The following is a 124,982-nucleotide window of genomic DNA, read 5'->3' on the forward strand; positions in this document are numbered from 1 at the left end:
TGAAGCCAAAGGGTAGATATGCTTCACCATATTTTCTAGTCTTTGGCTTAGAATGAAGTTGGTTTGGAAACATATTCAGCTGTGCTTCATCTCATGCTTTGCATTTGTGTGGGAGCCCCGTCAAAAAACCTGTCCATTATGCTAGCAGTATCTAAGCGCCCCCCCCTGCAATGGCTCTGCGCCCCCCCTAGGGGGCCGGCCCCACACTTTGGGAAGGTCTGCATTAGAGCAGCGGTCCCCAACCCCCCGGGCCTCGGACCGGTACCGGTCCGTGAGTCGTTTGGTACCGGGCTGCGAGAGTTGAGGCTCAGGTGTGAAATGTATGGTTTTCAGGGTTGTTATCGGTTTTCAGCGTTATTTTGTTATCGTTTTTATCGTTAACTCGGTTTTCCTGGGTCTTTTCACGTGTGTTATGAATAAATCTTCTTTTTTTCGGTACCGGTACTAGTTTTATTTTGTTGTATTTATCCGCAACACCTTAAAGGCCGGTCCGTGAAAATATTGTCGGGCATAAACCGGTCCGTGGCGCAAAAAAGGTTGGGGACCGCTGCATTAGAGCATCTTTGGGATGTGGTGGAATAAGAGATTTCCAGTACCTTGTTGAATCTGTGCAATGAAGAATTAAGTCAGTTCTGAAGGCTAAAGTGGGCACAACTCGCTGCTGCCTGGGTGTGCTTAATGAACTGGCCGGTGAGTGTATATGTGACTCAAAGAGATCAATCAGCTAAATCAGTTTACATAGCTTAAAAGAATCAAGGATTAGAATCATAAGTCTTTAAGTTTATAATTATGAATTGATTCACTGTGGCTCAAAAAGTTCTTTTATTACTTTGCACATGGTTTATGATGTTATTAATGAATTATTAATACAAAAAGGACCCATTAGATTTATTAAGTCAACTGACTTCTGATTGATTACCTTAAACTACTAAGAACACACAAGTTTCACATGTATATTAAATTGAATTAAATTCAAACTAAAGTTATCAAAGCATAACATATCAAAGACCACAAGGAATCAAGATCAGGAGTAAGTCTGTATTTTTAAAAACCTCAACCAAAGAAACATACTTTTATTTTTTTCATACTGTGTGACACTTTTCTTTGTTATGTTGAAACGCATGGCAGTGTAGTTTATATGGAAGAACTGAGTACATCAGAGGGACGGCTCAGGCTGAGCAGTTTGGAGACAAAGTCAGAGAGACGAGGCTGAGATGGTTTGGACGTGCAGAGGAAGGATAGTGGACATATATGTACCAGTGAGGAGGGAAAGAGAACGACCACAGAGAAGATTCATGGATCGTGAAGGAGGACACACAGACGGTTGGTGTGACAGAGGAGGATATGGAGTTCCCATTACATGCACAACTATAATCATTAACATATCCAAAACCAAACATTTTCTGACTTTTCCAGTATAAAAATACTGACCAAAACGTTATCCTTATTATGTAAGTTTCATACTAAAAGAAAGTGTTAATTTCCTTCTTACTCCTGCTCTGCTGCCCCCCTAGCCACCGCTACGTATTGCCAGAGGAATCTGGCATGGCTGCTGATTTGTGATTTGGCCTGAAGCAGCCAAATATCAAAGAACCCCTGTCACCAGGATGCCTGCACCACAGGGAAATCATCACACAGGGAGACACTGGCGCTAGCTGTTTATTTTCATTAAATGCTGATAAAGATTTTTTAAGCAGAAGCTGAGAGAAGATGATGCATGCGCATGGAAAATGTTTTAACTGGAAGTGCATGTAAGGGACTTTCTTCAAAGATTCTTCTTCAAGGTGTATGTGTGACTGTGGAGGAGCAGCAGTGAGGGGCACATCTGTCCTTGCACCTGATAAGAAATAACTTTTGGTTACACCACCCATGCTGACCAGCAGTGCTGCAAAGCTAGGATACATTATTCAGACACACAAACATATGCACTTATAGAAAACCCACACACGCACACGCATACAAGCCTTTGTTGACTGGTGAGATCTCATCTCCCTCTGATCTGTGAAGAAAGTGTTGTCCCCACCCACGGACCAGACAGTAAACAAAAAAATCACAAAATGCTGCAATGTCTGACAACAACAAACAGATGCCATATCTGAGACGCCAAACAAACATCTACAGATTATCCACGCGCTCTGTTCTTTATCAGATCTCATTATCAGTTACTGCTGATGTCATTATTAACAAGGCGTGCATGGTGGAGGGGGAAGAGGGGGAAAATAATAAAAGACTGAAGGACCTGCTTGCTTTTTAACTAATTTTTAGACTGACCATTTTCAGATACACTTTTTTCAACTATTAACATTGACCGTAAGAATAGCACCTAACTCAAGGGATGAACCAGTGCTGTGTATATGCATAACAGACAGCTTAGCAAAAAATCAAATTTAAACTGTATCTTTAGGCACTTTCTTACCAGCAAAAATCATTTCTTTCCATTTCTTCAGTGGATGAAGAATGGCAACGATAACACAGTTTGGCAGACAGAAATTAATATTTTTGCACCGATAACGTGATTCCCAAAGAGCTGTTAGACAAAAACTTGGCATATTTCAGGATGGCGTGCAATGTATCCTTAAAATATCCGAAGATAATGGACAAATGGAGGACAAAGGAAGAAGTGGGGGGGCAGTATCTAAAAGTTATGTTCTTAAGAAATAAATCACACAAAGTTTGATCTGGCCTTTGAGTTAATCCATCTGCTTAAAACCTAGTAAGAAAAAAAACATAAGGAAGGAAAATAGGGAGAAAAGACCGAGGTTTCGTAAATAACCAAAAATCTGTAAGTAAAGGTCTCATGGAGGAATTAATCTAAATGTTAAAATTTTGTTTCAAATTGTCATCAGTATGTACAGAGCAGGTCAGGAGAGTGGTACAACAGTGAGTGTCTACCGCCACCTGTGAAACACAGTGAAGGCTCTGTCTTAGTTTGGAGGTGGATTTCAGCCAGTGCTGTTGGGAATGTTCTCAAAATTTATGGAATTAGCAACACAGCGAAATACTCTCAGATACTGATCCACAATGAAATGTCATGTGGAAAGTTCATCAACAAGAAATTCATTTTTTGTCGTGACATGATCCCAAACACATTGACATCACAGTAAAATCATACCTAGATAGAAAAACATTATTAGTCATGGACTGGCCTAGCCAGTTCGGACACATTCAAAGAATAGCTTTAAAGGCCCTTCGATAAGCAGTGAGCAGAAGCTCGTAGACTACATCTCAGACTACGTCTTTATCTTAACTCATTAATTTCACAAATCTAAATATTTCCTTTACAGTGGCACTGGGGGTGCTCCTCTGTGACCTCTGCGCTTCGCAAAACGACCGCTAAGCGACGCTGTTTCCCCTTTTCCGTTTCTCCACGCATCTGTCGGCCAGCTCCTTCGGGATCACGTGACGCATGTGACCGAGCAGTATGGCGGACATGCATGTGGAGCCTCAAAACAAATTGTACCGTTTGTTCAGCTAACCCCGCCGCGAGGAAACATCGATACCGCGCGCGAAGTCGGGCCGGCGGTGGCCGAATGGTCAACAGGATGGACGAGGAGAGCAAACTTCAGTTTCCGTCTCTGCCCGATACCAAGGAGGACCTTCTGGTGAGATCCTGTATTAGCCGACATGTCCACTGTGTCTGTCTGACCAGCTAATTTGAGCTAGCCTCCACTCTAGTTTTACTTTCTGGCAGGGAACAATGTAGAGGGCGATATGTGTGTGTGTGTGTATGTAGTTTTTGGGAGGGTGACGTGTTAATGTAATGTGTGATAATGTGAGAGCCATTCTCAAAATTGTCTTTTAATTCGTCTTTTGCGGCGTTTCGGCACTGAGTAGCCTACTAGCATTAGCAATCGACGTGCATAAAGTAAGCTAGCATTCAGCTGTCGTTTTATGGTAGGAACACCTGCCACATCTTTTAACCTTGGTTTCAAATTCCCATTTTTTTCCAGGATTGGGCGTATCCGATGAGACGAGATATGCAGGTGTGTAAGGAGGAGTCTGTTGTTTATAGTGGCAAGTTTAATCTTGACAGTTGAACGTCTTTAGTCTATTCCTATGGTAAATGCGGCTTTAAAGTTCTTAAAACATTAATCTGGAGACAGAACAATGCAGCTAATTGTATTTTCAATCATTATAGTTACTGTTTAAACTTTAATACAAATTTGTTTGGCTGTCGTGGTACTACTTTGATGATGTGTGTACATTTTATGACCAGATACACGCCTCATGGGTGCATACATCTGTAATGACTTGGGTGAACAGGTTCCTTCATCGAGTTCACTTCTTATTTAGATTCCTTAATGATTCTCATTTGGTGCTCATCAGCACTAATGTCAGAGTCAATACCATCACTAAGCAGCATATCAAAAACATTATATTTGTGCAAATCAATTGTTTGCTCTCTGTCAAATGTTTGTGCATTTTGGAGGTATTTCCCCTCATCGTTGTGATCAGTGCTGGGGTCGTTTAACAGCGCAAAGAGACTTTAAAGCGATCGCCCAAGTGATTCTCCTGTATGACCTGAGGCTCCAGTCTGACTGCTCATCACTGCTTTTGACCCGAACTGTCACCCTAAAATGAGAGATAATTGGTTAGGATGTTCAGGATTAACCCAGGAACCATCAAGGCTCAAGCCTGCCATGAACTGGACTGAACAATTTGTCGCTGCCAACATGGACAAGCCAAATGCCCCCTGGAGAAAGGTTTTATTGACAGACAACAAAGATTTAGCTATCTGGCCACAATGGCAGGAGGTGTGTTTGCAGAAGTAAAGCAGAGGCTTTCAAACCTAAGAAAACTGCACCAGCTGTCAAACACGGTTGTTGTAGCATCATGCTTTGAGGCTGTTTTGCTACCAGTAGTACTGTTAGTGGATGGAGTAATCGAGGAGGAGGAGTACCCTCAGAATCATCAACAGCTAGCTGGTTAAAACTTCAATGCCGTTGGGTGTTCCGGCAGGACAGTGATCTCAAACACACATCAGGGCTGTTAAATGTATAAAGCAAGCTAACATTAAGCTTCTGGAATTGCGTTTCCAAAGCCTCAAATTCAACCTAATGTAAAATTAAGTGCTTAAAAGCAGAGTTCGTGCCAGGAAACTAACCAATTTAAATGAACTCTATGCATTCTGCCAAGAAGAGCAGCCAAATATCCAGGAAAAATTTACCAGAAGCTTGATGATGGCTACCAAAAGCATCCAGTCAAGGTATACTTTGATAAGGGACATTTAACCAAAGATTAGTTGGGTGTATGTATATTTTTGACTTTGTGTGGAATAGTGGAAAATCCAAAATTATAATTAATTCTTGTTCACTCAGTTCTTTTTGTTTGTTTGTTTCAACCATCTCAAGAACTCATTAAAAGCTCATAATTACCATGATTCATGCCCTTGATGAGTATGTGTAAACTTCTAGTGATCACAGTAAAATGTCAGTGTCCAGATATAAAATCCTTTGTTAAAGATGAAGAAATGTTGGTGCCTGTGTTGTGTTAATGTTTGCTGTATTTTTCTATTCAGGAGATTTTACCAGGACTGTTTTTAGGTCCCTACTCTTCTGCGATGAAAAGCAAGGTAGTTGCTGGAGGACTGATTTCATTGATTTCTCTTGGATATGGAGACACAAACAAAATGAATGCATTCAACCCTCATTTTACTTATTCCTCTATGTCTAGCTGCCAATTCTCGAAAGACACGGCATAACGCACATTGTGTGCGTCCGCCAAGACATTGAAGCCAATTTTATCAAACCTAATTTCCCTCACATGTTTAGGTAAGTAAGGGCTTCTGTGATCATACCGCAACATTGGTATGTTTCTGAAACAGGGAGTTTTATTTCATCATGCGTTTTCTTGCAGATACCTTGTGTTAGATATTGCTGACAATCCAGTGGAAAATATAATCCGCTTTTTTCCTATGGTGAGTAAAGAGGTGGGGCGTGTTGTCTGGGAAAGCGCTCTTTCGCTGAAAGGTGTGGCGTTTACAATAAAATTTAATTTTCTTTTTTACAGACTAAAGAATTCATTGATGGCTGCTTAGCAACAGAAGGTAAAGATGCATGCCATTCCTGTTTGTATTGCCTAGAGTGTAAGGCATTTTATTAATAATCTTCTGTTTCCTTGCTCTTTCAGGGAAGGTACTGGTTCATGGTAATGCAGGGATATCAAGAAGGTGAGACTACATTTGTTCTGTATGCTGTAATTTCACCTCGTGCATTAAAGCGCATCATGTACTGAACTGCCAAAGCTGTGAAATTCTAAAATATGATTGGATCATGTACTGTTTTTGTTTAGGCAAGTGTTATATGTGATATTTTTTCAGTTTACAGAGCAAATTGCATGTAAGATAAAGTTTTGCGAAAGTCTTGAGCAACCCTTCATTTCGTTATATTTTGCTTCCACTGATCTTGACTTCTTTTTTTGTTTGATTTGAGAAATAGTTCTCATAGTCTCTCAAACTTCCTCTTTGGCAACTGGCTGCTTTTCTTCACTCCTTTTTAGTCCAGCCCATCAATCTCATCAATTTCAGAGGAATTTTTTGTTTGTTTGTTTGTTTGTTTTGTTTTTTGTTTAAGGCAATTTTTAAGAGAGAAAAATTACACAAGAACTGGACTGAAAATCAGTGTCAGCAGGTCCAATGTTGATATTTTTGGTTCAAATTCTGGAGGTGGTCTGATGAGCAATGCAAAAGCGAGTGTCTACAGCCATTTCTGAAACACAGTGAAGGCTCTGTAATGGTTTGGGGTTGTATTTCAGCCAGTGGTCTCGAGGACCCTGGTGGGACTATGAACACAGAAAAATACTGTCAGATTTTGATCTGTCATGCTGTACCATCTAGCAGTGGTTGTATAGTGTAGTGGGTTACACAAAAGGTCAGCAGTTCAATTCCAGCCAGAGACACAAATTCCCTTTCGTATTGTGACAGGAAGGAAGGAATATTGTGTAAAATTGTCAAATCCAGTATGTGGTGTTACCCACAGCTGACATTTGCTGTCATGCAATACCATCTGGAAAGCGTCTGATTTGTAGCATCTTCATTTTTTTAGTATGTCAATGATTCCAAACACATTGTCAGTGCAGTAAAAAAAAATATACCTGGACAGAAAAAAAAATCGCACAGTGGAAAAATATCAGTCATGGATCGGCCTTCTCCAAAGCCCAGAGCTCAGTTTTATTGAGGCAGTGTAAGATCATCTTGATGGAACCCAACAAAAGGCAGTTAACATCCAATGAAGAGCTTTGGCACGTCCTTCAAGAAGCTCAAAGATTTTTGGTTTTTTGCTCTTCCTGAGTCTGTCCATGCAAGTCCTATTATTAATGGACAACCTTAGCATGACTTACCCTGGATCTTGCCCAGAGTTAACTTATGTGGGCTCCAGCTCTGCCACAATTTCATAAGTCCATTATTTCTTTGTCTAACTCTCTAACGTGGCTTAAAAGAAATATATTACATGAACTGATGCACCTTTTGTACCACTTAAGTAACCAAGTTTACTTTTATTTGTTCTTTCAGTGCTGCCTTAGTGATTGCATATCTTATGGAAACATTCGGTATGAAATACAGGTGAGTGTTTTTTCCTCACAACAGTGTATTGCTTACAATTTCAGCACATTGTAAAACTAAGCTGACTTTATTACACAGACGTAAGTGGACTGCAGCATAATTGTTATAATATATAAATATACTGGATAGAAGCACAGAAAGCAGTTGCTGGTAGAGATACTGTTGCTTGCAGAGGTTTCATGTTTTTCCTATTTCACTCTGTAGGGAAGCATTCAGCCATGTTCAGGAGAGGAGGTTTTGCATTAATCCCAATGTGGGCTTTGTGCATCAGCTACAGGTAAGCTCATATTTTAACCTTTTAGAATAGCCTAATACCTAATAATCATACTGTCTGTACATGACTGTAATTAGTCTGTATTAATAATATTGCTACTACAGCAGATTCACTGTGCCCCCTTCATTTTCCTTTGAAAGAAAGGCAACATTTATATGATGGTATTGGATAAAAAGTTGCATACACAGAAGAAGTACAGAATCACTACAGCCTGTGTTGTTATACTGGTTCATTTTGCTGTTTTTGCTTTCTTGTGTTTTCTCATTCGAGGTAGTAAACATTTCCCATGTTTACTACCATATATCATCTCTCTTTAGTCTGCCTTGGCTGGCCACACAAGTGGCTTGCTAACTTAGTTGGCATGTGTACTTGTTGTGTTTTCAAATTAAAGTAAATGTGTTATCACACAGTTATTTTTTTACTTCATTAACTCAAAGCAGAAATTGTGGCATGGGCTTACGAATACTGCCACTGTAAAGTCTTTGAGCTTCATTAAGTAATTAACTGAGCGTGTAAGAAGTCAGCCAAGAGAAAAGCAGTCGGAGCATCAGGCACGACTGTGTAGCTGTTGTCATTCCTGTGATTTTTACAGCTGTATTTAAATTTGATTTGCTTTTAAAGGAATATGAAGCGATCTACCTAGCCAAACTGACCATTAAAAGGATGTCGGTGCAGTTGGACAGGCCGTTCTCACTACAAGCTGGGATGCCAGGTTTGTATTTAACGTACCCAGTTTTGGAAAGAGACACACGTCCCATTATTTCTTGTTATTACTGAACCAATGCAGGTAAAGCATTTGGTTACAGTTTTAGCACAGCGGAAATAATAAAAAAATATTTCATGTTAAAGAGAATTCAAAGCAGTGTCGATTGGTCCATTGTGCCATTTTGGCATCCATTATCAGACTTTCTCAGGATCATTAACTGATAATGTGGTAATGGTGGGTTATTCATTTGTAAAACGCTGCTTGTTATGATGCGAGTTTTACTTTAAAGAAGGCTTTCATTAGGGAAAAAAAAAAAAAGCTAGCACCATTGTGACTGATTCACAACTCATAGCATTCATATTTTCTTTAGGACCTTATTACTATTAAACAGATAACATTCAGGCATGTGTAGCTCTAGGACTGACTCATAATTTCCCTCAGTTATAATTTATTGGTCTGAATCCCAGCGATTTCACTTTGCACAGGCGACAGTGTTCACGTTTGGAGATTATGGGCGACGGACTTTGAGTTGCTGTTTTGTGATCGTTCATTTTCTTTTCTATAATAGGAAGCCGCAAACGCAGCCTGGAGGAAGATGAAGATTTTGGAGGGATGCAGGTCACAGCTGCACAGAATGGATGAGCTTTGCTGATAATGTTTGCTGTGTGGCAGAGTGCACTCGATTCTTTTCTTTTTTTTCCATTTTTAATGGGATTAAAAATGTAAATATTTGAACTTTTTCTAAGGGGAAGGGATCGGGGCAGGACAGGAACTACTCGTGTCTGAGACATGGAGTACTAAAGGGGACTGGGAACAATTTGATAACTCATTTCTTTCTTTCTTTTTTCTTGAGCTGTATGCACTGATGGGGGACTTTTTTTTCTTTTTTGCAGTTTTATAGTATTTAAAGCATTTTGCATTTGCAGCGGGACAGTATTGCAATAATGCACTTTCGATACTTGAATTTGTGTAGACGAACAGGTGGGGAAAGTTGGCAAAAGGGAAAGTAGCCAAGATATCGCCCAGTTAAGGACATGAGAAGTGGAATAGCTACGCCTTTATTTCGGGAGTAATAGGGTTATGAACTAATATCAGACTTAATATGGGATAGTAAGGAATAGAAAACTCACTGCTTAATAAAGTCCTGAGTCCTGTTCAGCTGTGTCCTCATTTCTGCTATCCTTAACTGCTTTTATTAGATTGCCAATAATAAGTCACATTTAAGATTCTGCAACAATAGTTACTGCAGGTCACTCTATAGTGATGCTCGATAATTAAACATCAGTAATGTTGAAACAATATTGCATTAAGAGCATGATGGAAGCTAAATCCCCATTTTTATAAACTGATTTCATTTATCCCAGCTGACTGGGTGAGAAATGCATCTTTGGACAGGTTGCCAGTCCAACACTGGACTAACAGTGGGACAGTGCCACACCTACAACCAATTTCAGCATCTTGCCCAAAGACACTTCAATATGTAACTGGGGAATCGGACACCACCTCAACCAAAGCATACCAATGTTTTTGAATTCCACCACCATCCTGACCTCCAAAAGAAAACACTCCAAATATCTCAAATCAAGTCTTTAGTTAAAACATGGATCTGCCTTTTTTGTAGAAATAAAAAAACAAACAAAACAGAAACAACCTTAGGCCAAAGATGATTTTATTTGACTACACATTTTGAAATAAATTACATTAAATATGTGCCCCCTCTCTCCAGGATAAAAGAATAATTATAAAACTTAACTAGAAAAGCTTAAATAAGAGTTAATTTAGAAAAATCATTTTTACCCACTTCCCATTACAAAAACCTTTAAATGCTAATCCCATTTGGCAACTTAAGTCAAAACTTAATAGCATGTTAACAACTTACCAGTACCTCAAAATATTTTTCCTCACTTAATGTGAAACTTTATAACAGTCTTCATCGTAGTTCTTGTCATTTAAATTTGATTAGTTATCCAGCTACACATAACCTATATGACACTGCATCTTGTACCAAGTAGGATTAAACAAAAAAAAGTGAAACAAGTCTTTTGTTCTAAACAAGTTTAAGTAAAGAAAAAAAGCTTTTCTGGCAGCCGTCTGTCAGTTCAATCACAATCTACAATTAATTCTTAAAGCATATTTGGTTTTGAAGTTACCTTGTAGAGTTGTCTGTTACCTGTAGATTGTTTTACTTACATAATAAGTAATATAACTTCATTTGGTATCATCCTGATCTCCCACATAGCTGTAATTACTTACAGTTGCATGGAAGTCACATATATAAATGGTTCTTTCACTGGTACATGGAAAAGTAAAACTTTAAGCAATTTAAAGAACGAAAATAGTATTTTTTTTTTCCTTTCTAGATGATGAGATGTCAGGTCCACCCTGGTGAGGTAGCCACGGTTACCAAAAGGACAAGGGATTGTGTTGCACTGAGCTTGAACATTCGTAAATGTTTACTCGAGTGTGCTGAAATCATGATGAGTGTTCATGGATGACTCAGCTGTGACACAACAGCAACCTCATCCACGGGAAGCTCCAGTTCTTAAGACATTCTGCAAGTTCTGATTATCACCGGGCGTGCAAAGATACAGTCCGTTTTTCCCAAAACAGATTTTTGTTGTTTTTTTTAAACTTCCGTTCTCAGTCAAAAAATCGACACTGCATGTAGGTCTCATCTGACGCAGAGTAGCCAAACTTCTGGTAAAAAGCCACGTTTTTGGGTGCACATTCAAGAGTGATTTTATAGCAATTCAGTTTTTTGCTGAGAAGAGTAAGCGTCGAGACTAATCTGTTGGGATAAAGAAGAAAAGTGAAAGGTTTTAAAAGCAGAAATCACAAGTTATAAACTATTCAAAATATAGAACTGTCTTTTGATATGTTGGGCAATATCTGAAATATTAAAGACAAGCCAAAGCTGTTTCTTGACTCACAGTTTGCCCAGCTGCTTCCCTCGGCACACATCGCTGACGACAACCTCCTCCACCCGGCCTCTCTGCAAATAAATACGATTTTAATTTACTCATTGTCAAGATTAATAAACATATATGTATCTCTACAATGTAAGCTGAGCTTTCCTAGTAAAGGAAATAAGAGTGCATTTTGATTTGATAAATTAAATAATTATTAACCAGTTTATGGCCATATACTGGGTTAATAATTAAATATTAGTCTTGTAATTACCACTACAATAATCAGTAACTTTTTTACGTAACTGGTGATAAGGAAAACACAGGGAGGAAAAAAAAACAAACAAACAGTTGTGTACTTGAATATACACAAATTTGTGTAGGGTATACTGTACTTTGGCACAGGAGTGGATGAATTTGTGTTCAGTGATCAGTGTTGCCGTGGCCACGATCTGACTCAGATTTGTATCCTCCACCACGATGACATAGTAATCTCCAGTCTTCTTCATGTGCTCAAAATTCTCTGTCAAAAAATAAACAAATGTGTGTTTATAAATCATCACTCATACTTTAATTAGTTTGTTTTCTAGGATATTTCTTTAAATATATATGATCTGCTGTCTAAGACACAACAATAGTTGTGTTAAATTGAAAATTAGTCATTCAAAATGACACTCAGTTAACAGTTTATGTTCCAAACTAAATTATCTCACTTTTATAATATTTATAAAAAGGCAAGTATGACTTACTAGCGAACTGCTCTGGTGTGACATCGCCTGTCTTGGTGAGCTGAGATAAAACCTTGAAAAATCCTGGAATGAAAAAGAATAAAGAGTTAGTGAAAATTTCTGAATTTTAACCCATCTCCTGGGAATTTCTGAGATGTTTCATATTATACGCCAAGAAAAAAAACATACTAATGTGGTTTATGCTGTACAGACTCACCTCTGTTAAAATCTGCCATACAGAGTGGCCTCAGCACCAGGCCTTCCCCTGGACTGCATGGTGAGATTGGGGGAGAGAATGAGGCAGTGTTGCTGCTCCAGTCTAGCTCCCGAAGCAGAGAGGGCTCAAAAAGTGGAGTCTCGTCCAGCAGCATACCAAAATCTCTGAATGGAAAACACGTACAGAGAGATGAGTTCAGGAACACACACCCAAAAAAGTATGTGGGCAAAGCAGTACCGAACTTATTTGGCTAATGGATTGATACAAGTCATAAAAATCAGCCTGGACTGAAAGAGCGTGTGCTCTGGTCATACAGAACTTTGACCTGACGGTTTCACTTGTTAAAACGTTTCCTCAGGGTTCACAACTATGCTTCAGAGGTTGACAAACCAGCTGACACACCCGCGTACAGATAATGATACGTTTCCTTTAGTGTTCATTCATGATCTGTTCTCCAGGACAGGACCCAGGGCCTGACCAGGATATGTAATATGAGAGGGCTTTACAGAGCAAGGGAAGAAGGTAACACTGTCGCTGTTGCTGATGGGAGTCACTCTGGGACTTTCTGCGACAGAGTTTCCTACTTCTACCATAGGCGTCCTAAATCTTGTTTCCATGGCAGCACCATAAAACATAACACTTTTACAAGCCTAATCGTTTCCCGGTTGAGCACGGCAAAGAAATAAGGGCAAACTGCCCACGTTCACTAAGACAAATTACAGTACAGCGACCACAATGCTTTAGCTAACTAATGTGACGTTAGCTAGCCAAACGAAACTTGGGTTATTGAAATCTACTTTGCCAACTAACCCGGCGAAATACAGGTGTATGTAAACCGTGTTTCCCCTATACTGTCAAACGTCTACACGAGGCTACCTTCATGTAAGCAAACTTATACAGCCGAGTTAGCGTCGGAGCTGTATCCTCACATTTCATACCAAATGATAAATTTAGCGTTAGCTAAGCAGTTAGCCACCTGGCAGCTACTTACCAAGTAAAAGCCAACACAGCTAGAGATGGTCCCTCGGAATCTCCACAGTGAAGTAACCTGCAATGACAGCCGGGCTTCTCTACTATAGTTTTGAATGAGGCTGAGCTACATCATTGAGCTGAACACTGTGGCTGCCTTCAGCATTCGTTTCCGCTTGGCACTAGTCCTTGTGTATGACGTGGCAAAGATGCAGAGGTAATTGGCGCAACCCACTGACGTCAATTGATTAAAAGAAATCCAGATGCCAATAGTTTTCCACAATACACCATGCATCCATGCTTTGTGATGGGCCTGTATACTCTCATGAGAGTTTTGTACAGAAATACAGTTGTTTTCTGTCGAAAGGAGCACAAAAAACATACTGGTGTGGTTTATGCTGTACATGTATTGCCCACTGGCAATACGTTTACCAGCTGTAGTTCAGATCCATATGACTGCATCTCCATCTCCGCACTCTAAGAACAATAATGTTAGTTGAACAAAAATGGATGAAAAAAGCTCTTGATGGCATAAGTATTTTTAACTCTTCCCTATACTGCCAGTATGTGTTGTTTAATACAACTGAAGCACCGTTACTCATAATTATACATAAACATTATCCAGTAAGCTACAGTTGTGATCAGAAGTTAACATGTAATCATTATAGATATCTGTCCACTCTTTCTGGCAGAATTGGTAAAGTTTATTTAAATGGGTTGATCACCTGGCACAGACCTGGCTTTTAAGTGTGGTCCACAAGTTTTCAGTAGGATTGAGGTCAGTGCTTTGGGAAGGCCATTCCAGAAAGTTGGTGTTAGCCTGCTTTATCTGTTCCAAAACCAGTTTTGATGTGTGCTTGTCATTATTGTCCAAGTTTCAACCATCTTGCTGTTGATTTGAGGTGAAGCTGATCATTCTGGAGGTAGTCCTTATTATTCCATCCACTTTTTACAACCACTGTACCACTTCCACTGATAGCAAAACAGCCCAATTAAAGAAAACTTTTCTCTATTTAACAATCTCAACCTCACTTGTTGAACTTGGGAATTGAAAGGTTAGGCTGCACTATCAGGACTGGAGGTTTACATCTGCAAAGTAAAGCCAGAAATCCATGTTGTCTCAATAAACAGAAGAAAAAGAAAACCCAGTAAACAAAGGATACAAACCATCATTTGTTAAAAAGCTGTAGAAGCTGTTTATTGAGTCTTTTATATTAACATATTTTACAAAAACAAGATTTACAGAAATTATCCATAACTGAACCATCTTGATTTAGGCACAAAAATACCAGAAAGCTCAGTCCAAAAAAGTATTTAAATTCTGATTCCATAGTTAATGATTATGAAAGGTAATCCATGCATAGGAAAATATGTCATGGATTTTAAAAGTTGCTAAGTAACTGAATGAAAAAATGAAAACCAAACTGTCCAGTTTTAGGTTTGTTTGTTTTTTTACATGTTGACTAATTAAAGTCTTTAAACTAAAATCCTATGCTGTACCTTCTTAAAACACTCAAAAAAAAAAAAAGAAAAAAAAAAGTGAGCAATAAAATGAGCACACAAAGATAACAACACTTCAGCTTTAGTGGAAGTTTGTGGGCTGTTCTTTGGGATAAAGTTGAAGAAAACATAATCACTTTTATAGATTCATGCATATCTCACCCCAAACTGCCTTTTTGCACTGTAATGATAGAATTCAAACACACTTCATCATTATATCTGTCGATATGCATCAACCAGCTACAGATTCAGTGAAATATACCAATACCCAAAAAGCTTCTAGGGCTACGTTCAGTTTGCACAGTTGTACATTTTCAAATTTTTTTATTTATTTATTTATTTTTTAAACCAGCAGGTGATTATGTTCCCCCGCTGTTGTAATTTCTTAACTAGTATTCAATGTAAGTAGACAAAGGCCAATCAAATAAAAAACCCGATAAGTTTATTCATGAAGATTCTCAGTCATTCGGGTTGCAGAATATTTAAACAAGGAGAAAACCAGTTATTTGCTAAGAATTTCATTTGTTTTGCTACATATGCAAGAGGCACCACTATTTCTAGCAAAAGAAGAAAGGGTTCACCGATAAAACTGACGAAGCCTCTTGAATTGGTGGCAAAACAAGCAAGTTAAAATGCACCACAGAAAGTCCATCTGTTGCAGACTTGACAATTTCTGCCTTTCTCAACAGATACAGATGACCGACACACCCATTAATCAACAGAATAAGAGATATTTTTACCGCGCAGAGGTTCCTTTAGGAAAGACACCACATGTAACACTCATTGAACAGAATGTAATACATCCCTATTTTCTGCATATGCATCGCAAAGGGACCGGTTTTGGAAAAAAGATTTACAGGCCCATTTACCCATCTTGTTAAATAACAAAATGCAAACTGTTTGCAACAGGTGATATTACACACTAAATAGAAAACAACCCATGCGGGTGAAAAAGAAGAAAAAAAATAAACAACTTTGTTTGCAGCATTTTTTTCTGATAGAAACATTCATATTTGACAGAAAGGCTGAACAATACTAAAGTGACATTCTCTTACGCCTAGGTAAGAAATAAGAATGTGTTATTTTGCCTACACTTAATTCACAGTTGAAACTCATAAAATAACACACAGACACATCAGATGAGTTCCTCCATCCGGAATACAGAATTTTCTGCCTTGGGCTTAATGTGAAAGGAAAACCAAGACCCATATAACAGCTTTATCTACCAATGACACCTTCAAACCCTTCTCATAAACATCTTCTTGTAATAGTCTTCTGAACGCAAAGCATGCTCGTTTTTTGACAGCCAGTCTGAATCATGACAGCTGCTGGCTGTCTATTGAAGCTGGTGGTTGCATTGTGTGGCACATGTATAGAGGGCAATGCAACCTTGCATTTCATGACTTGCACCAATCAATATATATTCCAAATACTAGGCTGAATTCAGTGATACAGAGGCTATTTACAATAGTCTCACCCTTTTAGGCAGCCTCAAAACCGCTCCAAGGCCATGTCTGCAATGGTTTTTTATTTTTTTGTGTGTTTTGTTTTATAGGTGATGACCATTGACTACACCAAATGGGGGAAAGTTGAAATAGCTCTTGTCAGTGCCTCTTAGGGTATCAATGTACTACACCCTTCTGCTGAAGCCAGAATCAGGGCGCAGGGTCCTGTAGGTTTTGTAGACGTCTCTCTGCAGCTGCCGCCATGGTTCTACGTCTCAGCACAGTTGAGTCCAATTCTGGGCCATCCTCCTCCTCCAGTCCAGGCAAATCTTCATCCTGATCCTCCGAATTTTTGTTCAGATATTTCCTACAGGGATGCAGAAACCATGTAAGGATTATAATAACAAGAACTGAAAACCCAAAAGAACGGGGACGAAACAGAGAACCAGTAATCCTTACTATTAGTTATCACAATGTTACTCCTAGAATTAGATACTTAAAAAAAAAATAATAATTTACCACAAATGGTAAGGTCCACAACTGCAAATATATGAGTTCTTAGGGGTTTTTTGTTTTTTGTTTTTTTAAAAACACAGAAATAAGTCAATACTACATTTCCAGTGCCAGAAAGTCAATTCTGTTTATCTGGATATAGTGTTTTCAGTGATTTTATTGCCCCACAACTTGACTTGGACTGCAGCTTGCAATTGTAGCCCTTGGTCTGCTTTGTAGGATGACAGTGTGCAACAGTGAGCTAAAGCTCCATTTCCATAAGAACTAGCACCACGCCTGCTACACTAAGTCAACTAACACAACAGAGGAGATTAAAGACTAGGGCTGCCAGGATTAGTCGACTAGTCACGATTACGTCGACTATTAAAATCGTCGACGACTAATTTAATAGTCGACGTGTCATTTGAAGCTTTGTAAGATCCCAAAAGACACAGGAATAAGTAGTAGGATTTAAGAGTGTAATAATGGACTGAAACAGAAGATGGCAGCACTGCATGTACAAGGATGCCAGCTGCTGTTAAACCTCGAAGAAGAAGAAGCAGTGTCCGATATCGTAGCTGTGTCCAAATTCAGGAACCGCATCCTCCTGTGCCCGCATTTGTAGGCCGATTACGTTACAGCGACACGACGAAGACTGTCCAAATTCGAAGACTCCGACAAATGCGCCCTTCATTTCCCCAGATTTGAAGGATGGGTCGGGTGTATACTTCGTGGCCCAACCTATCCCAGAATTCATAGCGCGACCCTGCTCAGTTTCCAACAATGGCGGCAGCTAGTTAGTTTTAATATTACTCTTATTATTCTTTCTGGGTCACAAAATAAACGTTTAACATATTTTCAGGCGAGAATGTAGCTGTGTAAATTTCAAATATCTGCTTAGTTTATCAAGACACAACATATTTTTAAAAGCGCGCTGATGTTTTCAGAGACGTCTGTTACCCACTAGCTCGATAGCTAGCCGGGGTTCAAGGCTCACTAGAGCCCGTGAGAACACCGGACTCCCGGCAAATAGTTTTCAAACCCACCGCCGTCTTTCGCTACTCAGGTTAAACATGATATATAAGTCACTTAGATAACTTAAAAATGTTATTGTTTGGCTTTTTCAGTATTTTATTTGTTCCTGAGTAAATCGGTTTGGCTGAGATTAAAGTTATAGTTTTTAAACAGCTGAATAAACGTCAAGCAGACAACTGATTATCAGAAGTGTGAGATGCTCGAGAATATACTCCGGTGTCCTGTTATATTTTAGACAGCAAGGAGCAGACGGCTGAGTTTATTAAACTTCACCTAAACAATCTGCAGATTTCATTAAAATTTAATAAACTATCATTTTGTCTTTATTTTTAGTTAGCACATACCTTAAATACTTAAAGCTGTAAGCTAATGATAGTTATATAAGAGCAGATGCACGCTGGTGCAATAAGCTGTACGTTTTACGTCCAATGGATGCATGACCTGATTAGTCGACTAATCGCAAAAATAATCGGTGACTACTCGACTATCAAAATAATCGTTTGTGGCAGCCCTATTAAAGACACCATAAAAATACACCTGTGATTAGACGGCCAGCAAACAATCGACAGCTGCAGCACAAAACAGTGGTTTAAGAGCCTGTCTGGGGAAGCAGTTGAATGAACTGACTGTCACCACAACGGCAAAGCAGCCAAGCTGTAGGAAGGGAAACTTAAATTTTCCTCACTTTAGACTTAGAAAGTGACATTTTAACATCCAATTTATTCCATCTTGGTTGAAAGAGTGATATAAACTCATCTCAAAACCCTGTATTAAACAGGCACAGAAGTAAAATGACATAGACAGCAGTATAGATAAGCTCTGAAATAATCGGTTATACACTTGATACTGCAGAAGAGATTCTTTATACCCATCCAGAAGCAAGATTGAGAGGCTGTTCTAATAAATGGTGGAGAAAACTGATCAAAATGTAAAACAAGTGTTTTGCATGTGAGGGAAGAAACATGAACAGTCTGTTTAAACTTGTGCATCTATGTGTATTCAAGCTGTGTGTGACACAGCTTGAATGTGTTATGTACAGGTGTAAAGGTGAACAGTTTGACTGCCTAACCTGGAACTCGCACACAGTTAATTAAATTATAAGAACTTGAGTTAAAGACTAAATATAGTCAAACACATTCACAAAAACATTTTGAATATAAAATGTGGAAAACTCCAATTTGTAGAGGAACAACCTGCGTGCTTGCTGAAGCATCTCTTCTTTCCTCTGCTTTAACATCTTCTGCCTCTCCTCTGCAGACTTAGAGAAGCGGCCTCCTCTAACCTCCAAGTTGTCAGATTCACCCTGCTCAGCTGCTCCACTGGGCCCAGGCTGCTCATCTGGTGCAGGATTAACCTGTAAAGGGCCTCGCTCTATGGCCTAAGAGAGGACGACAAACATAATTTTGAGATGTGAATTTTAAGAAACACACAAGGAAAACTAAGAGCAAGGCATGTCTGCAGACCTCCAATGGTAAATAAAAACTGCACTTAACATTTAACCCCAAGTTGACTGACCTGCGTAGGGAAAGGCACCTGGATACGTCCCTCCAGGATGTTGTCAGTAGTAACTTCCACAGAGCGGGTCAACTGTAAGTCTTGCAGTACCAGGTAGGAGGGCACCTGAGGAAACATCTCTTGAATCTGATGGGCCTGATGAGCACAAGTACATAAAAAGCAGAGTGAGATGGAGAACACTGGTATAAGTTACAGTATATGTTACATTAAATTTAGTTGTTTTTAAGCCCAAGCAATATTTGAAGTCATAGACACTGACTAAGACATGGAGTGAAGGCTGCAATAATAAGATGGCAGCAGTGATTTTATGTAAATAAAGTTGTTATAGCCCTAGCAGGGCCTAGTGTGGCTGTGTCCTGGCATCTCTCCTGCCTTAGGTGCCACCCTTTTTGTACAGCTGACTCTAATAAGCATTAAGAGTACGATGAGGTGAGAGAAAGGTGAGATCTCGTGCCGGAGATCCTTTTTCTTTTTTAACTTCTCAGTTTGGTGATCAACTCCTGGGTTTTGTTGTTTTCCTTCTTTAAAAGACTATTTCAGCATCTGTCCCTCTCTGTTAGTTTAATTACTAATAGAAACATTAATGAAACCGTTTAATTTAACAATGCTGCTTTCCCGTCTCCTTTTTTCAACCCAGAAACCTTTTGTTACTTTGCCCACATCCCCTGGACCTTTTAGGAGAACGTAACAAAAGTTTTAAGGTCATCAACTGTCTAAAAAGATCTTACAAGTTTAAATATTAGCCTCAACTTGCAGTCTGTATCCTTTCTCTTAAAGACAACAAATTTCATTACACGGTAAACTCGAACTCACCATAGCCATAAGCTGGGAGTTATTTGCTTGAGCAATGCCCAAGATGTTAGTAGTATGCATTACTTCTACTGAGAAACTGGGCAGCCAGCTGGCGATACGAGATCCTGTAAGACAAATGCATGGATTTTTAATTTTAGCTGTGAAACAGAGCCCATCAGTTTTAGGTCACGTGTCCAGCACCCTTACCATCAAAGTGGAAGAAGTGATTGTGTTGGTTGATATGTGGTCTGGCATCTGGGGGGGCTCCAACTGGGCCAATGTTGTCCTCCAAACCCCCACCCTGCTGCGGGCTTCTTGCTTGGCCCCCATCCCCATTAATATTCAGGGATTTCCGACATGTGGGACACGACGTGTCCTGCTCAAGCCATGAGCGCAAACAAGAGCTGAAGAAACACATATACATACCCTAAGTAAGTTGCCAGTCTGAAAACTTGACATGTATCTTAGGGGTCAGGACAAATTTTCTACAGCTAGGCTCTATGCAGGGCATCTTACTGAAGCTAAGAATGTATATCAGAGAGCTCACAGCAATAAACATTCAAATAAGCAAACTCTACTACAAAAGCTAAGAACTGCTGTGCAGTCTAGTTTACACTTCACTATGTAAATCTTTTAAGGATTTTGGGAACTACCCTAACGGAAGCTTCAGCCTTTAAGTCCTGCTAAATCCAGGATGCCGATATTCTCCTTGGCTCTCTTTTAGCCATTGTTATTTAGGTACATAGCACAAATGTTTTCTCAGGACAAGGATGTCAAATTCAATTTTACTTCATGTGCTGGACAACAAAAAGCATTGCATAACTTCATGTTTGATAAAATAACACAACTCCAAAAATGCCCCTTTCAGTAAGTATAAAAAGTATATTCTGTAGATGTTTGCCTGAGCCATAGTTTTTTTGTTTTATTTTTTTATTTTTAATCCAAAACCATAACGATATCCCTAATAATTTTCCAGACATTAGAAAGTAAAGCAACTTAAGCCTGAAATCTCTCAAGTGGAATTTCAACTCAACTGTGTCAGTATAGGCCACATACTGACAAGTACTATTTCTAGGGTATAGCACCTCAAAGCAGAGGCAAATAATCCCAACTATAAGCAGTAAAAGTAAAATTATTTACTTGTGGAAGAGATGACCGCAGGGCAGTTTGCGTGCTGTAAGCATGGCATCCCAGCAGATGGCACAATCATCATCATTGGCTGCCAGCTCCTCTGCAGTAGCAACAGCAAATCTGCACAGAGTTCATAGTATATGCAACTATTAAGTAAACAAGTAATGATTAGCAAAAGACTGAAAAAAAAGAAAAAAAACAAACAAACACACACACACACACACACACACACACACACACACACACACAAGAATCAAGTATAAGGAGGCAAGACAACCTTGTCTCCATGTTATTAATGACACGCAGGTAGTTCTTATGTCGGCGGACACGGCGCTGCACCTCATGGAAGAGATATCGCAGCTGCATGAAGATAACCAAGCTTGCCATGGACAGCCAGATATTCCCAAAAAGCTAATAAGTGAAATGTGCACACAAAGGTGAAAGATTAGTGGATCAGAAAGTCACACTGGGACAGGAACTGTTCAGAACATGACAGCCATACACTCAGTCACACTGCATCTTACCAGCATATGGATATGGTGCATTAGGTCAAGAAACAGCATGGCCAGCTCCATTATGAAGTCTGTGTAGTAGACATATGTCCCCTTACTCTCCCAAGTCCCTGGATGGTTCAAATCCCAGAGATGAATTGAGTATCTGGAAGAGTAAGACACAGCTCTTTCAGCTCATGAAATGCTGGTGACTTTTAGAAGATCGGTGGAGGCAACATACTGCAATAAATTAAATGTGCAACAATATACTGTATGTGGTACAATAATACCAAAAAGACTGAAATTCAAGGTTGAGACAGAACTGTTTTGAGTAACAAAGAAAGAAGAGTTATGATACGGCTCTGATTTCATCATAAGATATATTTAGTTAAGTGAGTGAAAGTAATCAAAAGCTCAAAAACAAAACTTGCAAAGGTATAAAGAAACATCTTTAAAGGGAAGTCACCATAAACATTATTTTTCCATGCACCAAACAACTGTACTGCAACAGACAGCTGTTACCAGCCAAGGGAGTCAGTACTGTATCCAGTACTGATCCAGGACCTTGGCCCATCAGAGTTGGTGGTAGTTCAATATTAGGAACCCTCTCAAGGACTCAAGTTTCAGTTACTACGCTAACAAGCCTTTTATACTAGAGCTAATGGAACCAGAGGAAAACAAACAGCTTTATGTGCTAAGATTATCCCCGATTCCAAATTTGCACAGGCTGTCATCCATGCTGCAGTGTGTCTATGAGGCTGCACAGAGACTTACCGCATGATGACATGTCCAGTGCGCACAGTCACCAGCAGACACTGAGGAAAAAAGTAAATGTGAAAATGATGCAACTGTTGTGCTCTGCTTTCTACACAGACATTACAGTCTAAAAGAGCTAGTTTAAACTCTCATTTACACTAAACTCTAAACTTAGTGGTTTTGTTTACTCACAGACAAACTCTTATTTATTCAACATTGCTGACAGCTTTTACAGCAAATAAGAATTTTTTTTCACTCACAAAAGTGCAGCTGCAAACTGAAAACACTGATTATGCTTCTGCTTCTTCAGGAAACATAAACATGAGCCAGAATGCACAACACCAGCAAGAAGGAACACACATGAAAAAGTACTCTTATAATTCTGTGGTGGTGAATCAGTGTCACATTTTAATTGGTTTCTAAGTTCATCAAAGAACCGCATTGATACTGAAAAATGTAAAACCAATTTTGTCCTCTGGAGGGATATCATCCACAAAGCATGAGCACCTATTTTACTAAGTAATTACATGAAAATTAAGGTATTTTTCACTTTCGATAACTGCTCCAATTATTCTCAAACGATCCTGGGTTGAACAAGAATAGAAAGCAAATGCGTGCTGAGAAGTGTAGTTAGCAAATGTGTATAAATAAATACCTGCACCTAAACAAAAGCTTAAATGACATAAATAAAAAAAAAAAATCCATAATCATATGTGCAAAGTGTGGCCAAAACTTTCCCACAGCTTGGCTCCAAGTTCTCACCTCTGCTGCCATGAAGGAGAGCGTGTGCATGCCATGAGAAGCTCCCAGGAGGCCGCAGACCACAGCTAGGCCACAACAGTCCAGAAGCAGGGAGACCAGCAGACAGAGCACACGCACATGGCTGTTCATAGGTGTGGATGGGGAGAAAGACAGCTGTGGGGGCGGGAAAAACAAAAAACAAAGGTAAATGAGTATGCTGTGCTTCTTATGTCCTAAGATTTCTTTTCAGTGTTTATGCAGGTTAAAGATCATTTCCTCAGGATGGCCTTTGAATCCCACCGCAATACTTTTTTGTGAAACTTTGTTACCAAAAAGACGTAGCTATAAATTAATTTAGTGGACATCAGTAGACAAAGGAAGTATAACAATGATTTGTCAAAACAGTGGAAAATTTCACTTAGATGCTCATGAAACATGCTGTTGAAAGAGTTCATGTTTTTCGCCACTGGCTACAGACAAGAGTTTGAAGAGGCTCAGTAACATACAATTTTTACTGAGACATACTGAGAGAAAATCCTGCATGTACTCTCTTCTAAATATTACACAACCCTTTTCTATCAATAAAAACGCCTCTCACACAACCACTAAATATCTAAGCACTAGCACAACTAAACTTCTAGCAAAGTGTAAATAACAAAAAATTTGCACATTATTATAGATTACAACTAAGGTAAAAAATATAAAAACCAGCTGCTCGGTATCACAAAGACCACAAGGTTTCCAAGCTAAACCTTCAGCACTACAACCTGCATTTCTTATCTTCACCCCAAAGCAAGAAACCACAGTGACAGGAAGACAGAAAGGGGAAACAGCTGGCAAATAACGGACTACCTCCAACTAAATTTACAGTTAAAGTTGAAAGACGGAAACAAAAACAGCAAGAGGAACACAATCACATCAAAACAAAATGTTTACAATATGGCAGGTTGAAATAACCTTCTAGTATACTAAGGCAGCCAGCATTACATTACGTCTAACTTTGAATGTCTAACTGACATTTAAAACAACTTAAACGTTGTTTTAAATGTCAGCACTTATAAGAAGGTATTTAAATGTGATATTTTGTTTTCCCCACCATACAGAACACAGTCTGATAGAGAGATGTTAGCGTAGTAACTGAAACTGTATCAGTAGTCACAGTCAACATCCCAGTATAAAAAGCTATTAATAGAACCCAAGCTGAAAAGAGTACAGTTACACTGTGTCTACTGAGGGAAAGCACACTTTTTAAATAAGCATTTATAGAAAGTGTACAGAAGTATTGCTCAGGTGGATAAATCTGGCTTAGTGTTTAATATTCAGAAACAGTTAGGTAGGAAGAGAATTAGATTTGCCAAGCTTTGCTGTGGCAAATCTATGCTGTGGCAGATTTCTATTTATTACATACATATTACATACATACTGAATTACACAATACAGAAAGCATACCCCTGTAATACATACAAAATAATAGACTGGCACCAGTACCCATGTTAAAGCGCAGAAGTAATATCTAATATAGAAAATCTAAATCTAAAAAAAAAAAAAAAAAAAACCCACACACAAAACAAAATGAGGGTAGATGACAAAAAACTGTGTTCCTTTAAAGCACAGAAACAAAAACTCTCCTGTATATGTACACTTTTGCCACTTAGCTCATGATCCATGAGCTTCCCTAACGCCACACTGACCATTTCCTATGATCCAAATAGGAGGGTAATATGGTAAGGACATTGATATACTGTTTCTAACTGATATTTCTTAAGTAACATGTGACTCCTTTCGTAACAAGCAAGAGTTCAAAGAGCTTTGCAGATATCTGGTAAAGAGCAAGTAACGTATATCACCCATAATTACTCTGGGTGATGCACTACTCTCCGATAAGCCACTGAAATGACACGTGTATCTCAGAGGCTTTTAGGCTGCATATACAAAATGGGGGGAAAAAAATCTTAAATCCTATATTTAATCCAATATCCAATAAACATATTGCTCATTTCTTTTCCCCATGAAATCTACACAACTACAACATTGTTAGCTAATGTAGTTTACTCTAACTATGATTAGATAACTGAGAAAGTCAGTGGTTAGGTACATTTGCTTTATTCTTCAGCCCTTGATTCTCATAAATCTAGCTGTTCTCAAGTCTGGCTCCCAACAAATATGAAAAAAGGAACACGACAATTAAGATAATACTATTATTGTGCTGCACCCCATGTAAAGATGAGACTTGCATTTTTATCAATCCAGGGCACCCTTTTCTTTTACACTGGTCTCTTCTCAAGTGCCCAAAATTAATCCCCACCAGGTTACAGTAGGTTTAGTTAAGCTCGACTGAAAAAACAAACACAAACTTTTGGAAACAGCTTGGCTCAAGGAGTCAAATGATATAAAACAGAAATAACCACAGACAATAAATGTAACATGAGTCTAGTCATATTTGTCTAAAGTGATGATTAGATTTTTTTTTTTTTTTGAAATACTTACATATTCAAAGCGATCCTTGCAGAGCTGAACCATTAGGTGGAGAAAAACGAGTGCAGAGAACCACAGACACCACATGACCACCTCCTCCACTGTCTGGACGTTCAGTACACCAAAAATGAAGATGAACTTGTAGAAAATGAAGTTCCAGAATTTATCTTTCAGGTGCTGATAAACCAAAAAAAACAAAAAGGGATACAGGAAATGCGATGAGTGACCATTTGCTTCTTGTTTGAAAGAAGTAAAAACAGCTGTAACAACACAGACTTACCTGCTTCTCACTGACTCTGAGTGGGCCGAACACCACGTACTGAATCATTTTAGCAATTAACATCAAAGAGCAGCAGAATGTGTTCACTAACACCTGTAGGTGTGCAGATAATAAGGTCACCATTAGTTTTTGTATGAACTTCATAATCACCATCACGTCACACATTGCACTAAAATCACTCACCCACACAAAGAGACTGTCTGTGACAAGATACCACAGGACAGTTGTTGCCAGTTCTGTGTTACTAATATCATTCTTTAGAAGTTCACGCTCCACCTCGGTGGGAGGCTGTGCCTCATCCGTTTCCAAGGCCCCAAATCCCGGGTCAGTTACTGTGGTGTAGGCACTGAAGATGCTACCAGCAAGCAAAGCCACACTCAGTGCTGTGTAGGTCTGCAGGCTGGGCCAAGGAAACCTCTCCAAAAACAGCAGAGGCATTGCAATCGCAAGCTACGAGTCCACTTCTCAGCTTGTTAAAATGGTGTCAGTCCAACAACCTGTGAAGGCAGTAGGGACGTTAGGCCAACTTTACGGGACAAAGAGTAAATATTACGCAAATAGAGCAAAGACAGGATGTGATGGCAGCCATTTCGGCAACGCACGAATTTTGTGCTTTAACAACTGGGACACACAGAGTGCAAATGTCTCTTTCTAATTTTTAAAAAGTTAGTTCCCCCCCCCTCAAAAAAAAAATACGTTTACTAAACATTTTGGCTATATGGCTAACCCATACTCAGCCGCCAAGCAGTGCTAACTTCCTTTTAGCAATAATTACTACCGTGTTTGTTTAAGTGGAATATTAATTAAATTAGTCAAAGTAAGTAAAAATGGCTTATCATCATCAACGAGCAACACCTTTACGGAACAAACGGGAGTTCACTCACATAACATTAGTTACTTATCTGGCTAATGTTACCTAACACTTAGCCTAGTGGTTAGCTAATGCTAGCCACCGTTAACGACCATCAAACGCTAGACTTGTATTAAATGGTCACTTACAGTTTGTCACAGATTTAAATAAACACAATATCCGGCTTTCCCTGTTGCAGTCAGTGTTGAACTTTTAGTCCTGTGGCACTGGGAACGCGATACTTGACAACATCGTCATGTTTATTTCACGGAGCAGACAGCTGGCTGAAAGCTGAAAGAAGGCTTCCCGTCTGCGCAGCGTAACAGCGTCATCACGACAACTTTAAAGTCACGGTCATTACAAAATAAATATTTTCATTCAGCGGCTTAATTTAACTAATAACTCGTTCCCCGTGATTACAAAAAAAATGTTTTTATATATTTTGTTTTAATCTTTTGATTATATTCTGGAAAAATAAATCAGTGAGTAAGCTGTGGGAGTTTCCAGAACACGCAAGAATAGACGTTATTTCTTGGGATTGGGTGTATTTTTGGTGCAAACAACAAAAATAGAAACGACTTCACCTCTAGGCTAGTGTTTATAGTACAATGATTTTAAAATTTTAAACCATTTTGTTGTACTTTCAAACTGCTTTTAGTGTGTACACACGCTAAGACACTTTATTGCACTGCATTGTTTATACATTTCACACTGTTACACTTAGCCCCTTAATATCCTGTAATATTTTTTTAATTCTTTTTCTTCTTTGTCTTCTTTCTTAAAAATATATTTAGTATGAAATTTTTAAATATTTTAGTTGTTATTTGAAAGTTAAATGTATACTTATTGTTAGTTATTGGACTTCAGAATCGTTTTACCGCATTAAGACATTTGTTTTATCATACTTTATTCACATACTTAACTGTATACCTTTCTACATATTTAATCTATTTGTTGTATGCTTGTTTTGTTTCATGTTTTTTAGTGGCTGTAATAAAAAAAAATCAAAATTGAAGATAAATTAAGCATTTATCTTACCTTTGTTTTCTGCGTTGTGTATATCAAAACACTAACCTCACATTAACCTTGCATTTTTCAAGGTGTTTTGTGCAATATCGGTAATGTCCACAAAGAAAAAATATTCAACTATATTTAATATAGTTTTCCTTGAAATTGCGGCACTGAAGCTATATGCTTAGATCTGTTTTGTTGTTTGAAGGTAATATAAGGTGATAGCGTTTTCAGGAATTTCATTTGGCATATGTAAAGTCAATTCGTTAAAAATAGATTTATAATAAAAAAAAGAGATTTCTTTTAGTTGTACAATTAAAGGGAAATATTTATACCTAAAGTATTTGAATTTATTTGTTACGATAAAAGAAAATATTTTCTCTGACTTTGGGTGATACTTACAATACCACCCAAAGTCCACTGGAGGTCACTCTTTCTTAACTGAATTATATTAAGACAGATAAATACGCTTAGATAATGTCATCGTTCAGAAATTTACCATACATGTTCTTTTATATAAATTGTGTAACTAGTTAAAGTTTCCTCAAATAAATCTGATAAAAGAAGTGGGGTTACTGATTATTGATTATGTAACCAAATAAGTCCCTGCAACAAGGGCATGTGGTTAGTTTGCCAGAACAGCAGAATTTAAAAAGGCAATTTATCATGTGTCACCCCAGCTCCACCACAGTTTTATACCGCATGGGCCAAAAGGAAAGTCAGGTTTAACATGATATTATTGCCTAATCAGTTGTAGAACTAATACAGCACAGTACAGGTGTTCTAATTTAACACTGTTATTATGATCCGCTTGAGGATTTAGTTTCACTATGACTGTCAAAAAAACGTTTCAGTTGTGTAATGGCCTGACTTTAAACTCTGTTTCCGTTTACAGTTAACCTGTTATGAGAAATGATTTGACCTCACACGTGTGATTAGTTTCAGTTCATGAGTTTAACATTTCTGCCAAACTAACTACAGTTTGATAAAAACCTATTTATCAAACTTGCTCAGTTTTTGTCATTACAAATTTAGCAACAAGTGACATCTTCAGGTATATTTTTCTAATTATGTATCTACAGGTTTTAATTATTGCCTTCGGAAGACATACATACAGAAAGAGTGATTTGTAAAATTTCCATAGTTAAAAGGCAGTTTAAACACAGTTTATGAGGGCACAACATTGGGGATCAAGTAATCTAGTTAATCTAATATATCCCACCCACTAACAGATGCTATGATGACGCTATAATCAGTTGTCATACTCTTATCCCAGATTGGTGTATGGTTGACCTTATGTGTATTCATCACTCATCATCATTTCTTAGAAGGCTGACAAATCTTTTCTGATTTACTAAAGTTAAAGTTGACAGTCTCCCCTCATTTTTTACACATTAGGCCACTCCTTTTCTAATAATCGTCTATCACATGGCAGACTTGTAATGCTTGTGTAAAAGTGTAATACAAATATAATCATCTAAAAGAGGATAAGAATTTCATTTATTCACATCTGCTTTGACATCCATATTTTAGCTATAGCCAATGATTGAACAAAAATCTAAAAAGCAAACAAACTGCAACAATCAGTGTTGATTTTCTGTGAAACTCACATTGAAATTACACTTAAAGTGTGTCAGATAAAAATGATGTTCACACATCCAGCATTAACTTAAAAGAAGTGCCATAACAAAATGATAAATCTGCCGCCTATGTTAAGGTGGAACTGACACTTTTCTAAAAGTAAATTTAAAACTAAAAAACCACAGGGTAAGAAAACAGAACTGGTTTTTGTTGTTGTAGATGACTGTGTGATAAGATTCTTAAGTACTCAAAATTATCCCTTTCTTGTAAGCTGTCCCTCCTGTTAGGGATGGAATTATGGAAATTATGACAAGTACAACATGTTGTCACATGTTGCTTTAAAGGGTCATGCAAGAATTTTAGTTTCTGTTCAATTTAGCTATAAGAGGAAATGAATCCTGCTTTTACAGCACTTATTTTGCTCTTGATACCGAAATCACTTCGAGCACATCAAATTGCAGCATGAACCACTCAGTTGAGTTGTCTCCTTCAGAGGAGTTTGATGGCAGCACAGCAGTGGCGTGTGTGATCCTCGGGTTGTCCTTCCTGGTTGGAGCTCCTGGGAACGTGCTGGTGATCTGGACCATCCTGAGACATGTCAAGCAGCGCTCCCATACTGTGGTGATCATTCTGCACTTGGCTGTTGCAGACCTGCTGGTTCTCATCACCCTGCCTCTATGGATCTACTCTCTGGCTCACACTTGGGTGTTTGGAGCGGTATTGTGCAAGACCTTAGTGTACACTGTGACTGTGTGCATGTTCAGCAGCATCTTCTTGATCACTGTTATGAGCGTGGAGCGCTTTCTTGCCATCTGTCATCCATTTCTGATGATGCGCTGGAAGACAAAAAGCAATATAAAAATATATCTTGTACTTTTGTGGCTGCTTGCTTTCCTTCTAGGAGTGCCTGCCTTAACACAGAATCTGGAAGAAACTGATGGAAATGTGCAATGTTTCACCAGGGAATTAAACTCTGACACCAACACAATTATCGTCCTTTGCCTAGAAACCTTGTTGGGCTTTATAGTTCCTTTCATTGTTCTAAGTATCTGCTACTGTCTAGTAGCTGCAGAGATCAAGAAGATGAGTTTCAATTTAAAAGAGAAATCCATGGTTCTCATCCATGCTATAGTGATTGCTTTCACAGTGTGCTGGTTGCCTTACCACGTTATCAACATTATTGATCTGATTTGTATCTTAAGCTGGCCAGACACTGACGACGACTGTGTATCAAAGCCTATCATCTTCATAGCTGGTGCCCTGGTTTTCATCAGTAGTTCAGTAAATCCTGTGTTATATACCTTATTTGCAAAGAACTTACAAGGGAGTCTGGAAGAGTCCCGACTAGTGAGGCTATTTAAGGAAATAGCCACTAACACAAACAAAGTGAGGGAGCTGGCAGTGCAACAGCAGACAGACCAGAGGGCAGCAAGTACAAAAGAAGAGCTGCTATCTGACTGTGTGTGAAAGACTGTGATGATGGTAAAATGTGACACTTGTCATTTACTATTAATTATGAAGGATTAAATGAAAATGTACTCATATTATTGCCATGTGTTGTACTCCTCCATTGTTTTTTATGTATATATATTTTTTTAATTCACGTAATGCAGTCAAAATACATAACTTTGAACTTGTGTTTTGAGAAATGTCTGTGATAATTATTCTTTTTTTTTTTTTTTTTTTTTTTTGAACATTTGATATTGTCCACTATTGTGTAAGGTGTTCTGTTTGTTATCCTACCTGAAAAAATAAAAACAGTGCTACTGAAAACTGCTCCAAATGTCATTTTGACTGCTGTGACTACTGTATCGTTCTATCAAACTTAAATGTAATGCACAATTTCTTCACTATTTCTGCCAAATACTGAAACAAAACCATTAATTCTGGTCAACCATACGTATAGTCTTTTGAAAAAGTCTAATGTCTGAACATGTTTGTAAGTAAATTATATTTTCACGTATATGTGCCATCATCCTTCATCATATTTTCCTAGCAAGCTGATGAATATTTCTTGGCTCACTGAAATGAAAGCTGAGAATCTCTCTGTTGTTTAAATATTAGGTAATACCTTTTCCAGTAATGCTGCGTGCCATGTAAAGACCTGCAAATGAAACAAAAACAGAAATACACAGCAGAGAATCCATTTTAATTTTACTTTTACAATTCCTTAGTGACAAAGGTAGAATGTTTTTGGAAATAATTCATAATCTGCTAGTTTTTGTATGTGCTAGTGGTTCTCTAAGTCTAAGACAGTGGTGCTCAAACTGTGGGTAAGACAGCTAAGTTTAAAAAATGAAGTGAAAGTAACATTAAAAAAAAACAAAAGTCAGGGAAAATAAACAGAAGAAGAGCTTTTTGTTGCTTTGTATGACTGTTAATTGAGTCATTTTCTATTTTAATCTTGTTTTTATCGTTGAGGTTTTAACAAAAAAAAAAAAAAGTAAGGTGTGGAGTGTGAACTTTTTTCAGTTTCTGAATATGAACTTTTGTTTTGGCCTATGATGTAGCAACAAAGCAGAACAAAAATCTAAGAACCACGGGGGTGGTGAAACAGAAAAGTTTATCAAAGTTTCACAAGCTAAAGTAATTTTTGTGTGCAGAGTTGTTCCCTTGATACAGCAAAGTCAATCATTTATTAATTATTCATCCATTTACAAATTAATATCATATCAGTTTGTTTAAAAGTATTTGATAAACACATTTCTACATTTTTTTAAAAACTAAACTGCAACCTGAAGTGATGGACTTCTGGCACATGCATGAGTCATCTCTGCTTAAAAAGCCCTGTTAGGAAACTCTTTTCCTGAGCTTTCCACGCAGCTTTAAAGGGGAAGTGATGACTTAGAGTAATCTGTTTTTCTTTTCATGCAGACACCACAGTCAGCACATCGACTTGCAGCATGAACAACACATACCAGCTGTCTTCTCAAGAGGAAATGGCCCCTTCAGAGTTTGATGGTGGGACAACGGTGGCGTGTGTGATCCTTGGTTTGTCCTTCCTGGTTGGAGCTCCTGGGAACCTGCTGGTGATCTGGACCATCCTGAGACATGTTAAAAAGCGCTCCCACACAGTGGTGATTATTCTACACCTGGCTGTTGCGGACCTGCTTGTCCTCATCACCCTGCCTCTGTGGATCTACTCTCTGGCCCACTCCTGGATATTTGGGGAGGTATCTTGCAAAGCCATGGTGTTCATGATCAACACGTGTATGTACAGCAGCGTTTTCCTCATCACCCTCATGAGCGTGGAGCGTTTTGTGGCTGTGCGATATCCCTTTGCTTCAGCTCACTGGAAGAGGAAACAAGCTCTGAATAAAGTACTGCTGGTTCTGTGGACTGCAGCACTCTTGTTCAGCATACCTGTCATTCCAACTCAGATAGTTGACAACGATTCTGGTGAGGATCACTGCCTATACCGTGAATATACTTCTGTGACCCAGGAACTGGTGTGTGTCTTGTTAGAGACACTGGTTGGCTACATAATACCCTTCTCCATCCTTGTGGTCTGCTATGGCTGCCTCTGCAGCCGGATTACTCGGATGACTCTCAAATCCAAACGCAAGTCCACCATCCTGATCGCCAGTGTCGTGGTTGCATTTGGCATTTGCTGGACACCTCATCACATAGGAAATATCCTCTCGCTGATCATCCTGGCAACTGAAAACTCCTACAAGGATGTAGCAGAACATTTGGAAAATGTGAGGGCCACTATGGCTTTTGTCACTGGAGCCATGGTCTTTATCAGCAGCACAGTTAACCCCATCCTCTACATGTTTGCAGCTCGCTCCTTCAGGAGCTCCCTCCGTGACACAGGCATCCAGAAGCTCTTCCGCCACATCTCGAGCACCTCCCCAGGTGAGGGCAACAGGGAGGTGTCCTATGTGTCCAAGAGACCCAGCAATCAGACCAGCACCTCTCATGTGCTATCTGAGTCAAAAGATCAAATAGGTGTGTTGATGACAATGTGTGAAAACAATCCATCTGGGCAGAGAAATTGTACAATGCCTGTTAGCTCCGTGTAGATACTCCTGTGTACTCAGTATTCTTTTCCTGAATAAAATAAATGTTGTAACACTGATGTTTATTTGTATGAAATTGCAACAAAAAATAACAAGTATATCTGTGCTACACTTGCCTAACTTAATAAATTACCAATTTTGCATGTTTGTATTGTGAATATATTTATAGAAATGCTATAAGTTATGTACTAAATGTCCATAATGACATGGGCCAAATAACCAATAAAAAATTCTATATGTAAATAATGTCTCAGTTTTGTAAAATACAGTTTGTTTCAATTACTTTGTTGATTCCATCAAAGAGAAAATTAATAAATAAATTCAAACCGCCTGTAAGTGTGGTATTATGATTAGACAAAGCACAGTGGTTGTTATTTCCTGTTATTGCATCTTTCATTTATTTATTTATATGACCACAAGGAGAACTTCATCAGAGATCTGTCTAGCTGCTTTAATATAAGGATTTGAGCATTTTTAACCTTTTTGCCTCATTCTGTAACATTTCTGATAAACATTTTAATCTGAGAATATTTCATAAAAGTGTTCTTTTTTCAGCCATGACAGATTAGAATTGACCTGATAGTCTACTTCAGACAATAGTCATGCTTTCAACTTCCTCTCGATGAGTAGATTGCCAAATGAAGACTAGCGTGTTTCCTTTGCTAAGCAGCAAAAAAGCGGAATCGTGCCCTGATGTTTGTCACATTTGCACATGTTGGGAGTGACAGAGTTCAACGTCCAGTTATTCACAGACATTTTTAAAGGCACACATATTAATAAATTAGTCGTGTTAGTTGTAGTATTTTACGTTTATCTGTCCCCACAGCTACACAGCAATAGTTTTGATGAATTTATCGGCCAGAAGATGGCAGTGGTTGCTCTGTACATTTGTACTTAAGGGGTGGCTGTTGTTCAAGAAGTAGGGCAGGTCACCTGCTAATCGGAAGGTTGGTGGTTTGAGCCCCGTCTGCTCCCGTTTGTATGCCAAATATCATTGGGCAAGATACTAACCCCAAGTTGCTCTCCAGATGGATGCTTTCTGATGCATCCATAAGTGTGTGAATGTTAGATATAGAGGACTTACATAGGCAAAAGCAAAGGAATGAGGTGCTTGTATGATTGGGTGAATGAGGCAAGTTGTATAAAAGCACGGTGAGTGCTCAGTTACAGTGTTCATGATATGAATCTGTTGTGGGAACAGGAACCAAGCTTTTCCACTCTTTCTCCACTTTAGAAATACACATCTACAGAGTTTATTCATGATTTAGCCCCCACAAGTCTTAATCTCAGCCATATACAGTGAATTCTGTGAATTAAGTCACTTAGCTTGTAAAAACATCATATTTTGGCAAAGTCATTGTACAAATGCACCACAAAAACCTTCAATTATAGATGTGATTTCATTGTTTTAAGCCACACAGCTGGAAGAACTGACATTCCAGTCTAAAAATTTTCCTGTCTGTTTAAATATGAGATGAACAAGATCTGATGTGAGAGCATTCACATTTCACTTAATTGTTTGGGCATGAGTAAGTCAGAATTATTTTGAACATGACAGCGGAAAATTACAGCGCTCAAAGGGTGTGACAAAACTGAGCTCACACTGGTAAGCATAGTTGACTTGCTTGACATTTTCTCACAGAATGAGGAAGCAACTTGTATATCATCATCAACAGTGTGGTATGTGCCTGCTGTTCCCATTGCCTTTCATAAGGCATACTACTGCATGCTTACCACATTTAAGTTAGGTTTCAGTCTCTGCTATATAATAATATTGTGTAGTGTGAAGGTTTTTCCAAGAAAACCTGGCTTATACTAATAAAGCTGCATGAACGAGCGGTTTTTTTTGCTATTCTTTTAAGTCATACTTACCTTACAGGACAAGACTTGCCACCTGGTACATCAGAGCCGCCAATCTCTTCCAAAAAATGTACACAGAAGTGTCAAAGGTTTTAGCACTGGCTTTCTGGAAGGTCATCCACTTTACAGCCTATGATAAAAGTTATGCCAAAGCACATTATTTAGGAGGATATTTGGAGTGTGAATGTGACATGTTGTCTTTCTCAACTTTTTCACCAGTTACACCTGCTGAAAGGAGTTAGCTTGTGACTTTACTGTCCGAGTCAGTCTACATGCATAAGCATGCCCTCAGTATGATGTAATGAGGATAAATGTTCTTTGCTGTTGTGTTGAAATATCATTATATGTCTCAGATTTCAGCGTTTTCCAGAGTGTCCCTTAAGTAATCGGACTGGTTTGGCTGGAAATAGTGATTCGACATGAGGAAGGAGACACAAGGAATTACTCTTGAGATAGGGGAGATTTATTTTGAGTGAATGGACATGAAAAGGCAAAAAGCCTTGCATTCACTGCAGTTTGTTGGCCCATAGCAGGCAGAACAGGGAGTGTCAGTAGCAACAAAACCTTGGATTTCTGGGAACTGGGCCAAAGACTGGTGAAAACTTCACTGCTCTTTTGAAGTACCATATTTTCTGGCGACAAATACGTTCTATTGACAGGTACATGCAGCGTATAACAATACAGTGGGATTTTAGAGGGAAGAACAAGGATCACAAGCTGGAAATGTAAAGTACAGTCCTAATTCCACTGTTCTTTCTTGTGGTAGAAGTTCCAGGATGTGTCCTGTTGTTTTGTCTTAATTTTTCCATTTGCCCTTTATTCATCCCTGCATTTACTACTACTGTTTACCTAAAACTACATTACAATTAAGAAGCCTACAGAAGCAATAAATCTTTATTTTGCCTGAAGCAAATGCATGTTGTTCTGTACATAGATTTTTTTTTTCTGTGATCTCCATGTTTACAGGTTTTCATTCTGGAAGTAAAATAACATTATCTGAAGACAAGGAGGCAAACAGTGAAATCATAAGAGTGAATTTGTGTACAGAAACACTTTCGTTGTATCAAAGTTCCACACTGGCATAAACATGTAGTGTCTGAACACCTTTTTAGAGAATAAACATGCTGGAGTATTTTCTGTCACCGTGCCCACTAAATTACAGCTGGAGCATAAGTCCCTAACTAACTGTTCTTACCCTAGTCACTTTTGAGATCAAGTTTGACATGGGTTAAGGCAAATGTCTGGACAAGATGTGATCCAAATGGCACATCAGGCCCAACACCTGGCACATAAAGGGTTTTTTAAAGGGAATTTTTTGCAAATTCAGGTAGCACAAAACTAATTTTAATGGAAATGCACAGAGTTTGTGCCGCAGTTCAGTTTCTCTTTAATGTACCTTTATGTGCGTGTATGATTCTGTTCACTTCTTTTCCACTATCACCGTGGGTCATCTGCAGGTTGCCCGGCGTGGACTGCACAGCGTACGCGTAAGCCTCATGGAGGTATATCGTCGCCCTGTTTTGTCTTCCACATACTTCCGGATTCAACAGCACCAATAAGCCAATGAGATCACAACACTCACCTCAGCGTCCCGCCCTCACCTTTGCAAACCAGCCAATAGACGACGCCCCCGGGGCTCTGCTTGAGCAAAGGCCTAGCCATACAGGTAACTCGGTGAAAAAAATAGTAAGGCGAGGAAGGAAAAAAAAACCTCCGGGCTTGTTATGGAGTTCGTGTGAAGGAAACACGGATTTCCACCCTTCTTTACCAGTTAAACCAGTATCTCTGGATAGAACACACTCAAGTACTGCAACAGGTAGAGTCTCTGACCGCAAAGTCTTCCGTGGCTCCTCTGAAAATAATCCCCCCCTTTTTTTCTTTCTCTCTCCGTTTATCTCAATTGAGTTTCCAGCTCTTTTGTTCGCTCTTCTTATCACTTGGAAAAGGTGAACCCTCGTGTTATTTTTTTTTATTTTAATCTTTGCTTTAATTGTAGTTTTTACCCTTGTGGTCCCTGATGGCTTCGCACAGTGATACTCTGGTGGTGTTCTTTGGGGCAACAGCTGGTGAAAATGGGGGTAAACTGGGTTCGGATGAGAGGGAAATAATTCTCTTGGTGTGGCAAATTGTGGATCTACATGAGAAAAAGGTACGGACCTTTCTGACCCCCTTCGTTCGTTGTACGGTTTCTTATGTATTCAGAGTGTTTGTGGCATAGTGTCTACCTGTAGAGTCTGACATTTAAATCAACATGGTGTGCTCTCTGAAACCGTGTGGAGCCCGCTTGTCTTGTTATGCTAGCTAACGCTACAACTGCCCGTCGTTAGCGCACCTTTTTAACAGGTGTGCGACCAAATTTGAAAAAAAAAAAAAAGCAGACGAAAATGGGGGGGCAAACACACCTTTTTGGTTTAATATGTCAGCTTCTCGATGTAAACGACGCGTTATTGACAATTGAGTGCTTTTTTGCGACTGCATTGTCAATTCTGTTTTGTTTGTTTTTAAACAATTCATTTCCTGTATGTGGGGGACCTTTAATTTGCTATAAGTTAGCATATTTTTGGTCATCAAACTGTATTCCTACGCCATGAAACGCTAAATGCTTTCACAGGTCGGGAAGCTTCATAAATGTTTTGTCAAGCCGGACACCTTGGAGCTGACAGACCAGTGTAAAGAGGAGACTGGGCTGACCGTGGACGACATCGTCAAAGCTGAGCCACTGGACAAAGTTCTGCAACAGGTTAGTCTCATTGGTCTTTTCAGGTGCATTGGGAAACTTGAAGTGATGCATACCTGTATGAAAACCACAGCAGCTGCTCATTTTGTGGGAAACTCAGAAGCTTATTAAACCCACAAAACTTTCTTCTGGCAGGTTTTTGCCTAGAGCGTGATGCGATATGACAAGCCTGACTGGGTATTAAGCTGTAAGCTAGAGTAAGGAGTGTCAAATTTCCCACATGATCTTTTTGTTTTTTAAAAGTGGTCTTCCACCTGGTTGAGATGTGTCATTGGTTTAGCCCTGACAGTGAAACTCTGCTGATGGCTTGCAGGAGCTCAAGAGCTACGATGGGGCAGAGCCTCAGGCGTCTGGAGATAAGGAGGAGGAGTCGCAGGTCTAGTCTTGCCCTGGCCTGATGTATGCTGTAGACATCTGGAAAGCAGTGTGTTTACCTGGGACCGCACCTCTGTTTTAGGCAGCAGCACAGACAGGAGGGTGGAAGCTTTCAGGTTGTGGGCTTCATCTTTAGCACCTGGTTACAACACTTCTTTATGACCAAGATGTCATTTTTCCTCCCTTGGTCCCCACTGTCTGGAGGTATATGTTGGCAAAAGTGCTTATGTTGCCAAACATGTTTTTTCCAACCACCCTTGAAAGGAGTGTCTATTTACACTGCATGCAGTATTCCTGCCCCTCCAGTAGTTTATACTTTAAATAACCTCTCATTATCACAGTGAAGCAATATGTTGGTGTTAATGTTTGTGCTGTTGTGTTCTGATTGCAGGTCTGTTTGGGTTTTAGCGTTCTTGTTTTTATTGCTTCTTTAATTCCTTCTGAATTTTTGAAGCAGTGACGCTCCTGGGATTATTATACCCAGCGTGTAACATTCCACAGTTTTCATTTACATGCTGATGTACATTCAGGTCGCCCAAGACCTCAGCTTCAGCTACTCCAGCTTAGATTGTGTGCTGAACCTTCAAATATTAACCCAAGCAATCAGTTTGGTCTTTTCATACCTTTGTCTCACTGGTTGCGTTCTCTCTCTGCTCGTCACTCAGAGATAAGTGTTACCCTTGTTGATAGGGGGAAGAGAAGAAAATTGACATTTTTCCAGATATACAGTCTAGAAGCTGTTTGGCTCACGTTTAAAATTTAGAAGTGATGTCCTACTCCAACTTATAAGAATTGAGGGAAACGAGCAGTTGCCTTTTCTTTTCCTTTTTTTAAAGTGGTGGGCTTATGGTATTGACCTGTGTGGTCAGAGCACCCAAGGACATGTGCTGCATTTCTTTTGTGAAAGATTGATCAAGGTAGAGAAGCCTGGAGAGATTAGCAGGACTGTTTAAAACTTTGCTCCCATACATTTTGGTGCAATCTGCAAAACACTGTCAAAACTTCTATTTCTATCAGTCACTGTGTGTTAATTTTCCCACACAGAACAAACTGACATGTTTTGCATGATGCTTTACCATTGCATACCAAAAGCAGCACAGTAAAAAAAAAAAAAAAAAAAAACCCCACAGGATATACCGTACATCGTTCTATTTCAAGGTGTAGAATAGATATAAGCATATGTAGGCATTTTTCAACCCTATGTTTGCAGCTCAGCAAAATTATTTTAACCTCTATGTGGTTGGTGAGCTTTCAGTTTCCAGCAGTGCAGGTGCACTGGGTATTGAAACTTGTCACACTTGTCTTTTTTTCCTTCTTTTTTTTTGATACCAAACAAATGTACCAGGCTGCTGTCAGAACAGGTTTGTGTGGAACATGATAGTCCAAAAATATGTGTAGGTCACTGTAGCTGTAACACTTTTTACAGTATAGTTTGCATATCACACCTGCAGGCCACTCATGTTTTTCAGAATAAATTTGTATTTAGCTGTAACGAAGCTATTTCTGACTGTGAGGGTGTGGGTTTGTTCAGCTTGCGACACAACGTGTAGCGTGTTTATGAAAAATGTCATGTGATGTCAGACTGTATCTACATTACTGTGAAGTTGAAATATCACATTCGTATGCAGTCACGGCATATAGAAATGTTTCAGCTGTTTCAGAAATGTATCCAGTAATCCAAGTTAATAACATTTGGTTCTCACTTACAAAGGCAGCCAAGTTGTGACATGCTTCTTATGATGAATCACACGAAAGAGTCTCGCACACAACCAGGATTTGAATATTTCAGCAAAAAGCCTTGTAAAGATGACAGATTTGTACTAACACAAATAGTTATGCCAATCTATCATCACAGCTCTGTTACTTCTGCTGGGTGTGTCTAAATCAAACATGCCGTTAATTAGTATGTGAAAGGAAGATATTAATAGACTGTTTATTACAACAACTGCAGAAGGAAGATATTGAATATATTTGGATCCACTGCAGATCCTACAGTGAGTTTTCAGTCTTCACAGTGCAAGAACAAATAGAATTTATGCTTCTTATTATGTTATGCACCCTCACGGCGTGCACTGATTTGGGAAGCCTGGTTTTGAACCCTTGATATTTATGATTGTGACCATATTTGAACAAGACAATATAAAGCTAAGTTGAGCCAATACAAGTAAACTTGATTAGCAAGGCATTACATGTTGCAAATATAGATACTATATTTGTGTGAAGTAACAGATTTTTATTAAAATATTAACATTTCAACCACCTATACTAGAGGCAAACTTCTAGGACGGGCTTTACCGCAAAGAAAGCCTACTTGACATCTTAACTTCAGCAAAAATTGCATTAAAATGTTCCAAAAGGCAACAACACACAAACAGAGTCAAGAAGTCAAGTTTTGTGACTCGATTTAGCTGAGGTGAGGCCGGTCACTGACAGCATTCACCTTTCAGACCAAGTGGTCATGCTGTTAATAATTAATGTTTTAACCATTTTACAAATTAAACAGGTGAGGTATATAAAAATTCAAGGGAAAGAGAAAACTGGCTGTAAAGTTTAAAATCAAACATTTAAAGTTGGGCTTTATCTGTTTATTAATTCATTTCTTTAAAGTGTTATTTCAGTTTTTCTATTTTATGTGTAATATGACAAAGTCTAAGCTGACAGGGGGAAGAAAATATAATAAAACGATGCAGCACAAATAGAAAAGCACAATGTGTTTCTAACTGCTGCACCTGTAAGAAACAACAAAAGGAGAAAAAAACATACCTAGAACCTATAACACAAAATATGGAAAGTTGGGCATTTTAACAGAAGTTAAAGACACTGATTTGCCTTCAGGGCAAGCCTTAAGTGGCCATTTAGGGGAATTACACAAATTCCTATGACGCTACTGCTTTGGCTTCATTTTCCAGCGAGCTGCCGAACAAATTGGGCTCTTGTAGCTAGTAGTAGAGCTCATGGTAGGGTGATCACTTGTGAAGGGGGGCAAACTAGCTTTATAGTAACATATAAATTCTGATTACTGTTGTAAAACATTTCCCCCGTGATTTTTGGCCTGTAGTTGCAAACAGTGTGAAGACCATGTCACGTGTTCGGTGGTGTAAGTGTGTTGAAAGTTTCCCAAAGATATTGCTCAGACACTCCCAGCTGCTCTTATCAGAGGTTGTTTCAGTCACCACCACCTTACCTCACCTCTACATACAAACAGTCCAGCTACAGTAGAGCGCAAACTCTGATAGGACTATGTTCAAAGGCCACTTCCTCCCACTTATCCATGAAAAGTGCTTTCAGAGGAGAGTGAGACGCAAAGTTGCAACATTAATGTGCAAAATGATTATAGTTAACTAAAAGTAAACTTAAAAACTATTTGTGAAAAAACATTTTAACTGAAAAATTAAAAAAGTTGTTCAAAGCCTCAGAAGGTCTTCGAAGGTCATTCATTGAGACTTTTTATGTTCAGAAGACTGAGTCACCAAAAGCGAACTCTAAAATTAAAAACTAAATTAAAACCAAGCATTTGACTGAGCAAATAAAAACTCAAGAGAAATGAGCAAAGCCATTCTGGAAACTGAAACTGAGCTAAAATTAAAAACAAAAAGTCAAAACAAAATAAAAATGAAAGCAATTGGAAATCGCAAAACTATAACGTGTGCAACTTTTAACATTTTCATCAAACAAATGTTTTTGGTTCATTCAAACAAAGATAAATCTGCAGATTATAAAGGGGCATCACCAAACAGCAACTGTGATACAGGTGATCACATCAGGATGGTAATGAACAGCCATTTTTGACAGGTTTGCTAGTGAGGAATAATGATCACTGAATTAACAGCATTGTTAATTCAGAACTGGAGCGTGCTGCAGGCAGAATAAACACCAACAGTCCTGAGAAGAAAAAGACTTTAGCTAAATATTAAAAATAAAACCGGATTAATCTAGAAGCACTGGCCCTTTTTCAGTGTTCACTTTATGAGCTTGGCTCTTGTCTGTGATATCGCTGTTTGATTAATTTTCTGTTCTTCGTGTTTGCTCTTTTTAAACGTGGATTTTGACACTGTGGAGAAAGAGAGGGTGTGTCTCAACATCCTCTATAGCTTTTCTCTCAGTAATCCGGCTTTAGACAAAAGCAAAGGTGGAGCTGCATGAATGGCTGTGAGCAAATATTAGTGCTGTTATCGCTGTACACATGAAATAGTGCAATATGTATGGACTTAAAATGAGTTTCTAAGCTGATCTCTATAACTTTTTGTCTTTATCTTTTTTTTTTTAAATAAGTATATATAAACTGAATCACTCACACACACCTGAAGTGAAAAGTAACTTGCAAAAATGATGCTTTGCATCTTTGGGGGAGTTCAGCGGTCGTGGATTTAAGTTGCATAACTGTCTTTTCCTTTTGCATTTGCAGCCTATTTTGAGTGTAATGATTAATGCATTGACTGAAGAGGGTTTTCATCTTGATGAACAATGAATTGTAGAGTTACTTTTCATGTGGTTTGCATATCACCTGTGAACCACTATCTTTAAAACAAGTCTGGGAATGGTTACGTAAATTGTTTGTGTATTTTTTTTGCTAATTAGGTTGTGCATTTGTTTCATTCATAGCTGAGCATGTGGTTTCTCCAATGTTGCAATGACTCGTTTATTAAAAACTCTTACATGTTTCTGTCCATCCATCCTAAACCCCCTCTAATCTAACCCCGAAGCATTTCTTTCCTTGTTAGTAGATGCTGCCTAATAGCCCCCATATTTCTCCTTGACTTTTAAGGAGCAGGTCCCAACATGCTCTTGACTGTCTAAAGGTTTGCCGTACAAACCCAGTGGCCACCAGAAACTAGTCGGTCACTGAGATCCAGGTGGTCTAACTGGTATGGTTCAAAGATGATTTTGAGTGTTCTGGGTTTTCTTGAATGAGAAGATAAGAAATTACTTGTTTATTTGTTAATGCTATTCTCCAATATGTGTTCTGTTTTGCTTATGGTGATATTATCTGGAGCTACAGGTCCCTGAAAGTTGGTTGGAGTCTGTTTCAAGTTTGCACATGAGTTAAAGCAGGAGTCCTGAGAAAACTTGACATTACGTTGACGTTGTACCTATTTTGCAAGCTGCAAAGCCACAAACTGCTTTTAGAGAGGAGCCAAGCACTGCCTCTTTTTTCAGCTCTGACCTTTATTTTTCCTCTAATTCACCAGCCAGCCTCTAGTCCCCAGTATATTCCAAAAACAGTATAAGAGTAAATGGATTCCCTCCTGTACTGAAACAAGATAAAGATGATCTTAAATCTTGGTCAGGAAGGACAAATTAGTAAGGAAGAAGTTTATTTTTCTCAAGTTTTCTTTCCAAATTATTTTCCACAAGTATCCTAACTTAAGAAGCCTAATGCTACCAACAGCAGCTTGCTATAAATCAAATGCTGTGTCAACAATAAGTGAACTCCCAGCTTTATGAAGCAGCATGAAATGGTGGGAAGCCAAACAAAGTTTGTGAAACATTTAAATGTTTTTCTCATAATATGGTGGCCAAAACGGTATGAAAATGTGATGGAAAATTTGATTGCAACTATTTTGCAAATGATTTGTTTTTCTGTACAGGAGGTGTCCTTTATTGGCAGTTAACTGCTGCCAATACAGGTTGACAAAATACAAGGAAGGGGGCTCAGTAAATGTTGTAGTTACAAATAAGCATGGATATGTGGGAGGTGATGGTATTTGGGACTGGGTGGCGAGGCCATCAGTGTTTATGCAAAGTGGAGACCAGCAGGTTTGACTTGTATGGGTTGGGATTTTAACTCGTCTGGCTGCTACTGTACAAAGAGAAAACTGTGGTGCTGGTGATCAGTGCTGTAATAATTCCTCCCTTTTGTCTGCTCCCTCCCTCACTGGGCAAACACTGAAACCTGTTAGACGAGCATCGCTTGTAATGAGAAGGAGACAAATGTCAAACACAACACCACCTTCACTTTTCTGTCTTTAGATCTCAAGTACACTAACAGATTCTCATTTGTACACCGTAGGTGACGCAAGCGGAATGATTTTAAGTCCCACTTTATTTTGGATTACTTCCCATTAGCTTTTCTTCTCTCTTGCTCTTTAAAATATACTTTTAGGCAATTTAAATATGGTGCCATTTCAATCACAGTTCTGCTTTTTTTTGTGAAGGATAAAAATACTCCAGTCAGTCTTAAAGTGGCCTTTCTCCTTCCTCTCTCTGTATCTGTGCAGTTCCAGCAGTCAGTGTCATCAGAAGTAAAATGCCTTGGCAGGACCACGTACACACTTTGTGTGGACAGTCCCCTTGTCATTCGTCAGGCCCTCCACCCAGAAGCTTCCAAAAAGGTGATTATTTCCCTCCATTGTTCCATAAACTGGAGACACATAGAGAGTAAAATATAAAAATATAGGATTTTAGAAATATTTCCAGTAGCTTCTTTTTTCTTTTCTTTTTTTTTTTAAATATTTGAAACAAGTCTTATGAATCATGACTCAATAGTAGAAAATACTGGCTTTGTAGAATCAATGTTTCATATGTTTGTTTTATTTACATATATATTGTTGCTATACCCACATTTCCACAACAATAAACAAACTAGATTTTTAACTTTTGATTACTTCAGTTCAGTTTTATTATAGTTTGTAATAAATTGGTATGCACTGATTTCGTATTACTAACTAATTATAGTCATTTGACTTACATTTACCTCCTATTCAGTAGCACAGTGTGATGCTAGTGTGCACATACCCTCTCCATCCCAATTCTCTCCTCTTCAGCTGCTTGTTTATTAGCATCCTGCTGTATCCAGTTTCCATATCAGATTTCCAAACTGTCATTTTGCTGCACTAAGTAACTTTCTTTTTGTTTGTTCCTATCCAGAATCTGGTCCTACCTGAATGTTTCTTTTCATTTGTGGATGTGAGAAAGGAGTTTCACAAATGCTGCCCAAATGCTGGCCCTGCGCAGAAGCTCACACTCACCTCGATGTTGGAATGTATCCTTTGCTAGCCTGTCCACTGAAATAGGACATTTTATAATCCTAAACAATCCTGACAAATAACAGAGTCGTAATAACAGAGTGTTTATACTTTTCTGAAATGCTATATAATAGTTTAGCGAGTAAAAGGTAGTAAAATATCAACATGTAGTCAGAATAAAAACTGGGATGCGGCCTTAACTCTGTGTGCAGATGTTGGTCTCCCTGCTGTGTCAGAGGACTCGATAGGGGTGAGGGAGGTGAGGAGCATGGTGCAGCTGACGCTCTGCATACTGGCTGAGCCCCACAGTAAGTAATGACGGGCCTTCTATCTCAAGTAACCTCACACTGAACAAGATGCTTAATACCTAGTAGCTGACACTAAATTAGGCACAGAAAGAAGACAAACTGACCGATAGGAAGAGCAGTGAAGTGACATGCCCTGTTTTCAAGGAGATCGTACTTTGTGTTAACACACTATGACTACCTTTGATATAATCAGAACTGTGTCTTTGCATTAGCCCACGACAGGAAGAACATGGAAACTGGAAGCCCTCATGTTTATACAACAAACATTTAACCATGTTAATGTACATAGTGGAATTTTGTCATTTAATTTCTAACACTGAAAATACACACTAGCTAAATAGTCAAAGGAGAATGCTGCAGTTAAGGTTTTAACATCCTTTTTTTCTTCACATGGTTACTGATTTTATCCACGTGAACATACAGGTTCATATTCATACGATCACATGTTCAAAAAATACAAATGGCCATACTGACTGAAGAAAAATAACTTTAAATGCAGAAATAATCGCGTCATCTGAGCTAAAGATGTTATGACGAGTGAGCCTCTGTTCTTTTCTTTGAATTATCCCAACTACTAAACATACACCACACATGGGGAAGAAAGTAAAAGAGTGACTGTGATAGTTGGTTAATGATTAAACCGTGCCTTGATTATATTATTTCTATTTAAGGAACAAGTACTACCATTTATTTTTTTTTATTGTAACCCACTGTCAAAATGCGTGTTACAAAGTAGCACTTGTTTGTCAAAAGTTTTGTACATACAAGTAAAGTAAGGCAACATATGTAACAATGAAAACATGTCAAACTTTAAAATGAGCCAGAGCGCTCTGGCTCTATCACTGTAATCACAGCCAAGTGTGTTTTGGGGTATTACAAGTTTGTATTGTGCTCCTCTCTACATGAGAGGGAGCATTGGACGTGCGTAAGCCAAAAACACATCCCATAATATAATGCTGTTTTGCTTTTGCTTTTTTTAGATCACAAATTCTCCTGTGTTGAAACAGTGAACCACAAGTTTGACTCAGGCACATGGTATGTATCGACCTTCAACACAAATATTATCTCAGTCCATCTCTGTGTAGTTTCTTGCCACACCTGTTAGGCAGCAGTGCTGTTTAGTCTGACAACCCCCCTCGACCATATTCAGGTCTCAGACCTCTCCGGCTCTTAGCATTGATTACAGCAACAAGGAAACCACAAGTGTGTTATTAAAGCTGTCCAACTTTGCCATCAAGTGCTTACCAGGATATCTTATAGCAGAGCACCAAATCCTGCTGTTCTCAGAAAGCCAAAAGCCTCTCACCTCGACAACCTTCTGACATTTAATCATGGGAGTGTGTTACTGTGTTTAGCACTTACTCTGAGTGGCCTCTTGTCTACTCGATCTGTTTAAACGCAATAAGAATCAAGATTTTTCTGTTTGTTTTCCCTAAATCCCAGTCATTTCCAACAAGGCTTTGAATATTCTGCCCACATTAAAATTATTAATAGTTTTATTTATTTATTTGAATTTTCTCCACATGGTGTTTGGTGCAGCAGTAAGACTGAGCCAGTGGACAGTGAGACTGTGATCAGAGCACGAGGGCTTCCATGGCAGTCCTCAGACCAAGACATTGCTCGCTTCTTTAAAGGTCTCAACATCGCCAAGTACGTTGGATTTTGTGCTCATCTCCCAAAATGTCTTTTGAGCTTTTAACATGTTAGTCACAGAATTTGTCAGCGTTTGCAGTTAGGGGAACTTTATTCTGTTACTCTTTCCTTTAAAGTACTTTTCAGATAATGAAATGCTTTTAAAGCCCAATGGAAACCTGACCTTGTTGAAACAATTGCTGTGTCCAAGTACAGCCTAATCTTTGCTAGTCATCTTTTTAACATCCACTGCTACTCTGTTAAAATGATTTCTAGAAATATTTCTGTTACTATGCTTTTTCTGTCTGAGAGTCTGACATGCTATGCCTTCACAATATACTGGCAGCAGCCAATCTGTTCACAAAGAGCTAAAAGACTGGAGGCATAACAGATGTTATATTAACTGCCAGATTACAAAATGCTAGTTTTGCTGGATTAATGACTTAGTCAGGCTTTGTTAGAGTTTTTGATGGCGATGACATGAAAAGACAGTCACGGTGGTAGAAATTTAAGATGGAGAAGATTTTGTTTGAGAACCCAGCAGATATAGGTAATTGTCCCTTGGATTCATTTATCGGTGCCCTTGTGTTTCAGGGGTGGTGTGGCGCTGTGTCTTAATGCTCAGGGCAGGAGGAATGGCGAGGCCTTAGTTCGCTTCATCAACTCTGAACACCGAGACCTGGCATTGGAGCGCCACAAACACCACATGGGCAGCCGCTACATTGAGGTGAGGTTCTCTCAGTTCAATTGTGGCTCCATGGTGTAGGTTTTTTTTTGGGGGGGGGGGGGGAGAATTTAAAAAAAATCTGCTTAGAGTCCTCTTTTGATGTCATTAAGAAGTCGAGCTGAATGTGAGATTTAATCAAATTAATACCATCAGTTTTATGAAGGAGTTTTGTGACGTGATTTTGCTTCTTTCCTTGCTTAAAAGTTGGGTGTATGACGTGCCTATTTGATTTTTGCCTGAAATCGTAGTCACATATTCATATTAAGTTTTCATCTCATGTTTTTCAGGTCTACAAGGCCACAGGAGAGGAATTCCTCAAGATTGCTGGAGGTCAGATTTCAGGGTTGTTGTTTTTTCTCTTTCTTTTTCTCCTCTCACCTGACCATGATTACATGGTCATACTGAAAGACTTTCTCAGTGTGAGGTAGCATTTTGTTTCATGGCTTTCCTGCACTTTTGAAAAAAGAAAAGAAACACCCTCTCACATCTGTAAAAGTGCACCACTTTGCTCTCTTAAAAGAAGGGATCTCCTCTGTGCTCGAACTCTCTCCTATTACCTGTGTGTTTGCCTCATCCCAGTGGCTCCCTTATCTCAGACTAATGAAAGGCGCTTTGTGAGGTGTATCCCCCACAGCCCCCATCCCTTGCTAATCTCCCCTTCCCTAGGCCAACCCCTCTGAGGCCACTTGGAAAGAAATTTTATTCTGGGCTAACAGCAGTTCACCTGTTCTGTTCAGTTTAGCCTCCGGCTCCATTCCCCCTGAGGGAAAGAGGGCTGTCGCCCAGTAAAAGGACCAACTCGGTGCTAACACAAAAGGGGTGTGAAGAGACAAAGGCATGGCCTGGGGCCTGAGAGGAAGCCAGTAGTAACACAAGGGTAGAGATAGCAGTCAATAGAAGCACAGTCGCTTGCAGCAGAGAACTTACACTGGCTGCTTGTTAGACCCTGGACTTTACTCAGTGGGTTAAGAATCAATACATATCGATAACACAGTGAACTTTAAGCAAACAGTGGAGAAGCAGACACAATGCATGATAAATGAAAGCAGTAAACATGTAAACAGATGTGTAGATTAAATTGTTTCATTGTTTTGGATGTAAAACTTGAAATTGAAAGATCTAACATTTTTCCATCATCTGCAAAAAATACCTTTAGGCAGTCGATCTGAGTTTAATAAAGAAGAAATATTAAAGCCATTGAACCAAAAATTATATTAACCTGATTACATATCATATAAAATTAATATCTGGAGATGAGTCCTTTAAATTAGTTGATTAGTTGTGAAATTTCTTTTTTTTCTATGTACTTTTATACTTTCTGCATTTGTTACTGCGCATTTTATAAATCTTACTGTTATAATGTAATGCATAATGCAATTAAACATACATTATGCATTATGCCAGAAGGAATTATTTGCAAATTTTATAATTGACTTTGTGGTGGAACAAGACCATTTGTGTCTGTAAACCTTCTCTTTAAAGGCTGATCCAAGTAAATATAGCCTCTTTTTGCTGTTTTTGTCTCACACCCAAACTGATCTTGTCCTGAAACACACTAAATGAGGGACACAATTTACAGAAACTGTAAACCAAAGAGAAAAATTTAACTTGGTTAAGTTAAATGTGCCCGTGGGCAACGCTGGTCAAAAGTGTCCGGCTGGGCAGCTTCCTTAACAATTAACTTCATTTAATAAGATGTATGTAATTGTAACCTCATCTGTTTATCTTGAATGATCTTTTATTAACCAGTATCACAATTTAAAGCAGCTTAAGAGTTGTTCCTTAATATTTGCTGTTTTCTCCACTTTTGAATTAGATTTAAATTCTCAACATTAAATGGGTGACCATAAAATTTAAGACACACATTCATATCCCTCTTACAATAAAATGTGACAGCTTAAGTTTCTTTAGAAGTCACTTTACAAATTATACATTACACATTAAATGGCTGCAAAATACAGGCATTTCACTTCATTTCTCTTAGCCAAGCTTGCCCCAAAGGTTTACATGTCAAACCCTGATTCCATACTAATTTATTGTGCATTAAACTGTACAATCTGTCTTTGAGCACAGCACTGATCTGTTCTTTGTCTGTACACCACACATGCAGAAACGAACTGCATGCTGCATTACTTGTGTGCCTTGTGTACCGCAGATTGTATTTTTGTTTATAGTTTAGAATTTAATGGATTGCAGGAAATGATACATTGCATTTCATCTGGAAATATTGAATTTTTTATAATTTGTGGGTGATGACATAAAATACCTTGATTTTTCAGATATTTAATATTGTAGACTAGCTGACATAATGGCATCTATAGGTCACTTAGTTAGTTGATCCACCACTTTGTTTTAGGCTGAGCTGAAATATGATGGCTTGCATTTCATGCTTCATGTTTGTTAAATCCTACAGTTTTCAGCTTTTCTTTGGGTCACTGGAATTGAATGATTGTCCCGACAGAAATTCAAAAACTTCATTAAATATATGGATCTATACTACCAGAGGAATCACAGTCACACTTCCTGTGCTTTGGTTGCATTGTTACAGAGTCAAAAGTCTGATTTATGACTCAGCTTTGTGTTCCTAACTTGTGGACTGATAAACTATGACAAATGCAAATACTCCATATAACAAGATTTACTTTCAGGGTGGCTGTTAAAAGTAACTTAGTCAGCAGAGAGTGAATAGGACTTTTTGAGAATTAAAAAGTGATTTTTGGAGGTCCTATGGTGCAGCGAGCTTTATCCTTTCTGTCCTCTGTGACTCTAGGTACATCTAATGAGGTGGCCCAGTTCCTGTCCAAGGAGAATCAAGTGATTATCCGTATGCGGGGATTACCATTCACTGCCACACCACAGGACGTGTTGGCCTTCCTTGGTCCTGAGAGCCCAGTTACAGATGGCACCGAGGGTCTCCTGTTTGTTAAGTACCCAGATGGGCGACCCACTGGTGACGCCTTTGTGCTCTTTTCCTGTGAAGAGTATGCCCAGAATGCGCTGAAGAAACACAAACAGATCCTCGGAAAGCGTTATATCGAGCTGTTTCGGAGCACTGCAGCAGAGGTGCAACAGGTACATTCTTCCAGTTGTGTGGCCTGAAAGTTTTTCTACCTGTAGTTTTTGATGTAACAAAAAGACAACATATAGCTATTTGCGCTTAGATACTCGTTGTAATGCAAGAAAAACAACATGTGCTATTCAAAAAAAAAAAAAAAGAAAGAAAGTTTCCCGTGCAAGATACTTATTAGATGGGTTTGTGTTGTGTAATACACTTTCAATTGATTCTTTAGTGCTCTCAGAATAGCCTAAGAAAGTCGTTTTTGTGCAAGTGTGAGAGAAAGTGATGACAGTCACCATGGCCCGAGGTCCACAGCAGCTGTTTCCTCGGGTTTCCAAATAAATAGTGTTATGGCAACATAGAGAAGTGAGAAAACATAGTATCCAGAGTGCGAGGTATTAATAAATCAGACAATACTGGAGTTTGTGCAATACTATAGATGACACAGTCATTTGTGCAATGTATGTGTATATTTTTTTTTGTAGTCACCATGACACTGTTACTGTTTATGTATTTGTTGTACTTTTTTTTTTTTTTTTTTAATGCTTCTTGCATATGCAGTCAAGATTCATTTATTTATTTATTTATTTTTTATGTGTCTGTGTCTTCCAGGTTCTGAACCGCTACATGTCCACACCTCTGATCTCCACACTGCCCCCTTCGCCAATCATGCCTGTCCCAGTCCTCACAACACCTCCGTTCCTTCCAGCAGCCAGCAGCACTCGCGACTGCGTACGCCTCCGTGGTCTGCCCTACACTGCTGGCATTGAAGATATCCTGGAGTTCATGGGAGAGCACACTGTTGACATCAAACCCCACGGAGTCCACATGGTCCTCAACCAACAGGTCAGCCTATTGGAAAGTCATGGGCCCAGGCATACTTGTAATATTAAAGCTCTATGTCCTAATACTATCTTTAAAAATAACAGCCATACAGCATTTTCACTTACATCTTCATCGCAAATCTCTAAAAATGAGAAAAGGTTTTTTAAATGTTACCAAAATAAAACAAAGTAAAAAAATAAAATATTGGGAGCGGCAATATTTGCAAGTCCAGAACAGCTCAATGTACTGTTAAAATTATTTCCCCCACAGATTTACTTACACTTCACACAAACACACATTCATTCAGTCATTTGTTAATTGGATTTCTACCTCTGTCTGTGCAGGGACGGCCCTCTGGTGATGCCTTCATCCAGATGAAGTCACCTGACAAGGCATTTATGGTAGCCCAAAAGTGCCATAAAAAGACAATGAAGGACCGGTATGTGGAGGTCTTCCAGTGCTCCACAGAGGAAATGAGCATTGTCCTGATGGGAGGAACTCTGAACCGCAGCGGCCTCTCCCCACCACCCTGCAAGCTTCCCTGTAAGTCAAAAACGCCATATAAGGTCCACATAAGCAAGAGTTGCAGTAACATTTGATTGATGATGATGATGATGATGATGATGATGATGATGATGATAATAATAATATCTGAAAACCATGCTACCATGTTGGAAATTCTGCTTAATCTTTTCTGGTTCCAGCACTTCTCCACCAGATTAAAACATGCCAACACTGAATAGAAAGGCCAGTCTTGTACAAGGATTAAAGTCTCCCTAAGAATGAGCTGTAATAACACTGAATTTCTTTTTTTCCCCCCTAATAACACTGAATTTCATCATCTTTAAGTCACACTTTATCAACATCTTAGCTTCAGCTGTACTTTGTGTTTAGTGGTGAGCATGTTAAATAGTGGTTAGTGAAAAGGTGCCTGTATTTGTGTTCAATCAGACTCTTGACCTCTGTAAACAAAACAAAGCCATAGGTCATATTCAAATGAAAGGTGAGGCCAGTGTGCAAGCGCCTTAAATCTGCATTCTCTTTAATGGGCAGCATAGGCGGAGTGCTCCGACTGCAAAAAGGTGCCCGGTTGTATAGAAGTCTATGGATAAACAGAGCTCATTTCCTTAGCTGCACACTTTCCTGATTCCTTTATAGACTCTGTTGCTAGTTTCAGGTCATAAACCACAAGGTTCATTTTGAAAATTATAGACATTATTAGTCATACATGAGGACATTCAGAGTATGGCTAACAACTTGTCAATCACAGGTCATTCATGCATAGTCTTCGACAGTGTTGGGTGTAGTTCGTTCGTTCCAAAGCAACTCTTCACTGTAATCACCTTACATTTTTCAGTAAGGCACTGCACTAAATTCAACAATCACAACACTCACATTACAGTTACAGTTATGCTGCTACTTGCATTACAAAGGTTCTTAAGTTATCGGGACACAAGCTTATATACAACAACAACAGTTCTTTGCAAGCATCTGCACAGACAACACCAGAACCCAGTGCTTTACAACACTGCATCTGACACCTTACATTGTGTTTGGTAATGTAAGGATGGATGTAGCTCCTTGTCTTTGGAAACCCATTCCACGAAGCTCTCTACACACTACACTTCTGCTGGCCACATGATGATTGGAGGTAGCGACTGACACTGCAGAAAGTTGGTGACCTCTGCTCACTATGAGCCTCAGCATTTACTGACCCCAGTCTTTGATTTTACATGGCCTACCGCTTCTTGGCTCAGTTGCTGTCGTTCCCAGTCACTTCCACTTTAACAGTTGACTTTGGAATATTTAGTAGTGTTGAAATTTCCCAGCTGGACTTATTGCACAGGTAGCATCCCATCACGGTGCCATGCTGGAATTCACTGATATAATGTGGCTGCTACTAGAGGTTAATTTAAGAGGAAGACAGCAACATATTTTTATTTCTTTTTTTAATTATCAAATGTTGACACTTTGTGTTAAATTTACTAAGTACCTACTTAACTAAGGTAGTTTTGCTTTTTCACCTATATCCTAACTAGAATTAAGAATTGGGGTAATCTCTTCTTGAACATAATTTTACTCAAACTGACCCCAAAAATGCTAAATCTGCCAGAAGATCAGCAGTGCTGGTACCATGTTGCCTGGCTAACTCTGGAACTGCCCACAGCTTCGCTCACGTAGTGGCTGTTTGTCTGTAAATAGATCTGTGCCGTCATTTGTGCGTGTTTACGCTGCACCATGAAGGACACTGCGAGCTACGTAAATAAATTCTGATGGGTCTTTAGGGGGCTTTCAAGTCGTTTTTTCTGGCCTAGATCTTATTTTTATAGTTTTAGTTCTTAGTTTTATAGTTGGGTTATAATCAGTGCATCCCTACATGTTTGACTACCTTAAAGGTGCAGTATGTGAAATGCTCTATTCAAAAAGGCCATTGTTGTTTCCTTTTTGCGTGCAGCAGCTGCTCTACATTTGTTTCTTAGTCTGATTTATTTTACCTTTCAGAGCCGTTTGAACGCTGACATCTAACACAATTTTGCAGTCCTAAGTTTGTCAACCGTAGGAATGTGTTGTGACATGTTTATGACAGCTTCTGCAGTTTATCCAGAGACAGTCGTGCAGCATGCTCAGTTGATTCATATACTTCAAGCACTTTACTTGTGGCAGGACTGTACACGCACCTTACACATGCATACCTCTGTCTCTTTCTGTAGGTCTGTCTCCCCCCACTGCCTATGCTGCATTCCCCACTCCACCTGCCATTCTCTCTGAAGCTGCCCTCTACCAGCCTCCCCTGCTTGCCGCTCCCAGACCTCCTCAGACCACCGCACACAGCCCTGCTCACACTCTGGCGTACTACCCCCCTCAACCACATCTCTATATGAACATGAACATGAACTACACTGCTTATTACCCCAGGTAAGTACATTGTGATCTAAAGCACATGTCGAATGAGACAAATTGATAAAGGTCAAAGGTTAAACTGCAGCATCACAGGCTGGCAGAAGAATACAACTGTGAGGTGGCAATTTTAGTATTCATCATAACTTTGCTTTTCCACTTATTCCCATTTGCTCTCCAGCCCTCCAGTGTCTCCCTCCACAGTTGGCTACTTTGCAGCTCCACCCGCAGTGGCAGCAGCAGTTGCAGCTCAGCCCCACCATGCTGCAGCTGCCGCCTCTCCTGTACTACCCCAGCATGGTGCCCTGGTCAGGATGCAGGGTCTGCCTTACAATACTGGAGTCAAGGACATCCTCAGCTTTTTCCAGGGATACCAGGTCAGTACATGGAACTCTGAAATGAAGGCATGTTTTAATTCACAGGAAATGTGGAGCCATATACTTGAAAAGCTTTCTGTCTTGTGTTTGGATGTATCAGATGTATAAATGAATTTTAGCTGTAGCCAAGCTTTTGAGATAACGCCTTGAATAGTGACAGGATAATTGTTGTCAGTCTCTTGCAATGATTTGGTAGTTACTCTTCCCACAGTGGGGGAGTGCCACATGAAAGTTTCTAAATGTTGAACCACTCGGCACATTTACTTCTGTGTTTTTATTGCAAAATTACACTATAGTACTACTCAATTAAAGGGACATGTGTGCACTTGTGCTCTTCCCCCTCCTGTTTGCTTCCCGTGTCTAATGCCGCCAGTCCAAGTTAGGTGGAGTCCCCTGAAGCAGGTATGAACACTGATAGGTGTGGCATCAGACATTTCCCAAGATGGGGAGGGAGAGGGGTGGGATCTGAGGTGTCATAGGGTGGTTGTTGTTGCTGCTGTTGTCGTTGGGGCAAACATCTGCGGTCTGCTTTTGGTCTTCATGGTTCATGTGTTTTGTAAATCTGTGCAAATTTCAGAAAAATAAACTTGTTTTGAGTTGCACACTCAAGATTGTTGGAAGTAGCAGAGGTGTGCGTGTGTGTGTGTGTGAGTGTGAGTGAGAGTGAGTGTGACTGTTGGCTGAACCATTGCAATTGTATCCCTGTTGGAGTGTGTTTTTCTGGCTGCAATAGCTACTCTCACACTGGTCCTGGGTGAGAAAACTATTCCCATACCAACACTGGTATCCTTTACCACACACTCCCATCACTAAACACTCTGTAGTTAAAATGACACCTGCTCAGGCATTAGTGTGTGTGTGTGTGTGCGTGCGTGCGTGCGTGCGTGCGTGCGTGCGTGCGTGCTTTGTTTTTCCTCCTTCAAATAACATGTAACATATTTTTCCCAAAACTGTGTACTGCCATGTGTGAAACAATGTGGAGGGCTCCCACCCTGACTGTGTGTCCGTCATTATGCTGTATCTGTAGTACGCCCCTGACGAGTACAGCGGCGTGGTTCAGATGAGCGAACAGGCCAGGAGTCTGATTCAGCCCAAAGAATGGCTCTGTCTTTAGGGACTCACCCCAAGGTAAGAAGAGCCTCCGGACTAGAGAAGCGGAGTGGAGGGAGAGTGCATGTCCTAGACTTGACTAACATCTTACTGTTTTGGCCGTCGCACGACATCAGATACAAATCCCTACTAGCTTTAAAATCGCCAGCAAGTACTTCCAAGACAGTATTTAGACTTTGAATCACTGATGTATAAATTGCAGTAGGAGCTGATCATGATTCTGCACTGTTAAAGTGATCCAGCCTGTTTCATGATGTCAATCATTACTTTTGGCTGTATTCACAAAAGAAAATGTTATGACTGTCTCCCTTTGTAATGCTGTGACATGTGATTGATAAAAGGCTTCATGGATTGTTGCTGCTGTCACTGCTGTTGTGATCAGTGGATTGATACATACCTGCATGCCTGAAGGAATGCAAGCTCTTTTGTTGCATTAAGCGGATTTTGGTGCAGGATCCGAATGCATGCAAACTAACAAATGATTGTGTTGCATCTAAACCTGCCTTGTGGGTTTCAGGTCTCTGAGAACAGCATGTGCTCTGCTTCTCTCTTTAAACTTTTTGTTGCTTTCTGACTGGACCGGTTTGATGAGATGGTCTTTTCCCAGTGCATTATTCCTCCTCTGCTTTGTGGGCTCCCCCTGGTGTTTTCATGCTCCAGTTACATTAAAAATACACTTACTGACTTCATCACTTTTTTTTTTTTTTTCCTGCAGCTTCAGCCAGACGCCATTCTCATCTTGTATAACTTCAGTGGGCAATGCAGCGGCGAGGCCTTGATCACCTTCCCCAGTGAGGAGATCGCCAGGCGGGCTGTAGCCGAGCGCTCCAACCACCCCTTCTATGGGCAGCAGGTCCACTTGGCCTTCTGTAACTGACCACTAGCCCTCCATCTCCTTCCACCTCGCTCAATTTAGCATCCCACCGAAGAGCACTCTCCTGCAAACACCTCTTCAACCTCCGGTTATTCCGATACTCTGTCAAACAGCTATTGCTCCTCTCATTTTTCCACGATCTGCTTTTCACACCTGACACTACTGGTCCTGGCACTCCTGAAGCTGCTGTTGGAATTTGAGCATCTACTTATGCTCAGATTTTCAGGTTCATGTCACTTTGTGGATGTCATGTATAGCATTTCTATGTGTTTGCACCAACTGTAATAGCTGGTTGTGGAGAATAGAGAGTAAGGAGTGTGGACAGATCATATCAGTGTCTCTACAAATCTAAATGTGGATGATTATTTAAATGCACACTGCATGTGTTCCCCATAAAACTGTACAGATGTTCATCCTGGAATGCTTGAGGCTGTAAAAAAACAAAACAAAATACAAAAACAACCAACTTCTACACACAGTCATTTCTGTATATTTCTAATTTTTCACTTTGCAGCAGTGTGGGATTTCCTGTGTGTTCACTCTGTGCAAGCACAGCGGCGTGCATGCGTAGGCTTTTGTTTATTATCTGGTGGCCTGCAGCAGTGTATTTGTAACACTGAAAAGAGAAAAAAAAAGCCATAAAGTGTGACTTAGACTACTGAAAGAGAGTATAACTGTACACTTGTACTTGTAAACTGTCATGAATTAATTTGACATAACTTTGAGCTTCAGGGACTACTAGTTTATACACAGCTGTGCAAGAGGAGCAACTAATGCACAACTTCTGTTTTCTATAAAAAAAACATTTATGTACAACATACTGTCATCCTATTTAGACTTTTTCCAAGCACTACAGATTTCTTTTTGCTTCAGTCAGAGACTTGAAGAACTGAGTGTCTTTAACAGAGTAGCACAAGAAATTAATTATATTTTTATTAATGTCATTTCTTTACAAAAACTAAGATTTTGTTATCAAATGTAAAAGAACATGTGTTTCCTAAAGTTGTTTATAATTAGCTACTGTATGTCTTTTGTTCTTGTCTCCAGAATATTTATGTCTGTCTGTAGCATGCTTTAATTCCTACCAGAGTACTGTGTAAAGCTGCATGAGTTTTTCCTGTGGCAGGCCCTCTGACAGCTCACTTAGTTTTTCACCTTTACTGCGCCTACATCACCCAGAGTGCAATACTGGCCCAAAAGAGGCTAGGTCAACCTCTGGTGGCAGAGGAGATATTTCTTTTTGTAGCAAGTTTGAGACTTGCCTGAATTTAGATCTATGTATAGACTGTAAACAATAAAGTGTTGACAATGATCTGTGTTTTTCTTATTTAGAGACAAATGTAAAATACTGATTTCTAGTAACTTCTACTCCTGGTGTTTGTTTTGGGGTTTTTTGTTTGTTTGTTTGTTTGTTTGTTTTCTCAAAATGCTGATGTGTGATGTATTTCAACCTCTCAACATCTTTTAGGCTACTATCAACCCACCTAGAGGCATTTGGATTATCACTTAAAGTAAGAGGCCATCTTGTTAGGTCCACTTGTTTACCTGCCTATAAATGTAAATATCTAATTAGCCAATCAAATGGTAGCAACTCACTCCAATTGTGCATATAGATATGGTCAAGATGACCTTGTGTGTTGGTGTCATAAAGCTCCACAATCCTAATCCCCATATTTCAATCCAATAGAGCATCTTTGTGATGGTGGAACATCACAAAGATGGTGGAAGATTCGCATTTTGGATGTGTAGCCGACAAACCTGCGACCACTGTGTAACGCTGTCATGTCATGGGATCGAATCTAGTCTGTGGCCTTTCTGTGTGCAGTTTGCATGTTCTCCCCATGTCTAAGTGGGTTCCTCCACAGTCCAAAAATAGGTGTGAATGTGGGCATGAATCTTTGCCTTACCTCTGTGATAGACTGGTTACCTGTCCAGGGTATAGATAACTAGATAAGCAGAAGAAAATTGAATGGATCTATTCTTTGAAAATGTGCCATTAAAACACAGTAAAACAAGCCCAACCCTACCCTTAAGACTAGATGGGTTGATTACCTTTTACAGCTGAAGCGGTTAAAAGAATGTCTGTAAATAAGCAACAAAGTCCTGTTGAATTGTAGAGCAACCCAAGCGTGGACATCAGAGATTCTCAAAAAAAAAAATACCCAACAGGCGACCTGTTGGATCTAGACCTATTTCAAATTAAGAGCAGATTAAAAAAACTAATTCTAGATGTGAGCTCTACCGCCAGCTGCAGCACGTTAAAGTTTCAGTAGATGGCGCCAAAGAACGGTTTCAATTTTTCACGTAGTTCTGGGAACCGAAATTCAGAGGTTCAAAAGTGTCAGAGCAAAAGGAAACGCGTACGTAGACGGACACATAACCACAACTGAAATGAGTTTCCTTCTTCAGTTTAATTTCGGGAGATCTTTGGCACAGCGTGAGTGGAACAACTGTAGCGAGAGAGACGACACAACGAATCAGTCTCTGCAGCAGCAGCAAAGGTGGCAAAGTTTAATTTCGGGGATAAGTGGGGACATTTGCGGCTGAACCTGCACTCTTTCTGGTGATCACTGAAATTAAAGGTGATTCGAAAAATGCTAAAATAAATAAGTACGCAAATAAATGCACATCTGCTCAGTGCAGAGACCAGATTCCAGAAGGTCTTTTATGATATTAAAAAAGAAACTGGAAAAAAGCAAAACAAAAGCTATAATTGTTTCAGAGAAAGTCCGGGACCCGAGACTTCGGCTTTGCAACCACATCAGTGCCCGTCCAATCCAACCGGTACCGCTACAAGTCACAGTCCCGGATCAGTTTTGCATCCGGGAAACAAAACCCTCCACGTGCTGCAAAAAATGAGTACACATGTTTTAATAGATCCCGGAAAACTGAGCAATTGCTTTGATGCTTCCACGACCTTTGCAGAGTGAACGTGCAGATCCTCACAGACGGGAAATCAGTTTATTACCGAATGTAAAACCCAGTCTGCGATTTCAAATACGGACATTAACACCGTTTTAGTTATTACACTTCATGAGTAGTTGCTTTATGATTACAGCTCAAGACGATCGACTCAAGTTTACAAGATGAGACTCAAAAAGAGACGAGCTGATCACCAGACAACTGAGTTATCAGCAGCTGGTCTGGGTAAAAAAGTAAGATGAGACGTTCATATGTGTTTCCTTTTATTTATCAAGTACAGTAGGCTGCTGTGTAAAAGTCTTGAGCCACCCCTTATTTCTTTATAGTTTGTCAGACAATCATTTCTTAAAATAGTCTTTAGTAGTTCTTCTGGCTTTCAAAGTTTCTGCTTTTTTCACGTATTTTCAGTCTGGTACTTGTACCTGACCAGTTTCACGTGAATGTTTTCTTTGTTAAGCCGCTTAACACTCACCTATGAATCATTCAAGACAACAAAAGCAACCTAACCCAGATGAACCAGTGTTGTGTCTAAACTGGATACCTGAAAAAAGCCTGTGTCAAACCCCAAAACAAAAAAAAAACTATCAATAGGAGATGAGCAGTATCTCTGAAAGGCATGTCCTTTCAGAAGGAGGAAATCCCAAGACCTGATGCAGGAGCTGAGAGATTAATCTGGTTCTTCAGTTCATCCACCTACTGTTCACTGAAGCTTCATCAGAAATGGTCTGAGTGGAGGGATGGGAAGCTTGCCTAAGAGTGTTAAATAAACAAAACAAACATCAAAACATTGATGTTTAAGCTCACTGGAACTGTACAAACTGTGTTTTTGACTTATATATTGAACTTCCACTTATGTTTACGAATAATGTTTATGAATATTAATAAAATCACTTCACCCATTTACCATTAACTTTGCGAAATATAAAGAAAAGTTGTATAAAATAAAGTTGTATCTCAGAGAGATCGATGAAAAAAGTGAGGTGATGCAAAGCCATGGCTGAGCTTTTGGTTTTATTGACATACACTAAAGTCTACAGTATGATGCAAGGTATTATTCCCTTTGAATAATTTCAAAAAGCACTGCAGTCTTAAAAATTACAAAAATTGAAACATACAAAATATACAAGAAATGACAATACAAGGCTTGGTAAACATAAGCTAAACCTGTATTTCCCTTATTATTACTATTATTTTTTTTTACAAAACAATCATATTTCTCATATATATATATATATATATATATATATATATATATATATATATATATATATATATATATATATATATATGAGACGCTCATGTCCCCACCCTTTTTTAGGAATGACATCCATTTCAAAGTATCAAAAATAGAGTTGTACAGTCTCTGTTGCTTTACTATTATGTAAAGTGGGAACATATTGTTCGGTCTTTGGTTATGACAGACGAGGGCAGCAGCCAGAGTTTACTGTCAATGCTGGTTTTGCTTCTTTTTAGGTTTTTTTTATTATATATTTTAAAAAAAATTTTATGGGTTTTTTTGTTTGTTTTATTTCGTGTTTTTTTGTAGACTCGCATCTTTCAAACTGCAGAACCGGCTTTATGGGAAAAAAAAAAAAGAAAAAAAAAAAGCCCAAAACATCTTTTTCCTCCCACCCCACCCTTAAAGTCCACAATTCCCCCTAAAAAAAAAAATCAAACAAAAATAATAATAATAGTTACCGACTTATGTCTTACGCATAGAAAAATAACAACAACCCAGAACAGCATACAGACACACTGAAAACTGGTTTTCAAACAAGAGTTAAGGCATTCTAATAGTTTACATAGTGACATGATACTCGCACTATCTGAAGGTTCAGGGGTTTTTTTCTCTGTGAAGTTCATAAGCGACTTTACAACTATTTTATAATCTCCTTTCTCATATATAACATCATATCTCACATTTGCTGTTGTTACAATTTGCATAGCCTAAAATACATGTGTGTGCTTCTCTTGTTGAAAGTAGGACTCTTAAGATTCCTGTCTTCTGTACAGCATATTTGGTACGAACATCAAACACTCATCTGCACACTCACTCAGAACTGAACCTATTAAGATGCTTGCACCGCGTCCTCGGCAAGGCAGGTTGGCTGATGGACGAATCCAGGATGCTAACGGAATCAATCAAGCATCTAAAACACATCTACAGTCTACTCCTACAGGCATCAAGGTCTTTTTTTTGTCTTTTTTCTTATGTAAAGGCATTAGGCAGAGTCTGAATGCATAGCATAATCATTTTCACCTGGAAACTCACTTCAAACCATAATTAAAGAAAACACTCCTGAGCTCTCCTCACCCTTGTCAAGCTTAAGGCAGAAACCAGTGGAAATCTTCAAATCAAAATCAGTATCCGTCTGTTCACATCCACGTCATATCTGACTAAAAACCTGCCTGAAAATGCCCTTTCCTCAGGTTTGTTATTGCCGCCGTACAGGCACTGCACATCTGAGAGGAGAGAAAGAATGGGAATGAATAAATCCTGGAAACGATGGAGGAGGAGTCTTGGATTGTTATCAGCAAAGACTGATTGTTTTTAATAGAGGGATGTGGGATACCCCCCGATACATCCGATTCCTGTTTTCTGGAGTCCTGGATTTCAGCTTTCATTGCTAAACAGGGTGCAATACATAAACATTTTTATGCATAAATACTTTCTCATAATTGCCGCCTCAGCTCTCATACCACTAGAAGTATGACTGCTGTTAGGAAACTGAAGGCACACAAAGGGCCCTGGGAGATTTGGGGAAATTTCAGAGGCAGAAAGCTCTGTGTCTGTGGACCAATGAAAAAACTTCTCTCTAACACCAAAATAATCTGCATCTTCATGCATCTTCCAACTCTCCCTCATCGGGATTCCTGAAATCACATCCGCATAATCCGAGCTCCATATCTGTTTCTGAAACAGTTAAACTTAAAGCCTGCTGTGCAAAACAACAAAAACAAAAAGCTTTCGCCACCACTGAAAGCTCCTAACTGGTAATAAGGCATTTGTTCAATGTGAAGAAGGCAGAGAAACAGAGGAGAAAGGAGAAGAAAAGATAGGGTATGGTGGTGGTGGTGTATGGGAATTAATGTACAGATATCTACACGGCTGCAAGATTACAAAAAGTTGTGGAATGTTGCAGATCCGAAAGAGACCGGTGCCACAAGAGCTCGTTCTACCTGCCAGGACCCCGCTCCTCTAAATCTGAATATTTTCATCATTTACAGGAGGGGAAAGAAGGAAGAAAAAAAAAAAAAAAAAAAAAAAGAGTGGACATCATCATTACAGCAAATTTTACTCACTCAGCCTGACAGCAAAGCTTGGCTAGCAAAGCTTTTTCTGAAATAATTATGGGTGTTCTGATCATTATTAAGCCAATTTCACCTCTTAATTGTTCTGCCACACTTTTGCTGATGTTCAATTAACCCTGAATATTTTATAGCACCCTGGTGCTTAAGAGTGTTGCCTGAGAAACTGGCAACACTGAGAGCACTGCCACAGCCTTCTGGCTCACTGTGATTGTGCACTACTGAGCATCTCTTATTCTCATAAGAAAAGTCTTCATTCACGAAGGTCAATGCTGGTGAGAGGGCGACGACAGCGCATTAAGTTGTCTCTTGTAGATAAACTTAAAAAAGGTGAGTGCTCAAGACTCACAGAGGTGAGAACTGATTGGTCAGGAAGACTGGGTGCTTTGAAGGGTCATACGCACACCTAACAAAGGGTCACAGACAACCCTGATCATTAAAGAGCTGAAGAAAAAGTTTTTTTTTTAACGGTTTCTTATTGTTCTCTGACAGTTTTTACCCCTGGCTCCAACTTGGCATGGCTACAACATCCTCCTGCTCACATTGTTTTTTTAATCTGTATAGTTCAGCATCAAGTTCTCTACACAGGACAAACAGTTTTAAAAGAAATCAGAGGAGTGTCTTCTTCAGGCTGGTGAACTTGCAAATCCTTGTGGTTTGGAACAGACTCTCCCAACTGTATTCAGCCGTTGACAACAATCGTCTCTCTTCAACCCCCTTCTTCCATCAGGACCAGCACCCGGACCGGCACCTGGGTCCATACCGGAGGTGAGGAAGTGGCAGGATTTACGAGTTGCAGGGGATTGGCGCAAGGGCCGAGCTACGACTGGTTGGGGGACTGGGACATGTCTCTGTCGATGATCTCATTCACTGTGAAGGGAGACAAACAGAAAAAAAAATTTAATAAATATTCAAAACTTTAAATATATTATTTTGTCAGAACATGTGCATTTCTTTCCAGCAGAGGTCAGTGTAGTTCCACCCTGAGTTCCTCATAGGACAAAAATAGCAAATTCAAACTGCCAAAAGCTTAAAATGGAAAAAAAAATACTCTAAAAAACTGGCAAACCCAAAGGTCACAAAGTCATGGCTCTGACGTGAGATATAATCTCTCCTGACATAACAAATGAGAGAAACTATTCCATTCACAGAATGTGCCAATTCTAAACCGTGTTCAAGTCCAAGAAATGTTAGCAGTTAGCACAGCACATTGACTCCTATAAACACACACTCCTGTGCAGCTGGCCAACCAGCGGGACCGTCCATTACTTCATTAGAGATTTAATGGTGGTTCAGTACATTTCCTCAGGCCCGTTCATGGGGTGTGTAAGCACGGCAAAAAGGTTGTGTAAAACCAATCTATTGTTAAACACGTTGTTGAGCCCGGAGAGGCACTCAGGCACAGCGAGGTTAATTACTCAACACACTCAGTTAGAGCCTGATTTTAAATAAATAACAAGCAAGTCTTTCTCTGCCTGTTTTCCAGCCAGCCTGAATGGTTGTTTTACATCTGCTGCCTCCATTCAGAACTCACACTGGGACCACAAGAAACACAGCAGGGAGCCAGTAAAAACTGCAGCCGTGAAGTAAATCAGCTTTACTTTGACGTGGTGAGGAAGACATGAGGACAGAAAGAGTAAGAACACTTTCATTTATTTTAAATTTATGGAAAATGTGAGGTGAATGTTTCTTTTTTTTTTTCCATTCTTACAACATGTACGAGTTCACCTTTTATCCTCTGACTTCTTCATGTGGTTTCCCTAAGTGTTTTAAATGACACGATGACAGGTCAAAAACACAGAGTGTAGAAGTCAGGCTCGGCAAACTGGTTTGGGTGGGTGTAGCAAAGACCTCTGGCCCAGTGTGACACCAGCACTCAAAGGCAGATATGTCTGTGCATGCCCATCAAAATGCAGCTCTTCTCCACCCCACTCTGTCCACATGTGCATCTGTAGTGCAAAATCAAGCCCCCACTCCTGAGAAGTTTAGAAGAAAATGCTTTACTGTAACTCAGTAAAAAAATGTGACAGGGAGCGACTTAGTCATTGATGAGCGAATGAACCAGCCAAGAGCGTTTCTTCAGAAAAAAGAAACCATATTCAAATTTAACAACACGCACACAAACACGCATAAAGGCTGTAAAGTAATACAAGTGGAGTAAGAAAGCAATACGACCTTAATAAATTCAGCAAAACAAAGAAGTCTTAACATTTATTTTGTTAACCTTTATATCTGTTTCACAGCTTCACCGCCGCCTCCTCAAACTCAAGAGTACTTCAAGTTCATTTTTTCAAACTGAACACATGATTGTCTGTCACAGTCTCTGTCATGGGACCAGAAGCGCAATTTAGTGCCTTGGTGTACTTTATTTGTGTTTTCTGCTGTTCGCTTTTGTGTCTGGCCACCATCACTCACATCATCCTGTTAGCGTGGGAGGCTCTTCCTTTCCCATGTCAACCATGCTCACACACACACACGCGCGCACACTCTCACACTCACAGCAACACCACGCACTTATGAGACTACCGTGTGATTATCAAAGCAAACATTTACCTTTGAGCATACGGTCTAACTTTGACGTATAACATGCAAGTGGACTGGTTCATTGCTTTGTCACATAATTCCTGATGTGAAATAAAGCTCTGATGGAGGACCACAGATCTCCTTTAAAGGCCGTGACCTTTTGAAAGACAAGTGCTGCAGCTGGGCTCAAAATAAACTGCATCTTACAGCTGTTTAAGGACCGCCAGAGCAGCAGCTGCATTGATAAAATGACAGCTATAGACTGAGTTTCTTTTATTTCTGTAACACCAGTTTAATGAAGTTCAATAAAGGTTTTACATTTGACTTCTTGCATTTTTAATCCAGATCAAATTTAGAATATATCTTAATAGCACTTAACTACACTAAACGTAATTAAATCACTATTAGTGTGTAAGAAAAACCATGACTGTGAGCACTGATGGATCAAATTAGAGGTACACATTACAGAGTTGCGCTTACAGGCCTGTCAGAAACCTTCTGCACAGTTTAAGCGTTATGTGGTAAGCTCTGTTTATTCAAGGGAGTGAATCTGCCCTAATACCACAGGAATATGAGCAACATAGTGTGAAGTGCGACAGACCGACATTAAGTGGGCGTCTGCAAAAACTCATCACTTTCCGCTGTACTGATTAGATTGTTGCATAGGCAAACATTAATCTATCGACCGATAAATACGTAAGAAGAGACAAAAAAAAAAAAAAGGAATTAGCATAAAAATTCACAAAACCCAGCTAAAGTTTAGACTTATTCCGCTCATTTCGATTCAATTTGTCCTCTCTCTCTCTCTCTCTCAAAAAAAAAACAAAAAAAACAACAACCCTCTAGTGAGGTTTCCCAAAATGAACTGTCAGAAATATTTTCATGAGGCTTCGGTCTCGATATTACATCGGCGCTCTATGTAAATTTGGACGATTTCGTATGGGGCCGTCGGAAATAAGCAGAACTTATTTTGGAAGAAAATTTCCATCTCAAAAGAGACATACAACGGAAAAGGAGTTTAATCCACCTCTGCCCATTTACGATTCTTTTCTGTTTCCCTTCTCATTCAATTCAACAAACTACTTCGAACAGCTTCAGTTTCATAACAAAAGTTATAACGTGTGGACTAAAAACTAGAACTAGCAGGTCAGTAAACCAAAACGCTTATCTCTAAGGAGAACAAGGCCAAAACCAAAGCAACAGTAAGCAACTGAGCAATCATCGCAGTCTGTAAAAATAAACCGTTTCCCTCATCACTGAGCAACAGATAATCTATGCTTCAATTTAACCTGGAGCGCCACACATCAATAACCAGAAGTGAAACAGAGGTTTGAGTCGCGCATAAGCTATGACTAGTTTCATATGCCATAGTATTTTCTCAGGTTTACTGGTATTGTTCATGACGGTGCAACAGAAAACCAGTGATTCAGCGCTGCCTGTCGTAGTAACTGTGGCTCTGAATGTCTCAGCCGAAGGGAGATCCTCTGCAGATGACTGGGAGGGGGGCTCCCTAGTCAAAATATACATCTGCAGTCAGCCTACTACCACTACTACAGTTACTCCTACTAGTAAAGGCTACAATCAGATCACTCCATCCTCTGGGAGCTAACAGATTTAAATCCTTTAACTGACTGAAAAGAACCAAACAAACCCTTTTCCATGAAGTGCTGCCTCCTCTCTTATCCATCCATTGCGTGGCACGATTAAAGATGTTAACTTAGAGGGAAGACGATTTTTCCAGTCGCCATGCATGCAGACGTTTTTTCTCATCCAATCTTTAGCAATACACTGTTGTGTAGTTTCCAGCACAATTAAGAAAGAAGTTTTTCTTTTAATGCAGCAGGAAGAGAAAACTCTTTGAGTTAAGCACCACTACTGTCTGCCCGTAGGCTCGGTAAGAGTCACAACGAGCAAGAAGGTCCAGAATTATAGATATTACCTCAAACCCAGGGGGAAAAAAACATGTGGCTACAAAATGTCAGGCAGATTTTAAATCTTAGAAATAAACTGCTAAGTGAGAAATGAATTTGTTGTCAAATCTGCATATTGTGATTGAAGTGGTATCAGGGGCTCTGTTAAATTTCCCTGAAAGGAGGTTTCACATCTAGCAGGAGACCACTGTGACTGGGTTAGCTCACGTTTCTAAAGTGCATGTCAAAAGAGGCATATTGAAAAGATTTCCAAAATGCAAAACAGAAGTGAAACAGGCAGATGGTCATTCAGTACGATAAACATGTCTTCTGTCGAAATGGAAAGTGGGTAATTATCAAAACTCTTTATGACACACTGAAAAAAGTTCCCTGACCCAGGCATTAAAAACATTACCCTGGCAGTGCGGCTTAAGCAAATAGCTCAAAGTTTGAGTGATTCTTTGGTCCAGCAAATGAAGACAACGTGCCACAATGGAAAATACTGGCGCAAAGGGAACAGAGGGAAGCAAGACTCGGTTTGCCTGCAACAGGGAATATCAAAGCACACAGTTTCCACTTGCAGGGCCCTGTAATGACATGCACACATCCTCACAAAGCCTCGTCTATGAGAGCAAACTTTAAGTAAAAGAGCCACTGACTGATCACACACATTGGAAATAGACGGTCAGTTGGTATTGAAATCTTCCAGGCCTGCTCCGGAAAAGTCTTCCCCCCCCCCCTTTTATTTCCATTTACCCTTCATCTCAGCTGCTTCTCTGTGATCCCTTTATGCTTCATTTTAATTTTACTTCTGGAGTGAGTGAGTGGGTGGGTGAGGGCACAGAGCATACCGGAGAAGCTTTTTACAAAGTCTCAGTTTCTCAAAGTCACTCATCTCTGTGAATCATCTGTGGATTTCCCATTTGATCTAACGGTAAGTGATTCGCAAGACTCTCGCCTTTCAACGAGGACACAGAATTGTGGTTCCACTTAGCGGATGACCGGAAGACAGAGTTTTAAAACAGAAACCACTGGAGTTTGAATGGCCACTTGGGGGGCATCTCCAAAACCCACACCACTAATAAAATGTATATAACTATTGTTTTTTTGTTTGTTTGTTTTCTTCATTTAAACTGTCATTTTCTACCAGCTGCAAGCTGAACTAAAACAGATTTAGAGCTTTTTCCCCACTTCAATTTTCAAAAAAGTAACATCTTCAAATACTTTCATTAGCAAGTCTAACATCCAAAGATATTTCAGGAGCAAAGCAGGAAATCTTTTAGATTTAAGAACAAACAGAAGAAATTTATTTTTCCTGTAATATTTTGGCTACCAACAGGAATGCAGCGGCAACGTAGCATCAACAGGCTAAAGTGACTCACCGAAAGCTCACGGGCACAAACACACACAAAAGCTTGCAAACACACATTTCCACAGCTTTACAAGGGGAGTGAAAACTGCTTCACTACAATCTGTCAAGTCCTTACTTGTGCACCATGAAAATGTGGTGACTAGTATTAATTTTCCAGTTGAGCACCAATGCTCCATACCTGGCTTAAGAGCACAAAAAACAGACTGTCAACAAAGCAACAGAGAAAAAAACTATGAAAAAATCTTAACCATAAAAGCAGCAGTACTACTTTCCTAAATAATATCATATATGCATATTAAAAAAAAACCAAAAAAAAAAAACCCAACGTACGAGCTAAACTACTTTTATTACCACAGAGGGATTTCTAGGCTTTCCCTTCTTCTAACAAAAAATGCAGCAACTGGCACAGTCTCCATTACCAAGTTGCCTCTGCCAAGACATCTGCATTAAACTCTTTAAGACCCTAATTGTGTGGAAAGATGACACAGAAAGTCCTTTTCCACTTGTTTGAGGGGAAAAGACCAGCAAATGTTTGCCATTGTTTTTAAAGAGCAGCAGTGGCATTTAATGGAAATCTATTTTCCTTTCACTACTTACAGTGTTTATGCCAGCAAATCAGGAGTTTGGGGTTATTCGTGTTATTCTTCTGCCTAATGGCAGTATGAAGTCTCTTAACTCTAATGCGTTAGAGACTTCATGCTGTCACACAAAACAACTAATTTATTTCTGTTTTTTCATGAAAAAAAAAAAGTTCTGTAAATGACTTTAATCTGTTTGTGATGGCGACTCTACAAATCTACATTCCAAGAAAAAATATCAATGAATTACAGCTTAGAAAAGGACCCAAAGACAAAAAGGTATTTGAAAGTCTAATTTCATGTTTAATTTCATTTAAGAGAAAGCTGTAGCTGCATTTCTCAAAGGTAAATCCAATATTTACTGGCTTTCCCCCCCTTGGAGGGCCAACTGCTGAGAAACAGTCTTTTTGGATTACTTGGTCAGTGGCCAGTTCACCACTTTTTCTTATTTTATTATTACAAACTTTCCAGTTCTCAGCTATTTTGCAGCATTCATGGTGCACACATCATTTACAGGATGCACATCATGAAATGACTTTAAATAAACAAATGACAGTTTATCATTTAGAGATAAGCAAAATGGGAAGTCGTTGGTTTCGGTGGCATTATAACATACCTCTCATTATCTGGTACATACCAAATTATTTCTGTCTGCTAATATGAAACTACAACAGCTGGTGAATTCACAAAGACTGGAAACGGGAAAAAATTGTCTCATTTTCTGTGAAAGTAATCCATCTGCTCGCACCTTCACACATGACTTAACAGCACATTATCTTTCTGTTAAAGAAACAAGTATCACTTTCATTTGGTCATTAAGTGTAGACTTCATGAAGTGGCCCAGTAACTGAACTCTGTAAACTCTGTATGCATGTGTGAAGCAGCACTACTGAGCTGGTGGGTGGATTTTGTCACATAATGGTATAGACAGTCTAGCTGCTTCATAACCCAACTCTATTACGAAAGCTAAGCTAAGCCAACCTAGTGCTGCATTCACCATCATACTGAACATAGAAGAAGAGATTAGTGGTGCTCTTTAGATAACGAGCAAGCACATTTTTTAGTGCAAAAATGTTGCTTAGCGGATAAATCTGTGTGGAGCAACAAAGATGGAGCAAAAAGGAAAAAGAAAAAAATCTCCCAACATGTGAAGATTTTTCTTCCACCACAAAATGCTTTTTGTCCTTTCAGCAACAGCTGGTGAAACTTTTTCATTTGTATGTAGTCTCTTTCCTTGTAAACACAGAAAAACAGAACAATAAAAACATATATTTAAAGATGGACACTGCCTGGCATATTTGATGACATCCACAGGATGATACGTGTCGCTCAATGTGCATGTTTCTGTGTCATTACTGTGCCAGTGACTCTGCCTCGAGGAGTGCAAGCAGCAGGGCTCTGCCTATTATTAACCCTCAAAGCCATAGCTCACAGTTTGGGGCAGCTATGAAATTGGGCAGGGCAGCGCTGACAAAAGACCGGCTTTTGTTGTGGACACACGCTGCGCGCAGTGTCGACACTACAGCAACTGCTCACATGCAAACAAAGCCAATAACACACATGCTATTCTTTCCCAGCTGTGCTCTGCAAACATAAAGACAGTCACGTGCAGATTAATTAGTTAAGTGCACAGGTTGGCAGCAAAACAGCTTCAGACTCTGTCACCATGACCACTATGCATTCTTTAAGCCGCTACCATGCTCATATAGTCACCAAACAGACGTGTATCTATAGATGCTTGGAAAACCTGCCTGACAATCTCACGGATTATAAACCTATTAATCACGTATACGGCACATAAACGGAAACTATAATTCATTTTCTGGTTAAAGTTCTGATAAACCTTGCTCTATACACCAAATGTGAAAAATTTGTTATAAAAACCGGTGTCTTTGATCATTTTCCATTAAGGCACCACCCAATTATATTCTGTTCTGTTTTGATTCAGACATCAAAGCAGTAGAAAAGCTCCACATTTTAGGAACACTCTGTTAAATCTCTTGTTGCTTTTACACTGAGAAGATACTTCTTTGCTTTTGTGGCTTATGGTCTTTCACTGCAAAGCCTAATAAAAATAAAGCATGGCTGCCCCTGTATCACAAAGAAGCAATTATGTATCTATGTAATTTTTATATACATCTTAAGTGCTGTTTCTCCAAAAATACACTTCTGTGTTTAGACAGGAAAGAAAATTTCAAATGTGCATTACACATTGTACATAAGCATTAAACTATTCAGTTTACACTTCAATTTAATTTCAGATTCCAAGAACATTTCAGATTGAACGTCTCAGTTGAGTGACCCTGCAGTGGGTTTGGATTCAGGACTTGTCTGTCCATCTGTCTGTCAGTCTGTCTTCTCACCTCCTGTGTCTCCTGCTCTGTACGGGCAGGCACACACACACACCTCCACAATATCAAAAAGATGCACACAAACACAATACACACAATCTCTCCCTAACACATGCACCAAGACACACATCTCGCGCATGCTATGGTGTGCGTCACAAGTGCCATCTGCTTGCTAATCAGAGCAGTTTTCTACACATTTATATTCCCTCTTCTATCGCCGACTTAAGTCTATGGTAGTACAGCAAAAGTTGAGCTTAAGTGTGATGGACATCCATGCAAAAATAGTGAGTCTATATTAAACCAGTCTGAGAACAAACTCTTCTAAACACAAGACGCATTTTATCAGAAAACAAATGATAATTATGTACAACTGTTCAAAAGTCATAATTTTAGATATTTTTTTTTCAAATTATGAAACCAGAATGCAGGTTTATCGCCACGCTTCATGAATTCATAAACCCTTGTGGTAAAATTTGTGTTCATCCTGATCTGCCTGTCTGCCAAACTGGGGTGTATGTGGTCTACTTAAGAGAGTGTGCTCGACCTCCTAAAACTCAGAGCCGGGTAAAAACTCCACATTTCTACTTCAAAACATGGCCTACAGAGCTGGGCTGGCACAGAAAGCTATTTTTAGCCACAGGCTCAAAGGGAGAGCTTACATTCCCGTCTGAACTGTGTCACTCACAAACTTTTCTCACACTTTTTTTTAATAAGAGATTGAGTACAGGCAGCTGCTTTCAAAGTGACTGTGTCTCCGTGTTTGACAGGGGCAGAGGCTGAATAAAACTGCGCTAAAGTTTCATGAAGAAAAAAAAAAGCGGCTAAACAGATTTCATGTGTGCACATGAATGAAGCTGTGAAAAGGGAATAGCTATATGTATTCTTAAGTTTTATGCACTATTGAATGCCACCAGCTGTTCACACGACTTACTGAGAGCAGTGCTGTGTTAATGAGACTGACCCTTTCTAGAACGCAGTATCACACTTCCCTTACATAGCCTTGCCAGGCTACTTATTAACCCTAAATCTTCAGAACTCTCATTTGAATATGTCAGTAGTGGTAACACAACCTACAGATAAGGAGGTAGGTGACTTAGAACGGTGTGGATTAACATATTTTAGGATGAGAAGTTCATGGATGAGAGAAAAAAAAAAGGTGCTAAATGCATGTGCTGACTTCATGGTCAATTGTTAAGTCAACAGGTTCTTCTGAGCATGCTAATTAGAGTTGTTAGTGCAGGTACACACACGCTCAAGTACACACAAGCACACACAGGATGTAATTACTGCAGCAGCACACAAACGTAGTCGTCGTGTTCCAGCCACAGTCTTTGCAAGTAGCACAAAATGATGCAATCCTCTCCCTGCCTTCAGCTCCAAGAAGCCAAAACATTCAAAATGTAATTAATCTCCAAACTGCTGCCACAGATACAGAAGCTCTGCAGTCCACAATTAGTCCTTTAATACGATACTACAGCTATCAGTCTTATTGTGTCTATGTTACCCAATACGAAGTCACAAGACCCCTCAGTAATGAACCTGTGTACACAACTGTGCACTGCAGTGACAGATGAAACACTATCACTGTTATCAGGCATCAAGGTTTCAGCCTCTTGAAAATATAACAACTGGTGCTGTGTATTGTTTTACATCATCAGGTACAAATTTATCTTGTGCGTCACATATTGTAGGGTAAATTTAATCCCTGAGCGGTCCCTTGTTTCAGACTGAAAATGAGATTGATCACAGATGGTTGTGCTCTAAATATCTTGTGTAAAAGGATAGGAAAATGTGATAATGAGAGTTGAAGGCTGGACTGACAGAAAACTGAGTGAGAGTCAAAGACGCATAGTTACACACAGAATAAAACAGGGATGCAGAGAGAAAGAAGCATGGTTAAAAAAAAAAATAGAAATTACTATTGTTACACTATTACTCCATCAACCTTTAATTTTTTATTTCAGATTGCTTTGTCTGTTTTGTGTTACTTCTGAAAGACAGTCAAATTTGAATGAGTTCAGCTCTTCCTTTTTACGTAATGACAGTTAAAATTGTGAAGGCAGCTAGTTCTAAACATTGAACTTTCTCCCAAAGGTTACACGTGTTTCACTGTTTATTAAAATACAAGGTAGCTACTGAGCCTAGGCAATAAAAACTAAACCCACAGGAAATGTTTTGAGAATATAAGGTCATATATCTCACCATCATCCAGTGTGATGTCCTGTAAGCCAATGGAGCGGAAGGTGGGCTCCCTGTCCTCTGGCTCCTGTTTAATACTCAGCCTCTCCCCATCTGATTGGAAGGGCCCCTGAGGGCTTAGAGGATGAACCAGAGGCCCCACTCCTGCTGGAGAAAGGCTAGTCATGACTGGGCTTGTAGCCTGGGGAGAAAGTTGTCCTGAATGTTGCTGTTGGAGGGGCCCCAGAGGACTGCCGCCTGAGGTGGGTGAAGATGAGGTGGGAGACTGGTACGGCAATGAGTGGAGCTGAGGAGAAGAAGGCCCAGAGTGGGGAGAGGGGACCATCCTTGGAGGAGGGGCGCTGGACGTTGTGGGACAGGATGCTGATCTTTGACTAACTGGGTGATAGCCCATGGCCCTTTGCAGTGGTGTGGAGTGCTGCCCTGTTAGGGGGTGTCCACCTGGGGAGGGCACCTGGGTGGGAGAGCAGTGATAGCTTCCCAGCGTTTGGAGATGTGAGCATGAGGGAGTAAAGAGGGGTTGCTGGCTCTGTGGGGAACCCTCAATGGGGTTGGTTGTTGAAGAGGATGGAGCGGTTGGTGAGGAACAAGGGGAGGAGGGGTACAACATTCCCATGCCCATTGGGTGTGATGTTGCACTGGGGCTCTGCTGAAATGGCATCCTCTCATAGCCCTGAGGAGAAAGGCTGGGCTGGCCGTTGAAGGGCAGGCTGTGACCATGACTGTGCTGCATGGGCTGGTAGGAAGAATGAGGAGGAACAGAAAGCGGAGGGGGAGCAGAGTTCGGGTGGTACGTCATTTGGCAGTCTGCAGGGGGGTGATGCAAAATGCGACCCTGGAGCTGAGGCAGGTGCTGGAAAGATGGGGAGCCCAGGGAGGGGCAGGGGGTCTGCACGGGTAGCAGGCCAGGTCCGGAGCCCGTGGCCAGGCCGTGAGGGGAGCTGGACAGAAGGTTATCCGATGGGTGGCCCAGCTCAGGAGAAGGCAGCTGGGTGCACACCAGACTGCCAGCAGGTGCCCGGGGCATGGAAATAGGAGGTACCGCAGGAAGGTCCAGCTCGTCTCTGTGCTCCTGTTTAACCATAACTAAAGGGACAGAGGTACACACAGACAGGAGGAAGGGAGATGAGAAAAATCACACTGTCAGTCATGTCTGCCAACCAAACTCAGCAAGAAAATAGATAAAAGCAATATATACATTTATCAAGCCAGAGTGTTGCCGTATCAACAATATCACTGCTATTTTTGCTTCAGGTACAGTAGTCCAAGGACCTACAACCAGCTACAAAAGTGAGTTGCATTTTTAAGTTTTTCCACATTTTCAGGTCCCACTAGTTTCCTCAGAATTGTGGTTTAAGGCTGAAAGTAGACTAAAAGACCCTTAAAGCTATATATAAAAAAAAAAAAAAAAAAAGCCTCCCAAATTTTTTATACTAAATGGGGCCATTTCCTTTTACTGTGACAGCTTAGAGCACTGCTATGCCAATCAGTAACCTATTTCCCAATCTGGTGCCTTGTGACAGTGAGTTTTATTTTTATCCAGCTCTGAATCAGAGAGAGAGCATATGTTGTCAGTCTGGCTGCCATCATGTGAAGTGTTGTGTGGGAAGAGGAGCTGAATGCCCCCCAGCCCGGATCAGACCAACAGAACCAACGAGTTCACTGACTGTGCTTTTAATCACTTTCTGGGATTAAAAGGCAAGAGGCACAGTAACGGTGCTTTTAAACTTGAAATAGCTTGAAAAGGAGCCAGGGAATACAAGTATAAACAGTATATGAGTAAGCTCAAGATGTTTTCATCTTTTATTTTCCGGAATTTATAAAAAATTGAGTCCAAATACGTGAGGTTTATCCCCGTTACCTGAATGACAATGCAGCAATTTCAAAAACCAAAACAGAAACAAAGGTTATTTGTTCATCAGTTTTCTCCAAGTTTTCTCAGAACACATTCTTAAATTGGGCCAGGGCCTCTGCAGCAGCCCACGATGAAACATGAAACCGACTGATTAGCTGATGTCTTTTTTCTATTTTTGCCACAATAAAGGAGGCGGTGTCCGTGGTGACACTAGCGGTGTCAGCGACCCATCTTGACTGACTGAGCAGGGTTATTCTACTCTGCTGTAATTGGCTGAACTAATCTGTCAACGGGGAAAACAGGAACTGCCTGTGCAGAGTGGGCGTGCTTGCAAACAGAAAGGCTGGGTGGGTGGATGGGCAAGGCTGCTTATACACATAAACACACACACACAAACACAATTATACACACTGCTGCGGTGAAAGTAAGGGTTTGGATGTGTTGCACAAAATGCTCACATGTCAATATATTCCGCCAACTATGTTTTCAGTTTGACTTGCTTTATGAGGGAAAAAAACCCAATAACAATATCTAATAACAAGACATAAATTTGATCCAAAAAAGGATTTGAAATATTGAAGAAACTTTAACAATAAAATGTTAAAACTGAGTTCCTTAACGTTTTAAGAAAAAAAAGTACACTTCACACTGTAACTCAGACTCAATGTATAATAAAAGTTTCCTGGATAGCAAAAGATCTGTATCATGCAAATGCAGGGCATGTCAGAAAAAAAAACAAAAACAAAAAACGGTTGGCTCTGGATTGAGAAAGCTTTACAAAATAAACAGTTGGCAGGTGTTAATGTTATTGTTAGTGGAAGAGCCCTCTCTAAACCACAGCAATGCTTTCTTTGGAGAGAGAAAGAAAGAAACGAGGTTAGCAAAGCCCCCGTGGAGAAGCGTGCAACATGATGTCTTAAAACTTTTGTCATTAACTTGGGAGTGTCACACAAGTGTGGAGCAATGCCAAATAATGCTTAAAGTATTATCTCACATTGCAAAAATATTAAATGAAGTAATTGTGTACTTTCTTAATAAAAAAAAACAAAACGTTATGAATCTAGACTCTAAAAAAAAGCCCATCTGTGTTTACAAACATGTTCAAACGCTCTTTACATATGTTTATTAACGTCAAAAAATACTAAATCTCTGATAAGCTACAAGACATTTAGTATTACAACAGTATGTGCAATCTGCAGTATTATCTGAACATTTTCTATTAGTCTGACACAACCTGAAGGTAAAATGCTTTTACTTTCACTACTTTCCTCATGTGGTCCTTTAGTGTAAAACACCATCAAATCAGATTAAACATCAATTAAACTCAGTAACTAATTAAGTAATTATGTAACTAGAATAATGCTGTTTTTTTGGTTAATAAAAAAATCCATAACAATTCCAATAGCCTGTGCAACACTACTTCCTTTTACATCGTCACCAAGTCATAATAGCACCTTGATTTCTGTCTTGACTAATGAAGACTTTCATTTATAATTACAGGTCTAATTAATACATTTCTGTATCATTTGTAGAAACTAAAAATGCTGGTTAAACAGAAATCTTGAAGTAAGCTATAATCATCACCTTCATCTAATATTTGTTTTCCACTTCCTAGATTGGGTTGTGGATCAGACTTTAGTCTGCTCCAAAAATACCATGGTGTTAACAGTCCTGATGGATTGTGTGATCTTAATGTGCAGAAATGGCCCAAACTCCTCAAAACTAAATTTAAGATACATTTTTTAAAGCTCTTTCTTTATAAATCTGTTCTTAAGACTTTTAAGGACCCTTAGCCGCTCTGTTAAAAAACACAAGAATATTTCAACTCACCTGAAAGGTAAGTGAAGCGTTGTGATTGGCTCCTTTTCCGCTTGCCATTGCAGACATAGAACTGCACCTGCACGGCTGAGCTCACGCTCTTACTGTGGTACGGAGGGACCTCCACCACAATGCATGACTACAAAAACATTGAGACTTTTTGTCATGAAACATATCACAAAGTTAAAAGCACTGTGGAAAAAAAACCATAATGTAACTACACAGGTAAAAAACAAAACAAAATACTACTTACACCTTGAGTTTTCTCATGGATTATTTTTGCCTCAACTTCCCACTGTGGTCGTCCATCTGGAACGAATGGTTTAGAATTTTTTTTAAAAAAGGAAAAGGCTGCATAAAGAAGCAAGAGATTGTAATGTCAATGTTAAAATTCTTGAATACACATAAAAGGGACTCCCAAGTTTGTTTCTGAATTTTTGAAATCATCACTGTCTCAAAACGAAAATGAAACTGCACACATTAGGTTATACTAATATATCAAAAAATCTTCAACTGCTCCTGAGTGGCAGCCCGGCTAAAAACAACAAAGTGAAGCAGAGTTTCGGTGAAGAATTGACAGAGAACTTGTGTGCATGAATCATGGAAGCTAAGCTATAATGGTGAAGCAGACAGCATCAGTTTATCGCATCACTACAATACCGCTTCAGGCCAAACACAACTTGAATCATTGCGACTTTGAAATACACTAAAAGAGGAATATAAAATACAGCGAGAAAATTATTAACTAACTAAAACGCCAGGCTATACATGATCACTACTGAGTAAAGCACTTTAATTCAAAGACTTTAAAGTATGTTGTTTTTAAACTTGTTTTGCAGAGTTTTTGTATTTTCAGCCTTCTTAAGTGTGGCTCAAAAAGAGCCAAAGGCCTTGGAAAAGTAAAAATTTCAGTTTACTCAGAATATCAGGAGAGTCAAAATAATGTAGATTTAAAAGCCCAAAAGCCCTACGAAGAAAATCGGGCTTCTGAGCCTTTAGTAATCCAAATATCATGCTGTTTGTCTTGCCTGGTTAAAATTATGGAGAAAGCAGTGGAATAATTGTATTTATTCTAAAATAAATAAGTGCCAGGTTTCTGGCTGGAAAACCTCTTTTCCAGTTTTCCTATGAGGGATCTAATTATTTGGCCAGACACCTATGAGGGCAGCTGCTTGAAGGGAAGCAGCTGGGGTGAAAACACTGACAAGTTTGGACTCTGGCTGGAAGAAATCAGTCACTGCACCATTCAGAAGAATATGAACTGTGACAAATAAACTACCCAATTGCCTTTTAGCTTATGTTAATTTGCAGTTACTTTTTTCAGGACGTATGTCTGTGAAGGCTCTGAGAACCTTTTTTTCAGGGTGCCTACATGGTGCAAGTAAAATGTGCACCTGCATAGCCTCTTCCACACAAACCAAAGGATTCCCCCAAATACCACTTTCAGGCATCTGCAACAAGTCTGCAGAGAGGCCTAACCTACATGTAGATCCCAGCAAACTAAGCAGTCTTAGAGGCCTAAGAGGCAGTCTTAGAGTCATTGTAACATATTCTACCAAAATCAACTATGGGTTTTAGAAGGTATTCTGATCACACAGAACATTAGCCTTACTTGTAGTAAGCACAAAAGACAGATTCACTTGATTGCAAAAGAAGAGCTTAACCTGTTGATAAAAAAAGAATTTTTTTCCCCCTCAGTGAAGAAAATGACCTTGAATGCCTTTGAAGCCGACAGCAGTGCATTATAGCAGCACAGCATGTTGACATTCAACAGGCAGCAGCAAGGGCCCCACATGCTCTGTCAGACAACAAGCTTCGACAGGAGCCTCATACCACCACTGAGACAATGACTCGGATCATCGAGACACCCTGCACACTCCAGACAGAGGGAAAGAACATGCTCTTATTGTGCTGGGAGACCGAATAAAAATATAAAGGGTGATTGCTTTTTATATTGCAACTGTGGGCTTTTTCTTTTTAAGAAGCTACAGCTGAAACACTGGAGTAACCAGGCTGTATTTGAAAAATTCAAGGTAGCCTCTAAAGTCAAACCCCTTCTATAAACAGTCATGCTTGTAAAAACTGACTCATACCAGTTATGGACTTAGTTTAACATCAGTATTTGACGAAGAGTAGCAACAACAAATACATATGTGTAAATTGGTGTAATTGTGTTTCCATCTCCAATTATTGTATATTGCATTAAATGAACAAAAAACAAGATTCATACTAAAACTGTGCAAAACCTAACAAACCTAAACATCTATCTCCTTTAATAGGCTCTCACTCCAACTCAGATACAGATTGGATCTGTATCTGTATATAGTAAAGTTACTTAGTAGCATCTTGCAATGTAAGTAAGAGTGACAGTGGGCAAATCTCTACAGTTTTTCATAAATCTGTTGTCCCTCAATTATGAGAAGCCATGGAAAAATATCTGTCATTGCCTCTCTTTTTTCTTCCATTCCAATACTTACTCCAATCAGTGTCTTTCTGCACTAAAAGCAGGCGGATTAGTCATAATCAGGTAGATCGTTTACGCAAACCCAATCAACATTATTGCCCTCTCTCCTTTCATATTCTTCTTCCACAGTCCACTGCGTTCATGCACCAGCTTTTCTCCCTACCCAAGATGTGCCTCTTGAAGATTTCCACTTGCAACATTTCTATGCTATGCTTCACCTGGTACACCTTAAAGAGCTAAACACATTCCTCCAGGCTGCTTTTTTTTGTCCTTAATTTTTTTTTTCAGAATGCCTCTCACTCACTCACTCACTCACTCACTCACTCACTCACTCACAGAAACATCACTCAAACTTTCTGCCATGTGTGAACTTGATTCTGTAGCTCTTCATCACAAAAGTGCCTCAGGCAAGCAGAGACTGGCTCAACAAAACTCATGCATTTAAAATTTCCATCCCAAGTAACAGCTATTATATTTGTTGTTATAGAGTCGTGTACAAAAGAGAGAAAGGATAAGGAAGAGAAAGAGGCCCACTTAACAGAGACTGGATGAATACCATGGGGGTTTAACTGAGGCTACATCTACAACACGTTTTCATTGTAAAACAATGTTTTACAATGCAAAAGCTCTCTTTCTAAATGTAGGGCAAAGTGTGCGCATGAGTAAACAGGAATCAGAGGGTTGGTTTATGTAATAAATACTACAGTAGAAGAACAGCAATAACAAAAAGACCAGAGATTTCTTTGTTTGGACAGACAATGAGGTGGAAGTGTACTAATGGCATTAAAAAAAGAGGACTTACACACGCAGGGTGAAATCAAGAAATGTATGTGTGCCTAGCTATACTATTATGGCTATGTTAAGACTGATGAGACCTGTGCAACTGTCTGAACAAGTCTCAGTTTCTTGCTGCGCAGACTAAACCACAATCTTGGATTTTTCAAACTAAACCCAGACCAGAATCACTTTTGGTTAAAGTCATTTAGCGGGTCTTGAAATACCAGATTAGTGAGGGCTGAGGCAAAGGTAATAAAAGTTGAATGCTTTAAATCAAAATGATCTGGATGTAGCTATATCCTGAGTATTTTTTTTCCAGCCTAGATAGATATATAGATACTCTAATAAATACTTAAGATTCTCTTGTGGGATTGATAAACTAATACATTTTGGTTATAGGATTTTACATTCATCTTGTTCCCCACACTCATATAATCTTTACACGACACCAGTATTATTTAGTAGTGTAGCAAGTTTTTGTCACTTGCATACCAAACGCAAGCCCAGTTGATTGTCATTATTGTAGATGCAGAGATGTCCCCATCTCCACTGCTCTTTAGCTTTAGCAGTTCATGTTTGCTGGCAGATGCGGACTAAACTAACTGTGGCATGTATTGTACACTTGTGTCTGTAGGTGTTTTTCATGCCATCAACATTACAAAAATCACCTTGCTGCACAAAAATAATTTAAACATTTTAACCGTTTCAATTTGAGTAAATAACGGATGGGTGATTAACAAAACAAACAGTTTGAGGGTGGGGGGTGGGGTCCTACTGCAGTGATTTGATCTTTATTTAAAAATAAAAAAAGAATGATATCAATGCTATAATCTGCCACAATAACAGTTATTGTGGCAGATTATAGCATTGATATCATTCTTTTTTTATTTTTAAATAAAGATCAAATCAGTGACAATTGCAACATAAGCACGAATGATGATGTACTAATTGTTTAAGTCTTAATAAAAATTATGTTTAAAATGTTTTTTATGTTTAAAAAAATACTGTAAGCACAACTAACCAACTCACATAACCTGTTTGGAATTTAACAAATTAGCGTGTTGGAACAAGAAATTTAATGATAGCAGTGAATGTAGCTGAGAAGTGACGCAGAAACATTAACAACACTGTTAAAAGAAGTCAGGAATAATTTTACGCTTTTGTAATATATACTGATTTTCTCCAGATATTGTCTTTTTTTGAGAAAACAGAGGTCACGGTCTAGTAACAGCACAGAAAATATGTGTAATACAAATGCAGAAGAAGCACAAGACCTCTCGCAATAATGCATAAAACGTGGGTTTATATGATCTCACCGGGAAGAATATCCCACTGTAAATGATAGAAGAGTAGGTTTGGTCTGTGACTAAAACTATACAGATCGAAATGACACATTTAATGTTTTACTCATGGTGGCTTGTAAAAAGCATGAAATATTTTTACACACACATTTGGCACACATTAATTCTGCAGGGGTGGTTCAAGGCTAAGCTGCTGTGCGAACACAAAACTTACCAGGGCCTTTCTCCAGGAAGATGACCTTAGACTCTGGGAAAAAGTTGGCACCAGTGATGACCATCTCTTCTCCCCCGCTGACCAGACAGCTGGTCAGGCTGGATTTCTCCACCTGGGGTAGTTCCTGAGCTGACCGCTGGGCTGGAAGTGGGATAGAAAGGGTTGAGGAGAGAATGGTTATTTGTTGAGCTGTATTATAAGTGACCTTATGTTATATAAGGTATAACATAAAGATAGAACAGACTGTAGATTTAAAACCTCTCTGAAAGCCTACGTATAAAAGATAGAATTATGTATTATATATTTTTGTAGGTCTTTGTAGCTTTATAGATAACCAGGCTAGAAGGGAAGAGAAAAAACTGAGCACATTTACATTTTTAACAGTTATCAAACATTCTTATCTAAAGTGACTTTCAATGAGAGCAAACAGCAGATCAAATCTTAAATTGCTGCAAGCTTGCTAATAAACAAGTGTGTATGTGGGAAGGTTTGTGTGTTTCTATCTTTGTATCTTTCCTGTTCTGGCTTTCTGAATGAATATTTTTATGTGCGTAAGCTGAGTTTAGGAAGCAGACACTCACAACACTCCACGGGAATGGAGGCAGCCTGCAGCGACAGCACCTTCCCATTGGGTTGAGGGATGTGCACTCTGAACACCACGCGGACCCGTGTGTTCTTTCTTCCGATATCCGTCTCCCCCTTCCGCAGCTCAATGTCTGAGTTCCGCAACTTAAGTATGCCAGCACAGTCAATACTGCAGGGTAATGGGAAAATAGTTGGCCCAATACAGCACCACCGGGATAGCAAGCATCTAAGACATATTTAAGTAGTAAAGGCCTAGGAGTGATAAAAACCAACCACAAGCCCAGCAGGGGATTGGCAACAAGAAGCCGGGTTGTAATTGCTCAAACTGTTGAAATTAAAAATGCCTGTAAATATGATTTATTACAAGTGTAAATGAGAAAATCCCTTCCTATTAATTCCAATGTAAATGAAACCAGGTCTTATATAAATTAATCATTCTGCTGTTATAGGGATCCTAAATTTATTAATAAAATTAGGTTCTCTGCTCCATGGGAAACACTCAAATTTTCCTTCTGCCCCCGACCCTCCTGTTGGTTTAAATTAAGAAAATCTATAAAATCCCCTTTGGAAGATATTACAACTATGTATAATCATAAAAGAGGTTATTTTTCATTGGACATGACTTCCTTCAAGGTGGTAAACTCATAACTAAGTAATGCAACCCTGAAGTGGTCTTGACATTTACCTGGCTGACATGTTGTTTTCAGGGAGGAGAGGAATTTCGAGAACTTTGGTGCTTGAGACCATAATTTCTTGGCTGGCTGTGGCTACGGTTTTCCCGGTGATCCGGTGCACCTGGTAGAAGGCGTGCGGCCTCAAGTAACGGTCATCTGCTGTTCCAATGAACATCTGCAGGTTGATGGGCTTCTCATTGTAGCCAATTAGCTGACACAGACAGAGACAGAAACACAGAACAAAAACAGATGTTAGTCCTTGGGTTCCAGATGAGAGGTGCTAACAAAAGAATACTCTTCATTTCCACTGCCTTAAGAAGCAACCTTTTCTGGAATTAATCTTATTGACAGGTCCAGGATGTTGTGATATTTCTGGCAGAGCCACTGGAGATTTGTCTGACACTCTGGCCTCCCACCAGTCTGACACTGATGTTTTCAACTAATTGACTTCTAATTTTTTCCCTCTGCATGCCCGCTCATCATTGACAAGTAAACCTCATGTACTCAGCTGTTTCAAGACAAAAAAAGTTGTATTTCTACAGTAGTGACCACATTAATAATTAATGGTGTACAAATTACCGTAACTGCCAAGATGCTAAATCAAACGAGTTTTAAGAAAAAACATAACTAAAAAATCCAATCTGTGTGATACTAGTTGAGATTTCAAAAAAAGGTTAATACAAATCAATGGCTTTTTGAATATAAGTGGTTCATGAATACCAAACTGGTGAGGAGCAATGCTCTTTGGCTGTCCTTCGAGAGCTAGAGCTCTGGTTTGAACTCAAACAGGTGAGATGTCTGATGAAGTAAAAGTGTTGTAGGTTGGGTAGAGACAAGGGAAAGATGGAAAGGAGAGCAAAACCTTTCCTGCTCATAGGGACAGAAAAAAATACACAGACTGCACAATCCCACTACTGTTGTTATGTTGTACTTGGCAGACTCTGTGACGGCAGGATGGCACCCCCCTTTATAAGCACTCCCACCATACTGCCTCACAAGTCCACACCTCCAGCTCAGATGGAGGGCAGCCCATTGAGGTTAACAGAAAAGAACAAGGCCTTTCATTGCTGTTTCACCCCAGGAACTGCCAAGCCTCAACCCCACCACAGCTGGCTGTTGACCCCTTCCTCCCTGCAGGTTTGCGTCATACACCACTGTGTCAATGCCTGGTACAGAGTGTTTGGTGCATTGACAGAGAGAAAGTGGGTGTAGCTTGAGATCTGTCGTGTGCTCTTCCAAAAGTAGCTAAAATAAAATGACTGAAATTGGTCACCATCAGGAACAAATGTACCTAAATAACAACAGAGAGCAGGCACTGCTGCAGGATTGTCTCTGTGTTTTTAAAATGCTGACTTTATCTGAAGCCAATTTTAAAACTACATTAGTTCAAAGAAGTATTTCCAGCATTCTTAAAAGGTAAACTGGATCCAGTGGTGAGATCTATGTTATAGGAATTGCTGTCATTAGATGTATCTTCCTCTCTTTTGCTGTTAATTTCTGCTTCTGAGATTTTCCCCTTTGTGAAAGAAGTCAAGGTATGGGAGTACCTACATTAAATCAAGCAGTGGAAAAACTGAGAAACCCTGAGTGGCAGATACGAGCTATGCAGGCAGACTGCTTGAGGTCTTAATTTTCATTCATTTTTGTGAGCTAAATAAATAAGCTTTTATCTAGAAGGTGTCAATAAAAGGCGGTTTGTTCTTAAAAACAGCCAAACGCTGTTTGTAGCTACTAAACAAAATTAGATTGGTTATTATACATTTCTCTATAATTTCCAGTGTCTCAAGCTGAAACCACACCTTGCTGCAAAGCATTATGGCATGCATCAAGTGCAATGACAGAAAGAGGTAAAGTGGCCAAATGTGTATTTGGTTAAAAATGTGTTAAAAGTATTGTTTTATGTTACACAGAATTTAAGGTTTGCTGATGGGTACCAAAGAAATAAGTGGCTGCATTTCAAACTGTGGCCTTCAAAAAAAAAAAAAAAAGACACATACAAACAAAAAACCCCACAAAAAAACAGAATTTCCCCTAGGCTTAGCCTGAGTTTTCAGAGCAAAAGCTCCCCGCCCAATGGTATGTTGACACTTCTCCACCACATCCTGCAAATTTGTTTCATTAATGCTCAGTGATGGATTACTTCAGCTGAATGACTAAACAAAAAAGTGATTCACGTTGCTGTTGGGTGTGTGTTTTTGCCTGTTCTTAAAGTGTAGACTGTGATTGCAATAAATAAAATATAATCTCAGTGGCACTATTGACACGGTTGATGACCACAGAGGTTAGCTTCCTCCCTTAAAAAATTATAAATTCAAAGAGGGGACCATACATTTTTGCAATCAAACTTCATCATTTAAACTGACAGATACAGTCTTTTCTTTCTCACCATTATCCATGTGAATCTGAATTCAACACAGAACATCTGGCACAAGAGATGTATTCGGAAGGAAGCTGCACCAAGGGCCAACATGAGGCCCCTATAATAACCAGTAATGGGTTCATCTTTAAAAACCACATTAGATCTTAAAAGCCACATTGAAGAACAAACCTTCCAAGTAACGAGCTAACAGGTAATTATGCCCACCAGCTTGAATGGATCCACGACTATAAATGACACCATTATTCTGGAGTCATGAAATGTAGAGTCACAGGAATCAACAGTCTGTGGGCTGTGTTGCTTGTTTTATGATCATGCCTGCACAGTGTGGAAGTGATCATAGACAGTGCTTGCACATGTGTATGTGTCTTTGTACGTGTGTGTGTGTGTGTGTGTGTGTGTGTGTGCGTCTATAAATCAAGACATGTTTATTTGTAGCACCATGTGTGTTCCAGACAGGGTAAAAAGAGTTAAAAGTGTCTGGAAAAATGCATCTGTGAGAGGACAGACAAATGGGAAAAAAATGAAAACCACAAAAAGCACAGAAAATCCTCTTTCTTTTTTTTTTAAAGTACGGTACGGTATGTGGGTTGTTTTTTTTTTTTTTTTTTACTATTAGTGACAATAGTACCTGGAGCTGATTTGTTGAGGGTAAACACATTTAACACTCTGTTAAATAAAGTGGAAACCTAGTTTTTCTGCAACCATGAAACAGAAGGTCTCCTATTTTCCTTCCATTCATTTAACCCCTTCATCTCGACCTCTTTCACTCTCTTTGTGTACACATGAGGGATTCTATGTGGAGCAGGAGTGTTGACAAATATACACTTAGCAGGCCATGAGTTGTTTTTAAAATCAAATAATAAACTGGCAAAACCTGATAAGAGAGCCAGAAAGAAAAGGCTCACTTCAGCAGTCTCAGTTAATCAACCCCGCAGATGAAACAGAAACATACTACAACACGTGCCAAGCTAGTCTCTGTCATAGTTAGTAAACCACAATTGCTTTTAGTCTGGCATTTCCTTCACTTGGTTTACTTTGATTAATTTAGATAAGTGAAAAAACAGCAGTTTCACAAAACTGATCTACACGTGTAAGCACACAGAACGAGTATAGCACACAAGTAGTGAAAGCTGCACAAAGAAAAACATGTCACTGCATTTTTTTAACACCTTATTAACCTTTCAAATCACTGCATTTGTCTGTAGAGCACTACAACGAGGATCAGAAAAAGTAATCTAACTAGACTTCAGGTGACCTTTTTACACATTCAGTTCAGAAACTGGATAAAGCATCACCTGCTAACAACAGGACATGTAAACAAGCGCACATGCCATGGCTGTGATTGTGCCATGGTCTTGGCACAAGACTGCAGACTCCTCTTCTCGATAGTGGATGTACACGACACATACCCTTGACTTGTTTCACATTCCTGAGTGCCCCATCCTCCACCCCCTATATCTATGGCTGAGTGTGAAATACCACAGGAGGGTGGTCTCTACACTTTCAACTCCTCAGCTTTCTGCCTGTTCACTGAGCCCTGCTGGTCAGTCAGCATGCAACTCAGGCCTGATAGAGATCAGTTCTTATATTAAACCAAAGTGACATTAAAACCCATCACATGACCCCAGGCCAATGTTCACCGGAGCATGTAACTAACTTCTGACTTCTATCTTCTGACCATGGATAGAGTTTGGGATGAACTCCCTCCCCTAAAATAAAACTCCGGGATACAGTTACATACTCAGCTCATACTAAATAAAGTACCATTTATTTTTGGCCTTCATCTGTTCCACTGATCCAGTAATAAGGCTAGAAGCTGAGGGGGGAAAATAAATCATTGTATGCATATAGAAACATGGCAGATTAAAGGGAAAAAACTTCACCTGACGGGATACGACTGGATCTGGTGACTCTGTAATGTCATGGAGGTGTACTTTGCTCACAGAGTTTGAGTCTACTTGTGCCACTAAAGGAAAAGGTTACCTCAAATAAGAAATTCGGAGTAATTAACTTTATTTTTTGATGAAACTTTTTTTTTATCCTGGTGGAAGTGGTCTCTTCTGGGATGTCAATCATGCACAGAGTGTCACTGAATGGTTTCACAAGTTTAAAATTCTGGAAATCATGTGCTAGGACCATTTGCAGTGAGCACACACCAATCCAGCTGATTAGCTAAAGGCAGGCTAGGAAGGTCCCAGCGTGTTTGTAGTCCGCAGGTGCTCCACAGAGCCTAGCAATCCTTGTTCTATGTGTTGTAGCTGTGTATTGTCACCAGAGGGCAGCTTCAAAATTATGTGGAACAATGTGGCTTGTACTTATTTCGCTCTTCTTTTGGTTCGTAGTGCACTCCGCTGTCGTTTCCTTTCCTGCTGAGCCCAACTTTTCAAACAAATCAGCATTCTACATATGCATAGCACAGTCTCTGCATAGCTAAAGATTTACACAAATGGACACCAATAATGTAGTGATCCTTACCCACAATAAGTGTCACTGCAAATATAATTTTTTTCCTGAGTAAAGTTTTTCAACCTCGTGGGAGTGGTTCCTTATTCAGGGTGACATTAACTCCCATCTACAGGGCTGATAAAAAGTAGCAATGCGCTTAACTCTGAATTCTGAACATAGTGAGTGACTTTGTCGTGACAAACTATAAAAACAAACAATACTAGCACTCACTGACAAGTAGATTTCGTCACAAGTCAAGACTAAGGTGTCGGTAATCAGCACAATTTGCTAAAAACAATAGCGACAATATATGTAGAGAAAAGGTCCAAATGGTTATGGCAGATTTTGAAAAGCCAAGTTAGATAGCACTGGCTTTTGGGGTCAATGCCTAGGTGCACTGAAGCAGTTCTGATGTTCCAAAACTCCACTAAAGACACATTATATTTTATTTTATTCTACCGTTGATACATAAATAGGCACATTTTTCTTAAGAAACAAACACACAAACAAAAACAAAAAAACAAAAACAGTAAAGCTCCTCTTAAGAGCTGTTCTGGACATCAGGAGATCTGATAATGGAACATCAGGGAACAGCACCTGCTCTCAAAAGAAAAACACGGGCTCTCTTCACACACAGTGCTTCATCTACAACCTGGCATTCATTACATATGTCTATTACTTGTTTTGTCCTCTTCCTTTTTTTCCCCCTTCACTCTCTTCAAACCCGACATCTTCTTTCATCTCTTCCTTTTACGTTTGTCACCCTCTCCTCTCTGTCCTCTTATATCCTCTACCTCTGATCTAGCTCACTGCCGTAACTCGACACTGTCTAACAGCTAGTGCCTGAGTCTGCTAAGTTGTTTCGTTGTGTTGCTCCATTGTTACCATGGTGAGACTCTGTGTGTATGCAGGAGTGTGTGTGTGTGTTAAGAGTGAGCAGCTACGTGGACTCCACGTCGATGTAAACTACAGCCCTAGAGCGTATGCCGGTTGGTGTATGTGTGTCAGACAATGTGTGAATTTAAGTGTACTAACTCTGGTGTAAACTGCGATTCTTGCAAAGTTTTGTCGCGGGTGAGTGTGCATGTCTGTGTGTAACAGCCTGACCAGCATGTGTGTGCAACAGATGTAAAAACGGGAGAAATGGTGGTCAAGGTCACCAGAGGACCCGTTTTTACTGGCAGTGGTTTCCCTAGTGTGACATGGTGGCACCATGGCTTGGGATCTATGCACACACACGCGCACACATACACATACACACAGACACACACACACACACACACACACACACACACACACACAGACAGATCAGCTCACCCAGGCTTGCTGTTTGCCCAGCACACTAGGGAGGGCAGCAAGAGCCAGGGGGCCGGTTAACTGTTTGTTTAAACAAGGTCAATACATGCGCACACTCATGCGCGTTCACACTGTCACACACAGAGAGCGTTTACTGTATACTGCATGAGGGCTGTATATGGCCTTGCTAAGCTGGTCCAAGCGCAATTCTTCTTATTCCCCATTCTAACCTCCCCCCCTTTTACACTTCGTTATGCACATGCACACACCTCTCTCCTTCTCCTGCTCTCAGCAACTGTTTTCTTGCTGTGCTTTAAGCCTGATTACAACAAATGAGAGCCAAGCTTCTGACATGTTTACATCAAATACAACCCTGGGGCAAAACAACACTAGCTCCAGCCAATTCACACAGTGCAACCCGCATGGCTCTGCATTATTGTTTGTGTGTCTCTTCACTGTACCCCAGTCTATTCAGAATCAAAGGGAGAGACATAGCAGCACACAAAAAAAAAAAAAACCACCAACAAAATTACAAAAATACATGAAAGAAACTGAGGCTGAAAAAATAAGAGGAGGGGTTAGAGACGCCGTAGAGACAGACAGTAATGAGGTTATGGACAAGCGTTCAAGCACTAGGATCAAAATCATTTAATGCATCCAAGCTGGTAGAAATATATGGTTGTCTCAAACAACTTCTGTTGTATTCTGTTTCAAATGCTTGTCACCAGACACCGTAGCTTCATTTTGATTTTTTAACTATAGTAGCAGATTAAAGATGGACATAATATATTTTGATATTTGATATTTTTCCATGCACGCCGTAAAAATACAGGATAGTCCTGTTGTGTTTATGCACTTTTTTTTTTTTGGGGGGGGGGGGGGGGGGCAGCACATGTGAAATTGATTGTTACTTCACTTGCTCCACATCTGTTGTGTCAGCCTCCATCTATCTGTAGCCTAGTCAGTAATACCACAGGGGTCCTTATATTTGTGTGGGTGTTGTAGCACTCAAATAAGCTGGTTAAATACGCACAAGGATACCTCAGCCTTCAGCCAGCCAGAGAGGCTTTGGACTTATATGTCTCCTAGCAACAGGTGTACTGATTAAGGTCTGCAGCTAGCCCCAGAGGAATGACTAAAACAGCCAGTCACAGGTGTAGCCACATCCTACAATGTAAAGTTATATTAAGACAGTCAGATGGTCACTATTGTATCTTGTTGAGAGCCGTTTCGGGATATCTTTTTAATACAACATTGCTACTTCAGTTCAGAACCATATTAGTCAAAATAATATAAAGCTTAATTATTTTTAAAGGGTTGGCTTTGTTCTAGGACCTCCAGGTTGTTCCACATGTGGAACAGTTTAAGACAGGACCTCCCATTAGAATACAGAACAAAACAGGCATCACTGACAACAAATGCAATATTCATAAGTGAGACAAAACATTAAATGGAAGAACATGGGGTGGAGGTAGGACATGGAGTGGCTTTCACGGGAAGCTGCAGGCTGGAGCAGCTCAAATACTAACAGAAGAGAATAGGTGATATGGACTGATGGAGATCAGTTGCTCCTACCTTAGATTTTGGGATTGTGGGCAGAGTGTGATTTTGTGGCCTAATAGACTAATTGGTTTTACCAACATGGACAAATCTAATTTATGTGTGGAAATCCCCATAAAAAGCCCATTCTATGCCAGAAAATCCACAGATGTCTGAGGAACGCATGTTGAATTTAAGCTTATATCCTGTCTACTAGGACAAAAGGATTATATTTCCATTTTGTTACTGTCACCCATTAGAAAGTTTACATATTTTGCTGGAAACTAGATTGAGGTGGTAGGATTTACCAAATTCCTGCTTTATGGATTAAAAGCTTGAATTGCTACTACAAAGCTATAGTTGGTCAACTATATAATTAGCCATAAGTATCAGTCTTTGCATAAGAATAGGTAACATTCCTCAGATTCGATGGAGCTATAAATCATGCCTGTCATAATAAATCAATGTAAAAACTCATTCTTGCTTTGTCTGGCTACCATGCATGCAGACAGAAAACCAGAGCTTCAAGACCCTTTTTTTCCCTCAAAAGATCAGTGATAAACAGCAGATCAAACCCATAACCCTAAATTTTACATATATTAACAAACCAAGATCATGTCAACCAATCATGGTCTCATGTTTTATTTAGTAAGCAAGAGTGAGATGAATTACATATAATGCTCCCTCACACTTAAGTGAGGCAACAGGGTCTCCCCAGTGGTTATTCTGACCCGTTTCTTCTGTGGTTATGGTTCTTAAGAGGTGCTATATCCTGTGTGTGGGGCTCAATACTCCAGGTTTGAAATAACTGACCTAAAACCACTTCTTATCTTGCCCATTCATTCATTCATTCATTTCCAATGACTAAATGACTAAATAGAAACACGCTAACATATCACTTTAAAATGAAGTTGTTAGATAGGGTTTTTGTAAAACCTATTTCAAACTTGCAAACACAGCAGTAACACAAAAATAAATATGAGAGTAGCCTTCATAACTCAGTTGGGACTCCTATCGAAAGATAAACAACCAACTAAGTGAATAACTGGCAGAACACAAAAAGCTGGTAGATGCCTAAATGACATAACAGAGAGATTTGCAAGAGTGTGCCCCCTATGTACTGAAGGCTGTTCTCACACCTGGGTTTGAGTCCACTGTTTTCTTCATTTTATCCACCCTCTTTCTCTCTCTCTCTCCATTCATACTGATCATTATACAATAAAGCCAATAACCCCAAAAGCCAAAAAGCAAAAAGAAATCAAAAAACATTACAACTGCTAAAAGAGAGGTCAGAAAAATAGGCCTTTCTCTCAGACATCTGTAAGTATACAGACCCAGAAGAACTGAAGACACTGATATAAGAACACACAAAGACAAAGAAGGTATATGATAACCTACTCTGCTGCTCCTAATACTGCAACAGAGTAAGGCAAACATATTTAATCCTTTAAACTACACCAGCTCCACATTGTTTTTTCTGTTGACACAGCAGTTCTGTGGTGCACTGATTTGTGCAACAGCGCAATCACAAAGGGAAGTCATTAACATGGCCAGATGGCAGCTATGGCGTCATCTGGTGACATCACACTACAAGACTCTAAAAGAGTAAAAGGACTCACAAAGTGCAGATGATATATAATCTACAGAAAGGAAAACTGTAGGGGTTTCATAGTATTTATCTTTGAAGAAGAGTTTGCACTGACTATAGAGCAGGAAATGGCGAAGAAAAGAAGACGGGTTTTTAATGTCTGCAGGATTTGAAATACATAAAAAAACCCGCAAACTCTATGTATAAATCTAAATCTATTCAAACTCTTTGGCAGAGAAGATGCAGTCAAACATGGCGGACCCTGTGACATTCTGCCTTCAGGGAACAACTTCACACAAATAGTGCACCTGGAAAATATGCTATATACAAATGTTCTGATTCCTTATGTTCAATATATACTGAATCTGTTGTATGGAATTTCCTCCAATAAGAATGCATGTTTTCTGTATTTGCCATTTATGCTTTTATTTAACTTATGTATGCCCTTATATCCAGCATCTTATTGTGTGTTCTCAAAACAATAACACAAAGCACAAAGTGTGTGTGTTTGTGGTTTTGGTTTTCGAAGTAAATGTGTTTCTGTAAAAACAACAATGACATGACAGTGTAAGAAATGACCTTTCAAATAAGGTGTTTTTTTGCACAGTGAATTCAAAGACGCTAAAGAGACTAAACAGTAGAGGAGTGCATGTTTGGTAAACAAAGACTGACTGTTAGACCTGCTAGACAAGTGCTGATGCTTTCTGTCCTCATAGTAGTGCAAGACAATGGTTAATTGCTTGTCAAGTGTATTTAATGTCTACACTCACATACGGGTTCTGTACGTGAAATGATTGTTATTAATATTAAAAGAAGTGACTTGTTCACAGTTCAATACAAGTAATGAATGTTGAGGCATGAAAACCATTAACTTTAAAAACTGCTAATGCATTAAACATTTTAAAGGAATATGTGTATTTGTTGAATAGAGATCTCTGTAAGAACTTCTTTAGTTTCATGTCACAATTAATGTATAATCAAACAGGTAAACGAATAAATGACTCACTCGCACAATCGATTCACCCACACATTTTCTCTCTGTGCATGCAGCTCCACACCATTGCTGTTATCTGTGCCTTTCCCTCACTGTCTCTGCTTACTCTCTCTGTGACAGTGCATTATTGTTTGTAAATCTGATCATGAAAGTGTGTTCTAGCAGAAACACATTTGATTTTCATTTTCATCACTGGTAGTGGCAGCTTACTGCTACTGAATACAAACAGTAACGGCATGCTGAGAAAGATTTAGCAGCAATCTGTGAAGATCAAAGAATTATTCTGAAGGAGATTTATCGTATGGCAATTTATCAAGTAAGTACAGTAAGTACAAACCAGATTCCTGCTGGGTTTGGAAATGACTTTTAAATTGCCTTCTCTGACCTGAGATATATATATATTCTCTAGTCACTAACTACTGCAAGGCAAGTACTGTAAGTTATCAATTCCCTTTAGGAATGAGAAATGAGGGCAAGCGTGGCAAATGCTTGGTTGAAAAAATTTGATAGCTAAATTATGCATCGTCACATATGGCTGTACTGAATCTCAGTCTAACTGAGGTAGAAATGGTTAATGATTGGCCTGAAGGGAGCCTGCATGAGTGAATGTATAAGGACATAGACTGTTTCTAAAGCAACAAATGGCAGTGGTCTGCATGCCCTTGTTTTGTGAAGTGTATTTTTGTTTGGGCACACTGCTTATTCGTGGCGACCGAGGTTCAGGGGGTTGGGAAGCTCATCTGTAACCGAAAGGTTGCCGGTTCGATCCCCCACCTCTTTCTGTCCTGGTCGTTGTGTCCTTGGGCAAGACACTTTACCCTACCGCCTACTGGTGTTGGCCAGAGGGGTCGATGGCGCGATATGGCAGCCTCGCTTCTGTCAGTCTGCCCCAGGGCAGCTGTGGCTACAACTGTGGTTTGCCTAGACCAATGTGAGAGTGAATGAATAGTGGAATTGTAAAGCGCTTTGGATGCCTAGAAAAGCGCTATATAAATGCAATCCATTATTATTCAGTACCACAGTCCAAAAAGAAAATGATGTACGTGGCACTGAAGCACAAGCTAGTAAAGGCAATCCCATCAGGATGACTGGACTACCAACCAATCTATCAGTCTGAACTCAGTCATTGTTAGGTTACGCAACAATGATTATGGCCAAGCATTAGACCCTTTATTAATCACATACAAAGAAAGCTTGTCACTGGGACCTTAAAATATTAATGAGAATCTTCCTCTCTCTCTGACTAAAAAGCACACCATAGCTCTGTGCTGGCTCACCGACTCTCTCACAGGTGCTATCAAATGACAGACCAGCTGACCAGGCTACAGTGACAGCTCTTGTCTTCCTGCTTCAACAAACTGATTGACAGTCTTCTCGCGGGACAGTCCGTGTGACAATCTACTCATCCAAACATGTAAACTGACACCCTGAATCCAGTGTTTGTTCCCTACAACCAGCAGATGTTTGAGGTGCAAGCCTGAACACTTACGTTTTTTTATAGTCAAATAACATACAACGATTCTAGTACATCATAGGCAGGTGCTGAGATGAATGAATGATCCCATTTTTCACCAACCCCCTGATGTGTCAGGTTTATATTATTAGAGAGTATTTGAATTTTTAGCCAGAGTGTTCATCCTTGTACAAGCTATGTGGAAAAAATATATTTCAATAATCAGCAGAGGAAAATTCCCACCAACTGCTGAATTTAGAAAGTTGGGTTCCTTTTTTTTTTCCATTTCATGTTTATTTTCAATCATGAAGGCTCCACGAGTTGACATCTAGACTGTGGTTGGTACAGTGGGAACTTGATAATGTAAAGTATAAGTTTAGGAATGCATGGCAAGCATTGTGTTAACAATAAATCAGTCCTGAGCTACGGGAATTTAATCCTCAGTATGGCAAAGGCATTATTTCTTGTATTTTGCTCAACTTATGCTCTGTAAAAGTCATTTTGGCTTTTTTGCCACAAGATTTCAGTACAAAAAAAAAAAAGAAAACTGAAAAAAACAACAAAACAAAAAAACAACACACACACCACTAAGCTTGTTAGTAGTAAATATCTTTATAACATTTCTTAACATTGAGTAACAGGAAGAGTTACCTTTACAACTGGATGGCCACCGGATGCTGCTTTGACGGCCCCTCGGCTGCCTTCAGTCTCATAGTGTGCTCTGTGGTGGGCTTTGGGTTGTACCTCTATCTTCAGTTCATACTGGCCAAACTGGCTTGGCAGCGGCCAATCTAGAGGAGGCAGTGAAGAGGTCCTGAGGAGGGAAGGGAATACCACAAGCATGCACATGCACACCCACACAGAGAGACAGAGACATGAAAGCTTTGGTAAGAGTTGTGTTGTTCAAAATATCCAAAAGCTTAAGCCTTAAGAGGGCACAGTCTTATTATGTTATTTAAATGTAGATAAATCATTTTAACAGTCATAAAAGGTCAAGCAGCACAATCTAAAGGTAATGACTAATGACAGCAATCTGTCTTAAAGATGTCTTTAAACATTCAAAGGCTGAAAAAGTGGTAATCCCCTTTCATGGGCTGAAATGGTGCAACAGGTACAAAATGGGGGTATAAAATGCAGTGTGCTTAGCCCCATCAGACAGTGAATCACTGGAATACCCACATGTATGAATCCTGTTCTTAAACGTAACACTTGTTATAGGTCAAGTTAAGCCTTAAACGGTGAATCATTTCCTAAGAGGGACTTTTTTTGTCTGAGTCTTTACTCGTTTACTGTGTGGGTCAGTGAATAGGTGGTAGGACAAGAGTGTGTGTCAGACGGTGCATATTAATCTGTGTGTGGGTCTGTGTGCATACTGTAGAAGTATATATTTTATGTGCTGCAAACTGCATGGGCTAGCATTGTGTGTGCTTTTCCTTGGGGCCTCTTTTTGTTATCTGTGTAGGCCACAATCATATTTGAACAGCTGCACTCGAAAACAAAACACTCAATGGCCTTCTCCACAGAGAAACTAGGTCTCTCCACTTGAGTGCATTAAAGCAGTTTATCCCCAAAACATTTTGTAAACACTGTGAGCCATTAATATCAACAAAGCCATGGCCTATTCATTAATTTTATTTTATTTGTCTATTACTGCACGTATTGTTTTTGATTATTATTTATTTCAATATTTTTAAGAACATTAAATAAAAATAATGACTTGAGAGTAGAGTGCCACGTTCCCAAACACATTTTGACATATGGACAATATAATGAAAGAAAAAACTGCTTTCCAGTCTAATTATAGGTGAAGAATACTTTATTAGATCTCTCTAATAAAGAACATAAATTATCACAAGTTTTAATTCACTGACATTAGTGATTAGTTTAATTAGTTTACGTACATTCTTTTGTTTTTTATAAATCTTGTTTGTTTCTTTAAACCCGATCATTTTTGTCTTGAATTGGTGCAAGCCACATTTCAATCCACTGCCACACCTTGAACTGTTTGCGTGTCATGCTATTTTTTCCTTTCACTAGTACAACACACGTATTCAGATGCATGTGAATACATGCAGCTGTGCATTAAAGGACTGAATCAGTTATTGTCTCAGTACTTTAGACAATTACAGGTGTAAGTAAGTTTTATATATGATCTGTGCCTGAGTACTCACCACTGTAAGCTCTTTGTGCAGTATCCTATTTTAGTTTTTTTTTTTGTCTGCTACTAACACGGTGCAGCCTTCGAGCATCAAAATTTACTCTAAACTGTATGACAGAATTTTGACAGCCCAAATAATTTTAGAGGAAAGTTTGTAAAGTTTTAGCTAGTATAGCCGACTCACTTTTCCATTTTCAGAGGCCTCTCACGAGCAGTCTGATCAAACTGAATTAAGGACATGTGAGTCAGGCTTTCAGTGGAGCCGTTTCACTTCTTAAACTACCAAAAAACATAAACCCACAAGGAAGACTTATTTTTAGAGTGAAAAGGCAAGTCTCGGATATTATATAAATGTTTTTTCCAGCTAACCGAAGCTTTTGATTTCACACCAACTAGCTATACTATACAGGTTCTCCTACCACTTTAAAATGTAACTTCTTACACAAAGATGTGCCAATCATATGTATGGTGCAATGTTGCACATGGAAATACTCTGACACTTTCAGCAATGCTTGATTTTGTTTACTTATTTTTCTTTCTCCTTCCTTCCTGTCTTACTATAGGTTATTTTGTCTTGGTGCCATTATAAATTAAAAAAATAAACAAATAAATTGTAGCACTATGTCAATTTCAAAATCATCAGTTTGCCAATCTCAGTACTTTAACTTTTCAAACTAGAATTTGACTGAGAGCATGGAACAATACCGAAGCTCCCACACAATGTAACAGAGGCATCCCAACCCTTATGTTTTCCTCCTAGTAGCCATGACATAACTACCGACGTAGTGTGGGTTTGCATGGCTGCTATGGTGACAGGAGCAGAGGAGGACAGAGGAAATATGAGCTTGTGACGAGGCACGGCAGTGGCCTCTGTTCTGACATAGCATAACCTTTCTCAAATGTCTAAGCCATAGTGTAGGTGCTCCTCATCCAATAACATTCCCACAACCTAGTCTTCGCTATAGCCTCCATGGTCCCACTTTCATCCATTCCATATAATGAGATATTCTTGCCATCCACACAAGCTGCAAAAATTGCAAGGTCTAATAACATTTTATGTGCAAGTTCTTACTTTAATTCAGCACATCTTAATGGGCTTGTCCACGATTTAGAAGCAAGTATAAAATGCATGATCTTCAAACAATAATGCCATTTCTGCTGATCCCTTCATTTAAAATATTTTTTTTTTATGTGAGAGTTCTATTACTTTTTTTCATATTTGTCCTTTCTGTTACTTTCACTTTTTGTTAAAAAAAATCTAATCTAAGCTAGTGTTGTTGCTGTTTACTGGGAGGAGCTGCACACAAAACATTTATCACTAAGTAAAACGGACCTTTTGCTTAAAATAAAGCTTACGTTACGAATGACATCAATTTGTCACTGCAGACAGCTCAGGAAGTAGAGCATGACAAAATTCTTTGTAAGAGCAAGTGTCAACTCCCCGCTAATTTTTCATTCCATGTGGGACATCTGTTCAAAACACTGCTACTGACCGAGATGTTTATGTATGCAGGCAACTTAACATGAGTATTGCAAAATGCTAACAGTGAGAAGTTTCATCTGAAGTTTCTGCGTATGCCAATATGAGCATCTACTAGCTTAAATAAGAAAGGCATGGATAAAAAAAATGCTTGAAGTTAATTAATTTAAACAATCAAATCACTGTTTCTGATTAGAGTTTTTACTTCTGATTTATATATATATATATATATATATATATATATATATATATATATATATATATATATATATATATATATATATATATATATATATATATATATATATATATATATATATATATATATATACATACATACATACATACATACATACATACATATATATATATCTCCAAACTAAAATCTTAACTTTGATTAGGCAAAAATTTCAAGTCTTAAGGCAGAACACAAAAGAACTGGGAAAATGCTTTTCTCACCTCCAAAGAAATAAAAAAACAAAACAAACAAACAAACAAAAAAAACTACCTCTATACCACTACCTCTATGGATGGACTTTATACTGACAATGTTTTATATTGCTAATGAGTTTTCATTTTATTGCCCAGTTCTAATTGAAATGTTTCTTTCAACTTTTAAATTTACCATAAAGTCTTTAATCATGAAGGCTAATGACATGTGTGACTAGCAACCAGCCATTTGCTGACAACTGCTGCTGCCCTCGCTACTCGGTGCCAGAAATCCCACTTGGTTAAATGTACATTCTTATTTTATTAACTTACAACTGCAGTGACCTGTACAAAGATATTATAGTGCTACTGGCTATTACCCGGGGCTGCAATTCTGACAGACGGCTATGTCTCAGTCTATCCTCCTGCAAATTCAAGTTGTAAACAAGCGAGTGGGAAAGTAAACCGAATATAAACCGAAGTGATATTCTGCACCAGTTTGTATACACTAGCGTGAATGAAATCAAGGGTACTGCTGCTAAGACTGCTAAGGTTAGCCAAACTCTACGAACTAATCTGATACTGTGTGTATTTGCGAGATTATACACGGCGCAAAGTGCAGCACATTTTAGTGACATTTAAAACCTTGATCCTTGATAAAGACAGAGTCTGTGACAGGACAATTAACTAACAAAACAAATGTAAATTTTGACAAAAAATCAACAGGAAAACTTGATTAACTAAAGTTAATTTTTTGCTTCAAGGCATTTTTAAAAGTCTTTTTTTCTAGATATTCTCCCAAGTAAGAGTTGTGTGTGCATTTATACACGTAACACAGAGATAACCAATAATTATATATAATAAATTATCCCAAGCATGTGCCAATCAGGATCTAAAAGCAAATCGCTCCGTTTACTTCACTTCAGACTTTTGTTTAGTAACTGTCTGATCTGTTTACCAAAGTTTACAAAAATGTGTATGGAAACATTTTCATCACTACTTAAATAATTAGCAAATCAATTACCAAACTATATCCCCACCAGTTAATAAGAATCTGACATGTTAACTGATATGCTGTAAAATTTCACTGCGTACCTAATTACCGTGGCTAATTTCATCAACATCGTGGCAATGTCTCAATGGAGCCATGGAGAACATTTACTTACCTGTGTCTGCATTAATTTGTCCCTTTCACAGATTGATATAGCCTTTAATGTCACAAATCCCATGTCTGAAAAGACCTTTAGAAGGTCAAAGTGCAAAAATCTAATTGTGACTCATCATAAATCTGACCCTATTATTGTCTGGATAGTGTTATGGCTAAGTGAGCAAGCATTTGTGTTATGTCTATGGATGTGTCTGTGTGTGTATTTGTGTGTACCCCTCATGCCATATGTGCCCTGTGCTGATTTACAGTGCTAGGGGCCAGTATACATAAACAAGGCCATGTCTTCATCTGCTACACACATTGGAGAACAGGCAGGACACTCCGCCTCATATTTCTGTGTATGTTGGTAGGTTTTTAAATACATGCTGCGTTTCCTTACACGCACACAGTGCTAATATATAACTCAAAGTTCCCTCATTATGGCCCATGCTGCTCTACAGAGTGCCATCCTATTATTCATATACCATGCACCATGATTCAAATTTGCTGCACTGTAGAGTTTACAGTTCTCACCTAGATCAAAAAAGGTTTTGAAATTTTATGACAGCTCACAACACTCATAAAAGCATTCACCACTCAGGTCTGTGGATTAACCTTGGCCTACTAAGTGTTTTTGAGACTGACAACGTGCTGTTTTACAAAGTGGTGATCAAATTAATAATTCACAAAATGGTGATGAAGGGACTGCTATCGCCGCATCACATGGCAATTTTGGATGCCATCCACAAAGAATCTCTTGTTCAAATACTAATGACATATGTACAATTGAGTACCTTGGTCAAATTTTTGTAAAAGCCACAAAAGAAATCTCAGCAGATCACATTTTTATATTACTTTTAACACCAAAACAAGTCCATACTGCATTCAATTGCATGGACAGATATGCAAGAAAGGTATACGCATGCCTCTCATGTATATCTGTCAGTTGCTGTTCTTGCTAGAAAATGTATTTTATTTAAGCATATCCTATTCTAGTTTGCTGTGGCCTTAATTTATAACTAATATTTGCTATTCCAAATCCTACACCACAGAGAGAGAGGCAAAGAGACTCTGCTAATAGCAATAATAACACAAAGTCCTAAATGTTCAAAAGTATTTCTACAATACACTGAGGATGAAATTGCTTGTTCCCATAAGTCCAACAACTCCTCTGGACACAGAAAATACTGAGAATGTGTAGAGTGACTCTGTCAGAGTTAGGCCAAGTCTAACTGTTTAAAAAAAAAAATCACTCTTGTTCATAAAATGTCAAAAAATGTTAAGAAAGGTAATAAGGTTTCTTAAGTGTCATTAGTATCCAGTCCATGGGAGCAGTATTCCTTACATGTATAGACACTACCCAAAAGTTAGTGTTCTGCCAGGAAAAACCCTGGTGTCTCATGTCTGAAAGGGTCTTTTCTTTTAAACAAATAGTAAGTAAAACATAAGGATATTATAAAAGAAACTTCTTTTAACAAGATGGAGAATTACCCCTTGCTCTCAACTGATTTTTTTCCCCAGACAGTTTATCTCCCACTGACTCTTCCACAGCATTTGAATACATTTGAATTTAAATTGTTATGCGACAATCCTTCACTTCTTTCTGCTTTCACTCCTTTAACATTAACATATTTACCTGAATATAGGTGTATGACCAGGCTTGGGTTTATTCCATGAGAAGTGCGAGGGCACCGAGAGGAACTGTTCAGCAGGCCCATCCTTCTTCAAGCTGTGCAAGGCCTCGTCTGAAGGGGAGTCTAGATTAGGAGACATATTTCCCTGGTCATCTAGTCCCAGTTCCCCTTTCCCGGTCTGCATAGTTGTTCTGTCCTGTGAGGTCTTTCTGGTCTTGGAAGGGATGTCTGCCTCTGATGGGCAGCACTGAAATGGTGACATGCCTACAGAAGGACTGCCAACCCAAGTGTCCTCTGTCACGCTGCCCCTAGGTGAAGGTCCCGGCGTGGGTGTGGGTGAGTGATGGGGAGATAAAGAGCCAGGATAGCAAATATCAGCGCTAGAGTGACGCCTCTTCCCACAGGGTGAGGTGGGACGTGAGGAAGGCCTGGAAGGTGGACGTGGGCTGAGCCAATTCTCATCAGTGACACTGGTGCGCGGCGAGTGGCAGGGCGACTGTCTAGGAGACAAGCTGATGGAGTGGGACTGGTGTACAAATGTGGGCTGGTGGTGCTGCCAGTGGGGCTGCTCCTCCATAACTCCACCTCCACCAGTTTGAGGAGAGGGACAGCCCGGGGAAGTGAGAGGGGAGCCCAGGTTAAAGCGGGCTGCTGCTTCATTCAGCTCTGAGTCAACATCATCATAGACATGTGAAAATGATTCACAAGAGGACGCATCAGAGAACCAGCTCCTAGATGAGAGGCTGCTGCATGGACTAGGGCTGAGAGAAGAATCCCGGTAGGAGTGATCCAGTGGCAAATACAGGTGGTCCCTGGACAAGGGCCTGTCACTATGGTAGTCCCCGTCAGGGCCATTGGCCCTTAGATCCTCCTGGTTAGCATCCATCTCCTGCGGGCAGCTTGGGGAGATGGATGTGATCTGGATACTTGGGCACTCAAAGGCCTTTGGTGCCTCCACAGGAGCAGAAGGCAGCATGGGGGAGGTACCATACTTAGAGTCTTGTGTATCATAGCTCGGGGGCTCAGATCCTGGTTTTTGTGTCTGAAGGCGTGAAGTGTTGATGATCGGGGAGTGAGATGGCATGCCATGGCGAGGCAAGCTCATAGACTGGTGGTTACTGACCACAGACTGAGGCTGGCCCACATTCAGGATATAAAATGATGTGTTGTCATCAGGCTCCAGATCTATGAGAAGAAAGGAAGAGAAGATTAGGATATAGCAATGTGTCTATTGGGTTTTCCCCGACATGTTCCTAAGTACAACTTAACCAGGTCGACCAAACTGACCAATCTCAGGCTATAGCACCAAAACTAAAATGTCAAAATTAAAGGAACCAAGACACTGTGAGAATTTTTGAGGTCTGAATATCTGTTATAGGCTTCCTGGTCTGTTACATTTAAAAGGAATAAAAAGAGACGCAATGTGTCCACTGTCTGACAATACAGTTCTCCTAGTACTAGTAAGTGTATTTAGCTTGTTCCACTCTTGTTTTCAAATAACTATTCACTACACAAGGAATACACACAAACCCCTTTGTGGTTAGTCAAATTTAAAAAATGAGGTTTCTGTGGTTGTCTCCCGAGCTTGTGCTTGAGTCCAGTTTCAGGAAATTAGATGCCAGGGTGTTGCTGGGTAGCAGACAGTCATACAGGCATCATTCCAAGAGGGATAACCGATGAACAGCACTACTCAGGAAACAAGTTCACACAACGGTGCGTGCTGTCGGCTGTCATCACAACTAGTGCCGGCAGGCTATTTATACCAAAGGTCATCCGGCACAGCCAGCATATACACACACACAAACACACCCACACACAAACAAATAGCTGAGAGCCAATTGTGTGCATTGGCACTATTTCGTTGGAGTTTATTGATAAACTTCCATTGCTATGCTCTACTGCTGCCTTTGGAGTACCCCCCAAATCCTCTTAGTGTTTCACATATGTTGTATTTGCAGAGATACTGTCACATATAAAAACCTTCACTGGCTTCATTTGCAAAGTTTCTGCTTATGACACTTGTGTCTTCTAACAGTCAACCAAAAATTACTCAATGACAAGTCTTAGTCAAACAAGGTTTTGAATTGCTGGCTGGATGCAAGACAAAAAAGACCATACTGAAAACAATAAGACTCAGTCTTAATGTTTAAATTGCTGGTCCTTTTGGTTATTAGATCCAAATTTAGTTTAACAGGCAAGAAAGCCAAAGTCCTTCGTCATTTTGAGAAGATGACCACAAGAATTTGAAATATAACCTCCAAACACATATATTAGCATGCATCATCTACTAACCTCAAGCGTGGTTGAAAGACATGGCCCTTCCATCTAACTTTACATGAACAGTCGCAACACTTCTTGTGGCGACACATTCAAAATCCTTACTGCTTTTGCGGGTGCTGCTGGCTTGCTTCATTTGTACTTGTAAAAATACATATTTTAAGGGCTTCTTATTACCTGTCAATTACTTGCTTGAACTAACTTCTACAAGTCAACTATGAAACTTCTTTGCCATGGTCAAAGACAGAAAAGGCAAGTTCAAAACTAAGTACTTCTATAGTACTATATTTTACCACACAAAAAAAAGTTTTACAAAAAGTACATATTCAATGGAGATTAACAAATTAAAACAATGTAGGCATCATGTAACATCAGACTTTTTGTAAAGCCTTCATTCTATGATGAATATACGGTCTACTCTAGTGTAAAAGTAAAAACATTAAAAAAAATATTTACATCACTTAGAGAACTGCAAAACATTCAAATACGACATCAATGAGTAAGCTTAGCTAAAACCACACTGTAGCCTCTACAGGATAAGGTTGTGAAATCATTACAAAACACTTCCCCATATTCCCTGAATGTACCTACCCATCTAAAAATACAGCTTTCTTAGATTTGAAACAGGAATCAAGGCTATAACAAAACTTAAATCTTTGTTAAATTGTCAAACACAGATAGAACGACCTTAAATTGGGGCTTCTCATAAATATTTCCTCTTTAAGTGATGGACTGATAACAGCGGTATGACAGGTTTGTCAAATCAGATGTCAAGGCTAGTTTTGAAGAAGTTCATAAAAAGCAAAATAATTTTGGAAAGAGAGTATGTATCCAGGATTTTGCCTGCCATCTGTGTCCAACAGCAACAAAAGTGGCGGCAGCAGCAAGCCTTTTATTTATAGCTGCTCGGCTTCTCACTGGCCCTGCCTGCTTGTCACAAGACCCAGCAGTGTATCCTCTGACGACAACATCTGACTGACAGAGAGCAAGAGAAGGACAACAGAAAAGAAGAAGAAGAAGAAGAAGAAGGAGGAGGAAGCTGTTCTAATTTGAATAAGTGTATCCTCTGATTCACTGATAACCTCAACTGGGAAATGACAGACTACAGAAACTTACAAGCATATAACTTTGGTGACTGCAGTTTTTTCTTTTGTCTGGGCTGCAAAAATGTTCAACTATGCACAGTAATGATGATTAGTGTAAATACAAAAGTATCTTTGTTTCTTCCAATATCAGCTAACACTTGCATATTAAAATATTTATATTTATTCTGACGCTTTTACCTTAGCTTGGAAGACTTGCATGGTCTTTGTGTATGTGGTACTTTTGTGGAATTATGGGTGCATTATTAATGTATGTTACTACTTCTTATTGAACTGCTGCATATATTGTCCAGGACAATCTTGCAAGAGTGTTTTTTATTCTCAAATATCTGCACTGTACAATTGTAAAATTACAGAGAAATAGGAGAAGGTAGGAGTACATATATATATATATGTGCAATGTAGCACACAGTCATGTTTCGAGTAAAGTACTATTTGAGTTAACTGTCGTAATAAACAAAAAATTTAAAAAGAGGAGGACGGGAAAGAAGGTACCAAATGGAAAGAAGAGAATAGTAAGAAAATATACCTTCCTCTTGCTTCTCTGAGGAGGTGCTGTTGCTTAACACCATACAGGCCAGGAAAGGAAAATGTAACATTGCACTCAAATAATGTAGTAGTGTTCTCCTGCCATAAAAAAGAACATAAGCTATCGCCACAAATCAGGAAATTAGCTTTTGCAGTCGGTAAGGCTATGCTAAATGCTAAAGGGCTTGGTTATACTAGCAATTGCTAAATTGCTACATAACAGTCATGGAACTTGTAAACTGACTGCTAATATGAATCCTCTAGTTTTCTTGTCTGGGTTTTGCAAATAACACAAGCTAATGAACTAATTTTAAAAATAGGGTCAGCCATTTCCAGAGGCTGAATGGTAATCAGCTGCTGTCTTTGTGCTACTCACACAAATTATGAGAAACTGTGTGAACTTTGCCACAAAATGTGCCCACAAGTCTGACATTATACCAACTTAACCTTTTACTGTGCCCAACTTACTACTACTATACTATTACGTACAGAGTTTTTTGTTTGTTTGTTTTTTGTTAAACTTAGGTCCATGAAGGCTAAGCTGGTTTATTACTATAAAGACAATGGAAGTTATCTGATAAAGATAAGGTGACTTTTAAATAAAAATACTTCTAGATAAACCAAAGTAGGCAGAAATGTACTTTAATGCTCCTTCAACATAATTTAATTATGTAATAAAGAAATCATAATTATTAATAATGCAATTATGTTCATCCAAACATAATTACTTTGTTTGGATCTTGTTTGTATTCAAGACACTTAAAAAACACTGTGAGGGAGTCTTGGATTTTCCATTAGATGCCTGTGTTGGCCTGGTGAAAGTAATGAGAGCAACTTGTCTCTAGAAAAGTCCATGACTCAGTCTCCTCAGATGACAAATGAGAAATCCCTCTGCCAGGTAGTCCTACGGTATCAGTGGTGTAACAGTTCGTTAACTTCAGTTATAGAACTGTTACACCACAGTTGTTCAAAGTTTAAATTTATATCTTTTAATGGTGATTATCATATTAGTTCTTCTCTGTGTTCTATAGTAGTTTATTTATTATTATATTACAGGTAAAAATTAGGTAAGAAAGTTTATCAACTGTTACAGTTCTGTGTATTTTTATCCACCTCAATAGACTGTGAATAAATAGGTAGCAGATGAGGGTCAGATCGGGGGCGACAACGTTACCTGGCTCACAGCCCTTTCCTTGCTTTGAGTTAAGATTAGCCTGCTACCTAAAACCTTCCAGTGCAAGGAAACCGGTGGGCGGTGGGGAACCCCCTTGTCAGAGCCAAACCCCAGTCATTTAAGGAGAGTAGGACAGGGTGGGGCAGGAGAGGGCAGGAGAGGAGACCAGAGGAGAAGAGAGGAGCAGGACAGTAGTAGCATTGTTGTTTTATCAATGGCATTGGTTGCAAAGCCTCTGCCCTGTTCCTGAAAGCCCTGTGCGTCACAAACTCCTCAAGTGTCCATACATTAGACAGCCAATCTGGTTAAATAAAGATCTCTAAGAGGCTTTGCTGTACCTAAGCTAATAATAGCTCCACCTCACTGGGAGATCTTTCAGTGAAGCATGGAATGGTGGATGTTTTTGACACACCACCAAGGCCACTGTGTTTTTACAGTAACCACAGGGAGCAGCCTGATCCACTGGCAATAGTGGTATTCGCTCCTTGACAGGAAGCTCAACGGGCCTCTGGCTGACCGTCACACTGCATGGGGATTCTCACTTGGGGGATAATCCGCAGAGACTTTGTCCCTCCCGCCTCCTGCTTTCACTGCACACAAAGTGTGTCAGGGTCTTGTGACCAGCAGTGACACACAGGCCCACATTCTCAGAAAGTCTAGTTTACTACAGAGAGAGGGAAGGATTTGTCTCCCCCAAAGAAGATGACAAACTCATTGCTCATTGCTGCAAGTCTCTGCTGGTGCGCCCAAGATCTTTCTCTCGACCTCTCTTTGTGCTTATGTGCAAGTCTATGGGTATAAACGAGTGGGTGGTGTATGAATGTGTGTACGTTCCTGTGTGCCTGTGGTTGTGCCTCTGTGCCTTCCTGTGCTTTTTTGCACTTATTGTATGGGTATATGAGCGATCTTTGCATGTGTTTGTGCATGTGCACTAATACATATTGTTGTCTTAGGTTACCAACTAGACCCAAAAGCATGTGGTGCTGGAGCAGGAGGGTAATCTAAGCCAGGGTTCCCTTTGTGGTGGGCAAGCAGGTTGATTAGAACAGGCTCTGCTTACATCCCCTGTACAGAGGTCTTTGTGTTTTGCCCAGTCTCCTCTTTCAGTTCTCCTCAAGAGCTGGTGATCAATGGACCAGAGCAAGTGTGCCAACATGCCATGAATTACACCATATACATCAGTGAAATGATCAATTAACATATTTAAAAAGAGTTAAAAAAATTTTTAACTCTATGTATTAGTAAAACGTAAAAAATCTAAATGTACAAAGCTGAAATATTGTTTTAACTGTTTCCTTTTTTTCCTTTCAACAATTTGGACATCTATCAACTATCTATAATATATAATACAGATTATATATCTGACATCAGTCCTTTTTCTACATTTAATCAACATCTAATACTTCAATGTGTGGAATTTATTAGGCCTAATTTGCTGTGATACCAAAAACTGAGTCAGCAACTAACTGCGACTTAATGACTGTAACCAGTCGTGAAAAATCGAAACACCTTGTTCAGTTTAGGTGAACAATTTACAATGATTTGGCAACAACTATTTTATAAATATTTAAGAAAAATGTAGATTAAAAGCATTATTTATATTTTTAACTTCGGGATTCAAACTCATTTTTACTATAATTACCAGAAGAGTTCATAAAAAGTGAATTTAAGGATTTCCTATTGGGTCTTCGAAGAAATCTGCAGTTGGCTGGTTGCCAGCATTATTAAAAACACATCGTCTGTGACGCACTTGCATAATCATATTATGAGGGCTGGTCTATGCCTATGGCTCCAAATTTTTTTGACTGTGTTTGGGCCAAATCTACTAGACATCTCTCTTTGCGTAAGTTGCTGGGTATGTGTACACATAATATTTAGTGAGAAGGAGCAAAAGAGAAATGAAGATATTATGAACAATGAGGCAGGCTGGATCTATCTGGAGTCATGAAGTAAAAAATATATATATAAAGCATAATATTCAGAAAGGAGTCTCACTTCAGTGTTGCATCAGCAGAGCCGTGCTACTGTCTTATCCTGTAATGTTATGTTAAGATTACATCAAAAAGCCTTCCTTTGCTGTCACAGAAGACTCACCAGCCAACAGAGGCTTAACAATGGAAGGCTAAGCCAATGTTAACATATGCCGGCAGCTAAATTAAGCTCCTAATTAACAACCTCATGCTGAGATAACATTATGGGATAAACACAGAGTGCCAAGTAACCACCTGAACTAAATACTCACCACAGTACCAAGATCCACCTCAAACACATCGCTAGCTGTGTTTGAGGGGCATTTATTTAATACTACAAAAAGCTCTCATTAATGGTTAATACTTAGTGCACCTATTAGATTAATTTATAGTGAAATGCTTAATGTAAATTTCATATATAAAACTGATTTACAAACTATAATTAAAAACTGAAGAACTTAAATAATGCAGTGCTAAAGAAAATTAAACAAGCTAAACATGACAAAAAAGTCTTCATCCAACAACAAAACTAATTAGCCTGTTGCATGTGCAAATCATAATTCTGATATCCAACTATTATAAAAAACAAAAAAACAAAAACAAAATCAACATAAAACAGTCACAGTACCACATTTTTGTCTTTTTTTTAAAAAAAAACAGCACACTCCCTTCAATATGCAGTTGGGAGTTTTGCTTTCACAAAGCATGGATTTGTTCACCAAATAACAGGGAACACAAGCGGGGGTTAAACCATGGTGAGACAGGTTCGCTTTACCTTACTGATGTGTTGTTGCAAGACTAACCCTGCTCAGTGTGACAGGAACCACAGGATCACACATTTGATGAAAGTGCTTGGCTGAGGAACCAACAGTGCATCTCAACAGAGTGTGTGGGAGTAAGAGTTAGGCGCCAAGTCAGAAACGCGCCTAAACATGACCACCTTGACCTGACCATAGCATCATAGAACTTCAGCTAGTCTTGGATTGCTGACTTCAGTTAGTGCGGTGAGCTATGCTAGATTAATTGCCATTCATCTCCTGTCTTGCATCCTGTACTTGCAGACAGCCTCATGTGTCTCAATTAAATTTGTAAATAAAAAACTAAGTTTTCAGGTGAAGATCTGCAAAATAAACTTTTAAAAATGTAAGTTTAAAGTGTAATATTTGCATGTTTCTGTAGTCTATAAGTAAAATTCAAGTAATTTCAAATAATGTTCTCAATATTGCCCAAAACACATAGTAGTTTTGCCCTAAGTGGCCAGTTCTGCACGTAATCACATGTTTTTGAGTAAAGAGGTTCATCCTTTATGTCAAAATGCATGTTCAAAGTTCCCCTTTAACTTCACTGCTCTAAACAACCAGTTTTTTATGTCTATATACATGTAATCACAAAAGCTTGCTGATGATACAGGCACGTATTGGTTTTCAGTGGAGCAGGAAAGCTAGCTGCATGATGGCCTGCAATAACCCAGAGGAGATAACATCAGAGGCTACTGCTAGCAGGGGTGACATTTAAACAATCTGTCAGAGCTGACTGTGCATGTGCCTGAAAAAGTCAACTAGGGAGAGGGAGCATGAGAGAAAAAGAGCATGGAAGAGGGAGAGAAAAGAACAGAGCAAGCAAGTGAAAGAGAGACACGGAAAAAAGGAGAAAGCACAGGAGGCATAGTGTGTAAGGAGAAATACTGAGCAGATAGAGATAGAAGAGTTGGCATTAGTACACTACACTTGTACAAGGAACTAAATTCTTCAAAGCCATCTATTTATTTTGTACATGGTTTGTTTCTGGATTATCCAAACACATTCTTAATCTCAAAAGTGTCTACCTAAACCTGTAGACCTTGACCCACCTTAACACATAAGTAAATTACACTACTGCAATAAAAGAACCATTTCTCATTCTCTTAACTTCCTCACACAGATAGAAGAAATGACATGATAAGAGTGGCGTACCCTCAAAAAAAAAAGGGTCCACTAGCTCTGTTTTGGGTAGAGCCTTCTAACATCCATGTTACTCTTTATCATCAGCTTGAAATCAGGCCAAAAAAACAGGAGAAAAACTAGCAGGAAACAATCAAGGAGCAAACAGGAAGACAGCAATTTCCCCCTTCAAAAAATACAAATGGAAGTGGTTATATATCCAGATAGAACTCAAAACCTAGAAACCCTTCCTTCACATCTTTTTCAAAGCTCTACAAAGTTAAACCTTTTTTAAATACCAACCCAAAATTGTGTTTATAGTCATATGCAACCTAAAAAAAGACATCTTTCATGTCAAATGAAAATCACCAGATATAATATTTACACCACATTGTGTGTCAGTGTGTACCACCACCTTTTAACAGTACTATAATAATTCTTCATATGACAGTGTATACAAAATTTATTTTAACATAGCCAGAGCCAAATTGTGCTAAGTAAAGATTTTACTATTGATTTTTGGCCTAAGGCACCAGAAGTTTACATAACAACCCGACAAGTGATTATACTACCACAATCTCGATTCACAATTGTTAAATTTTGTTTAGCCCATCTGTCAAAGTGCACATGGTCTGCATTCCATACATCTACATCTAGTAGAGTAAGTATACTCAGCCCATTGGCTGCTTATTGAAAACTTACTCCAGAAGTCTTCTTTTTTTGGTTAGCTTCAAGTCATTTTCTCATTTATGGGAAGTGTTCTACGACTGATAAGTTAATAGTTTGATCATCTGGTCTAGACCTGATCATTAAAAACAGAACAGAAGGACTTAGGAGAAACTGAATTAGTAGAGCTTCCATTACCAGACACTGACAGAAATATGGCTTTGAGGGACAGCCTAAAATAAAGTGGGATTTAAACCACCCAAATCCTGATCCAGCAAGCCACACCTCATGACAAAAGGGGACAGGAGAAAGACAGAAAATAAATTAAACTAGATGCAGGAGTACGACAGCTTTCTCTCTGGGGTAATGCAGTCTCTGACATGTTGATACAGAGCAGCCAGCGGTAGCTTCAGTTACACTAAATTTAAACAAGACAGATGCCATACATAGTTGCTCATGCCTCGCCCCAGGAAACAAACGTCTCATTCATCACACAAGGTGCTAGGAACCTCTTAAATCAGTAGGGTTGGGGGGGGGGGGGGGGGGGGGGGGGTCACCCACGTGGTGATCTTACTCTACATGTTGACTTCACATATGACTGATGTTTGACCTCCATTTTCATAGAGATATTACTGCCTCGAGATTAAAAACTGTCACTAACTGAACAAAATACTTGACTTCCTCAGGACTAATAACAACTTTGTTTGACCAAAAAGCTTAAAATTGAAATTAAATATTCAAATATTAAATTATGTCCTAAATAAAAAGTCTCAGCCCCAATAGAAATTAACATAGTAAAGGTGAAAAAATGCAAACAAAAATTAACTGGCAAAATTAGCTGATGAACATATTTTAAGCTCGGATGAAATGTTTTTCTCCAAGCTAACCAAAAAATGCAATGCCTCCTTCAGTTATCCAGAGAAAGTTAAATATTATTTCTAACAAATATCATGACACTTTTTATTGTGATGACACCTGTTTGAGTGACTTTTAGTCTAGACAAATACACACACTCAAAACACACCTGGGCACAGTCTGGGAGTGCCGGCACACACTCACCTGACATTGTGGCACACAGCATTCTTCCACTTCTCTCCTCCTTAAGATCGCAAAGTGTTTGAGCAGTAAAAAGTTGAAGGCTGGAGGGACAAGAGGGGTTCTCTTGCTCTAAGTATGGACGAGTCACTAGAACCTGCCGCCTGCCCTCTGCCACTCTCTTTGGGAGCTCAAAATAGTCCACCATGAGAGCGATGTAATTTCAGTCTTTCAGTCTTTCCCACGACAAGGACTGAAAGGATCGTGCTCTTGGTTCACAGAAGCTCAGCAATGACAACAACACAGATAAGGGCAAAAAAGCTGTCTTCACTAGCTGCTCCCAATCTGATCATTTGATTATGATAAAGATATGACTTGGCATATCGTCACATTTAAGCATGACACGCACAATCCTACAGGTACGAAAGATGTCACAGCCCATTAACAGAACAAACCTGACTAATCAAAGTGGCTGTGGTGACGGCTGGCATCTGGAGATTTCATTAGCCTAGTTCAGTCTCTCTGATGTCACTGGTGGTCTCTTTCATATCCTGAGAAAGCAGCGAGAGGCTTTAGTTGTCCTGGTGGCAGGTCTACTATTCTGTGTGCTGGTATGTCAGCTACCAGAAAACCACAAAAAAAAAAAACTTCTTTTAATGTGTAAGATAAGAAAAAACACAGAAAAACAGCCAGCACATGTGGAATAAAAAGAAAACAAAAAAAAAGAAACAAAGAAAAGGTTTACGCAAAGTAAACAGGTCACAAAACTGCTGTTCGTGATCAGCAGCAGCTAGAGAGTGTGTGCCCCTCTCTCCTTTCATTTCATCCAGCCATCTGAAGCCCACATGGCATGTCTGGGCAGACAGCCAGACACCTCCACACTGGATCTACTACTCTGCCACCCATAAAGGGCACTTCTTCCCTCTGCATCATATCACCTCTAACACCCAATGAGGCCACCACATAATCATGACCTACATAACCCAATACTCACCAATATTTTTCTCAATCACCTCACACGACACACTTGGCCACAAAGTGGTACTTTTTTAAAAAAAAAATTGAGTGAATACTTTACCATACTATAAGATGGGTGGTTTTATTCTTATACATAAAAAAATCAACAATATTATCTAACCACTGACATGCTTACCTTATTAGATACTATCAATAAAGTATGTTTTAAGTCCTTCTGTGAAACCATCAAATGCAAATCTCTTATATGGCCACTTTCAATTATTTCACAATGGCATTTAGTTTTAGGATACAAAGGAAAAAGTTCATCTTATTTACCAAGAGACTTATGTCAATCAAAAGTGGTGCAATTCCGATACATCTATTACTGCCAAAAAACAGATGGCTGTTAAAATTTTGCCAAAAATTTATACTGAATCACACTGGGCACTGTGTGATTTTCTTTTTGTGTTAGGCACTTTCCTGGTAGCTAACTTAACAATCTTTCAACTACATTCAGATTCTTTCAAAGACTCAAGACTCACTTAAAACAGAAAAAAATGAGACATGGTTAAAAATCCTCAGTACAAATTGTAATCGAGCCATTTGTGACCAACAAATGCTTTTGTCAAAGAGTGAAAATCTATCTATCTATCTATACATCAGTTTCCTTCCGCTAATCAAGAGGCACAGTACACCCTGGACAGCACACCAATCTGTCGCATGGCACAGTGAAAAATAATGTTGGTATTGACTTAGAACTGGAAAAAGCTTGGGAACTACGTTGGTTAGAAAATTAACTAATTAACTAAACTATGGCGATTTAATTAAAGTCTTGAAAATCACAAGATGTGAGATAATAATTGTGTGATGTACTCATTTTCTCGGGCAGCTGGGGGCTCCATAAAAGGATCTTACAAACCAGTAGTTGATGTCTTGACGGTTACATCCATCTTTGAACTACAGTTGCGGGTAGGAGTTTGCATACACTTATCATGAGGTTAACGCCATGATAGTTTAACCGAATCATTGTACAGCAATGATTCTGAGTCCAAAAAACAAGATGCACAAGTTTGCACATGGTGCACAAAGTTTGAATTTATTTTGGACTTTCTCTAACCCACTCAAGCTTAAATATAGATATACAAATATAAAATCACTTAAATGTTTTCATAAGTGGTGCCAAAGGTTCTGTGATGTCTTTTAAGTTATTTTAGTGATCATGATCGAGTAGTTTCAACTGATATATATATATTTTTTTTTTTGCCAGCATAAAAAGGATTTGTTTAACAAAACTCACTCTGTTAACAAGTACAAAGAACAGAGTCTAAGAACTAAGGAGACTGGTAGATTTACACAAGATGAGAAGTTCTCTTGGAGGCATTTCCAAGCAACTGCAGATTCCAAGATCAGTTCAAACAACAGTATGCAAGTTCAAGTTATTCGGATGTGTGACCACTTTGGCAAGGTTTGGAAGAAGACCCAAACTGTCACCCTCAGATGAGAGGAAACTGTTAGGAACCACCAAGGCTTGAGCCTGTCATGAGCTGGAAACTGCAGGAACAGCAGCAGTCCTCATGGATTGAGAGGGTACCAAACAAGAAAAAAAGTCCCTACTCCAAAATTGATGCCCTCAAGGTCAACTGAAATTTGCTGCCCATAAGCAGCATGCTTTCTGGAGAAAGTTTTATGGTCAGATGAGACAAAGTTTGATGTATTTGGCCACAATGCCAAGACATATGTTTGGTGGAGTAAATGAGAAACCTCTCTCTCTCTGTCTCTCTCTCATATATATACACATACACAAGATCTTATATCTTATACATATATAAGATAAAATGTTTGCCTAATTTTAAAATAATATAATATAATTTTAAAATATAATAAATATTTTTGCATTACTAAATTATTATTTTTTATTAATTAACACTTAATTTTTTAGCACATACTTAGATACTGATATTTAGCCCATATGAACCATTTTATTAATTCTGCAAAATTAAATGAATAGTTTATTAGTTAAATACAGTACCAAAGAAATTGTTTTAAAATAGTTTTGTAGTTTATTGTCTTTATTGTAAAGCACAGTGAAAATAAGAAATCGAGGGGGAGCGAGAAGTAAATATCCAGCCCTCCAACATCAAACTGATGACTCAGCAGCTAAAGGCATTTTTTGCCCATGTGCACCCAACCCTTGCCATACGTTTGTCCCTAGACAATGCCTTTCATAATCTTTTTTGTAATGAAAGCATTTGTGTATTTGTTTTCTTCACAAATAAAATACTTGTTTAGCCTCTATTATAAAGCAAGACTCTCAATCTCTAGTTAAGCTGCTTCACGAAGGGAATTGTTCTTTTATTCAGCCGCATGTAATCGGGGAAAACCCTTACAGTAAGTGTGCCCAATGCCTTTGAATAGAACAGTGGAATATTTCACCTCAAAGAAATGACAGTTTCCTGAGCAACAAGAAAACAGTGAGAGCAGGAGACAGACACTCAAACAAGCAGACAAAAAGAAGCAGAATAAAAAAAAAAAAGATAGATGGAGACGTGTGGTAAACATTACCACACGATTACATCGAATTTTAATCATATTCACATACATACAAGCAAGCAAACCAGTTAGGCTGAAAGTTACGTACACATTTACAGGTCAGCTTCATGTATGAATAAGATAAAAACTGCAATGCTCAGATTTGTCAGAAACCTGAGCATCTTTGGTTCACAGCCTATTATGCAGCTGCTAAAACATATATAGAAAATATGATGCTATTGCTTTATTTTTATTTTGGAAGACCTTTACCACTCCTATTTAAAACGCTTAGATAAAAGATCTGAAGAATTAACTGTACAATCACAAGTGACGAGTAACAATACAATATTTGCACTAATGGTTCCTTGAGTTTTTATAAAAACAAGCCCTAACTTGAGCTTTGGCTTGCAAGTGTGCAACTCCCTGTTACTGTGGCTGAGTGATACAGTTATACACTCGAGTTATTAATTTGGACAAGCACCCCTCCTTACAACCCCCGCCCCCCCCCAACCCCATTTTTGGCCAAGTCATACAGTCCAGACCAGATTAAAACCACTTGCACAGTGGTGCTTTTATTCCTACGCTTATTCCAAATGCAGTTTTTCCCCTCACACCATCTCCAAATTGAACTCCCCCCATTTTTTTCCCCCAAATCAAAGGAAAACTGTATTTAAGACTGCACGAGCCAAACCCTCATGAACTCGTTACTTTGCCCAAGTTTCAGGCTGAACTCAAATGTGCAAACACAACAGAACAACCAGAAAAACATAAATTAGCAGGTTTATAGCCATCTCATAAACTTATTACATCACTTGCCCTACCCTTAAACCTCCATTTTATACGTAAATGTCCTTTTATTAACCGTATAAGTAATCCAAACTCAAAACGACATCAGCATGTGTCACTACACAAGTGCCACAGCACTTTTTAGCAATATCAGATAACTGCAAATGCCACATTTGTTGGTATGTGTTTTGCTTTTTAGTTTATTTAATATTTTATTCTTCTCAAGCTTTTGTAATTATTTAACAATCCACAAATCGGGAGTTCCTTCTGGTCAGCATTGGTAAAAACATTATTCTCTCTTGGCTAGTGGCGTGACACCCTCTTGCCATTTTCCCGCAGCTAGTGGGTCCTTGAAATCTTTTCTGGTACTTTGCTGCCTCAACCAAAAACAACCAAATATACAAATGGAAAAATCTGCTCTTCTGAATTCCATTAGATTACAGAAAACAACTACAGAGGGGCACAAAATGAAAACATGCAATAATCAGGCAATTTATTGTCTCAGTACATTTAGTATAATTCCCATTTTACTTGTGACGTGTACATCTTAATATTTAGCAAATTTTGTAAGATAGTCATCAACTACTATGCACTACTTCAAAGCAAAACTATTCTCTGCTCATAGAAATCAAAGGTAGCTTGTCAGGTTTATTTCCTCTTTTTTAAGGCAATAATAATACAATAATACAAGCTGTACTACTAGATAATAAGCTTTTCAGCTGACCCATGAGTAATGTATACCCAAAAGTTTAAATTAATCAAAAATGTCTGTCCCACCAAAAAGAAATTCATTCCATGTACAATTATTTTCATTATTTTCTACTGCTAATCAATACAATTATGATCATATGTAATTTATTACTAATGAATAAGGCCATTACATGAGCTATTTAGTTCACCGCTTCTCTATGGGATATTTATGTCCAAGAAAGTTGGATGAAAGAAAAAAAAAGGTGTCCTCCAAGATTTGTGCTTTTTGTTAGGCATTACCTTTGAAAGCAGTGGTAAGAGAAAGAGAGTGAGGACAATGTCACGCCACAAAGGTTTTTGTTTAGATTCAAATCCAAAGAATGCACTGGACACACCTGAGATCACAAGACTATCGTTTTTAACTTTCTTTTTTACCTTACCCTGGATGTAAAAATCACATGAGGAAAAAGGAGCATTTTAAGAAAATGTCCTTAAATACTATCAGCATGAAGCATCAATTTAAAAACAAAATGATCTAACATTTGTGACAACAACAGCTGTGATGTATAACCCACAAACAGCAAACTAATTGATACGCCATGAGTGTGAAAATTTCCCCGAAGCTTCGTCTTGCAACCTGTTAAACATGTGACAAAGTTGTAGACTTTCACATATTTAAATTTGCATGTATTAGCTAGGGGCTTATTTCAAAATATTTTTACTCCCAGAGGCTCAGTATGGAATCACATTTGTACCAAACAGGAAAACATAAGTAGTCTCCATGCCATGAGGTGATAAACGGTCCAAACAAAGTTCTTCCTGGAATTTGTCAAGTTACAAAGCTGAGGGCCACCTCACCTCTGTGTATGCCCTGTCTGCAAAAAATTATCTGCAAAGGTAGTGTTTGTATTGACTAAAGTTTGTCCCAAACTGAAAATAAATTTTAAAATATAAAAGTTCTTATTTTCACAACTTCTTTATAATTTCTTTGTAAATTACAAATCTGTATAAGTTTCAAATTATTACTTTAGGTCTTTGAAGCACACCAAGTGGACAACATAACGTCTTTGCACTTTGTATTTGAAAATTTTAATTACTGATAATGCATGTGACTAAATTAAATCAACAATAATAATAAAAAGTATTTCATAATAATTGTTTGCATCAAAGCAAGATGCAGTCAGTTATTTTTCTGGATAAGCTTGCACTCCCTTCTCATTTATCTGTAAACAATGAGTTAATAAAAGTTTTGACAACATTACCATGTGCTACTTTTGCAGATATGTACCTAGTGACATTCAAGGTGTATGACTCTCTCAGTTATACTTCACTTAAAACATAGGAACTAAGCCATAAGGCTCCCCCAGCCACCCCAGATTTCAGAGGCGGTTAACAGTTCACAGACTGTCTGTTGCAAAAAGAACATGTAGGAGACATTTCCAAGTTCAAACTTTCGCTGTTAAATCAACCAAGGGCAATAAGAGCACTCCTGCTAACCTGCTATGTTAGCATGACAAGCTAATGACAGCTGGTGGTGTGTGCACGAGTTTGGTATAGAAAAGGCATGTAATATTTGAAAAGCTCCATTTGAGAGAGAAAAGACATTACAGCTTATATGGTATGAGGCTGCAGCTGAAAGACGGCGGGCTAACTGAAAGTAGCAGTAGATACTGACTCAACTTATGTTACACGACAAGTGCCTTAAGTTTACTACTAGTATAAAACATGCCACTGGGAACAGTGGAAACCCACTGACCTGCGGGGCCTAACGGTTGCTGCTGCCCTTCCTCTCCGAATATCAGTCTGAAGTCCAGCTCCTCATTCCCGGGGCAGTTTGCAGTAGTCATCGGGTTTGACAGCTCGGGTTTTACCCCGCCACTCGACCGTCGACCGCTGGAGCAATTTACGCTATATCCTAAAGTGTCACAACATTTACCGACTGCCACGGCGGACGCCAAACTTCAACTTTTTGTTCATTGAATTCGCGAGCTTTCTGTACCCGTATTTCTTTCCCCCACCCCCCGCCTCCTCCTTCGTCTGACAAATCCAAAAAAAAAAAAAATGCAGGTCGCTGGTCTCCTCTTCCTCCCCGGCAGTTAACGAGTGCAATTCTGGCTTCAACTTCAGAGAAAGTCGGCTGCCCCCCTCCGTCTCTACTCGTCTCACTACTCCTCTCTGTCTCCCGACCTTTCGTCAGCGGCAAAGAAGCGTTTCCCCGCGGTTAATGTTCGCCGTGGAACCGATGAACTGTCACAATAAAGTCGCCGTTCATCTACCGTTCTCTCTGTTTCCCTCTCTCTCCTCCTATCTGTTCTTGTATCTCTCCACGGAGGTCCTATCCCAACTTTTACTAACCCCGCGTGACAAGGCAGTTCCAGCGGTGACGTCAGCAGACACAACACAACACAGGGCACGCGCACGCAGGCACACACATACACACTTCTCCTTGGCTGCTATGGGCTTAATAAATAGTTATGAAATTACTAACCTGCTTGAAATACCGAAAATATATTGCTATTTTTAATTTATATTTCTATTTTGTTTACACGTTTATTCATAATTTAACAGTTCTCTTTGCTCTTTGGTTTTGGTGAGATCTACTTATACATGTGCTGCCTTTTAAAAGGTGCTATGTAAAAAGAAAATGGGTAGGTGGAGTAAATTAAAGCTTCAGTCCACTCGTTTTATGATCTGTACTGTGTGTTCTTTGTTAATTGTTGTCAACATTCATTTTCATGGGAGTTTTGGTTGTTCATCATTATTTTCTTTGCCTTCTAAAACCAGATATACAAGCTGATGCTTGATGATATGCACATAACAGTGGACTATGTGGGAGAGATTTATCTAAAATTCAAAAATATTTACATTTTCGAACATGCACAAATTTGAAGCGGCATGTACTGTCCCTACTGACCTTGTAACAACTGGGTCTTGCAGCCACTTTGCTCTTTTTAATTGGTCCTTCAGTCTCTTCCAACCGCTACCCATTAGATTACATCAATTGCACCTGGCCCCAGCCCTCCCTCTTTGTGTGGTTCTAATCCAAGCCAGGATGGGTAAGTAAGTATAATGACATCCTGCACTTTTTACCTTTAGATCCCTCGAGCCTGTCGGTACTGAAGCCCATTAATTTCTAATCAGCCAATTTAGGCTTGTGAATGGGCTATACAGAGAGGCAGACAACTTGATCGCAGCTTGTGCTGTGATTTTGCATGTAGATGGTGCTGACCGAATAGCATCTCTAACACAGAATTATAGTTTTTTTTTGTTTGTTTCCGGAAGCTGTTTTATTCTATCCCCTTATCTACAGGGCCAAGAGAAGTGTTTCTCACTGGTATTTCCCAGCCTTTTGATGGCTCTAACTGTTCATTTGGACACTGCTTTGCTCTTGGTGGGACTTGGTGGATTTTTTATACTGTAGCACTGTAATAAAAATGCATCAAAAGAAAAGTGGTTGAAAAGGCAAGCATGGCCACTCAAAGAGAAATTATTTAGATAGACACTTTGTCTCATTGAATATTAAAATCACAATGTAATTCTGACTCTTTCTCACTAAAGACGAGGTAAAAGCAGATCTGCAGCTAGAATAAAGCAAGTAAATCCATCTTTATATGGGCTGCTCCATTACCTTTAACCCTTGTGCTCTAACCCATTAATCTTTTCAGGATAATCTTTATTGGGTAAGTCACACAGAGGTTGGTATACTCTAAAACTTTAATGGGCTGCTGCTTTGATGATATTTTTGGTATTTATATTAGTATTTAGGTATTTCCTGCTTTCACCCTTCTAGAAATATTAGTGCAAACCAGTTATACACAAATCTTTTTCATCTCTTGATAAATTAGGCAACAGTGGGGCATATTCACATCTGCATTGTCGCCCCTCCTACACACACACACACACACACACATCACACACACCTGCGGCTGATCAAGAAAATACAGCAAGTTTTTAATGTTTTACCAAAGGTTTTTGCAACACTGATAAGCATAGTTATAAAGCACTTTTTTATTGCATGCATTACTGCTAGGGCACTTTTTATGATCAAGTTGCACTAAAGAGTAAATAAGACAATACATTATTGTTTGTGAGGGAAAAAAAATCAAGATGGACATTCCTGTAATCTAAGCAGTTGCAAGGGCAAAAAAGAGTCTTTATATTTTAAAAAAACTGCTTCAGCAGCAGAACTGTATGCTATAATTCGCCCCATCCTTCTGCATATGCAGCAGTCAACACCGTCTTATTTTTCTGACACAGACACACATATACCTATGCAAGAAGCATGTGGGCGTTCAGACAAGCACTCAGTTCTCAAATGCATCTGAAAACATCAATATCACATTTCCTGTGGTCTTTATTTCCAAGCAAAAGCACAAAATTCAACCCTTTTCTTATTATTTGACATTTTATGAAGCGTTGTCTGTAGGCAGGTGTTCTACTTAGTTTTCTACATCTGGAGGATTACAGAGTCCTCCAGAGTTCCAAATATACATTTTAAAATGTTTTTCTAAATCTTTTCACCTATTAATGTCATGCCACTTTTGCAAAGTACTTGTTAAATTATATAAATGCACAGAAAGAGAACAAATACCTGTCTCTCATAGATGCATATTGACTTAAATAAAATTACTGTAAAACTATGCCACATTCTTGTAAGTAAATTGCATTATAGATTACATTATGCATAGAAGTCACCATATGAATCTTAAGGCTTTTTCGAACTTTATCTTACCACCTTACCGCTGAAAAGAGGAACCAAGCAAATTTAAAACAAACACCACATATCGTTGTTGCAGCAGTTTGTTTAGAATGATTTTTAGTAGCAGGGTTAAGAAAACAACCTGCCTTAAAAATGTAAATTAAAATTATAGCTGTATCTGACTTAATTACAAATACAACTAGGGCACTGGCTATAAAACAGAATGAGGAAGGAATGAAAAAAAGACTTTGACTGAAATTGATCCACGTGTATATTAGTATAATAATATTGTAGTTATAAATTATAAAATTATTATATTATCATGTTGCAATTATATAACTTGAATGAACTTTCTCCTGTGCAGAAGTCATGTCTCCAGACCCACCCGTCTCTAATTCAGGTTACCTGCATCTCTTATCTTCGCAGATGACCTTTGAAGGGAGAAGATAAAGAAAACAAATTGTGTAGGAGGCTGTAGATGTGGTTTGTGATATTATGTTCTTGTAAAGAAAGTTATGAAGGAAAAAAAAGCAGCATCTACCCCCACACTGGTCCTGTTTCAGAGGTGTCATTCTTTCAAGGATCGGAGTTTGCACACACTGCAGAAATGCAATGCAGCACCATGGCAGCATGTGCAATGTTCACAAAATGTCAGTGAATATCAAACTGTGTGCAACTCCGTATCTGCATGTCAGCTGATAAGATTTTAAAAGCTCATGATAATGAAAGTAGTAAAAGAGAAATAAGAAACTATCTATGCTGTCAAATGTCTGAATGCAGTTAATTCTGTGTGCAAATTATACCTTTATTTTTTGTGTGGTAGATTTACAGACTATCAGCAATATTTACCATGCAGAAAAGGTGTGTGTGTGATGCATATAGTTTACAAAACGAACAGTAGTGCAGACACATTATGCTTTTGTTTGTATATGTCTATGTGAAAGAAATGGACAGACTTGAAAAACAGTGCAAGGCTTTGCTGACATTTCTCCGATTAGGATTTTGGTTGATGTGAAATCTACCTTGAAGTTTTATGCTGCCCTCTTTTGGTCAATCTGTGGAACTGAATGTTGATGTCTAATACTTGAATAATTCAACAAACACAGATTGGTCATAAAGCCTTGTATGAATAGGGGACTCACCCTATTTAAAATTTGCCCTGTAGTGTTATGCTTAATTAAATAAATTCACATGAAGTAGTACATAGACTAATACATGGTCAACTCAGCTCTTTCCTACTTTGGGTACAGTACACAGTTAACCTCACAGGGATTCCTACTGCCAGAGCATTTGTTTGGCCAACATGTGACAGAGTCTCTAATACTGAAAGAGTGTGTGATGTTCTGAAGCTACACTAAATCAATCAATGAGCTGATTCATTCAGCACATGCTGAGGGTAGCTGATGTACAATCAATGCTAGATCTGACAGCAGCACTGATGCAGACAGCTGATTTTTTTCACCCCTGATGTATAAATACCTTTGTCCTTTGCATAAAATAATATGCTGTGTGGGAAGATACAAACTCCCTTATCAAAACACAGTCATAAGAGTATTTCCATTAAACAACTGAAGAGAGGCAGAGTAAAATGGCAGTAAAGCTGCTTGTTCCCCCTATTTGGACCCTCTCTAGATGCATGCCTATGGAGATTATTCTCCTTTTTTATAAGCTTGCACACCAGTGTTAAAGCAACAATGAATTATCCCCCTCAAGGAACTGGGCACCAGCAGGATCTACAACAGTCATACCTCTTGTGATGATATTGACAATTAAAATGTTGGAGCGAAAGCCCAACAAGAACACATCTCAGCCACATTTTAGGTAAAAGGTTAGGTTCTAATGATTTCATTAAATTTGTGTTTAAAATCTTAAAGAAATCAGTAAATTACAACATAATCTGGGTCTCTTTTGGGTTCAGTAACGCAAACCAAAGCAGTCATTGTAATGAATGAGCTTCTGCTTCTTCCTTATACACTCACTGACCATGGTGTTATTAGGTGTGTCTGTTCAACTGTCAACATGGTAGTTGA

General features: G+C 39.1%; 7 protein-coding genes across 8 annotated transcripts; 4 read left to right on the forward strand and 3 right to left on the reverse strand.

Annotated features, from left to right (window-relative positions):
• Window positions 1–3,405: 3,405 nt before the first annotated feature.
• styx (serine/threonine/tyrosine interacting protein) lies at window positions 3,406–9,681 on the forward strand. 2 transcript variants are annotated; one of them, XM_063477840.1, is made up of 11 exons: window positions 3,406–3,602; window positions 3,951–3,983; window positions 5,519–5,572; window positions 5,674–5,771; window positions 5,857–5,917; window positions 6,010–6,046; window positions 6,130–6,169; window positions 7,511–7,561; window positions 7,766–7,838; window positions 8,457–8,547; window positions 9,110–9,679. In XM_063477840.1, the coding sequence occupies exons 1-11, from the start codon at window positions 3,435–3,437 to the stop codon at window positions 9,181–9,183; spliced, it is 780 nt and encodes a 259-aa protein (XP_063333910.1). In that variant the 5' UTR covers window positions 3,406–3,434; the 3' UTR covers window positions 9,184–9,679. The 2 variants fall into 2 exon arrangements, with proteins under 2 accessions (XP_063333910.1, XP_063333918.1); XM_063477848.1 differs by lacking the exon at window positions 3,951–3,983 and having other exon boundaries at window positions 9,110–9,681.
• A 187-nt stretch (window positions 9,682–9,868) lies between these two features.
• Window positions 9,869–13,547, reverse strand: gnpnat1 (glucosamine-phosphate N-acetyltransferase 1). The gene is made up of 6 exons (XM_063477858.1): window positions 13,384–13,547; window positions 12,393–12,556; window positions 12,197–12,259; window positions 11,843–11,970; window positions 11,472–11,533; window positions 9,869–11,329 (listed from the first exon to the last, which is right to left on the reverse strand). Exons 2-6 carry the CDS (start codon window positions 12,544–12,546, stop codon window positions 11,182–11,184), a joined length of 555 nt encoding a protein of 184 aa, XP_063333928.1. The 5' UTR covers window positions 12,547–12,556; window positions 13,384–13,547; the 3' UTR covers window positions 9,869–11,181.
• Window positions 13,548–14,556: 1,009 nt separating this feature from the next.
• Window positions 14,557–27,167, reverse strand: LOC134630527 (E3 ubiquitin-protein ligase AMFR-like). The gene is made up of 14 exons (XM_063477870.1): window positions 27,014–27,167; window positions 26,198–26,511; window positions 26,015–26,107; window positions 25,747–25,911; window positions 23,281–23,433; window positions 22,537–22,577; window positions 21,796–21,928; window positions 21,549–21,682; window positions 21,281–21,391; window positions 20,348–20,544; window positions 20,162–20,265; window positions 19,349–19,483; window positions 19,027–19,211; window positions 14,557–16,673 (listed from the first exon to the last, which is right to left on the reverse strand). The coding sequence occupies exons 2-14, from the start codon at window positions 26,450–26,452 to the stop codon at window positions 16,517–16,519; spliced, it is 1,863 nt and encodes a 620-aa protein (XP_063333940.1). The 5' UTR covers window positions 26,453–26,511; window positions 27,014–27,167; the 3' UTR covers window positions 14,557–16,516.
• Window positions 27,168–29,918: 2,751 nt separating this feature from the next.
• On the forward strand, window positions 29,919–30,966 carry LOC134618135 (leukotriene B4 receptor 1-like). The gene has a single exon (XM_063463452.1). It carries the CDS (start codon window positions 29,919–29,921, stop codon window positions 30,921–30,923), a length of 1,005 nt encoding a protein of 334 aa, XP_063319522.1. The 3' UTR covers window positions 30,924–30,966.
• Window positions 30,967–32,345: 1,379 nt separating this feature from the next.
• si:dkey-148a17.6 (uncharacterized protein LOC108190685 homolog) lies at window positions 32,346–33,730 on the forward strand. Its single transcript, XM_063463544.1, has one exon. The coding sequence runs from the start codon at window positions 32,360–32,362 to the stop codon at window positions 33,479–33,481; it is 1,122 nt and encodes a 373-aa protein (XP_063319614.1). The 5' UTR covers window positions 32,346–32,359; the 3' UTR covers window positions 33,482–33,730.
• A 3,625-nt stretch (window positions 33,731–37,355) lies between these two features.
• Window positions 37,356–58,536, forward strand: esrp2 (epithelial splicing regulatory protein 2). Its single transcript, XM_063463666.1, has 15 exons — window positions 37,356–37,487; window positions 37,950–38,078; window positions 44,669–44,782; window positions 45,318–45,432; window positions 45,628–45,723; window positions 46,704–46,758; window positions 47,263–47,373; window positions 47,950–48,082; window positions 48,370–48,412; window positions 50,853–51,154; window positions 51,753–51,986; window positions 52,310–52,508; window positions 54,677–54,881; window positions 55,045–55,240; window positions 57,066–58,536. Exons 1-15 carry the CDS (start codon window positions 37,356–37,358, stop codon window positions 57,225–57,227), a joined length of 2,226 nt encoding a protein of 741 aa, XP_063319736.1. The 3' UTR covers window positions 57,228–58,536.
• Window positions 58,537–61,437: 2,901 nt separating this feature from the next.
• nfatc3a (nuclear factor of activated T cells 3a) lies at window positions 61,438–120,598 on the reverse strand. Its single transcript, XM_063477884.1, has 10 exons — window positions 120,010–120,598; window positions 102,622–103,804; window positions 96,423–96,585; window positions 84,088–84,287; window positions 83,399–83,571; window positions 82,818–82,958; window positions 78,315–78,370; window positions 78,074–78,200; window positions 74,392–75,474; window positions 61,438–64,325 (listed from the first exon to the last, which is right to left on the reverse strand). Exons 1-10 carry the CDS (start codon window positions 120,098–120,100, stop codon window positions 64,276–64,278), a joined length of 3,267 nt encoding a protein of 1,088 aa, XP_063333954.1. The 5' UTR covers window positions 120,101–120,598; the 3' UTR covers window positions 61,438–64,275.
• Between the last annotated feature and the right edge of the window lie 4,384 nt (window positions 120,599–124,982).

This window comes from Pelmatolapia mariae, linkage group LG1 (assembly GCF_036321145.2).
Source record: "Pelmatolapia mariae isolate MD_Pm_ZW linkage group LG1, Pm_UMD_F_2, whole genome shotgun sequence".
Taxonomy (NCBI): domain Eukaryota; kingdom Metazoa; phylum Chordata; class Actinopteri; order Cichliformes; family Cichlidae; genus Pelmatolapia; species Pelmatolapia mariae.

What these genes read in the sequence shown, in the direction of transcription:
- gnpnat1 (XM_063477858.1), bottom strand. Translation starts at nt 12,546, where the DNA reads ATGCTGCTGGACGAGACTCCACTTTTTGAGCCCTCTCTGCTTCGGGAG. An exon ending in TATGGCAGATTTTAACAGAG is followed by an intron (nt 12,260 to 12,392) that starts GTGAGTCTGTAC and finishes TTTTCATTCCAG; the next exon opens with GATTTTTCAAGGTTTTATCT. An exon ending in GGGAAGCAGCTGGGCAAACT is followed by an intron (nt 11,330 to 11,471) that starts GTGAGTCAAGAA and finishes TTATCCCAACAG; the next exon opens with ATTAGTCTCGACGCTTACTC.
- si:dkey-148a17.6 (XM_063463544.1), top strand. Translation starts at nt 32,360, where the DNA reads ATGAACAACACATACCAGCTGTCTTCTCAAGAGGAAATGGCCCCTTCA.
- styx (XM_063477840.1), top strand. Translation starts at nt 3,435, where the DNA reads ATGTGGAGCCTCAAAACAAATTGTACCGTTTGTTCAGCTAACCCCGCC. An exon ending in ATACCAAGGAGGACCTTCTG is followed by an intron (nt 3,603 to 3,950) that starts GTGAGATCCTGT and finishes ATTTTTTTCCAG; the next exon opens with GATTGGGCGTATCCGATGAG. An exon ending in ACTACAAGCTGGGATGCCAG is followed by an intron (nt 8,548 to 9,109) that starts GTTTGTATTTAA and finishes TTTCTATAATAG; the next exon opens with GAAGCCGCAAACGCAGCCTG.
- esrp2 (XM_063463666.1), top strand. Translation starts at nt 37,356, where the DNA reads ATGGCTTCGCACAGTGATACTCTGGTGGTGTTCTTTGGGGCAACAGCT. An exon ending in AAAGGTCTCAACATCGCCAA is followed by an intron (nt 47,374 to 47,949) that starts GTACGTTGGATT and finishes CTTGTGTTTCAG; the next exon opens with GGGTGGTGTGGCGCTGTGTC. An exon ending in TGGGCAGCCGCTACATTGAG is followed by an intron (nt 48,083 to 48,369) that starts GTGAGGTTCTCT and finishes CATGTTTTTCAG; the next exon opens with GTCTACAAGGCCACAGGAGA.
- LOC134618135 (XM_063463452.1), top strand. Translation starts at nt 29,919, where the DNA reads ATGAACCACTCAGTTGAGTTGTCTCCTTCAGAGGAGTTTGATGGCAGC.
- LOC134630527 (XM_063477870.1), bottom strand. Translation starts at nt 26,452, where the DNA reads ATGCCTCTGCTGTTTTTGGAGAGGTTTCCTTGGCCCAGCCTGCAGACC. An exon ending in ACTGGACATGTCATCATGCG is followed by an intron (nt 21,929 to 22,536) that starts GTAAGTCTCTGT and finishes TTACTCTTCCAG; the next exon opens with ATACTCAATTCATCTCTGGG. An exon ending in ATGCTTCAGCAAGCACGCAG is followed by an intron (nt 16,674 to 19,026) that starts GTTGTTCCTCTA and finishes GCATCCCTGTAG; the next exon opens with GAAATATCTGAACAAAAATT.
- nfatc3a (XM_063477884.1), bottom strand. Translation starts at nt 120,100, where the DNA reads ATGACTACTGCAAACTGCCCCGGGAATGAGGAGCTGGACTTCAGACTG. An exon ending in GCAACCGTTAGGCCCCGCAG is followed by an intron (nt 103,805 to 120,009) that starts GTCAGTGGGTTT and finishes TTCTTCTCATAG; the next exon opens with ATCTGGAGCCTGATGACAAC. An exon ending in ACGCTTCACTTACCTTTCAG is followed by an intron (nt 75,475 to 78,073) that starts GTGAGTTGAAAT and finishes CTGTCCCTTTAG; the next exon opens with TTATGGTTAAACAGGAGCAC.